This window comes from Petromyzon marinus, chromosome 17 (assembly GCF_048934315.1).
Source record: "Petromyzon marinus isolate PM22_M1 ecotype Great Lakes invasive population chromosome 17, UKy_Petmar_22M1.pri1.0, whole genome shotgun sequence".
NCBI classification, from domain to species: Eukaryota; Metazoa; Chordata; class Hyperoartia; order Petromyzontiformes; family Petromyzontidae; genus Petromyzon; species Petromyzon marinus.
In genome coordinates this window covers 9,457,810-9,570,881 of record NC_133683.1, presented here as the reverse complement: position 1 = coordinate 9,570,881, position 113,072 = coordinate 9,457,810, and the positions used below count along the sequence as shown (strand labels likewise).

Sequence of the window (113,072 nt, the reverse complement as noted above, 5' to 3'; positions counted from 1 at the left end):
TCAGTACTTCCTCAACAGATGGCACTTCAGCCAGCCACTCACAGGGGGTGACTTCTTCCAATATTTGAGGCACCGCAGCTTCAGCAGGGTCATCCTCACTTTGTGCCACGATGTTTTTCTGGCTGAGGGATTTTCCCTCCCCCAGGACCTCACAGAAATGCTCAGCAAATCTGCAAACCTGTTCCTGGGGGTCGGAGATTGGATCACCGTTTTTTCCCCTAATGATGGTAATAGGTGTGGCGCTGCAGGTTAATTTTTTGATGGAGTTAAATAGAGATTTGTGATCGAGATTTGTGATCGCGGGCCACTGAGGCAACCCGCGACCATCCATCCAATCACACACTCATCCACCCACTCACACACTCATCCACCCACTCACCTACCCACTCACCTACTCACCCACCCACTCTCCTACCCACTCACCCACCTACTCACCCACTCATACACCCACTCACCTACCCACTCACCTACCCACTCACCCACCCAATCTCCTACCTACTCACCCACTCTCCTACCCACTCACCTACCCACTCACCCACTCACCTACTCACCCACCCACTCTCCTACCTACTCACCCATTCTCCTACCCACTCATCTACCTACTCACCTACTCACCCACCCACTCTCCTACCCACTCACCTACTCACCCACTCACCCATCCACTCTCCTACCTACTCACCCACTCTCCTACCCACTCACCTACCTACTCACCTACTCACCCACCCACCCACCTACCCACTCACCTACTCACCCACCCACTCTCCTACCTACTCACCCACTCTCCTACCCACTCACCTACCTACTCACCTACTCACCCACCCACTCTCCTACCTACTCACCCACTCTCCTACCCACTCACCTACGTACTTACCTACTCACCCACCCACTCTCCTACCCACTCACCTACTCACCCACTCACTCTCCTACCTACTCACCCACTCTCCTACCCACTCACCAACCTACTCACCTACCTACTCACCTACTCACCCACCCACCTACCCACTCACCAACTCACCCACCCACTCTCCTACCTACTCACCCACTCACACACTCATCCACCCACTCACCTACCCACTCACCTACTCACCCACCCACTCTCCTACCCACTCACCCACCTACTCACCCACTCATACACCCACTCACCTACCCACTCACCTACCCACTCACCCACCCAATCTCCTACCTACTCACCCACTCTCCTACCCACTCACCTACCCACTCACCCACTCACCTACTCACCCACCCACTCTCCTACCTACTCACCCATTCTCCTACCCACTCATCTACCTACTCACCTACTCACCCACCCACTCTCCTACCCACTCACCTACTCACCCACTCACCCATCCACTCTCCTACCTACTCACCCACTCTCCTACCCACTCACCTACCTACTCACCTACTCACCCACCCACCCACCTACCCACTCACCTACTCACCCACCCACTCTCCTACCTACTCACCCACTCTCCTACCCACTCACCTACCTACTCACCTACTCACCCACCCACTCTCCTACCTACTCACCCACTCTCCTACCCACTCACCTACGTACTTACCTACTCACCCACCCACTCTCCTACCCACTCACCTACTCACCCACTCACTCTCCTACCTACTCACCCACTCTCCTACCCACTCACCAACCTACTCACCTACCTACTCACCTACTCACCCACCCACCTACCCACTCACCAACTCACCCACCCACTCTCCTACCTACTCACCCACTCACACACTCATCCACCCACTCACCTACCCACTCACCTACTCACCCACCCACTCTCCTACCCACTCACCCACCTACTCACCCACTCATACACCCACTCACCTACCCACTCACCTACCCACTCACCCACCCAATCTCCTACCTACTCACCCACTCTCCTACCCACTCACCTACCCACTCACCCACTCACCTACTCACCCACCCACTCTCCTACCTACTCACCCATTCTCCTACCCACTCATCTACCTACTCACCTACTCACCCACCCACTCTCCTACCCACTCACCTACTCACCCACTCACCCATCCACTCTCCTACCTACTCACCCACTCTCCTACCCACTCACCTACCTACTCACCTACTCACCCACCCATTCACCTACCCACTCACCTACTCACCCACCCACTCTCCTACCTACTCACCCACTCTCCTACCCACTCACCTACCTACTCACCTACTCACCCACCCACTCTCCTACCTACTCACCCACTCACCTACGTACTCACCTACTCACCCACCCACTCTCCTACCCACTCACCTACTCACCCACTCACTCTCCTACCTTCTCACCCACTCTCCTACCCACTCACCTACCTACTCACCTACCTACTCACCTACTCACCCACCCACCTACCCACTCACCAACTCACCCACCCACTCTCCTACCTACTTACCCACTCTCCTACCCACTCACCTACCTACTCACCTACTCACCCACCCACTCTCCTACCCACTCACCTACTCACCCACCCACGCTCACATTCACCCACTCAACCACCCACTTCGCTCACCACACACTGCAGGTCACGACGCTTCTCATTCTGTTTTCCCTCTGACCGCTGCACGTTCCCTCTCCCATCATCATCGTCCCTTGAACCCACGCTCTTAGAACACAGCATTACAACTTTCATCGTGCTGTTTGTTGCTGACAGCTTGGCGTTTTGGACCTTGTGACCCGTGCGACCGTTTAAAAAATTATATAATTCGTTTTTGCGAAACACTGTGGCCTTAAATACATAAATATATGCGACGTTTCGGGAAATCACCATTTCCAGTAAACGTGCCGTTGGACCAACGTCGCCCCAACGTTCCACGTTGAATTGGTTCATCATAGCACGTGGTGTGTGGTGTGCTATGAAGCAGGGCCATTGCCCGAAAAGTCGCCTATTTTTGTTTTATAACGAGGCCACACAACAGTGCTGTTGGTGAATGTGTTGAGTGGACCGGCCGCCGCCGTCGCAGCCTCCTTCCTGCTGGCGGTCACGGCCCGTGGCGTCACCGTTGCCAGGCGACCGCGTGACAACTCCCCCCGCCCGCACGCCACCGCTCCAGGGCTCAGAGGGCGGCGGTGGTGGTGGTGGTGTTAGTGGTTGTGGTAGTAGTTGTGGTGTTAGTGGTGTTAGTGGTTGTTGTGGTGGTAGTGGTTGTGGTGTTAGTGGTTGTTGTGGTGGTAGTGGTTGTGGTAGTGGTTGTTGTAGTGGTTGTTGTGGTGGTAGTGGTGGTAGTGGTTGTTGTGGTGGTAGTGGTGGTAGTGGTTGTGGTGTTAGTGGTTGTTGTGGTGGTAGTGGTTGTGGTGGTGGTAGTGGTTGTTGTGGTGTTAGTGGTTGTTGTGGTAGTAGTGGTGGTAGTGGTTGTTGTAGTGGTAGTGGTGTTAGTGGTGGTGTTAGTGGTTGTGGTGGTGGTAGTGGTTGTGGTGTTAGTGGTTGTTGTGGTGGTAGTGGTTGTGGTGTTAGTGGTGTTAGTGGTGGTGTTAGTGGTTGTGGTGGTGGTAGTGGTTGTGGTGTTAGTGGTTGTTGTAGTGGTAGTGGTTGTTGTGGTGGTAGTGGTGGTAGTGGTTGTGGTGGTAGTGGTTGTGGTGGTCGTGGTTGTAGTGGTGGTTGTGGTGGTAGTGGTGGTAGTGGTTGTGGTATTAGTGGTTGTTGTGGTGGTAGTGGTTGTGGTGTTAGTGGTTGTTGTGGTGGTAGTGGTTGTGGTGTTAGTGGTTGTTGTGGTAGTGGTTGTGGTGGTGTTAGTGGTTGTTGTGGTGGTAGTGGTTGTGGTGGTCGTGGTTGTTGTGGTGGTAGTGGTTGTGGTGGTCGTGGTTGTAGTGGTGGTCGTGGTGGTCGTGGTTGTTGTGGTGGTAGTGGTTGTGGTGTTAGTGGTTGTTGTGGTGGTAGTGGTTGTCGTATTAGTGGTTGTGGTGGTGGTGGTTGTAGTGGTGGTAGTGGTTGTGGTATTAGTGGTTGTTGTGGTGGTAGTGATTGTGGTGGTCGTGGTTGTTGTGGTGGTAGTGGTTGTGGTGGTAGTGGTTGTGGTGGTGGCCGTGGTTGTAGTGGTAGTGGTTGTAGTGGTGGTAGTGGGGTTTTTTGGTGGTAGTTGTGGTGGTGGTAGTGGTTGTAGTGGTGGTAGTGGGGTTTTTTGGTGGTAGTTGTGGTGGTGGTAGTGGTTGTAGTGGTGGTCGAGGTTGTGGTTGTTGTGGTGGTAGTAGTAGTGGTTGTGGTGGTCGTGGTTGTAGTGGTGGTAGTGGTTGTGGTGGTCGTGGTTGTGGTGGTGGCCGTGGTTGTAGTGGTAGTGGATGTTGTGGTGGTAGTGGGGGTTTTTGGTGGTAGTTGTGGTGGTGGTCGAGGTTGTGGTGGTTGTAGTGGTAGTGGCAGTGGTGGTCGTGGTTGTGGTGATAGTTGTGGTGGTGGTAGTGGTTTGTAGTGGTGGTCGAGGCTGTGGTGGTTGTGGTGGTGGTCGTGGATGTAGTGGTGGTTGTGGTGGTAGTGGTTGTAGTAGTGGTCGAGGTTGTGGTGGTTGTGGTGGTGGTTTATCCACTTCGCCTGCTGCACGTTGGACCACACGAGTTGGAATACGCTTTGGCGCACCCACACTTGACCCCACCGCTCGCGACCCACCACTCAGACGTGGCCGTCGGGAACGTTGCTGGCCCTGCCAGGTGCCGTACGGGTGACGGGGGCTCAACTCGCGCCGCGCTCTCGAGGTTGGCAGCCGCGACGGGAGATGGACTCGAACCGGTGACCGTCCGGTGCTGCTGCTGCTGCTGACCATCGTCACATCACCTAGGGCAGCGCCTCGACTCTCTGTCTCTCTGTCATCACTAGTCACTAGTGTCTACATACACTGGTCACTAGTGTCTACACACCCTACATACACTAGTCACTAGTGTCTACACACCCTACATACACTAGTCACTAGTGTCTACACACCCTACATACACTAGTCACTAGTGTCTACACAACCTACATACACTAGTCACTAGTGTCTACACACCCTACACACACGAGTCACTAGTGTCTACATACACTAGTCACGAGTAAATAAATACCCTACATACACTAGTCACTCGTGTCTACACACCCTACATACACTAGCCACCAGTGTCTACACACCCTACATACACTAGTCACTAGTGACTACATACACTGGTCACTAGTGTCTACACACCCTACATACACTAATCACTAGTGTCTACACACCCTACATACACTAGTCACTAGTGTCTACACACCCTACATACACTAGTCACTAGTGTCTACATACACTGGTCACTAGTGTCTACACACCCTACATACACTAGTCACTAGTGTCTACAGACCCTACATACACTAGTCACTAGTGTCTACACACCCTACATACACTAGTCACTAGTGACTACACACCCTACATACACTAGTCACTAGTGACTACACACCCTACATACACTAGTCACTAGTGTCTACACACCCTACATACACTAGTCACTAGTGACTACATACACTAGTCACTAGTGTCTACACACTCTACATACACTAGTCACTAGTGTCTACATACACTAGTCACTAGTGTCTACACACCCTACATACACTAGTCACTAGTGTCTATACACCCTACATACACTAGTCACTAGTGACTACATACACTAGTCACAAATGTCTACACACCCTACATACACTAGTCACTAGTGTCTACACACCCTACATACACTAGTCACTAGTGTCTACACACCCTACATACACTAGTCACTAGTGTCTACATACACTAGTCACTAGTGACTACACACCCTACATACAATAGTCACTAGTGTCTCCATAACCTACATACACTAGTCACTAGTGTCTACACACCCTACACACACTAGTCACTAGTGTCTACACAACCTACATACGCTAGTCACTAGTGTCTACACACGCTACACACACTAGTCACTAGTGTCTACTCAACCTACATACGCTAGTCACTAGTCTCTACGCACCCTACACACACTAGTGACTAGTGTCTACACAACCTACATACACTAGTCACTAGTGTCTACACACCCTACACACACGAGTCACTAGTGTCTACATACACTAGGCACGAGTAACTAAATACCCTACATACACTAGTCACTCGTGTCTACACACCCTACATACACTAGCCACTAGTGTCTACACACCCTACATACACTAGTCACTAGTGTTTACACACCCTACATACACTAGTCACTAGTGACTACATACACTAGTCACTAGTGATAACACACCCTATATATACTAGTCACTAGTGTCTACACAACCTACATACACTAGTCACTAGTGTCTACACACCCTACATACACTAGTCACTAGTGTCTACACACGCTACATACACTAGTCACTAGTGTCCACACACCCTACATACACTAGTCACTAGTGTCTACACACCCTACATACACTAGTCACTAGTGACTACATACACTAGTCACTAGTGACAACACACCCTACATACACTAGTCACTAGTGTCTACACACCCTACATACACTAGTCACTAGTGTCCACACACCCTACATACACTAGTCACTAGTGTCTACACACCCTACATACACTAGTCACTAATGTCTACACACCCTACATACACTAGTCACTAGTGACTACATACACTAGTCACTAGTGACAACACACCCTACATACACTAGTCACTAGTGTCTACACACCCTACATACACTAGTCACTAGTGTCTACACACCCTACATACACTAGTCACTAGTGTCCACACACCCTACATACACTAGTCACTAGTGTCTACACACCCTACATACACTAGTCACTAGTGACTACATACACTAGTCACTAGTGACAACACACCCTACATACACTAGTCACTAGTGTCTACACACCCTACATACACTAGTCACTAGTGTCTACACACCCTACATACACTAGTCACTAGTGTCTACACACCCTACATACACTAGTCACTAATGTCTACACACCCTACATACACTAGTCACTAATGACTACAAACACTAGTCACTAGTGACTACACACCCTACATACACTAGTCACTAGTGTCTATATACACTAGCCACTAGTGACTACACACCCTACATACACTAGTCACTAGTGACTACATACACTAGTCACTAGTGTCTACACACCCTCCATACACTAGTCACTAGTGTCTACACACCCTACATACACTAGTCACTAGTGTCTACACACCCTACATACACTAGTCACTAGTGTCTACATACACTAGTCACTAGTGTCTACGCACCCTACATACACGAGTCATTAGTGTCTACACACCCTACATACACTAGTCACTAGTGTCTACACACCCTACATACACTAGTCACTAGTGTCTACACACCCTACATACACTAGTCACTAGTGTCTACACACCCTACATACACTAGTCAATAGTGTCTACACACCCTACATACACTAGTCACTAGTGTCTACACACCCTACATACACTAGTCACTAGTGTCTACATACACTAGTCACTAGTGTCTACACAACCTACATACACTAGTCACTAGTGACTACATGCACTAGTCACTAGTGTCTACACACCCTACACACACTAGTCACTAGTGTCTACATACCTTACACACACTAGTCAATAGTGTCTACATACACTACATACACTAGTCACTAGTGTCTACACACCCTACATACACTAGTCATTAGTGACTACACACCCTACATACACTAGTCACTAGTGACTACACACCCTACATTCACTAGTCACTAGTGTCTACACACCCTACATACACTAGTCACTAGTGACTACATACACTAGTCACTAGTGTCTACACACCCTACACACACTAGTCACCAGTGACTACACACCCTACATACGCAAGTCACTAGTGTCTACACACCCTACACACACTAGTCACTAGTGTGTTCACACCCTACATGCACTAGTCACTAGTGTCTACATACACTACATACACTAGTCACTAGTGTCTACACACCCTACACACACTAGTCACTAGTGTCTCCACACACTACACACACTAGTCACTAGTGTCTGCACACCCTACACACACTAGTCACTAGTGTCTACACACCCTACATACACTAGTCACTAGTGTCTATACACCCTACATACACTAGTCACTAGTGACTACATACACTAGTCACAAATGTCTACACACCCTACATACACTAGTCACTAGTGTCTACACACCCTACATACACTAGTCACTAGTGTCTACACACCCTACATACACTAGTCACTAGTGTCTACATACACTAGTCACTAGTGACTACACACCCTACATACAATAGTCACTAGTGTCTCCATAACCTACATACACTAGTCACTAGTGTCTACACACCCTACACACACTAGTCACTAGTGTCTACACAACCTACATACGCTAGTCACTAGTGTCTACACACGCTACACACACTAGTCACTAGTGTCTACTCAACCTACATACGCTAGTCACTAGTCTCTACGCACCCTACACACACTAGTGACTAGTGTCTACACAACCTACATACACTAGTCACTAGTGTCTACACACCCTACACACACGAGTCACTAGTGTCTACATACACTAGGCACGAGTAACTAAATACCCTACATACACTAGTCACTCGTGTCTACACACCCTACATACACTAGCCACTAGTGTCTACACACCCTACATACACTAGTCACTAGTGTTTACACACCCTACATACACTAGTCACTAGTGACTACATACACTAGTCACTAGTGATAACACACCCTACATATACTAGTCACTAGTGTCTACACAACCTACATACACTAGTCACTAGTGTCTACACACCCTACATACACTAGTCACTAGTAACTACACACCCTACACACACTAGTCACTAGTGTCTACATACACTGGTCACTAGTGTCTACACACCCTACATACACTAGTCACTAGTGTCTACATACACTAGTCACTAGTGACTATACACCCTACATACACTAGTCACTATTGTCTCCATAACCTACATACACTAGTCACTAGGGTCTACACACCCTACACACGCTAGTCACTAGTGTCTACACAACCTACATACGCTAGTCACTAGTGTCTACACACCCTACACACACGAGTCACTAGTGTCTACACACCCTACATACACTAGTCACTAGTAACTACACACCCTACATACACTAGTCACTAGTGTCTATATACACTAGCCACTAGTAACTACACACCCTACATACACTAGTCACTAGTGACTACATACACTAGTCACTAGTGTCTACACACCCGACATACACTAGTCACTAGTGTCTACACACCCTACATACACTAGTCACTAGTGTCTACACACCCTACATACACTAGTCACTAGTGTCTACATACACTAGTCACTAGTGTCTACGCACCCTACATACACGAGTCATTAGTGTCTACACACCCTACATACACTAGCCACTAGTGTCTACACACCCAACGTACACTAGTCACTAGTGTTTACACACCCTACATACACTAGTCACTAGTGTCTACACACCCTACATACACTAGTCACTAGTGTCTACACACCCTACATACACTAGTCACTAGTGTCCACACACCCTACATACACTAGTCACTAGTGTCTACACACCCTACATACACTAGTCACTAGTGACTACATACACTAGTCACTAGTGACAACACACCCTACATACACTAGTCACTAGTGTCTACACACCCTACATACACTAGTCACTAGTGTCTACACACCCTACATACACTAGTCACTAGTGTCCACACACCCTACATACACTAGTCACTAGTGTCTACACACCCTACATACACTAGTCACTAGTGACTACATACACTAGTCACTAGGACAACACACCCTACATACACTAGTCACTAGTGTCTACACACCCTACATACACTAGTCACTAGTGTCTACATACACTAGTCACTAGTGACTACACACCCTACATACACTAGTCACTAGTGTCTCCATAACCTACATACACTAGTCACTAGTGTCTACACACCCTACACACACTAGTCACTAGTGTCTACACAACCTACATACGCTAGTCACTAGTGTCTACACACCCTACACACACTAGTCACTAGTGTCTACTCAACCTACATACGCTAGTCACTACTCTCTACACACCCTACACACACTAGTCACTAGTGTCTACACAACCTACATACACTAGTCACTAGTGTCTACACACCCAACGTACACTAGTCACTAGTGTTTACACACCCTACATACACTAGTCACTAGTGACTACATACACTAGTCACTAGTGACAACACACCCTACATACACTAGTCACTAGTGTCTACACACCCTACATACACTAGTCACTAGTGTCTACACACGCTACATACACTAGTCACTAGTGTCCACACACCCTACATACACTAGTCACTAGTGTCTACACACCCTACATACACTAGTCACTAGTGACTACATACACTAGTCACTAGTGACAACACACCCTACATACACTAGTCACTAGTGTCTACACACCCTACATACACTAGTCACTAGTGTCCACACACCCTACATACACTAGTCACTAGTGTCTACACACCCTACATACACTAGTCACTAATGTCTACACACCCTACATACACTAGTCACTAGTGACTACATACACTAGTCACTAGTGACAACACACCCTACATACACTAGTCACTAGTGTCTACACACCCTACATACACTAGTCACTAGTGTCTACACACCCTACATACACTAGTCACTAGTGTCCACACACCCTACATACACTAGTCACTAGTGTCTACACACCCTACATACACTAGTCACTAGTGACTACATACACTAGTCACTAGTGACAACACACCCTACATACACTAGTCACTAGTGTCTACACACCCTACATACACTAGTCACTAGTGTCTACACACCCTACATACACTAGTCACTAGTGTCTACACACCCTACATACACTAGTCACTAATGTCTACACACCCTACATACACTAGTCACTAATGACTACAAACACTAGTCACTAGTGACTACACACCCTACATACACTAGTCACTAGTGTCTATATACACTAGCCACTAGTAACTACACACCCTACATACACTAGTCACTAGTGACTACATACACTAGTCACTAGTGTCTACACACCCTCCATACACTAGTCACTAGTGTCTACACACCCTACATACACTAGTCACTAGTGTCTACACACCCTACATACACTAGTCACTAGTGTCTACATACACTAGTCACTAGTGTCTACGCACCCTACATACACGAGTCATTAGTGTCTACACACCCTACATACACTAGTCACTAGTGTCTACACACCCTACATACACTAGTCACTAGTGTCTACACACCCTACATACACTAGTCACTAGTGTCTACACACCCTACATACACTAGTCAATAGTGTCTACACACCCTACATACACTAGTCACTAGTGTCTACACACCCTACATACACTAGTCACTAGTGTCTACATACACTAGTCACTAGTGTCTACACAACCTACATACACTAGTCACTAGTGACTACATGCACCAGTCACTAGTGTCTACACACCCTACACACACTAGTCACTAGTGTCTACATACCTTACACACACTAGTCAATAGTGTCTACATACACTACATACACTAGTCACTAGTGTCTACACACCCTACATACACTAGTCATTAGTGACTACACACCCTACATACACTAGTCACTAGTGACTACACACCCTACATTCACTAGTCACTAGTGTCTACACACCCTACATACACTAGTCACTAGTGACTACATACACTAGTCACTAGTGTCTACACACCCTACACACACTAGTCACCAGTGACTACACACCCTACATACGCAAGTCACTAGTGTCTACACACCCTACACACACTAGTCACTAGTGTGTTCACACCCTACATGCACTAGTCACTAGTGTCTACATACACTACATACACTAGTCACTAGTGTCTACACACCCTACACACACTAGTCACTAGTGTCTCCACACACTACACACACTAGTCACTAGTGTCTGCACACCCTACACACACTAGTCACTAGTGTCTACACACTCTACATACACTAGTCACTAGTGTCTACACACACTACATACACTGGTCACTAGTGTCTACACACCCTACATACACTAGTCACTAGTGTCTACACACCCTACATACACTAGTCACTAGTGTCTACACACCCTACATGCACTAGTCACTAGTGTCTACACACCCTACACACACTAGTCACTAGTGTCTACACACCTTACACACACTAGTCACTAGTGTCTACACACACTACACACACTGGTCACTAGTGTCTATACGTCCTACACACACTAGTCACTAGTGTCTACACACCCTCACACACTATTCACCAGTGACTACACACCCTACATACGCAAGTCACTAGTGTCTACACACCCTACACACACTAGTCACTAGTGTCTACACACCTTACACACACTAGTCACTAGTGTCTACATACACTAGATACACTAGTCACTAGTGTCTACACACCTTACACACACTAGTCACTAGTGTCTACACACACTACACACACTAGTCACTAGTGTCTACATACACTACATACACTAGTCACTAGTGACTACACACCCTACATACACTAGTCACTAGTGACTACACACCCTACATACACTAGTCACTAGTGTCTACACACGCTACATACACTAGTCACTAGTGACTACATACACTAGTCACTAGTGTCTACACACCCTACACACACTAGTCACCAGTGACTACACACCCTACATACGCAAGTTACTAGTGTCTACACACCCTACACACACTAGTCACTAGTGTGTTCACACCCTACATGCACTAGTCACTAGTGTCTACATACACTATATACACTAGTCACTAGTGTCTACACACCCTACACACACTAGTCACTAGTGTCTCCACACACTACACACACTAGTCACTAGTGTCTGCACACCCTACACACACTAGTCACTAGTGTCTACACACTCTACATACACTAGTCACTAGTGTCTACACACACTACATACACTGGTCACTAGTGTCTACACACCCTACATACACTAGTCACTAGTGTCTACACACCCTACATACACTAGTCACTAGTGTCTACACACCCTACATACACTAGTCACTAGTGTCTACACACCCTACATGCACTAGTCACTAGTGTCTACACACCCTACACACACTAGTCACTAGTGTCTACACTCCTTACACACACTAGTGACTAGTGTCTACACACACTACACACACTGGTCACTAGTGTCTATACGTCCTACACACACTAGTCACTAGTGTCTACACACCCTACACACACTATTCACCAGTGACTACACACCCTACATACGCAAGTCACTAGTGTCTACACACCCTACACACACTAGTTACTAGTGTGTTCACACCCTACATGCACTAGTCACTAGTGTCTACATACACTACATACACTAGTCACTAGTGTCTATACACCCTACACACACTAGTCACTAGTGTCTACACACACTAGTCACTAGTGTCTGCACACCCTACACACACTAGTCACTAGTGTCTACACACTCTACATACACTAGTCACTAGTGTCTACAAACACTACATACACTAGTCACTAGTGTCTACACACCCTACATACACCAGTCACTAGTGTCTACACACCCTACATACACTAGTCACTAGTGTCTACACACCCTACATACACTAGTAACTAGTGTCTACACACCCTACATGCACTAGTCACTAGTGTCTACACACCCTACACACACTAGTCACTAGTGTCTACACACCTTACACACACTAGTCACTAGTGTCTACACACACTACACACACTGGTCACTAGTGTCTATACATCCTACACACACTAGTCACTAGTGTCTACACACCCTACACACACTAGTCACTAGTGTCTACACACACTACTTACACTAGTCACTAGTGTCTACACACCCTACACACACTAGTCACTAGTGTCTACACACCCTACATACACTAGTCACTAGTGTCTACACACCCTACATACACTAGTCACTAGTGTCTACACACCCTACATACACTAGTCACTAGTGTCTACACACCCTACACACACTAGCCACTAGTGTCTACACACTGTACATACACTAGTCACTAGTGTCTACACACACTACACACACTAATCACTAGTGTCTACACACCCTACATACACTAGTCACTAGTGACTACACACCCTACATACACTAGTCACTAGTGACTACACACCCTACATACACTAGTCACTAGTGTCTACACACGCTACATACACTAGTCACTAGTGACTACATACACTAGTCACTAGTGTGTTCACACCCTACATGCACTAGTCACTAGTGTCTACATACACTACATACACTAGTCACTAGTGTCTACACACCCTACACACACTAGTCACTAGTATCTCCACACACTACACACACTAGTCACTAGTGTCTGCACGCCCTACACATACTAGTCACTAGGGTCTACACACTCTACATACACCAGTCACTAGTGTCTACACACACTACATACACTGGTCACTAGTGTCTACACACCCTACATACACTAGTCACTAGTGTCTACACACCCTAAATACACTAGTCACTAGTGTCTACACACCCTACATACACTAGTCACTAGTGACTACATACACTAGTCACTAGTGACAACACACCCTACATACACTAGTCACTAGTGTCTACACACCCTACATACACTAGTCACTAGTGTCTACACACCCTACATACACTAGTCACTAGTGTCCACACACCCTACATACACTAGTCACTAGTGTCTACACACCCTACATACACTAGTCACTAGTGACTACATACACTAGTCACTAGGACAACACACCCTACATACACTAGTCACTAGTGTCTACACACCCTACATACACTAGTCACTAGTGTCTACATACACTAGTCACTAGTGACTACACACCCTACATACACTAGTCACTAGTGTCTCCATAACCTACATACACTAGTCACTAGTGTCTACACACCCTACACACACTAGTCACTAGTGTCTACACAACCTACATACGCTAGTCACTAGTGTCTACACACCCTACACACACTAGTCACTAGTGTCTACTCAACCTACATACGCTAGTCACTAGTCTCTGCACACCCTACACACACTAGTCACTAGTGTCTACACAACCTACATACACTAGTCACTAGTGTCTACACACCCAACGTACACTAGTCACTAGTGTTTACACACCCTACATACACTAGTCACTAGTGACTACATACACTAGTCACTAGTGACAACACACCCTACATACACTAGTCACTAGTGTCTACACACCCTACATACACTAGTCACTAGTGTCTACACACGCTACATACACTAGTCACTAGTGTCCACACACCCTACATACACTAGTCACTAGTGTCTACACACCCTACATACACTAGTCACTAGTGACTACATACACTAGTCATTAGTGACAACACACCCTACATACACTAGTCACTAGTGTCCACACACCCTACATACACTAGTCACTAGTGTCTACACACCCTACATACACTAGTCACTAATGTCTACACACCCTACATACACTAGTCACTAGTGACTACATACACTAGTCACTAGTGACAACACACCCTACATACACTAGTCACTAGTGTCTACACACCCTACATACACTAGTCACTAGTGTCTACACACCCTACATACACTAGTCACTAGTGTCCACACACCCTACATACACTAGTCACTAGTGTCTACACACCCTACATACACTAGTCACTAGTGAATACATACACTAGTCACTAGTGACAACACACCCTACATACACTAGTCACTAGTGTCTACACACCCTACATACACTAGTCACTAGTGTCTACACACCCTACATACACTAGTCACTAGTGTCTACACACCCTACATACACTAGTCACTAATGTCTACACACCCTACATACACTAGTCACTAATGACTACAAACACTAGTCACTAGTGACTACACACCCTACATACACTATTCACTAGTGTCTATATACACTAGCCACTAGTAACTACACACCCTACATACACTAGTCACTAGTGACTACATACACTAGTCACTAGTGTCTACACACCCTACATACACTAGTCACTAGTGTCTACACACCCTACATACACTAGTCACTAGTGTCTACACACCCTACATACACTAGTCACTAGTGTCTACATACACTAGTCACTAGTGTCTACGCACCCTACATACACGAGTCATTAGTGTCTACACACCCTACATACACTAGTCACTAGTGTCTACACACCCTACATACACTAGTCACTAGTATCTACTCAACCTACATACCCTAGTCACTAGTCTCTACACACCCTACACACACTAGTCACTAGTGTCTACACAACCTACATACACTAGTCACTAGTGTCTACACACCCTACACACACGAGTCACTAGTGTCTACATACACTAGGCACGAGTAACTACATACCCTACATACACTAGTCACTCGTGTCTACACACCCTACATACACTAGCCACTAGTGTCTACACACCCAACGTACACTAGTCACTAGTGTTTACACACCCTACATACACTAGTCACTAGTGACTACATACACTAGTCACTAGTGACAACACACCCTACATACACTAGTCACTAGTGTCTACACACCCTACATACACTAGTCACTAGTGTCTACACACCCTACATACACTAGTCACTAGTGTCTACACACCCTACATACACTAGTCACTAGTGTCTACACACCCTACATACACTAGTCACTAGTGACTAAAAACACTAGTCACTAGTGACTACACACCCTACATACACTAGCCACTAGTGTCTATATACACTAGCCACTAGTAACTACACACCCTACATACACTAGTCACTAGTGACTACATACACTAGTCACTAGTGTCTACACACCCTCCATACACTAGTCACTAGTGTCTACACACCCTACATACACTAGTCACTAGTGTCTACACACCCTACATACACTAGTCACTAGTGTCTACATACACTAGTCACTAGTGTCTATGCACCCTACATACACGAGTCATTAGTGTCTACACACCCTACATACACTAGTCACTAGTGTCTACACACCCTACATACACTAGTCACTAGTGTCTACACACCCTACATACACTAGTCACTAGTGTCTACACACCCTACATACACTAGTCAATAGTGTCTACACACCCTACATACACTAGTCACTAGTGTCTACACACCCTACATACACTAGTCACTAGTGTCTACATACACTAGTCACTAGTGTCTACACAACCTACATACACTAGTCACTAGTGACTACATGCACTAGTCACTAGTGTCTACACACCCTACACACACTAGTCACTAGTGTCTACATACCTTACACACACTAGTCACTAGTGTCTACATACACTACATACACTAGTCACTAGTGTCTACACACCCTACATACACTAGTCATTAGTGACTACACACCCTACATACACTAGTCACTAGTGACTACACACCCTACATTCACTAGTCACTAGTGTCTACACACCCTACATACACTAGTCACTAGTGACTACATACACTAGTCACTAGTGTCTACACACCCTACACACACTAGTCACCAGTGACTACACACCCTACATACGCAAGTCACTAGTGTCTACACACCCTACACACACTAGTCACTAGTGTGTTCACACCCTACATGCACTAGTCACTAGTGTCTACATACACTACATACACTAGTCACTAGTGTCTACACACCCTACACACACTAGTCACTAGTGTCTCCACACACTACAGACACTAGTCACTAGTGTCTGCACACCCTACACACACTAGTCACTAGTGTCTACACACTCTACATACACTAGTCACTAGTGTCTACACACACTACATACACTGGTCACTAGTGTCTACACACCCTACATACACTAGTCACTAGTGTCTACACACCCTACATACACTAGTCACTAGTGTCTACACACCCTACATGCACTAGTCACTAGTGTCTACACACCCTACACACACTAGTCACTAGTGTCTACACACCTTACACACACTAGTCACTAGTTTCTACACACACTACACACACTGGTCACTAGTGTCTATACGTCCTACACACACTAGTCACTAGTGTCTACACACCCTACACACACTATTCACCAGTGACTACACACCCTACATACGCAAGTCACTAGTGTCTACACACCCTACACACACTAGTCACTAGTGTCTACACACACTACACACACTGGTCTCTAGTGTCTATACATCCTACACACACTAGTCACTAGTGTCTACACACCCTACACACACTAGTCACTAGTGTCTACACACACTACTTACACTAGTCACTAGTGACAACACACCCTACATGCACTAGTCACTAGTGTCTACACACCCTACACACACTAGTCACTAGTGTCTACACACCTTACACACACTAGTCACTAGTGTCTACACACACTACACACACTGGTCACTAGTGTCTATACATCCTACACACACTAGTCACTAGTGTCTACACACCCTACACACACTAGTCACTAGTGTCTACACACACTACTTACACTAGTCACTAGTGTCTACACACCCTACACACACTAGTCACTAGTGTCTACACACCCTACATACACTAGTCACTAGTGTCTACACACCCTACATACACTAGTCACTAGTGTCTACACACCCTACATACACTAGTCACTAGTGTCTACACACCCTACACACACTAGTCACTAGTGTCTACACACTGTACATACACTAGTCACTAGTGTCTACACACACTACACACACTAATCACTAGTGTCTACACACCCTACATACACTAGTCACTAGTGACTACACACCCTACATACACTAGTCACTAGTGACTACACACCCTACATACACTAGTCACTAGTGTCTACACACGCTACATACACTAGTCACTAGTGACTACATACACTAGTCACTAGTGTGTTCACACCCTACATGCACTAGTCACTAGTGTCTACATACACTACATACACTAGTCACTAGTGTCTACACACCCTACACACACTAGTCACTAGTATCTCCACACACTACACACACTAGTCACTAGTGTCTGCACACCCTACACACACTAGTCACTAGTGTCTACACACTCTACATACACTAGTCACTAGTGTCTACACACACTACATACACTGGTCACTAGTGTCTACACACCCTACATACACTAGTCACTAGTGTCTACACACCCTACATACACTAGTCACTAGTGTCTACACACCCTACATACACTAGTCACTAGTGACTACATACACTAGTCACTAGTGACAACACACCCTACATACACTAGTCACTAGTGTCTACACACCCTACATACACTAGTCACTAGTGTCTACACACCCTACATACACTAGTCACTAGTGTCCACACACCCTACATACACTAGTCACTAGTGTCTACACACCCTACATACACTAGTCACTAGTGACTACATACACTAGTCACTAGGACAACACACCCTACATACACTAGTCACTAGTGTCTACACACCCTACATACACTAGTCACTAGTGTCTACATACACTAGTCACTAGTGACTACACACCCTACATACACTAGTCACTAGTGTCTCCATAACCTACATACACTAGTCACTAGTGTCTACACACCCTACAGACACTAGTCACTAGTGTCTACACAACCTACATACGCTAGTCACTAGTGTCTACACACCCTACACACACTAGTCACTAGTGTCTACTCAACCTACATACGCTAGTCACTAGTCTCTACACACCCTACACACACTAGTCACTAGTGTCTACACAACCTACATACACTAGTCACTAGTATCTACACACCCAACGTACACTAGTCACTAGTGTTTACACACCCTACATACACTAGTCACTAGTGACTACATACACTAGTCACTAGTGACAACACACCCTACATACACTAGTCAATAGTGTCTACACACCCTACATACACTAGTCACTAGTGTCTACACACGCTACATACACTAGTCACTAGTGTCCACACACCCTACATACACTAGTCACTAGTGTCTACACACCCTACATACACTAGTCACTAGTGACTACATACACTAGTCATTAGTGACAACACACCCTACATACACTAGTCACTAGTGTCTACACACCCTACATACACTAGTCACTAGTGTCCACACACCCTACATACACTAGTCACTAGTGTCTACACACCCTACATACACTAGTCACTAATGTCTACACACCCTACATACACTAGTCACTAGTGACTACATACACTAGTCACTAGTGACAACACACCCTACATACACTAGTCACTAGTGTCTACACACCCTACATACACTAGTCACTAGTGTCTACACACCCTACATACACTAGTCACTAGTGTCCACACACCCTACATACACTAGTCACTAGTGTCTACACACCCTACATACACTAGTCACTAGTGACTACATACACTAGTCACTAGTGACAACACACCCTACATACACTAGTCACTAGTGTCTACACACCCTACATACACTAGTCACTAGTGTCTACACACCCTACATACACTAGTCACTAGTGTCTACACACCCTACATACACTAGTCACTAATGTCTACACACCCTACATACACTAGTCACTAATGACTACAAACACTAGTCACTAGTGACTACACACCCTACATACACTAGTCACTAGTGTCTATATACACTAGCCACTAGTAACTACACACCCTACATACACTAGTCACTAGTGACTACATACACTAGTCACTAGTGTCTACACACCCTACATACACTAGTCACTAGTGTCTACACACCCTACATACACTAGTCACTAGTGTCTACACACCCTACATACACTAGTCACTAGTGTCTACATACACTAGTCACTAGTGTCTACGCACCCTACATACACGAGTCATTAGTGTCTACACACCCTACATACACTAGTCACTAGTGTCTACACACCCTACATACACTAGTCACTAGTATCTACTCAACCTACATACGCTAGTCACTAGTCTCTACACACCCTACACACACTAGTCACTAGTGTCTACACAACCTACATACACTAGTCACTAGTGTCTACACACCCTACACACACGAGTCACTAGTGTCTACATACACTAGGCACGAGTAACTACATACCCTACATACACTAGTCACTCGTGTCTACACACCCTACATACACTAGCCACTAGTGTCTACACACCCAACGTACACTAGTCACTAGTGTTTACACACCCTACATACACTAGTCACTAGTGACTACATACACTAGTCACTAGTGACAACACACCCTACATACACTAGTCACTAGTGTCTACACACCCTACATACACTATTCACTAGTGTCTACACACCCTACATACACTAGTCACTAGTGTCTACACACCCTACATACACTAGTCACTAGTGTCTACACACCCTACATACACTAGTCACTAGTGACTAAAAACACTAGTCACTAGTGACTACACACCCTACATACACTAGTCACTAGTGTCTATATACACTAGCCACTAGTAACTACACACCCTACATACACTAGTCACTAGTGACTACATACACTAGTCACTAGTGTCTACACACCCTCCATACACTAGTCACTAGTGTCTACACACCCTACATACACTAGTCACTAGTGTCTACACACCCTACATACACTAGTCACTAGTGTCTACATACACTAGTCACTAGTGTCTACGCACCCTACATACACGAGTCATTAGTGTCTACACACCCTACATACACTAGTCACTAGTGTCTACACACCCTACATACACTAGTCACTAGTGTCTACACACCCTACATACACTAGTCACTAGTGTCTACACACCCTACATACACTAGTCAATAGTGTCTACACACCCTACATACACTAGTCACTAGTGTCTACACACCATACATACACTAGTCACTAGTGTCTACATACACTAGTCACTAGTGTCTACACAACCTACATACACTAGTCACTAGTGACTACATGCACTAGTCACTAGTGTCTACACACCCTACACACACTAGTCACTAGTGTCTACATACCTTACACACACTAGTCACTAGTGTCTACATACACTACATACACTAGTCACTAGTGTCTACACACCCTACATACACTAGTCATTAGTGACTACACACCCTACATACACTAGTCACTAGTGACTACACAACCTACATTCACTAGTCACTAGTGTCTACACACCCTACATACACTAGTCACTAGTGACTACATACACTAGTCACTAGTGTCTACACACCCTACACACACTAGTCACCAGTGACTACACACCCTACATACGCAAGTCACTAGTGTCTACACACCCTACACACACTAGTCACTAGTGTGTTCACACCCTACATGCACTAGTCACTAGTGTCTACATACACTACATACACTAGTCACTAGTGTCTACACACCCTACACACACTAGTCACTAGTGTCTCCACACACTACACACACTAGTCACTAGTGTCTACACACTCTACATACACTAGTCACTAGTGTCTACACACACTACATACACTGGTCACTAGTGTCTACACACCCTACATACACTAGTCACTAGTGTCTACACACCCTACATACACTAGTCACTAGTGTCTACACACCCTACATGCACTAGTCACTAGTGTCTACACACCCTACACACACTAGTCACTAGTGTCTACACACCTTACACACACTAGTCACTAGTTTCTACACACACTACACACACTGGTCACTAGTGTCTATACGTCCTACACACACTAGTCACTAGTGTCTACACACCCTACACACACTATTCACCAGTGACTACACACCCTACATACGCAAGTCACTAGTGTCTACACACCCTACACACACTAGTCACTAGTGTCTACACACCTTACACACACTAGTCACTAGTGTCTACATACACTACATACACTAGTCACTAGTGTCTACACACCTTACACACACTAGTCACTAGTGTCTACACACACTACACACACTAGTCACTAGTGTCTACATACACTACATACACTAGTCACTAGTGACTACACACCCTACATACACTAGTCACTAGTGACTACACACCCTACATACACTAGTCACTAGTGTCTACACATGCTACATACACTAGTCACTAGGACTACATACACTAGTCACTAGTGTCTACACACCCTACACACACTAGTCACCAGTGACTACACACCCTACATACGCAAGTCACTAGTGTCTACACACCCTACACACACTAGTCACTAGTGTGTTCACACCCTACATGCACTAGTCACTAGTGTCTACATACACTATATACACTAGTCACTAGTGTCTACACACCCTACACACACTAGTCACTAGTGTCTCCACACACTACACACACTAGTCACTAGTGTCTGCACACCCTACACACACTAGTCACTAGTGTCTACACACTCTACATACACTAGTCACTAGTGTCTACACACACTACATACACTGGTCACTAGTGTCTACACACCCTACATACACTAGTCACTAGTGTCTACACACCCTACATACACTAGTCACTAGTGTCTACACACCCTACATACACTAGTCACTAGTGTCTACATACACTATATACACTAGTCACTAGTGTCTACACACCCTACACACACTAGTCACTAGTGTCTCCACACACTACACACACTAGTCACTAGTGTCTGCACACCCTACACACACTAGTCACTAGTGTCTACACACTCTACATACACTAGTCACTAGTGTCTACACACACTACACACACTGGTCACTAGTGTCTATACGTCCTACACACACTAGTCACTAGTGTCTACACACCCTACACACACTATTCACCAGTGACTACACACCCTACATACGTAAGTCACTAGTGTCTACACACCCTACACACACTAGTCACTAGTGTGTTCACACCCTACATGCACTAGTCACTAGTGTCTACATACACTACATACACTAGTCACTAGTGTCTACACATCCTACACACACTAGTCACTAGTGTCTACACACACTAGTCACTAGTGTCTGCACACCCTACACACACTAGTCACTAGTGTCTACACACTCTACATACACTAGTCACTAGTGTCTACAAACACTACATACACTAGTCACTAGTGTCTACACACCCTACATACACCAGTCACTAGTGTCTACACACCCTACATACACTAGTCACTAGTGTCTACACACCCTACATACACTAGTCACTAGTGTCTACACACCCTACATGCACTAGTCACTAGTGTCTACACACCCTACACACACTAGTCACTAGTGTCTACACACCTTACACACACTAGTCACTAGTGTCTACACACACTACACACACTGGTCACTAGTGTCTATACATCCTACACACACTAGTCACTAGTGTCTACACACCCTTCACACACTAGTCACTAGTGTCTACACACACTACTTACACTAGTCACTAGTGTCTACACACCCTACACACACTAGTCACTAGTGTCTACACACCCTACATACACTAGTCACTAGTGTCTATACACCCTACATACACTAGTCACTAGTGTCTACACACCCTACATACACTAGTCACTAGTGTCTACACACCCTACACACACTAGTCACTAGTGTCTACACACTGTACATACACTAGTCACTAGTGTCTACACACACTACACACACTAATCACTAGTGTCTACACACCCTACATACACTAGTCACTAGTGACTACACACCCTACATACACTAGTCACTAGTGACTACACACCCTACATACACTAGTCACTAGTGTCTACACACGCTACATACACTAGTCACTAGTGACTACATACACTAGTCAATAGTGTGTTCACACCCTACATGCACTAGTCACTAGTGTCTACATACACTACATACACTAGTCACTAGTGTCTACACACCCTACACACACTAGTCACTAGTATCTCCACACACTACACACACTAGTCACTAGTGTCTGCACACCCTACACACACTAGTCACTAGTGTCTACACACTCTACATACACTAGTCACTAGTGTCTACACACACTACATACACTGGTCACTAGTGTCTACACACCCTACATACACTAGTCACTAGTGTCTACACACCCTACATACACTAGTCACTAGTGTCTACACACCCTACATACACTAGTCACTAGTGTCTACACACCCTACATGCACTAGTCACTAGTGTCTACACACCCTACACACACTAGTCACTAGTGTCTACACACCTTACACACACTAGTCACTAGTGTCTACACACACTACACACACTGGTCACTAGTGTCTATACGTCCTAAACAAACTAGTCACTAGTGTCTACACACCCTACACACACTATTCACCAGTGACTACACACCCTACATACGCAAGTCACTAGTGTCTACACACCCTACACACACTAGTCACTAGTGTCTACACACCTTACACACACTAGTCACTAGTGTCTACATACACTACATACACTAGTCACTAGTGTCTACACACCCTACATACACTAGTCACTAGTGACTACACACCCTACATACACTAGTCACTAGTGACTACACACCCTACATACACTAGTCACTAGTGTCTACACACGCTACATACACTAGTCACTAGTGACTACATACACTAGTCACTAGTGTCTACACACCCTACACACACTAGTCACCAGTGACTACACACCCTACATACGCAAGTCACTAGTGTCTACACACCCTACACACACTAGTCACTAGTGTGTTCACACCCTACATGCACTAGTCACTAGTGTCTACATACACTACATACACTAGTCACTAGTGTCTACACACCCTACACACACTAGTCACTAGTGTCTCCACACACTACACACACTAGTCACTAGTGTCTGCACACCCTACACACACTAGTCACTAGTGTCTACACACTCTACATACACTAGTCACTAGTGTCTACACACACTACATACACTGGTCACTAGTGTCTACACACCCTACATACACTAGTCACTAGTGTCTACACACCCTACATACACTAGTCACTAGTGTCTACACACCCTACATACACTAGTGTCTACACACCCTACATGCACTAGTCACTAGTGTCTACACACCCTACACACACTAGTCACTAGTGTCTACACACCTTACACACACTAGTCACTAGTGTCTACACACACTACACACACTGGTCACTAGTGTCTATACGTCCTACACACACTAGTCACTAGTGTCTACACACCCTACACACACTATTCACCAGTGACTACACACCCTACATACGCAAGTCACTAGTGTCTACACACCCTACACACACTAGTCACTAGTGTGTTCACACCCTACATGCACTAGTCACTAGTGTCTACACACCCTACACACACTAGTCACTAGTGTCTACACACACTAGTCACTAGTGTCTGCACACCCTACACACACTAGTCACTAGTGTCTACACACTCTACATACACTAGTCACTAGTGTCTACACACACTACATACACTAGTCACTAGTGTCTACACACCCTACATACACCAGTCACTAGTGTCTACACACCCTACATACACTAGTCACTAGTGTCTACACACCCTACATACACTAGTCACTAGTGTCTACACACCCTACATGCACTAGTCACTAGTGTCTACACACCCTACACACACTAGTCACTAGTGTCTACACACCTTACACACACTAGTCACTAGTGACTACACACACTACACATACTGGTCACTAGTGTCTATACATCCTACACACACTAGTCACTAGTGTCTACACACCCTACACACACTAGTCACTAGTGTCTACACACACTACTTACACTAGTCACTAGTGTCTACACACCCTACACACACTAGTCGCTAGTGTCTACACACCCTACATACACTAGTCACTAGTGTCTACACACCCTACATACACTAGTCACTAGTGTCTACACACCCTACATACACTAGTCACTAGTGTCTACACACCCTACACACACTAGTCACTAGTGTCTACACACTGTACATACACTAGTCACTAGTGTCTACACACACTACACACACTAATCACTAGTGTCTACACACCCTACATACACTAGTCACTAGTGTCTACACACCCTACACACACTAGTCACTAGTGTCTACACACTCTACATACACTGGAGTCACGTGATGTTGATTCGCTAACAGCACTTGCCCCAAAAGTATGTTATGGCTGTAGGGGGCATCTTTATCAGAATCAGAATATTTATTTATGCTGCAGGAGGAATCCGATGAACTACAAAGCTCTTCTTCACAGATGTCCAGTAGGGGCAGGTCAGAACGTTATAACAACAAACAATACAAAAACACGATAGGAGTGCAAATTATAGGGAAGTTAAACAAATCACTTGAATAAATGCAACTCAAACTAAACAATTTTCATCTTACTACGTAAGGCCCACGGAGCTGTTAGCTTCTTTTTTTATCAAAAGCGACCTGGCTATCACAAATGACAGCTCAACGAAGTGGCTTATCACATGGAAATGTATAGCAGCCAAATCACGTGGACATTAAATTGTCTTTCTGTGTGCAGAAGCACTGCAGGGTGGACAGCAGCACGGGGAATTCCTGAGCTGAGGTCATCGCGATGTCAAGCCCAGGCGATGCCGAGGAAGACGTCACATCTGGCCTCGCCGGTCTGGGCTGGGAGGCGGCTGCGGGGACCGCAGAAGGGGACGGGGAGGCCCCCAGGGAGGCCCGCAGGCTGCAAGGCCACGCAGCTGCCCTCTGCGTGGCCTCCGGGCGCCTGGCCGCGTGGCTCAGCCGGACGCTGGGGTCCATCGAGCGCACGTGAGCATCAGCACCTCGTGCACCATGTGCACGTGCGGTCATCTCGGCATGCGAGCCTCCCGCTACTCGTGCGGTTATGGCCAAATTTGCAAACAAGACCTGGGGGATCGGCACGATGCGCAAGTGAAACAACACAAAGTGCAGCAGTTACATTTACATCAACAAACAACGGCAATGTCCTGCATGTCTGCTCATCGGTGACCTTACTTGAGACAATTCTGCACCTCATTGGTAGAGAACACAGTTGGATAGAAGACTTTTTTTAAAACATATTTTTACTGCATAATCCCTCCATATTTTAACATCTCTCACCTACAAGCGTGTCTGGCTGTCTCGTGACACATACGGAGCAGACATTAAACACTTTTTTTTTACCAGGTAAAACCCACTTAGCTCTATAACTTTTTCAGAAACGACCTGGTCACAAATGATAGCCCAACGAAGTTGCTTGTCACGTGGCAATTTAAAGTAGCCAAATACTCTGAACGCATGTTTATAAATGTGGAGGGAAAAAAAAAACTAGAGGACCCGGAGAAAAATCCACGTGACCACAGGGAGAACATTCAAACTCCAAATATACAGGCATCAGGATCGAGATCAAACCCACAACTTCCCTCAACCAGGCAATTGCGTTAACATCTCACCACCGTGATACCCCATGTAATGGCACAAATGCAAACATGTTAAACATAAGGATGTGTTGACGATCCACTTCCATACAGCTACGTTCTTACTTTAGGCAAAATGCAAAGAAAAGAACCAGGTCTTCTGTTGCAAGATTTCACATTTGAATGGTGCGTACTTTACGTCTGCTTCACAGTGGATCATGAAGATCCTCTGTCGAACTTTATTTAGGCCATTGTGTGCTGGCATCACGTTACTCAGTTGGGATTGCAACATAGCGAATACAACATGTACTCCTTTAGTTTAACACGTAGGCTTTCGCGACCAATATAGTCCATTATAGAGGTTTAAAAAAAACTTTTTAAAACACAGTATTAAGACGTACGCTTTCGCGACCAATATTGGCCATTATAGAGGTTTAATAAAACATTTTTAAAACACAGTATTAACACGTAGACTTTCGCGACCAATTTCATCCATAATAGAGGTTTAAAAAAAACATTTTCAAAACAGTATTAACACGTAGGCTTTCGCGACCAATATTGTCCATAGTAGAGGTTTAAAAAAAACATTTTTAAAACAGCATTAACACGTAGGCTTTCGCGACCAATATCATCCATAATAGAGGTTTAAAAAACACATTTTTAAAACACAGTATTAAGACGTACGCTTTCGCGACCAATATTGTCCATTATAGAGGTTTAATAAAACATTTTTAAAACACAGTATTAACACGTAAGCTTTCGCGACCAATTTCATCCATAATAGAGGTTTAAAAAAACATTTTTAAAACACAGTATTAACACGTAGGCTTTTGCGACCAATTTCGTCCATTAGAGGATTAAAAAACATTTTTAAAACACAGTATTAACATGTACGCTTTCGGAACCAATATTGTCCATTACAGAGGTTTAATAAAACATTTTTAAAACACAGTATTAACACGTAGGCTTTCGCGACCAATATCATCCATAATAGAGGTTTAAAAAAAACATTTTGAAAACACAGTAATAACACGTAGGCTTTCGCGACCAATATCATCCATAATAGAGGTTTAAAAAAAACTTTTTAAAACACAGTATTAACACGTAGGCTTTCGCGACCAATATCATCCATAATAGAGGTTTTAAAAAAACTTTTTAAAACACAGTTTTAACACGTAGGCTTTTCCGACCAATATCATCCATTATATAGGTTAAAAAAAAAAACATTTTTAAAACACAGTATTAACACGTAGGCTTTCGCGACCAATATCATCCATTATATAGGTTTAAAAAAACGTTTTTAAAACACAGTATTAACACGTAGGCTTTCGCGACCAATATCGTCCATAATAGAGGTTTAAAAAAAACGTTTTTAAAACACAGTATTAACACGTTGGCTTTCGCGACCAATTTAATCCATAATAGAGGTTTAAAAAAAAAAAATTCTAAACACAGTATTAACACGTAGGCTTTCGCGACCAATATCATCCATAATAGAGTTTAAAAAAACATTTTTAAAACACAGTATTAAGACATACGCTTTCGCGACCAATTTCGTCCATAATAGAGGTTTAAAAAAAACATTTTTAAAACACAGTATTAACACGTAGGCTTTCGCGACCAATATCATCCATAATAGAGGTTTAATTTATTTTTTAAACACAGTATTAACACGTACTCTTTCGCGACCAATATTGTCCATTACAAAGGTTTAATAAAACGTTTTTAAAACACAGTATTAACACGTAGACTTTCGCGACCAATATTGTCCATAATAGAGGTTTAAAAAAAACATTTTTAAAGCACAGTAATAACACGTAGGCTTTCGCGACCAATATCGTCCATAATAGAGGTTTAAAAAAACGTTTTTAAAACACAGTAATAACACGTAGGCTTTCACGACCATTTTCATCCATAATAGAGGTTTAAAAAAAAAACGGTTTTAAAACACAGTATTAACACGTAGGCTTTCGCGACCAATATCGTCCATTATAGAGGTTTAAAAAAAACTTTTTAAAACACAGTATTAAGACGTACGCTTTCGCGACCAATATTGTCCATTAAAGAGGTTTAATAAAACATTTTTAAAACACAGTATTAACACGTAGACTTTCGCGACCAATTTCATCCATAATAGAGGTTTTAAAAAAAACATTTTCAAAACACAGTATTAACACGTAGGCTTTTGCGACCAATATTGTCCATAATAGAGGTTTAAAAAAACATTTTTAAAACAGTATTAACACGTAGGCTTTCGCGACCAATATCATCCATAATAGAGGTTTAAAAAACATATTTTTAAAACACAGTAATAACACGTAGGCTTTCGCGACCAATATAGTCCATAATAGAGGTTTTAAAAAAATATTTTTAAAACACAGTATTAAGACGTAGGCTTTCGCGACCAATATAGTCCATTATAGAGGTTTAATAAAACGTTTTTAAAACACAGTATTAACACGTAGGCTTTCGCGACCATTTTCATCCATAATAGAGGTTTAAAAAACACATTTTTAAAACACAGTATTAACACGTAGGCTTTCGCGACCAATTTCGTCCATAATGGAGGTTTTAAAAAAACATTTTCAAAACACAGCATTAACACGTAGGCTTTCGCGACCAATATAGTATATAAAAGAGGTTTAAAAAACACATTTTTAAAACACAGTATTAACACGTAGGCTTTCGCGACCAATTTCGTCCATAATAGAGGTTTAAAAAAACCTTTTCAAAACACAGTATTAACACGTAGGCTTTCGTGACCAATATCATCCATAATAGAGGTTTTAAAAAAAGGTTTTTAAAACACAGTTTTAACACGTAGGCTTTCGTGACCATTTTCATCCATAATAGAGGTTTTTTAAAAAAACATTTTTAAAACACAGTATTAAGACATACGCTTTCGCGACCAATTTCGTCCATAATAGAGGTTTAAAAAAAACATTTTTAAAACACAGTATTAACACGTAGGCTTTCGCGACCAATATCATCCATAATAGAGGTTTAATTTATTTTTTAAACACAGTATTAACACGTACTCTTTCGCGACCAATATTGTCCATTACAAAGGTTTAATAAAACGTTTTTAAAACACAGTATTAACACGTAGACTTTCGCGACCAATATTGTCCATAATAGAGGTTTAAAAAAAACATTTTTAAAGCACAGTAATAACACGTAGGCTTTCGCGACCAATATCGTCCATAATAGAGGTTTAAAAAAACGTTTTTAAAACACAGTAATAACACGTAGGCTTTCACGACCATTTTCATCCATAATAGAGGTTTAAAAAAAACCGGTTTTAAAACACAGTATTAACACGTAGGCTTTCGCGACCAATATCGTCCATTATAGAGGTTTAAAAAAAACTTTTTAAAACACAGTATTAAGACGTACGCTTTCGCGACCAATATTGTCCATTATAGAGGTTTAATAAAACATTTTTAAAACACAGTATTAACACGTAGACTTTCGCGACCAATTTCATCCATAATAGAGGTTTTAAAAAAAACATTTTCAAAACACAGTATTAACACGTAGGCTTTTGCGACCAATATTGTCCATAATAGAGGTTTAAAAAAACATTTTTAAAACAGTATTAACACGTAGGCTTTCGCGACCAATATCATCCATAATAGAGGTTTAAAAAACATATTTTTAAAACACAGTAATAACACGTAGGCTTTCGCGACCAATATAGTCCATAATAGAGGTTTTAAAAAAATATTTTTAAAACACAGTATTAAGACGTAGGCTTTCGCGACCAATATAGTCCATTATAGAGGTTTAATAAAACGTTTTTAAAACACAGTATTAACACGTAGGCTTTCGCGACCATTTTCATCCATAATAGAGGTTTAAAAAACACATTTTTAAAACACAGTATTAACACGTAGGCTTTCGCGACCAATTTCGTCCATAATGGAGGTTTTAAAAAAACATTTTCAAAACACAGCATTAACACGTAGGCTTTCGCGACCAATATAGTATATAAAAGAGGTTTAAAAAACACATTTTTAAAACACAGTATTAACACGTAGGCTTTCGCGACCAATTTCGTCCATAATAGAGGTTTAAAAAAACCTTTTCAAAACACAGTATTAACACGTAGGCTTTCGTGACCAATATCATCCATAATAGAGGTTTTAAAAAAAGGTTTTTAAAACACAGTTTTAACACGTAGGCTTTCGTGACCATTTTCATCCATAATAGAGGTTTTTTAAAAAAACATTTTTAAAACACAGTATTAAGACATACGCTTTCGCGACCAATTTCGTCCATAATAGAGGTTTAAAAAAAACATTTTTAAAACACAGTATTAACACGTAGGCTTTCGCGACCAATATCATCCATAATAGAGGTTTAATTTATTTTTTAAACACAGTATTAACACGTACTCTTTCGCGACCAATATTGTCCATTACAAAGGTTTAATAAAACGTTTTTAAAACACAGTATTAACACGTAGACTTTCGCGACCAATATTGTCCATAATAGAGGTTTAAAAAAAACATTTTTAAAGCACAGTAATAACACGTAGGCTTTCGCGACCAATATCGTCCATAATAGAGGTTTAAAAAAACGTTTTTAAAACACAGTAATAACACGTAGGCTTTCACGACCATTTTCATCCATAATAGAGGTTTAAAAAAAACCGGTTTTAAAACACAGTATTAACACGTAGGCTTTCGCGACCAATATCGTCCATTATAGAGGTTTAAAAAAAACTTTTTAAAACACAGTATTAAGACGTACGCTTTCGCGACCAATATTGTCCATTATAGAGGTTTAATAAAACATTTTTAAAACACAGTATTAACACGTAGACTTTCGCGACCAATTTCATCCATAATAGAGGTTTTAAAAAAAACATTTTCAAAACACAGTATTAACACGTAGGCTTTTGCGACCAATATTGTCCATAATAGAGGTTTAAAAAAACATTTTTAAAACAGTATTAACACGTAGGCTTTCGCGACCAATATCATCTATAATAGAGGTTTAAAAAACACATTTTTAAAACACAGTAATAACACGTAGGCTTTCGCGACCAATATAGTCCATAATAGAGGTTTTAAAAAAATCTTTTTAAAACACAGTATTAAGACGTAGGCTTTCGCGACCAATATAGTCCATTATAGAGGTTTAATAAAACGTTTTTAAAACACAGTATTAACACGTAGGCTTTCGCGACCATTTTCATCCATAATAGAGGTTTAAAAAAAACATTTTTAAAACACAGTATTAACACGTAGGCTTTCGCGACCAATTTCGTCCATAATGGAGGTTTTAAAAAAACATTTTCAAAACACAGCATTAACACGTAGGCTTTCGCGACCAATATAGTCTATAAAAGAGGTTTAAAAAACACGTTTTTAAAACACAGTATTAACACGTACTCTTTCGCGACCAATATTGTCCATTACAAAGGTTTAATAAAACGTTTTTAAAACACAGTATTAACACGTAGACTTTCGCGACCAATATTGTCCATAATAGAGGTTTAAAAAAAACATTTTTAAAGCACAGTAATAACACGTAGGCTTTCGCGACCAATATCGTCCATAATAGAGGTTTAAAAAAACGTTTTTAAAACACAGTAATAACACGTAGGCTTTCACGACCATTTTCATCCATAATAGAGGTTTAAAAAAAAAACGGTTTTAAAACACAGTATTAACACGTAGGCTTTCGCGACCAATATCGTCCATTATAGAGGTTTAAAAAAAAACTTTTTAAAACACAGTATTAAGACGTACGCTTTCGCGACCAACATTGTCCATTATAGAGGTTTAATAAAACATTTTTAAAACACAGTATTAACACGTAGACTTTCGCGACCAATTTCATCCATAATAGAGGTTTTAAAAAAACATTTTCAAAACACAGTATTAACACGTAGCCTTTTGCGACCAATATTGTCCATAATAGAGGTTTAAAAAAAACATTTTTAAAACAGTATTAACACGTAGGCTTTCGCGACCAATATCATCCATAATAGAGGTTTAAAAAACACATTTATAAAACACAGTAATAACACGTAGGCTTTCGCGACCAATATAGTCCATAATAGAGGTTTTAAAAAAATCTTTTTAAAACACAGTATTAAGAGATAGGCTTTCGCGACCAATATAGTCCATTATAGAGGTTTAATAAAACGTTTTTAAAACACAGTATTAACACGTAGGCTTTCGCGACCATTTTCATCCATAATAGAGGTTTAAAAAAAACATTTTTAAAACACAGTATTAACACGTAGGCTTTCGCGACCAATTTCGTCCATAATGGAGGTTTTTAAAAAACATTTTCAAAACACAGTATTAACACGTAGGCTTTCGCGACCAATATAGTCTATAAAAGAGGTTTAAAAAACACATTTTTAAAACACAGTATTAACACGTAGGCTTTCGCGACCAATTTCGTCCATAATAGAGGTTTAAAAAAACCTTTTCAAAACACAGTATTAACACATAGGCTTTCGTGACCAATATCATCCATAATAGAGGTTTTAAAAAAAGGTTTTTAAAACACAGTTTTAACACGTAGGCTTTCGTGACCATTTTCATCCATAATAGAGGTTTTTAAAAAAAAGATTTAAAACACAGTATTAACACGTAGGCTTTCGCGACCAATATAGTCCATTATAGAGGTTTAAAAAAAAACTTTTTAAAACACAGTATTAAGTACGCTTTCGCGACCAATATTGTCCATTATAGAGGTTTAATAAAACATTTTAAAAACACAGTATTAACACGTAGGCTTTCGCGACCATTTTCATCCATAATAGAGGTTTAAAAAAAACATTTTCCAAACACAGTATTAAGACGTATGCTTTCGCGACCAATATTGTCCATAATAGAGGTTTAAACAAAAACTTTTTTAAAGCACAGTATTAACACGTAGGCTTTCGCGACCAATATCATCCATAATAGAGGTTTAATTTATTTTTTAAACACAGTATTAACACGTACTCTTTCGCGACCAATATTGTCCATTACAAAGGTTTAATAAAACGTTTTTAAAACACAGTATTAACACGTAGACTTTCGCGACCAATATTGTCCATAATAGAGGTTTAAAAAAAACATTTTTAAAGCACAGTAATAACACGTAGGCTTTCGCGACCAATATCGTCCATAATAGAGGTTTAAAAAAACGTTTTTAAAACACAGTAATAACCCGTAGGCTTTCACGACCATTTTCATCCATAATAGAGGTTTAAAAAAAAAACGGTTTTAAAACACAGTATTAACACGTAGGCTTTCGCGACCAATATCGTCCATTATAGAGGTTTAAAAAAAAACTTTTTAAAACACAGTATTAAGACGTACGCTTTCGCGACCAATATTGTCCATTATAGAGGTTTAATAAAACATTTTTAAAACACAGTATTAACACGTAGACTTTCGCGACCAATTTCATCCATAATAGAGGTTTTAAAAAAACATTTTCAAAACACAGTATTAACACGTAGCCTTTTGCGACCAATATTGTCCATAATAGAGGTTTAAAAAAAACATTTTTAAAACAGTATTAACACGTAGGCTTTCGCGACCAATATCATCCATAATAGAGGTTTAAAAAACACATTTTTAAAACACAGTAATAACACGTAGGCTTTCGCGACCAATATAGTCCATAATAGAGGTTTTAAAAAAATCTTTTTAAAACACAGTATTAAGACGTAGGCTTTCGCGACCAATATAGTCCATTATAGAGGTTTAATAAAACGTTTTTAAAACACAGTATTAACACGTAGGCTTTCGCGACCATTTTCATCCATAATAGAGGTTTAAAAAAAACATTTTTAAAACACAGTATTAACACGTAGGCTTTCGCGACCAATTTCGTCCATAATGGAGGTTTTAAAAAAACATTTTCAAAACACAGTATTAACACGTAGGCTTTCGCGACCAATATAGTCTATAAAAGAGGTTTAAAAAACACATTTTTAAAACACAGTATTAACACGTAGGCTTTCGCGACCAATTTCGTCCATAATAGAGGTTTTAAAAAAACCTTTTCAAAACACAGTATTAACACGTAGGCTTTCGTGACCAATATCATCCATAATAGAGGTTTTAAAAAAAGGTTTTTAAAACACAGTTTTAACACGTAGGCTTTCGTGACCATTTTCATCCATAATAGAGGTTTTTTAAAAAAAGATTTAAAACACAGTATTAACACGTAGGCTTTCGCGACCAATATAGTCCATTATAGAGGTTTAAAAAAAAACTTTTTAAAACACAGTATTAAGTACGCTTTCGCGACCAATATTGTCCATTATAGAGGTTTAATAAAACATTTTTAAAACACAGTATTAACACGTAGGCTTTCGCGACCATTTTCATCCATAATAGAGGTTAAAAAAAAACATTTTCAAAACACAGTATTAACACGTAGGCTTTTGTGACCAATATCATCCATAATTGAGTTAAAAAAAGTTTTTAAAACACAGTATTAAGATGTACGCTTTTGCGACCATTTTCTTCCATAATAGAGGTTTTAAAAAAAACGTTTTTAAAACACAGTATTAACACGTAGGCTTTCGCGACCATTTTCATCCATAATAGAGGTTTTTAAAAAAATGTTTGTAAAACACAGTATTAACACGTAGGCTTTCGCGACCAATATAGTTCATTATAGAGGTTTAAGAAAAACTTTTTAAAACACAGTATTAAGACGTACGCTTTCGCGACCAATATTGTCCATTATAGAGGTTTAATAAAAAAATTTAAAACACAGTATTAACACGTAGGCTTTCGCGACCAATTTCATCCATAATAGAGGTTTAATAAAACATTTTTAAAACACAGTATTAACACGTAGGCTTTCGCGACAAAGATAGTCCATAATAGAGGTTTAAAAAAAACTTTTTAAAACACAGTATTAACACGTAGGCTTTCGCGACCAATTTCATCCATAATAGAGGTTTAAAAAAACATTTTTAAAACACAATATTAACACGTAGGCTTTCGCGACCAATATCATCCATTATATAGTTTAAAAAAACATTTTTAAAACACAGTATTAACACGTAGGCTTTCGCGACCAATATTGTCCATTATAGAGGTTTAAAAAAAAAACATTTTTAAAACACGGTATTAACACGTAGGCTTTCACGACCAATATAGTCCATAATAGAGGTTTAAAAAAAACATTTTCAAAACACAGTATTAAGACGTAGGCTTTCGCGACCAATATTGTCCATAATAGAGGTTTAAAAAAAACTTTTTTAAAGCACAGTATTAACACGTAGGCTTTCGCGACCAATTTCGTCCATAATAGAGGTTTAAAAAAAACGTTTTTAAAACACAGTATTAACTCGTAGGCTTTCGCGACCAATATCATCCATTATATAGGTTTAAAAAAACATTTTTTTAACACAGTATTAAGACGTAGGCTTTCGCGACCATTTTCATCCATAATAGAGGTTTAAAAAAACATTTTTAAAACACAGTATTAAGACGTAGGCTTTCGCGACCAATACAGTCCATAATAGAGGTTTAAAAAAACTTTTTAAAACACAATATTAAGACGTACGCTTTCGTGACCAATATTGCCCATTATAGAGGTTTCATAAAACATTTTTAAAACACGTATTAACACGTAGGCTTTCGCGACCAATTTCATCCATAATATAAGTTTAAAAAAAACATTTTTAAAACACAGTATTAACACGTAGGCTTTCGCGACCAATATTGTCCATTATAGATGTTTTAAAAAAAAAACATTTTTAAAACACTGTATTAACACGTAGGCTTTCACGACCAATTTCATCCGTAATAGAGGTTTTAAATAAAACATTTTTAAAACACAGTAATAACACGTAGGCTTTCGCGACCAATATCATCCATAATAGAGGTTTAAAAAAAACATTTTCAAAACACAGTATTAAGACGTAGGCTTTCGCGACCAATATTGTCCATAATAGAGGTTTAAAAAAAACATTTTTAAAACACAGTATTAACACGTAGGCTTTCGTGACCAATTTCGTCCATAATGGAGGTTTTAAAAAAACATTTTCAAAACACAGTATTAACACGTAGGCTTTCGCGACCAATATAGTCTATAAAAGAGGTTTAAAAAACACATTTTTAAAACACAGTATTAACACGTAGGCTTTCGCGACCAATTTCGTCCATAATAGAGGTTTTAAAAAAACCTTTTCAAAACACAGTATTAACACGTAGGCTTTCGTGACCAATATCATCCATAATAGAGGTTTTAAAAAAAGGTTTTTAAAACACAGTTTTAACACGTAGGCTTTCGTGACCATTTTCATCCATAATAGAGGTTTTTTAAAAAAAGATTTAAAACACAGTATTAACACGTAGGCTTTCGCGACCAATATAGTCCATTATAGAGGTTTAAAAAAAAACTTTTTAAAACACAGTATTAAGTACGCTTTCGCGACCAATATTGTCCATTATAGAGGTTTAATAAAACATTTTTAAAACACAGTATTAACACATAGGCTTTCGCGACCATTTTCATCCATAATAGAGGTTAAAAAAAAACATTTTCAAAACACAGTATTAACACGTAGGCTTTTGTGACCAATATCATCCATAATTGAGTTAAAAAAAGTTTTTAAAACACAGTATTAAGATGTACGCTTTTGCGACCATTTTCTTCCATAATAGAGGTTTTAAAAAAAACGTTTTTAAAACACAGTATTAACACGTAGGCTTTCGCGACCATTTTCATCCATAATAGAGGTTTTTAAAAAAATGTTTGTAAAACACAGTATTAACACGTAGGCTTTCGCGACCAATATAGTTCATTATAGAGGTTTAAGAAAAACTTTTTAAAACACAGTATTAAGACGTACGCTTTCGCGACCAATATTGTCCATTATAGAGGTTTAATAAAAAAAATTTTAAACACAGTATTAACACGTAGGCTTTCGCGACCAATTTCATCCATAATAGAGGTTTAATAAAACATTTTTAAAACACAGTATTAACACGTAGGCTTTCGCGACAAAGATAGTCCATAATAGAGGTTTAAAAAAAACTTTTTAAAACACAGTATTAACACGTAGGCTTTCGCGACCAATTTCATCCATAATAGAGGTTTAAAAAAACATTTTTAAAACACAATATTAACACGTAGGCTTTCGCGGCCAATATCATCCATTATATAGTTTAAAAAAAACATTTTTAAAACAAAGTATTAACACGTAGGCTTTCGCGACCAATATTGTCCATTATAGAGGTTTAAAAAAAAAACATTTTTAAAACACGGTATTAACACATAGGCTTTCACGACCAATTTCATCCATAATAGAGGTTTTAAATAAAACATTTTTAAAACACAATAATAACACGTAGGCTTTCGCGACCAATATAGTCCATAATAGAGGTTTAAAAAAAACATTTTCAAAACACAGTATTAATACGTAGGCTTTCGCGACCAATATTGTCCATAATAGAGGTTTAAAAAAAACTTTTTTAAAGCACAGTATTAACACGTAGGCTTTCGCGACCAATTTCGTCCATAATAGAGGTTTAAAAAAAACGTTTTTAAAACACAGTATTAACTCGTAGGCTTTCGCGACCAATATCATCCATTATATAGGTTTAAAAAAAACATTTTTATAACACAGTATTAAGACGTAGGCTTTCGCGACCATTTTCATCCATAATAGAGGTTTAAAAAAACATTTTTAAAACACAGTATTAAGACGTAGGCTTTCGCGACCAATACAGTCCATAATAGAGGTTTAAAAAAACTTTTTAAAACACAATATTAAGACGTACGCTTTCGTGACCAATATTGCCCATTATAGAGGTTTCATAAAACATTTTTAAAACACGTATTCACACGTAGGCTTTCGCGACCAATTTCATCCATAATAGAAATTAAAAAAAAAACATTTTTAAAACACAGTATTAACACGTAGGCTTTCGCGACCAATATTGTCCATTATAGAGGTTTTAAAAAAAACATTTTTAAAACACTGTATTAACACGTAGGCTTTCACGACCAATTTCATCCGTAATAGAGGTTATAAATAAAACATTTTTAAAACACAGTAATAACACGTAGGCTTTCGCGACCAATATCATCCATAATAGAGGTTTAAAAAAAACATTTTCAAAACACAGTATTAAGACGTAGGCTTTCGCGACCAATATTGTCCATAATAGAGGTTTATAAAAAACATTTTTAAAACACAGTATTAACACGTAGGCTTTCGCGACCAATTTCGTCCATAATGGAGGTTTTAAAAAAAACATTTGCAAAACACAGTATTAACACGTAGGCTTTCGCGACCAATATAGTCTATAAAAGAGGTTTAAAAAACACATTTTTAAAACACAGTATTAACACGTAGGCTTTCGCGACCAATTTCGTCCATAATAGAGGTTTAAAAAAAACCTTTTCAAAACACAGTATTAACACGTAGGCTTTCGTGACCAATATCATCCATAATAGAGGTTTTAAAAAAAGGTTTTTAAAACACAGTTTTAACACGTAGGCTTTCGTGACCATTTTCATCCATAATAGAGGTTTTTTAAAAAAAGATTTAAAACACAGTATTAACACGTAGGCTTTCGCGACCAATATAGTCCATTATAGAGGTTTAAAAAAAAACTTTTTAAAACACAGTATTAAGTACGCTTTCGCGACCAATATTGTCCATTATAGAGGTTTAATAAAACATTTTTAAAACACAGTATTAACACGTAGGCTTTCGCGACCATTTTCATCCATAATAGAGGTTTAAAAAAAACATTTTCAAAACACAGTATTAACACGTAGGCTTTTGTGACCAATATCATCCATAATTGAGTTAAAAAAAAGTTTTTAAAACACAGTATTAAGATGTACGCTTTTGCGACCATTTTCTTCCATAATAGAGGTTTAAAAAAAAACTTTTTAAAACACAGTATTAACACGTAGGCTTTCGCGACCATTTTCATCCATAATAGAGGTTTTTAAAAAAAATTTTGTAAAACACAGTATTAACACGTAGGCTTTCGCGACCAATATAGTCCATTATAGAGGTTTAAGAAAAACTTTTTAAAACACAGTATTAAGACGTACGCTTTCGCGACCAATATTGTCCATTATAGAGGTTTAATAAAAAAAATTTAAAACACAGTATTAACACGTAGGCTTTCGCGACCAATTTCATCCATAATAGAGGTTTAATAAAACCTTTTTAAAACACAGTATTAACACGTAGGCTTTCGCGACAAAGATAGTCCATAATAGAGGTTTAAAAAAAACTTTTTAAAACACAGTATTAACACGTAGGCTTTCGCGACCAATTTCATCCATAATAGAGGTTTAAAAAAACATTTTTAAAACACAATATTAACACGTAGGCTTTCGCGACCAATATCATCCATTATATAGTTTAAAAAAAACATTTTTAAAACACAGTATTAACACGTAGGCTTTCGCGACCAATATTGTCCATTATAGAGGTTTAAAAAAAAACATTTTTAAAACACGGTATTAACACGTAGGCTTTCACGACCAATTTCATCCGTAATAGAGGTTTTAAATAAAACATTTTTAAAACACAATAATAACACGTAGGCTTTCGCGACCAATTTCGTCCATAATAGAGGTTTAAAAAAAACGTTTTTAAAACACAGTATTAACTCGTAGGCTTTCGCGACCAATATCATCCATTATATAGGTTTAAAAAAAACATTTTTATAACACAGTATTAAGACGTAGGCTTTCGCGACCATTTTCATCCATAATAGAGGTTTAAAAAAACATTTTTAAAACACAGTATTAAGACGTAGGCTTTCGCGACCAATACAGTCCATAATAGAGGTTTAAAAAAACTTTTTAACACACAATATTAAGACGTACGCTTTCGTGACCAATATTGCCCATTATAGAGGTTTCATAAAACATTTTTAAAACACGTATTAACACGTAGGCTTTCGCGACCAATTTCATCCATAATAGAAGTTTAAAAAAAACATTTTTAAAACACAGTATTAACACGTAGGCTTTCGCGACCAATATTGTCCATTATAGAGGTTTTAAAAAAAAACATTTTTAAAACACTGTATTAACACGTAGGCTTTCACGACCAATTTCATCCGTAATAGAGGTTTTAAATAAAACATTTTTAAAACACAGTAATAACACGTAGGCTTTCGCGACCAATATCATCCATAATAGAGGTTTAAAAAAAACATTTTCAAAACACAGTATTAAGACGTAGGCTTTCGCGACGAATATTGTCCATAATAGAGGTTTAAAAAAAACTTTTTTAAAACACAGTATTAACACGTAGGCTTTCGCGACCAATTTCGTCCATAATAGAGGTTTAAAAAAAAACGTTTTTAAAACACAGTATTAACACGTAGGCTTTCGCGACCAATATCATCCATTATATAGGTTTTAAAAAAACATTTTTATAACACAGTATTAAGACGTAGGCTTTCGCGACCATTTTCATCCATAATAGAGGTTTAAAAAAACATTTTTAAAACACAGTATTAAGACGTAGGCTTTCGCGACCAATATAGTCCATAATAGAGGTTTAAAAAAAACTTTTTAAAACACAGTATTAAGACGTACGCTTTCGTGACCAATATTGCCCATTATAGAGGTTTCATAAAACATTTTTAAAACACCTATTAACACATAGGCTTGCGCGACCAATTTCATCCATAATAGAAGTTTAAAAAAAACATTTTTAAAACACAGTATTAACACGTAGGCTTTCGCGACCAATATCATCCATTATATAGTTTAAAAAAAAGCATTTTTAAAACACAGTATTAACACGTAGGCTTTCGCGACCAATATTGTCCATTATAGAGGTTTAAAAAAAAAACATTTTTAAAACACAGTATTAACATGTAGGCTTTCACGACCAATTTCATCCGTAATAGAGGTTTTAAATAAAACATTTTTAAAACACAGTAATAACACGTAGGCTTTGGCGACCAATATAGTCCATAATAGAGGTTTAAAAAAAACATTTTCAAAACACAGTATTAAGACGTAGGCTTTCGCGACCAATATTGTCCATAATAGAGGTTTAAACAAAAACTTTTTTAAAGCACAGTATTAACACGTAGGCTTTCGCGACCATTTTCATCCATAATAGAGGTTTAAAAAAAACGTTTTTAAAACACAGTATTAACACGTAGGCTTTCGCGACCAATTTCGTCCATAATAGAGGTTTAAAAAAAAACTTTTTAAAACACAGTATTAACACGTAGGCTTTCGCGACCAATATCATCCATTATATAGGTTTAAAAAAAACATTTTTATAACACAGTATTAAGACGTAGGCTTTTGCGACCATTTTCATCCATAATAGAGGTTTAAAAAAACATTTTTAAAACACAGTATTAAGACGTTGGCTTTCGCGACCAATTTAATCTATTATAGAGGTTTTAAAAAAAACGTTTTTAAAACATAGTATTAACACGTAGGCTTTCGCGACCAATATCGTCCATAATAGAGGTTTAAAAATATATATTTTTAAAACACAGTATTAACACGTAGGCTTTCCCGACCAATATCATCCATTATATAGGTAAAAAAAAAACATTTTTAAACACAGTATTAAGACGTACGCTTTCGCGACCAATATTGTCCATTATAGAGGTTTAATTAAACATTTATAAAACACAGTATTAACACGTAGGCTTTTGCGACCAATTTCATCCATAATAGAGGTTTAAAAAAAAAACATTTTTAAAACACAGTAATAACACGTAGGCTTTCGCGACCAATTTCATCCATAATAGAGGTTTAAAAAAAACTTGGTTAAAACACAGTATTAACACGTAGGCTTTCGCGAACAATATCATCCATAATAGAGGTTTAAAAAAAACATTTTTAAAACAGTATTAACACGTAGGCTTTTGCGACCAATTTCGTCCATTAGAGAGGATTAAAAAACATTTTTAAAACACAGTATTAACACATAGGCTTTCGCGACCAATATCATCCATAATAGAGGTTTAAAAATATATTTTTAAAACACAGTTTTAACACGTAGCCTTTCCCGACCAATATCATCCATTATATAGGTTTAAAAAAAACATTTTTAAAACACAGTATTAACACGTAGGTTTTTGCGACCAATATCATCCATAATAGAGGTTTAATTCTTTTTTTAAACAGTATTTACCGAAAAAACGCATACTGACGTCTATCTGAATGCAGAGTCACACCATCACCCCACACAGATATCTGCTGTTAGCAAGACGCCCATTCATCAAGCTAAGAAAGTGTCAGATGGTGACATTCTGAGAAGTGAAATTCAGCATGTTAAAGAGGCGCTGAAAATGAACGGTTACAATGATGCACAAATCAACAGGGCATTGAATGCCAAAATCAAATCAAATAACACAGGCATTGAAACTGTCCAAGTAATTAAAACCATCAAAATACCATACATTGCGGGAGTAACTAAAAAACATAAATTAATATCTGGTACAAAAGATGTATTACCGAATTTATCAACAGAAGGTGTGTACCGGATTAACTGCACTTGTGGAAAATGTTACGTAGGGCAAACAGGACAAATGATCAGCACGAGACTAAAAGAACATCAGAGAAATATTTATTTCTCCAAAATACAACTGTCAGCAGTAGCAGAACATGCGTGCCAACAAGGACACTCAATTGATTTTGAAAATGTTGAAGCTGTGCAAAAATAGCTCCTTTGAGAATCTATCGAAATTGAAAGAAATAAAAATAATTTTAACCGTTCGGATAGCTACCGACTTAGTGCTGTGTGGAGGCAAATAATCAAATACTGCATTGTTTAAATGCATTCCTATACAAGGCACCATACTTCAATAGGGATTGCTGTTGGTAGGGCTATTTTAATAAACACAATGGACAGGAAGGACAAGATCAAAGGGCTCGCATAATGCGCATGCATAATGAACGTTGGCTCATTAATCCCCCCCCCACTTTGCGTAAGAGCGCAGAAGTGTGGTCACCACATCTACGCCTCTAGGGAGGAACGAAACAGGTGGACTTCTTCATAAATCTGGCTGTCACCTGATGAAGCTAGTTGTAATTACTGACGAAACGTCGTACTCAGATTGTAAATGTTGTGGCTTGGCTCTCCAACACACAACCAGTGTGCTGTACTAGTGGCGAATTGGCATGTTCTGTTTACGTGACCACCCTTACTAGTTGGCTGTGTCGGGTGGTGGCGGGTTTTAATGACACATGTTTGCATTCTGACCACAAGTATTGTGGTTAATGCAGACATGATTCCTTGTAAAAGGTTTCAGTTTGGTGTTTTAACATCTTAACACCTTGACTTAAAGCTGTTGTGACTGCAGGAATTCATACTCGTTTGGTCTTTCAGTAAAGTCAGGTAGATAGAAAAATAATTAAAAAATTAAAAAAACATTTAGATATTTACGCAATCTAAACCAAAAAATAAAAAAGAAACCTCTCATGTACTCTGTTGTTATCATTATTATGAAATGCAAAGCTGAGTGGAAACCAGGGCGGTCAGTGATCGAATTGACGGCACCTCGGCCCTGTGGTTTCCCATGACCAGGGTCGTGTCCGGGAGCCACGTGAAGGGGAGCGCCCCCTCTTCGAACCCCGGGCCCCTGGTGTCCGTGTTGGGCTGCGGTCGCTTGGGCCGCGTGCTGGCCCGGGCCCTCCTGGACGAGGGTTGTCTGGACCCCACGCAGTTGCTCGTGTCCACGCGCCGCCCACACCTGCTCCGTGAGAATCTCAGCCATGAGCAACTCCACCGCAGGCGCTCCAGGGCTCCTCAACAATACTGTTACCTTTTTATTTTACCAGGTAAAGCCCACTGAGCTATTTTGCTCTTTTTCAGAAGCGACCTGGTAATCACCAATGATACAATACTACTCACAATTAAGGTATCATGCGTCTTGCTTTCATGTCAGCCCATGGGTCTAGGATGTCCTCAGGGTCTAGGGGTGGATTGCTCAAATTTATGCTGTTCTATTGATACAATAGCCAGACGCCGTTAATCAGGCTTGGTCCATGGTAGACTGCAGAAAATTTTGTATTAATTTTTCTTAACGTTTGTAATTGTTTATCTGTTGATTCAGGGCCCCCTTGTTGCCGACTGGGCCCCTCTGCGTTGCGTAACACTGCCCCCCCATAGTTGCGCCCCTGGCCTCCCGCCATGCTTTTGGGATGCATCCGATTTTCATGTTTTTGTCGTGGCATCACAAAACGACATGGCCCTGGCGGAACCGTGGGGTGGGAAAGTAATGCCGGGGTTTAGCGACCTCGATTTAGCAACCGCAGTTCTCTTGACGTAGCAGCTGCCGTGGGGCTGTGGCGTCCACACAGGAGATCTGGGAGCACGCGGCGTGCACTGCTGCTATGACAACGCCCTCGCGGCCTCGTCCCGGCCGCCCCTGCTGCTGCTGTGCGTGCTGCCCTCGCAGCTGGACGCGGTGGCGGCCGACATGCAGGGCCTCCTGCACTCGCGCACCCTCGTGCTGTCGTTCACAAGCGCCGTCCCCCCGCCCAGGTGTGGCCTGCTGGGGGACAGCTAGCACGTGGCCAAGGGTCTCTAAACTTAAACTAAACTTTTTTTGTTACCAGGTAAGGCCCACTGAGCTATGTAGCTCTTTTTTGGAAGCGACCTGGCTATCACAAATGACGGCTCAACGAACTGGATTATCGTCATCACGTGGAAATGTATAGCAGGAGTCAAATACTCTAAACGCGTGATGTTGATTCTAAATGTGGAGGGAAAAAACGGAGGACCCGCAGAAAAATCCACGCGGACTCGGGCAGAGAGACGCACAAACTCCAAATAAACAGCAGGCGTCTGGGTCGGGATCGAACCCAGGACCTCCTGCATACCAGGCGAGGGAGTTAACATCTCACCACCGCAGTGCCTATTGTTGATGTCTCAAAAGTGGCATCGACCCACGGAGTTCCACCGCTACCCCTCCAGTCCCACCAATTGGCCCAGCTGTGACCGTAGCAGAGCTCCCATCTCCCGGTCAGTAATGTGAGGGTTCAAATCTCAGTACTAAGTCGCCTTGGCCCAGTGTTCTTAAGGGGCCAACGAAACAAGTACCACTCAGTGGGAAGTCAACAGTGGTGTCTTGCAGAGTGAATGAATGGTCTCTATCATCGGAATGTAGAATTTTCCTGGCCCCTATTAGAGATGAGCACTTCCCAGTGATTGTTTGAGTGCGGAGAAACTGAACTTAGTTTCTCCTGTCAACAATGACTTCATTACCCAGGAATTACCCTTTGAGTTAATGGCTCACCTCGGCTGCGTGCTTATAGCCGGGGTTTGTGGCTCACACGTTACACCCGCATGCAGGCCAAGTGGTTGTCTTAAGAAAAGTACAGAAAGTTATTGTAGTCAAAGTCTTACTCAGAGAGCAACTGATCATCAAGAGTCTTGAGATTCAGACCCTTTGGGATAAAGCACCAGTGTTAACATAATGGGTGTTGCCACATTTGTACCACACTGCACTGTAACATCCGGGACAAGTGAAACCTAACCCAGTCCTGCCCTCGCCCTTACAGCAGCGTGAGTTTGCACGACCCGTCTTGCCCACAGCAACCTCCGTCTTGCTGTGTGAGGGCATATGAATAGTAATAATTATTTTTACAAGCGGAACGCTCGGAGGTTGCTAAGTGGCAAACGACCCAGCTGTGCATTCTGGGTTGAAGCTCAAATTGGGTTTCTCGAATTCAACCCCCCGGAATATTAAATTATTTCTTCGTCTGTTGTTCTACCCTGGTCCCAAAACCAGCCCTTTACGGTCATAACCCTTATAATGATGATGACAAGTCAACAACTCAGCGGTGCGGAGCCAAGCTCAGGGCTGCTCGAAATCCTGACCCAACACAGAGAGGCCTTTAGATGTTTCTTGAAAATAGTCCGAGTGCATTTGATGTTACGGATGTGCAAAGGGATAGAGTTCCACGCCGAGGGAGTGACTACAGAGAACCGACATGAGGCTATAACAGTATAGTGTAGTGTATAGTAGTATATAGTAGTGTGGTGTATAACAGTGAAGAGTATAGTGTAGTGTAACTTATAGTGTAGTGTATAGTGACGTGAGGCTGTAACCTTAACCCTGAGATGAACTTGGTAGACGTGAAGTTGCCGCAGAGTTGTAAATAGCAGGTGCCCAGACCTAATGGTCACCTGCCTTTCCACAAAGAATAAACTGTCAGGGGTTACATGGGGTAAGTCCGCAGATGTCCCATCTTCACATATGTATCCAAAAAAATAACCTAGCAATCATCTAATTTCTTGTAAAAGGCACATGAACAACATCTATTTGGACAAACTGCCAATATTTGCAGTAGGGACATTTAATTAGGCCAGCAACACACTCCAACAGCTCAACTGTGTTTGAATTGTTGATGGGAATCCAAAGACATGACAAATGAAATATCTTCAAACCTTTATTTCCCTCAGACTGAAGCAGCTCCTTGGGCACGGCAGCGTGATGAAGCCGGAGTTTGTGATGGACTGCGTAGGCCAAGATGACTGCCACACACAGCTGGAAGCGGGTCCTGGACTCAGGCCATCACCCAGAGTCACAGACGGGCCGCCTGAGGCTCCCACGTGGGGTGAGCCATGGGGAAGCGCAGGGACACGAGACATCGCACTCCGCACTTCACGCCACATGAGGGTCTGTCTTGACGAGGGCTTTTTGAACAACGGCTCTGATCAATTTGGGACCTGCAAACGCACACACCACAACCACTCCCAGTGATGCACCACAAGGAAACCGAGCTGCACACCTGTGAAAATAAGCTCATTTTAACCAAGTGAAGAAAACACATTTTTGGTTAAATCAAGTGCTATGAACTTAAATTTACTGAGTAAAAGCTATAACTAATTAAAATGATGTTTGGTTTCAATTAACCCCTTCCTGTTCTGAGTCGTCTGCAAGTTGCAGGGTGTGGGTGTCCCTTTCACTACTCAATCTCGGAACGTGTAAGCGGTTGTCCTTAATTTGATTTAGAGAGGCGGAGCGCCATTGTTTTTAAAGACATTGTACTCACCACAGAGAACCATAGCGACACGGCCACTCTATGATAGCTGGCGCCAAACTGTGCCACACGCCCTCCTGCATGGCCTTGTACTACAAGTGTAATATAGCTCTCAGAGACGCCGTCTTGTCTTCTGTATATTTATTAAGAATAAAGTCCAATGACAACTCAACAAGTAACCGCGAGTGACTCTGTACACTTGGGTAGTGGCACAACTCTATTCTGAGACAACATAGCTTCCACTCTCAAGACAACTCGCAGACGATGGAGACGACCCAATCGAAGGCAACGACGACGGCAGTTCCCCACACCAAGCGGCCCCAAGCCTCCGCTCGCGCTGCTACTTATCCTCGCCCGGTCCGGCCATGCCCTTATTCCAGATTCTCCTCACCGTACCTGGCCCTGGCGATAACCGCCCTTATTACACTTTCCCGCCATTGGCGCTCTATCCTACATTATATATTATTTATTATAACGCGATTTTTCCACAACGCAGCGTTCTTCAGGAACGCATCGACCACGGCCGCCGCGTTACGGAAGAACAAGACCACATGTCAATTCCTCCCCATTGCAACGGTTTGCCTCCCAGGCCACGTCGCGAGGCCAAACCCCAGGACGCTGGAGCTCTGCGCCTGCGCCGCCCTCAACGCGTGCGCCACGCGAGGCCTCCCCGCCATGTTGGCCGCCACCCTCGTGGCTCGGGACTTCGCAGGCTCGGGCCAGGGCTTCAGGGTGCGGCCGGGACGGAACGACGGCGACGGTAGCGGCGGCTTCGCACCAAGCCCTGCGTGCGCCGCCTCCCTCATGCCCGACCGGTGGGTTCACGGCGACGTGCGAACGGGGATGCCGCCTGACCCCCACGCCCGGACCTAAACCCAGCTGCACATTTCCTCAGCCCAGGTCTTATCAACACCGCGCGGGGGTACCGTGATGTGGAGAAATTCTCCTGTTTCGGTGTTAAATAGAGGGATAAATGTGATGTCGTCACATTTAGCCACACGTCACGGTACTCGAATTGTTTACTCTCCAACACACCGATGCGCTGAACTAGTAACCAACTGGCATGTTCTGTTGATGTGACAAACCTTACTAATTGACTGTCTGGTGATGGCAGGTTTAACAACATTTATAATTAAGCGATCTAACCCAAAATAACCTCGATTATGGATAATATTGGTCGCGAAAGCCTATGTGTTAAAGTTCTACCGTAATGTAGTTCAGAATAAAAAATATGTATTCATACTGCAGGAATCCGATGAGCTATGAAGCTCTTTTTCACAGATGTCCAGTGAGAGGCACGGGGTAAGAACGTTGCAACAACAAATAATACAAGATACAATAGTAGTGCAAAGTACAGGAAAGTCAAACAAATCACCCAAACACAAATAAAACTAAACCATCCCCATCCTAACAGGCAAAGCCCACTGAAGTATTAACTCATTTTTCAGAAGCAACCTGGCCACAAATGATCGCTCAACAAAGTGGCTTATCACGTGCAAATTTATAGCAGCAAAATAATCTATTGGCAGCAGAGGAAGGATATTTTGTGAAGTGAGAAGTTTTCATCGGGGGATGTTCTGTCAATCGCAGAGCAGAAGGGCGGTGGCTTGGCTTAGACAGTTGGAGGGAGTCGGCAGTTCCTGTACTTTGAACGACTATCGTGTTTTTGTATTGTTTGTTGTTGCCACGTTCTTACCTGTGCCTACTGGACATCTGTGAAAAAGAGCTTTATAGCTCATCAGAGTCCTCCTGCAGTATAAATAAATATTCTGCTTTTGTCACAACTTATGTTCCCCAATCTCGTACATATCCAGATATTTCTGTTTCTATTGTGCCGTAGTATTTGACAAAATTGTATAAAATACCCCGTCGTAGTAAAGTGGAATTCCCACCGCAGACTCCTTTATGGCCGACAATAAATGCAACACCCTAATGCACGTGTAATGTCGACTTGACACACTTCTCTTGAGATGGCACTTTATTGAAGACACGTTCACTTGACATCAGGTGGAGACCCCACTGCAACAGCCCCGAGTCTCCCACGCATCTCCCTTATATACCAACACGAGGCCACGCCCCCCTTCTTGATAATTCTCGCCGACTCTGGACACTTGCTCCACCGGCAAACTCTACCGTCCTCTTCCGTCACCTGACCACGCTCCCATTCTCGAACATTCCTGTAGCCACCAGTCTCTTTGCACAACTGACTCCTCTGTCATTACCTCCTGTGGCCACTAGTCCCCTCACACCGCATGCAGGCTCTATTGTCATTACAGACGTTTGAATCTGTTCTGCTACGAATCACGTTGTGCTTTGTCTCCGTGTGTCTCCCTCTTTGCGTGTCTCCTTGTAGGCAGCTGCCCCACGCTGATCTGGTGGTGGCGTGGGCGACAGAGATGCCCCTGTCTCTCTGGCTGGGTGGGCACCCATTGGCGCAGGAGCTTCTGCTCTCTGCTCTGCAAGGGGACGGAGGTGGTGGTGGTCAGGTCTGATGTGCGCCGAGAGGGCAGGCGAGGGTGAGAGTGCGGAGGAGCGGAGCGCGAGGATAAAAACATGCACTCATATAACGGGTTCTGAACGGAGTAGGTGGATAAAAACGCACTCGCGTGGCCAGGCTGCGAAGCAATACAGAGTTCCTTTACAAGGCACGCAGTTATAATGAGGGGGATTACTGCAGCACGCTGCTTCGGCAGATTCAGTGAAATTTGCACTCATAATTATGGATGCTATGAAGCTGCGCACAATGAGGAACGGGATGGGGTGCAGGTTCCATAAACAATTCCCATCAGCTGCGCTCGGTCACTGAAGCACATAGGCCCCATGCTGCCAGCCCCGGTTGAATGGGTTCGGCCAATTCAGCGACTGGTGTCAAGAGCCCAAATGCGCTTATCTGAAACTCAGTGGACTCTACAAGAGCAGGCCGTAGCCCAGGCAATAACATGACAGTGCATGTTGTATGAACGAGGTCTCGTCGCAAGATCACAGCACACACCGTCACATTCTGGGGTCCAGGTTAGGGATGGTGGAATGTTTAGCACATTGGCCTTTGTGACCAATATTATCCATAAAAATAAAAGGTTTTTTTTTTGGCTATCACTTGATGAGGCTGGTTTTTATAATTGTAGTGACTGTACTTGTCACTGTATGGTGCCGGGCTTGCGAAGTCATGGCCGGTATAGTGATTACGAGCAGCCCGGGTTATGGGCTGCAGTACCAATTCTAACGGTGATTGGGTGAGCGCTGGTTAGCGTGGAGGCACCGCAAGCAGTGTGTGGTGCCGGCTCCCAGTGAGGGAGCGAGAGGGAGCGTTAGCTAGCCAGAGTTACTCTGGGGCATGACACTGGCTGACCTGTTGTCACGTGACCGGACGATACTGGAGGGGGGCCGAGGGGCGGTCACGTGGTTCCGAGGGGCTCTCGGCAACATTCGAGAAGGAGCTCGAGAAGCCTGGAAGGTGGGCGGGGCTGAGGGCGGAGCCAGCCCCGGCCCGGGAGCATTTAATGAGAGCTCTGTGAGGAGCTCGGGGTTCTTCAAGTGTCGGTGTTCGAAGATCCACGTCGGGGAGAAGAAGCCTCTAGCCACGCGGCCCGGGACCCAGCTTGTGGTCCGGACCGGAATAGCGAACCGTGTCTAGTTCTGCCGTAGCGTGGTTAGATGGGCATTCGAGACCCGAGCATAGGTTATGTTACGTACTGTTATGTGAATAAATAGTGTTGCTCCCAAGATAACGTCTGCGACTCATTTGGACATAATTACCAGTGAAACGTCATGGTACTTGGAATTGTAAATGTTGTGGGTTTACTCTCCAACACTCCGATTTAATGAGCTAGTAACTAATTAGCACGTTTTGTTTACTTGACAAACCTTACTCATTGGTGGAATCTGCGAACCTGCAGGTCCTACGTAGCCTCTCGTGCGAGGGATGAGGTGGTGAAGATTCGGTGGTCATCACCACCGATACTTTGAATGCCACCAACGCTTCCTTCCTTCTGCCGAATCCCGCAACACCCAACCAGCCGAACCACCCTTCAGTCTCAGCTCCACCATGTAGCCTTTAAATCTTATCCAGTGGAGTGCCATACTGTAGGTGCCACTCCCTGATGTCCAGAGACCTTGAGGAAGAGTTCAAGGAGGGTCAAACTACCCACGGCCTCGGACCAGCTCCGGAGGGGGGGGAATGCCGTCTGCGCGTGCAGCACAACCACTCTTCGAGTTACTCCTCCCCGCCCCCCCCCCCCCGAGGGCGCTCTGCACTGCTTCAAGTGCTGGAGCATCAGATGACGCGTGCCAGAGCAGGTGCAGTGGCAGATGCCTGCATGTCTGAGTCTGGGCACGGTTCAGCTGGCGGGTGGAAAACCGAACCCTGCCAACAGAAATACATCTCGGTAACGATAGCACGACCTGAGGTAAAGGAGCCTCAATGGAACCACACGCCGAAATAGTAGATTACATTTGCTATCACGCCATTTTTATAGCGCAAGGCTATCACAGCAGGGGGCAACGTTGCTTCGTCTCATGCCAAACGTAATTTCCAGGAAACATTTCAAATTTGGACAATTCCGGCACACTATGGGCCCCACTCGTTTCCCATGATGCCAGGGGATCTTTAACGTCTGCCACGAAGCAGACGTCGCTTGGTAGCATTCTAGAGTCCATAAACCTCCAGCAATAGCTGGGGCGGCTTGCCGGATGTGAACCGCGAACCTCTGCGGCGATGCGCAACCGCTGGGCTGCGTTGCTACCCCCAATTGAGCGGAGGCCGCCAAAAGCGCGATACGGGCGCCGCCAAAAATAAAGCAGATGTACATTTTAAGCAAAACTCTTTAAAAAAAAAGAGGCCCTTTTAATGGCAAAACAACTTTTATTGACAGTTAAAGGAAAATAACACGGCTCCGGTGTACTTGTGGAATGGCACGCGACCGCGGCGACCGTTTAAAACCCCCTCAGCCGACCAGCACTCGATGCGCCGTACGGAGCGCAGGGAAACCCCCAGGGCAGGTACAAAATGTCTCGCGTTTTAAAAGTCACGCTCACACCTCCGCGTTCTCCCTAAAAAAGTGACCCGAGGGCGGCGACGGTGGAAATGGGAAAACAATTACGAGTACAAAAATTGGCGAGAGAAAACCGGGCTCCGAGTGCACGATGAGGCGTTGGGGGTGGTGGTGGTGAGAGGCCGAGAGGGCACGGAGGAACCCCTCCGGGCTGTCGCTGTTTGAGACGGAGAGCGGTGCACGGCACTGGGGATTTTTTTACAGATGTTCCCAATTTGAGGAATTGTTGGAAATATAAAAGGGACAAAAAATGAGCGGGGAGCATTTACGCCATCACCAAACCATACTTCTGCACAGATAGGCAAGCAAGGTCATTTGTAGAATTCTTGCTGAAAAAATATTCGAGCTTTGGAATATACTGTATTGTAAAGCTGGGAGCCTCAACACATCGTCTGTGTGATCCACCAACCCTTGCCTCCACCGTTCTGGACCTCAGGCGCGTCACCACGCCCCGCACCTCTGACTAGCACGGGCTACGTACGGTGCGAAAGAAGTTCAATATACCTACGTACGGAAAATTGAGTTCATCAATCAAATTGGCGTTGTTTCAGTGCATCCCCCTCGTGTTTGTCAGAACAAGGCAAAGCAGCAGCATACCTATAAAGGCCATGACGTGCTTTTGAGGTCCAGGGAGATCGAAACTAATCCGGGGCTTCCCTTATTTCAATATACATTAATATGGCCCAATGGGGATCAGAATTAATATGATAACCAAACCCCATGCCCGTGTGTTAAGATTGTGTGGAGAAGAACCCAAAGATAAAGACAAATATCCCCTGTATAGCCTTAACTGTAGGGGCAAGTGCTGTTAGCGAGCACCTATGAAGGCCGGCATGGCACACAAGGGGGTGGGTGGCCAGCCAGCACCACGCCCAACCACCTTTGCCTCCCCAGTGGCGATGTTTACACACCGCACCAGGTACTCATTTTGAGGCTGAGTCGAGCTAGGGGAGGCCCAGGAGCGGGAATCGAACTCGGATCGCCAGGTTCGTAGCGCAGCGAGCTAACCGCTACACTACCGGTCCTCAAGAACACACGTACTACTGCCACCAACGCCTAAATGCAGTGCTTTCATTTGGGATCAGGCAACTAGCTATACATAAAAATTTTACGACTGATTTAGCAGTTGGGCTAAAATCTTCACATTTTTCATTTCCTCAGGGAGCTACTTACATTCAATCACATATATTACACGCATCTGCACCAGTTTAGCAAACCACAAGCCCGCTACGGATTTGGCACCAAGTGGCAGATAATGACGTCGAGTTGTGCCTCCCGGAAAATCAGATCACTCGCGCTTCTCATATTTCAAGGGACACACCGCTGTCTACGAGATATTCTCCATACAGAGCACCCATTGTACAAAAGAGGCGGGGGTACCGAGCTGGCCGTCACGAACACGACCTCCCAACTGAAGCTCACTCATAATCACGCAGCACGCGGCGCATTCGCGGTATGCGCGAGAATATCTTTACAAAAACAAAAGAATAAAGAGGTTGCCATCAGTTGCCGATTAAACGAGAGCCGTTGATTGCCCACAGGCTGCACCGAGTTTGTGATTCCTAGGATTCAGTAGAAAATGCCCGAGACTCAAAAAGAGCCAAATTTAGGCAAAGCAGAGTACAACGTTCCAAGTTGACCTGCATGGCTACCTTTTTATTGTAATCTTTGAGCTTTTTTTGTCAGACTATTTACAAATGGATGGGAGTTGATAATTTGGAGAAGTCAAAAAGTGCCAAAATGCTGTGGGAATAAAATCAGGGTTTGGAGAAGGAAGTTTAATTGGCCACTATGTACAGTTACAAGAATGTTAAATCCACAAGAATGTTAAATGTGTAACAGCTGTAGACGGGTATCTCGACCTGTCGCACGAGACTGTCTCAAAGTGGTTTCCCTCTGCTTAAACGGCCAAGGCAAAAGAGCAACAGCTGATTCGCCCTGCTGGACTTCAACCAATTACGAGCGACAACGTTAAGCTTGTGAACCGTGCAACCAAAGAGAAGTTTACGGCATCCTAAAGTGAACATGGATTGCGTTTTTAGGAAACATTTATCCAACTGAAGTTATCCGATTAGCCACAAGTGGGCGAGCTGGTTGTGTGTATATCTGGGTTAGTTGGGTGCCAACATTGATGCCTCTATTAAAACCACTCAGTCGGTACTGCTGAGATCTTGATTTACAGCCTTATTTAAAGAACCCGTTTTTGCAAATTCAAACGTGGATATTGACAATCGACACGCGGGAAAAACACTTTTGAAAAAGAGTCAACGTAGCTCATCGGATTCCTCCAGTAAACAAATTCAGATTGTCATGAAGTGACTCACAAAAGTGGTTCTGTGGCATCACCTTGCAGGGCCATTCTTAACAAAACGGTAAGTGTTTATTCCGTGCCTCGAATCGGTTTCTATTGCAATGGAGCACAACTGCAATACGTATGTCAATAGCGCAGGCTTCAAGCAAAACAATTGACGAGTAATAATGCTGCTTGGTATTGATGTAACCACAACAAAATAATGTACACATTTTAGAAGTAACCTGAACACCATCAAAGGGAATCATCCATAACCGACATGGGCCACGTGCATCGACCGTAAAGGAAGGCGGAGCGCATAACACAGCTTGGTTATCGTCTGTAGAGTGCGGTTCGTTAATCATGGGTGCCCATCTAAACACGAGTCTCAAGCTGTAAGAGGTACTTGGGGACAGGGACGTGCGGTTAGGGGAGGCAGGGGAGGCAGAGCCTCACCTGTCATACTCCAATGAAAATAGCTGTTACGAAAAGTAAAAAAAAAGAATCAAATAAAATAAATATTAAGATGTTTCCACTGATCTGTAATTTCTGTACGATACCAATCATTTTCATAGTCAAAATCGCCAAATTTGCAGAGCTCCGATGCAAATACAGGAAAAGACGAGAGGTGAGGCAGCGACGAGCTCAGCCTCCCCTCTGATTGTGCAACCCCTCAGTAACTGGATGGAGCGCGGGTAATAAGTGCGTGCCTGTTACCATATCAGTATGTCACCAATGTAATGTTTGTAGACCCCTTCATTTCATGTCCTCGCCTTCCATATTCCAGGTAACTAATTTCACGTATGTGTATAAAGATATTTAGGCTCGCTGGTCTCATCATGAAACTGCAATGGAAAGCACCAGGGGAGGCACGGGCGAGAGGCACGGGCGAGACACGTCCCCCTCACTGAGGGGGACGTGTCTAACACGCGCCCCTCAGTGTGTGAATCTGGCTCCGACACTAGCGAGTGCCTCTCCAGCCATTGACCTCACCGCACGTCACTGCTGGGGGGGGGGGGTGACGTCGTGAGATGCTCACGCGAATGTCACTTCGCTCTGCAGAGTAGCGCCACCGCCTTCGTGTGGACTGGGCTGACACAACGACTGTGCAACGACGCCAATGCAATTACGCAAGGAAGAGCGTTCCAGGAGCAATCGGGGAAACCACGCTCTCCCCCCCAGGTGACCGCGTTTGTAAGCACCTCAACAGCACACAAGTGGGTGCCTGCGTGTCGACGAGCCGGGTGCAGCGAGACCAATCAACCCGGCACCAGCAGCAGCACACTGCCCTGTACAACACAGCTCTCGGATTTTAGTTTTACCTTGATGGAAACATTTTTTTTAGTTTTCAGGTAAAGTCCACCCATTATTATTTTTTTTAGCTTGTCTTCCTTTAAGAACAGCAGATAATGGGAGTCAGAGGGAGACAAAAACCCCGTAGTGGTCGTCTCTACTGTCACGTTTTACATCCCTCTCCCTATTACTAATTTTTCTTGGCCCCGTGTAGGATTAGGCCCACCACAGTTTCTATCAAGTTGACATGGAGACTTGAATAAAACATATTTGTAATATAACGAGTACAGTATGATTTATAAATGAATCGATGAATACTACACGAGCCCAACCGGGACAATGTGTTTTTTATGGTTCATTACTAATCTTGAAAATTGATAACTTATCTAGCAAGCTTGCTCGCGCGTGCATGTTGTATGTGCTTAACAGGTGCTCGCTAACAACATTGCAATGACAGTCTCTACTCTGTATGGACAACGCAATGTGCGCGTTTGGAGGGGCTTGTGCGCTGTGCTATAATCCCAGCCATAGAAGCTCGATTTGTGACAGTTGTGCACAAACCATCAGTGGCCACTTGGTATCTAAATCCACCACCGTGGGTCTCCTCTACGTGGACTCGGCCTCAAACAATGAGTAGCAGATGCGCCGGCCACAAACATCAGCAATGGACAGACAACTGTGGTCCCATCACCCCCAGAGTAACAACGATGCCGTCTGACAGCACTTGCCCCATCAGGAATAGCTAAGGCTATGTTCCTTTGAAGGTTGTAGATCGGTTCTGTAAGTTTGCGGGTGTGGGTTAAATTAGTTCTGATTCCCCCCCCTCCCCGATGTTGAACACATATAACTGGCAAGCATCTAAACTCTGCACACCGTATCTTAACTAAAATGACCAGGCAGTGTTTTAAAGGACAGACGTTGTATGACCGTTTGTTGTACATACAGGGGAAGCAAAGTGTACATCACAAACGATGGCAGGAATGCAAATCATGTATAAGGTACCACCTGTATTTCCATCCCTCACAATTAAATGCTATACGGGTAACATGTTACATATATTAATAGAAGCTAGAAATGTTGCAAAATCACAAATGCTCTGCTATATTTGTTTCAACTCACTTGCTCCTGCAACACTCAAGCCATTGAAAATTTAAAATACTCAAATATTTCACCAATTTAAGACCATCAACGCTACGGCAGGAAGGGAAATTTACAAGCGGGCATAATTAACTCGCTTGCAATTACGTTACCGTATTTGTCGAATTCATATCACCACCCAAATACCGACTGCGCTGTCAATGTCGCTAAGCAGCAGAGCGCGGAAACGTCCAGGAAAGAACTCCCACAGGCGGCGGAGCCACACGCCGCCACATCAGGGAAGTCCCGGACACCACAGAACCACTTCAGTGGAAATCTACCTCGAGTGAACACAGGGGTTCTTCCAGTGTTAGTCCATTTGGTTTTTATACTTTATCCCTCAAAGCTGGGCCACATTAAGTTAACCCCTTTCTCGTTCCAAGATGACTGCAAGTTGCAGGGTGGGGGGGGGGTCCCTGGCCACCGTTGAATCTCGGAACGTGCAAGCGACTGAGCGTTAACTTTATTTAGAGGCATAGTCGCGCCATTGTTTTGAAAGATATTGCACTCGCCGCAGAGAACCGTAGCAACACGACCGCATTCTACAATAGCTGCCACCAAACTGTGCCACACGCCCTCCCGCATGGCGTTGCGGGAGCCTCGGTACCGATAAAGTTATTTTGTCGTACACGTACGTCATCAGAACGGAATCGGAAGAGATAGTGATGACGTGCATGTATGTCATTGGAACGGGAAAGGGTTAAAAACCAAATCTCTCTGAAATTATAAAACCATTTTTATTAATCATGGCTGGCTACCTAGATTCAAACCCAGAATTTCCAAAGTGGTGGCTCGGTGTTCTAACATGGCCATTATGAGTCTCGTGATCCACTTCAGCTGATCTTAAAATGCGAGTGGTTGACAATGACAACAAGAAGGCACTCTGCATCTTGAAAGCACGAGTTTAATTGTGTGGAGGCCGGGGTTTTCAGGGCCCGGCACGAGGAATCATGTGGACCCGTGACTCTGTTCCATCCCAGTCAGAGATGACACCATCGTAAAACTTTAAAGAACTAGGGGAGGTTCTTGACTCGTAAAAAACTCAGCTCACAAACTGCATCCGTCTCCACACTTTTGGGTTTGAAATTATGCGTCTCCATGGAGTGAACCAACTATGAGGGTGGTACAGTGTTAACCCACACTTTTAGTTCTGGCAAACTTTGAAAGCAAAATGAAGTGGCAATGGCCCTCTTCTCAACGTATTCCCCATGTTAAACATGCACATCTCCCATCGGTGCCTTGATGCCTTCATTTCAGAAGCATATTATTCTTCAAGAACAGGTTACACACGGCCATTCTCAATCGTGACCTGACAGAGACATTTGTCCAATCAGTTGAGTTCAGTGTTAATTTAGAGGCTAATTTATCTCGTTTTATCTGGCTGTGCTTGAGGTTTATTACGATCAAAAGGTAGCGAGTTCTAATCCAGGTCGGGGTCAAAATAAATCATCTCCCCTCAGGCACGGATACAATGAGTATTGCTCTGTGGGAAATCATCAGTGACTGTTCTTGGAACAGACTGTTCTTTGGCAGACGAATGCACGGAAGCCAGGAGTTTTAATACGGAGTAAAAACATATTTTATTTTCAAACAAACTGACTTCATCTACCCCATTTGGCATGAACATATAATATGAATGTGCACTTTACTCAAACAAGTGGTGCAGTGGTCAGGGGGCTAACAATCAGAAACTATCAATTAAAATGTCACTCGGTAAGTAACTCGGCCTTTTGTGCACCTCCCATAACCAATAAAATCAGAACCACTGTGACAAAAACGACAGTAGTTGTGTTACAGATGCTTGGCTCCCATCAGAAACCACTGTGGCAAAATGACAATAATTGTGTTACGGAAGCCTGGCTCCCATCAGAACCACTGTGACACAAACGACAGTAGTTGTGGTACAGAAGCCTGGCTCCAAGTATAGGAAATAATTTCCATGAGTGGCTAAGAACCACCAACTGACTCAAAAAAGATATGCTTTGTCTTTGTCTTTTCTCTAAGCACTGCACTGACTAGATACCCAAATTAAAACTGAAGCCAAATATATACATAAATAAAGAAACATTACAATAATGAACATGACTGAACAGTGACCGGACACAATATACAAAGCCGCGTCTGCGCACACTGCCTCCTTGGCTGCCGAGAGTAAAACCGGCATCCTCTCCCTACCCCCGTTTCCCCTGCCACACTCCCCCCACCCCTCCATCCCCCCACCCCCCCCCACCTCTCGTTTGGTCGATTTCGGGCTCTCGATCAATGAGGCCTCATGTAAAAAAACTCGTGCCTCTCAGCCCCACCTTCCAGCGTCCACGCAGCCGGCAGTGTCGCACACGAAAGCGTCGGGGAGGCCCGCGTATCAGAGACACGGTGACTCGAAGCTCCACAAGCCCTCGCCACCGCCGCCGCTGCTGCCGCTGCTGTCGATGCCGCTGCTGCTGCTGCACTGAGCCCATGGGCGGCATCACAGCACACGCCCCTTGGGCCTCCCTCATCCCTCTGTCCCTCCGTTCCCCCGCTGTCGAACCCGGTCACTTGACACAAACGCACCGCACGCAGCTCCAAATCCCGCCCTACCACTCGGCATCTCCGACCGCTTTGGAGAAAACGTAATCCTTGCCGTTGAGGTTCATGATGCCATCCTTGAGGTGGAACTTCCATCGGTTTTTGCTTCTGTGAATCTGATGGGAGGGAGGGAGACGGAGACATAAACGGAGAGAGATTGAGGGAACAGATAGAGAGACATAAACATATAAATGTCTCTTGCTAAAACTGATAACAGCACAAATAGGATGTAAAAATAACTTAATTATTTACATCCATACTCTTTGGTTCTTTTGGTATTTAAATCCCTTAATCCACTGGTGATTGAATCAGAATAAGAATATTTATTCAGACTGGAGGAATCCGATGAGCAATGAAGCTCTTTTTTTACACACGTCCAACAAGCTGAAGGCCTCCCCATGCCGCACTGGCCGCGAGTATTTTTCATAACCCCACTTCACCACGCTGGTCGGTGCAGATTGAAAGGATTGCGTGCCCAAGACTGGTTCAGATCTCACTCAGATCACCATGTTCTTAGTACAGTGCGATAACCACTATGCCACCCCAAACTATCTATAATTGGTGAACAAAATGGTAATATTTATAGAGGGATGATTCATCCTTCGCATCATGGGTGGGGAGCCCAGGATCCTAAGCCGAGGACGTTGGGGGTGCCGGCTCAGTGGCACCGACATGCTGACATGGGGGCATCAGCCCCCCACGATCCTCTCCCCCCCGGCCAAGTCGCCCGACCACGCTTCAGCAGCCCACCTTGTCGTACTGACACACCACCACGTTGTCGGTGTCGAAGAGGTCCGAGGGGTCGTCCTCGCTCACGTCGTCCTCCGAGTTCAAGGGGTCCTGATCGGTGGTGGGTGGGGAGAGGGGCGGCCACACGGAGGCTCCCGTGAGGATTTCACTCGTTTAACCCAGAGCCTCGCAGCCCCAACGCGCAAGCTGTCCCCCACGACAGAGGCACTCTCTGCTTGCGTGGGCTGCGGCAGCGCCGCCTGTAGCTGTGGTCGGTGCGCTCATGCCGACCCAGGCTCAAAGCGGGGGCTCCTACAAGCCCAACACCCCCGTAAGTCCGCAAGCGTGCCACTTACAGTTCTGCCCCACAATGGTGGCACCCCAACCAGCAGTAGCACCCCCCGCCATAGATCTACATCCATCCCTACGCCTCTCACTCCACAACTCTGCCACGCGATAGCACTGACACCCATAGTGCGCTGCCCCCATTAGTACTGCCCTTATCCCCATGACAGTACCCTGAAGTACAGCCTCTAACATTTGCACCGCCCTTGGTGTCTCCACTCATAACGTGCAACTAGTCGTCCACCACATGGTACTGGCCTCCTTAGTACCATCCCATTAGTTGAACATCCAATAGTACATCCAATTATACTACTGTCTGTCATTGTACCACCAACAATAATACCATCCTCCAAAGTACATCCCTCAGAGTGCTGATCCCCATAGTGTTAACCCCATCCTATATTCCCTCAGTACCTACTCCAAAAGTAGTCTCCCACATAGTATACCGGGCTCCTTGTCCCACCCAACATGGAAAATCTTCTCATTAAACTGATAGTACCGTCTCCGATAGTACCACCCCTCATTGGACTACATGGCCCAGTACTGCCCCTGATATAACCTTTCCAAACAGTATCCCTTCCTACAGCAATACCTCAACAGAACATCCTCTCGGTACCCACCTGAGCAGCAGTTTCACAGCATCAGCCCGCATAGCACCATCCCATCGTACACCCACCCACTGCTGCCCCTAATAGCCCCAATACCATTCTACTTCCACCCTAAAACCAAACCTCAACATCAGCCATGATCTATCCACCGCTGGATGAAGATTTTTCCCAAGCCGCCACCATCTTTCCCGATCCTTGCCCAATTGTGCCAGGCCTCTCAAGATGATGAAGAAGTATCCGCCTCAGTAGAAACATACAAAGTCACGGTAACGAGAAATTAACTATCTCACCCGATATACAGGAGGTCGTGGGTTCGATCCTGATCCTAACACTTGCTGTAAATTTGGAATTTGCATGTTTCTCCCCCCATTCCTGATTGTCGTACAAATACTTGAGGAAGGGCCTTTACTATTGATGCCTCCAGGGTCTGGAATGCTATCGCCAATAAACTGCAACTTGGATCACTACCTGTGAGATCATCACTAAAAACTACTTTAGAGGAGTTGTACAACCCTAGCTGCCACTGCTATCAACAGGCTTGATATCAAATGCATCGCAACGGATGACCTCAGCAAAGAATTATCGTGTATTTTGATTATAGTGTACTGCTTCTCCAACTGATGCTTGTGCTGTCATGGAGTGACTCATGCAGCAAACGGTGGCTGCAGAGTTTGGTAGTACATGTTATGTATATCGCTATTGTTAAATTTCGATCGCAGTTCCTATGATCACTGTAACATTGTTTTTATAGTGTTATTTTAATGATTTAGAATAAGATTTTATTTGGCCTTATTTGTATGCTGTAGTATAGATTTAAACATAACTTTTATCTAAATTGTATTGTGATTGTTTGTTGTTTATCTAGCATCCAGCTGGGATTTTTGCACACAGCATTAACAAACGGCGCTTTTTCTGGAAGATTTTAATGTTTTTTCCTGGATGTTTCTGTTTGCGTGCAGTAAATTTTAAATGTATCTTGTTAATGTAATTGTTTGTTGCGGTTGCACCCGAATAAAAGAGCCGAATGGCTCACAGGGCTACACCAAATAAATGAACTAAAATGAACTGAACTGGTCATGTGGATTTTTCTCCGGATCCTCCGGTTTTTCCCTCCACATTCAGAATCAACGTCACGGGTTTAGAGTATTTGGCTACGGCTATAAATTTCCACACGAGCGGCCAATTTGTTGAGCTATCATTTGTGACAGCCAGGTCACTTCCGAAAGAAAAGCGACGTAGCTCAGTGGGGCCTTTACCTGGTAAAAATAAAAAAAAGAGTTTAATAAATTGGTTAAGTCATCCGAGCGTCCCACGAAGGCGGCCCAGCTGGGACGCCACGTTAGCCCTCCCCGGGGGTTGCCGCACCTCCTCGACGGCGTCGTCCTCGTCCCCCAGCTCGTCGTCCTTGTCCTTGTCGTCGTCGTTGGCGTCATCCTCGTCCTCGTCCGACGACGTGTCCCCGGCGCCATCCACCTGGATGACGAGCGGTGACGGCCCCGTCGACCCCGAGCCCCCACTCGTCGTCGCAGCCTGGGGTCGGGGGGCGGAGGTCACGCAACAGGTCACGCGGGGGTCGTCGGGTGAAGGTGTCACCATGCCAAAAGCCACCGATGCCATCCCACGTCTCATTGCCAACACATTTCCGCCCCCTCCCTTCTAGACATCACAGCTGCTGCACAGTCGACGAACTACCTCCAAGCACTGCGTTGACAGTCTCCCAGCGTCTGTTCTCAGGTCTTCCCCTCGGTCGCCCGACTCGTGGAGACCACTCCAGTGCCCGTCTCGGCGATTGGCCCCGCCCCCTATCCTGCAAGCACGGCTAAGCTAGTGTGCCCGTTTACGTATCATCATATCTACAACACCTGCCACGTTCTCTTCCGCACTTATTTTGTTGCTTATCCTGCTTTTACATGGAATTCCTTCCGTCCGTCACAAAGACAAAGACCTCTGTATAACCTTGACAGACTTTTGGGGCAAGTGCTGTTAGCGAGCACCTATGAAAGCCAGCATCGCGCCATGCCACCTTTTCCTTCCCAGTAGCGACCTTTACACATTGTGTTGCCCCGTGAGCGGGAATTGAACTCTGGTCGCCAGGTTCGTAGCGCAGCGCACCAACCGTTGCACTACCGCTCCCCACCACTGTCCGTTACGGACAGTGACACTCAAACGCCACCAACTTCATCTCGAGCTGCTTCGGGTAGCGGGGTCGCAGCAGCCGTGGGGGTCGTGGCGGGGGGTAGCAGAGGTAGCGGGGTTGCTGGGACTCACCGAGGCGGTTGAGGAGGGCGGCTTTCCCAGCACCACCTGGTGCTGTGGTGCGGCGTGCTGCAGCACCACGCCCGGGGGAAGCGTCCCTGTGCCCAGCTGGGTCAGCACCTGCACGAAAAGTTTTAGTTCAGCATCCTGCACAAGCCCCAGGTCCACAATCCCGTGAGCCTCACTTAATAAACATGATGAAGAAAATGTTACCTTCCTATTTATGGAGCTGCATAAATTAGATGCCCGTACATGTATGTGTGCGTGTGTACGCATGTGTGTGTATATATACAGAAATTGCCCCCACAGTCTGTTAAGGCTATACGGCGGATCTTTGCCTTCTTTGTATATATGCAAACATGTAGTGAGGGGGACGGAAGTGATGTGGTTAGCACGCTGTGCTACGAATCCGGTTCCCTAGTTTGATTCTCGCTCACGGCAAACACCAGTGATGATAATCTGAACCGGTCCTGGGCCTCCCCTAGGGCGATTCAGCCTTAAATGAGTACCTGGTGTGGTGTGTAAACATCGCCGTTAAGACAAAGACGGTCAGGCATGGTACTGGTCACCCACCCCCTCGTGTACCGTACTGGCCTCCCTAGGTGCTCACTAACAGCACTTGCCGCAACAGTAAAGACTATACGGGGGATCTTTATTTTTGTATATATGCAAGTTTATGTGAGCGATAGTGTAATGGTTAATGCACTGTGCTGTTAACGCACTGTGCTGTTAACGCACTGTGCTGTTAACCCAGCGGCCGGAGATCGATTCCCGCTCACAGCAAATATAAGTGACCAATACCTGAAATGTTCCTGTGCGTCCCCTAAATCAACCCGGCCTTAAAACAAGCACCTGGTGCGGTGTGTAAACATCACCCCTAGGGAGACAGCCAGAGCTCTATCCGCTTCTGGCAACATCCGTCCTCTCGCAGGTTGCACCATAGGTTGCCCTCAAGAGTTCCTCGCCAACAGCACTTGCCCCAACAGCCTGTGTGGGCTACACGGTGGGTGGGAGGCCCTTGGTTGTATATGTCTGTGTGTACGCAGACCACCGGTGCCGCCGCTGCTGCCCTCACGTGTTGCGTGCCCTGGCCCTGCTGGATGACCGTGCCCTGGCTGGCCGCTCCGCCAGGCTGGCCGACGGTGCCACTCGACCCCGCCTGGCTCGTCTGCACCAGCAGCTGCTGCCCTCCGACTGATGCCAGCATGGTGGTCGGCTGCTGCAGGATGATCTGCTGGCCCTGCGGTGTCACCATCACGTGCTTGTATGCCTGGATCATTTGGCCTGCGCACAAGCATGGACCCATATCAGAATCAATCGGAATATTTATTTTTCTGGAGGAATCCAATGAGCTATAAAGTTCTTGTTTTCACAGATGTCCAGTAGGGGTGGGTAAGAATGTTACAACAAACAGTACTACAACATGATAGTAGTGCAAAGTACAGGAAAGGCAAACAAATCACCAAAAAACATACATACAAACAAAACAAAACCATCCCCACCCTACCAGGCAAAGCCCACTGAGGTATTCACTATTTTTTCAGAAGCAACCTGACCACAAATGATATCTCAACCAAGTGGCTTATCATCTGTAAATTTATAATAATCTAAATAATCTTCATGCATATTCTTAGCTCTTTCGGTAAACATGCATGAAGATTTAAAATTTTGATTTAAAGCTTTCGTGACTGCAGTAATTCATATTCTTAGCTCTTTCGGTAAAGTCACGTTGAAGGGAAACAATAAAATAAAAAAAAATATGTAAATATTTATTTTTTATTATTTTATTGCACAAACAATAAAATAATAAAACATATATAAATATATATTTTATTATTTTATTGCTTCCCTTCACCGTGACTTTACCGAAAGAGCTAAGAATATGAATTACTGCAGTCACGAAAGCTTTCAATCAAAATTTAAAATCTTCATGCATGTTTATACTCGGCATGATAATGTGCGTGTATGTGGGCAGGTGTGTACCTGCGTCTGTGCATGTGCATCTATGTGCATGCGCACACGCGCTCCTGTGTGTGTGTCCGTGTCTTACCGGGCAGTCCCCCTGTAATCTGGTAAGGCGGAACCATGCCCTGCGGCAGAGCCATGGTTGCTGCTGTCGCGGATGCCGTCTGTATCACATCAATATCAAAATCATCATCAACATCATGTGTTTGCCTGCCACTTAGTGGCAAATGACGGTTGTTATTGTTGAATATGGTCGACTCGGCATCGAATGAGTGCCTGGTGCTGTGTAAACATCGCCAGTGGGGAGACTAAGGTGGTCAAAAGTGATTTTGGCAACCCACCCCCTTGTGTGCCATATCGGCCTTCATAGGTACTGGATAACCGCACTTGCCCTGACAGCTTGTGCAGGCTATACAGGGGACCTTTGTTTCCGTATGCGTGTGGCCTCACTACTCACCATGTTCGCTGTTGAGATGTGCTGAATGGAGCGTCCATCTTGTACCACGATCTGAGCTACAGCGGCGACGAGAGGAGATAGGGAGACACGCGCGCATCTTCAGTCAGTACGGTATCTCTCCGAGGGACAGGTTTGAGACAGGCAGCTTTGACTGTCAGTAAAGCTAGCCAAAAAAAGTAAAAGTGAATTCTTGTGCAAATCAGCATTGAGGTGGAGATCATCTCCTGTTTACAACCCTGAGCCAGCGGTGGAAATTCCACATTCATCTGGCAGGAATAAGCCATACCATAAATTAACCACTAACTTCCTCACATCACGGTACTCATTTTCAGCAACAACAGAGGACTTATGGGCCGAGTTAACCCCCAACCAGAATTTGACCAGTCTCCGCTCGATAAGCGAACATTTTGCTCGCTTTGCGAACAAATGGGTCAACATTCATATTGCTCGTGATAGACACTAGGGAAAGCATAGCTACTTCACGGTGCTCCACTAGACACCAAGCACCAGTGTACATCAACTGTGGTGAGGTGGCCGTGTGCTGCGTGCAGTGTGCATCCATCCTTTGGCTTGTGTAAAGTGCGTGGCATAGCGGTGGCGCGTGTACTCTTGTGTGGTGTGTTGTGGGGAGCAGTGGCAGAGTAGTTAGCACAATGTGCTACAAAACCTGGCAACCCGAGTTCGATTCCCAGCCACGGCTATTATCTGCGACAAGTGATATTTGAAACAGTCCATGGCATCCCCTAGGTCATGAGTACTTGGTGCTGGGGACATCAAAGTGGCTGTGGGCATGGTGCTGACCAGACCACTACCTGGTGTGCCATTCCAGCCTGAATAGGCACTCACAAACAGCACTTTACCCAGTAGTCTGAATCGGGGTTCTTTCATTTTTTGTATATAGCATGTAGAAATTAGGGTGTAGTATAATGGTAATGTGCGTGTGGATAGTTTTCAGTATGTGTGCAACGTGTAGTACATTTTTAGTGTATAGTGTTCAGTATTTACGTGCAGTACATGTGTACTACACTGGTAGTGTGTATAGTATGCAGTATGTGTGTAGTATGTAGTGTGTGATACACTGTGCATGTGTATAATATGCAGTGTGAATAGCGTGTGTGTGTAGTGTGTGGTACATAGTGTGTGTGTGGAGTGTGTGTCGTGTAGTAGACTGGTGGTGGCTTGTCTAGTGAGCGTGTACATTGTGCAGTCCTAGGTGATTCCCTAGCTATGCCACACCTGACACAGGCTTTCTTCGTTTCACACACTAATACTTTACCCACTGATAACCCTAGCGGTGCCACTGACTGCGAGCATCGAGCAGTAACACTTAACCTTATAGATCTTTAGTCCAGCACTGCGTTATCGCGCCACATAATGCATACATGTGTACAGCTAATACACATTTACATGCAGTGATTGCCTATGTATGAATACTCATTTATGTATAGATTCTAAATATAAAAAAAACACTATTATTAGAGCATGTTTGTTTGCATGTTTTCCCACAAGTATGTGTGTTTAATGCAGACCTGATGCCTTGTAATAGGTATCTATTTGGTGTTTAAACACCTCCTGTTTTATTGCTATAAAGGGTGAAGCCTATTCATATTTTTTCATAACTTTGATAGTGGCAAAAAGGTCCCATAAATGAACAAAAATACTGATAACACCATAATATAAGTCAAATAGTCGTATGTAACACAAGATCAGAAATGTGTGAAGTAGAGCGGCAGGGTGGCAGTGTACGGCAGGGTGGCAGCGTAGTGGTAACTTTCGCGCCTCACAGCAAGAAGGGCCAGGGGTCGATTCACGACTTGGGCATATTTATGTGTGGTTGTTTGTATGTTCTCCGATTGTGCATGAGTTTCCTCAGGGTTATCTGGTTTGCTTTCTTTGCAAACTCTGCCCCCCACCCACCCCCACAGAATATAAACGGCCTGAGTGAAAACATCCCAATGCTGAAAAATTACCTTGAAAAGGACTCAATTAGGATAATACAGCAGCAACATCACCCCCTACTCTGAAAACTTGGCAGGGCCCTCTCGATAGATAGTCTTGAGGTTTCAGTGAAGCCTTCCTGGGTAAACGAGCGTCGCCATAATAACAACTACAAGTCGTGTGCAGTACGTGCAGCATACTGCTGCGGGGCATGTGCATTACCTCCAGCTGGGATGTTAGGGATCTGGATGACGTGGGGTTGTTTCTGCAGGGCCGTGCCCTTCCCCTGCTGCCCCTGGGCCGCCTGCAGCAGCAGCTGCTCCTCCGAGTGGAAGCCGTCCACCGTCTTCGCCTGCTGCAGTTTGCTCTCCCAGATCTGCGCACACAAAGGTCCTCTTGAGCGAATTGGAAACAAATAACAAAATGAGTAGTAGATGCCTACTACGGGGCTATCTACCCATGGATCATCATGATGATGGGGACTGTCAGGAGCCTCAGCTATGGGAGGCCAGGTTCAGATAGCAATTGGTACAGGTACTGTGAATCTAGTCATAAATCAAAACAAGGCTCATCGGATCACAACATGGAATACAAACTTCTATAAACCACTCCCTACACACAAAGATCCCCAACTAAGCCTTAGCAGACCGTAGGGGAAAGAGCTGTTAGCGAGCGCCTATGAAGATCAGCACGGCACACGAAGGGGTGCATGGCCAACACCACACCTGGCCGCCTTCGTCTCCCCAGTTCTGAGGTTTATACTCTGTACTAGGTACTCATTTACAGCTAAGTCTACCTAGGGGGCGCCAGGACCGGTTCAGATAATTGTCACTGGGGTTGGTTGTAAGCGGGAATCGAACTTGGGTCGCCAGGTTCATAGCGCAGCACGATAACCGCTGCACCACTGCTCCCCAGAAGTACAAAAACAAATACACACATAAATGCAGTGAATGCGTAGACACCTTCTTTCGTATGGCCGATGTAGATGCAGAGCAACAACTACAATTACACATTCAGGTGGTCAAGCCAGATGTTATTCTAGTACACTTATGTGTCTACACAAGTGTATTAGAATAACGTACACACATACGCATGCACATACAAAAATACAACTCCCATTTCGTTTTATAGACTGGAGGGACAAGTAATATTAACAAGCATCTTTTAGGGCCTAAAAACAAGACGAAATTATTTCGTTTTACGAGGTGAAAACTCGTTAAGAAACCAGGATAGTCTAATTTTCAAGATTGCCCTGGGTCACTAAAGTGATGAGAGGAAATGAAAAATCAGCACAATAACAAAAATAACTGGACCACATAAGGATTGCAAATACTGCAAACTAATTCTTTACAGTGCAAATGGGCTCGGTGCAGATTACCTCCAGATTGAACACAGCAAAAATTACACAACTACGTGACAGAAACAGATATAGCTTGACTATAGTACTAATATTTAAACAAAGAGAACATGTATCAAATGCAATTGCAATTGAAGTTTTAAAGAATTGACAGTTTAGCATCAAATTGTGATTAAGATAGTTTAAGTTAGGAGAGGAACCAAGGATATCTTTAAAGCGATGTTCCGTGTTCCAACGGCAGATTTTACTCCAACGGACGGTTCCTCGATTCATTTCCGGAATCATTTCTTCGGTGGACAGTGGCATCAAAGGATTAGGACTCGTGGTGTTACCATATAATCAAATGGAAAAGCAGCTGCTGAATCTAAGGAAACTTCTGATGGAGAGAGTCTGCAGCTCACTCAAGGGCAACAGCGACATCGTCACTCTTTTATGAGGACCGGTGTGTTGTTATGCTGCACTGGTATACCGGCAATACACCCAAATTATGTATTGCGGATGCAAGCTCATTGGAACCTATGTTTATAAATATTGGAACAATAACGGCTTTCCAGAAGTATTGTAGGGGTTACGTTTTGTGCAAAAAGTGTCAACTTCTCGGCGTCCTGCTAGTCTGAAGTAAAATAGAGGGGTGGACTAATTAGGGTTGGTTGTGCAGCACCTTTGTCTCCCAGTGCTGATGTTCACACATCACACTATGTACTCAGGTAAGGCCGAGTTCATCAAGGGGTGACCATGGATAGGTTGAGATATCATTTGTCAAGTATATCAATTATTGCTGGGACTCAAAGTCAGGTCACTGGGTTCGTAGTGCAGTGTGATAACTACAACAGCACCAATCCCAATACATGCATGCACACACAGACACGTGTGCACACAGACACGTGTGCACACAGACACGTGTACACACAGACACGTGTGCACACAGACACGTGTGCACACAGACACGTGTGCACACAGACACATGCTCACACAGACACATGTACACACAGATACGTGTGCACACAGACGACTACAATTAAGAGTGAATATCTCATCCATCGCAGGCATCTCCACCATCCAGAATAATGAAAATGATTATCTGCAGACCAAACGTAATTTTTTATATAAAACAAACTCCATGTGTCTGTTACAAAGTCACAGCACTTACTTGAATAATTTTCTTTGAAGGGAGTCCAGTCAGGGCTAATTTTGAATGGAAGAAACCATGGGCCTATGGTAATGACCATAACCGAGTGCAGCCGATGATCTTTGACCGTGATCAAATAACTCAGTACGCATGTTAGAATAGGATGAGCAGTATATATGGCACTTCATTTGTAATTCACACGTGAGTGCCTGGCGACTGTAATGTGTCATGTGAGTGGTGGGTGTCTGGTGAGTGTCGTACGATTAGTGGGTATGGCCAGCGAGGAAGGAAGTGGGAAGATTCACCCTATCCATAGGACAGGCTGCCCCCTAATGTTGTTATAAATGTGCTGAAGTGAAAGATAGCGAGGCTACTAAGCTTATGGGAGCCATAAGCCACAGTTTAACATCTACTTACTTATCCCCTGTCCACAGTCCCTACCAGGGGCCACTGTGCCTGTGGGTGACAAGGGCAGTGGAGCACCTGTTTGAGCTCCTGCAGCACCTGCTCCTCCACTCCCTCGTCCAGAAACACCTCCCGAACGTTGTTAATCACGTCCTCCATCACCGAGCGGTACAGCTTGGGCTGAGGACAAACACGCACACAAAAGATCAAAGACAAAGATCAAAGACAAAAAATAAAGTAGAAACATAAAAAATATCCCTTGCCGGTGTTTTCCTTTTATTAGCTATATTTAACAGGGTTTAATAAGTAAAATTTCACAAAAACACTTGTGAATAACAAAAGCTCCATGCCAAGTCACATCGGAAACCAGACTGCCTCTGTTCAAATGTTTGGAGTCGTGTGCGATGATGTGTCGTAAATCAAGTGTCTGCATCGTAAATCTATCCATAGTGGTATTACACAAACATCGTAAATATGGATTAATCGCAAACCGAAAACCGCGTGTCATTTAAATATTGTGAGGATATTTAAGCAAAATCTTGCCGATTTTTTTTTTCAAATGGAGCTAAATTATATTCAAATAATTTTCCTAAACTACTGCTTTCCCCAATAAGAGTGGCTCGGGAAAATTGCACAGCTGGTTAGAATTATAAAATAGTGAATGTCCCTTTATAAAATTTACACAATATAATGCCAATCCCATGGGTGGCTGTACTGCCATACAGGCAGTAACACCTCATGTCATGACATCACAGCATGTCACCATAGAACCACTTCGGTCAGTCACTTCAGCACATCGCTATCTACCAGACTGCCTCTTAAAGCTACATATCTAGAAACAATGTATAATGATATAATCCTTCACAAACTGGGATAGACCAAATTATGAAGGAAAAAAAATCTTAAATCACATTAAGATCCAATTTTAGTCACCGGGATGTAACCATCAAATGAAATATAAATGTGAACCTGTATTCTTGGTTCTTTCGGTAAAGTCACGTAGAAGGGAAACAATAAAAATATAAAACATTAAAATTCTCACCACATTTCGACTGCAACACAAGCAATCATCATCAGGTGTGAAAACACAGCATTTTTTTTCTTGCTGTGCTGTGGTTTTCACACCTGATGATGATTGCTTGTGTTGCAGTCGAAACGTCGTAAGAATTTTACTGTTTTATATTTTTATTATTTGATTGTTTCCCTTCTACGTGACTTTACCGAAAGAACCAAGAATATGAATCCCTGCAGTCACGAAAGCTTTAAAACAAAATTTATGTGAACCTGGTTTAATTGGATTGTGTTGAGTGACTGGGCTTAAGTTTGGCAGGCAGATATTTTTTTATAACCAGGTAAGAGTTCAGAGTCCATGGTTGATGTCGTGTGCTTATACACACATCTACAAAATTAGCTTACTGGCTCTGATTTTACCATAATGAGCCTCTAGTGTCCGCCTGCCACCTCATTGTTTCACCGACAGTAGCACCAGTCTAACAACTGCAAACGAAAGCACAGCATGTGCAGTGCAGTGCAGAGAACACTCAAGAGACTGCGTCAAAATGAATGTCTGGCACCTGTTAAAAGTGGAGCGTTCCACTGCATCAAGGGAGGGGTGGCACACAACTTTGTTCCATAAGGATGACCTTGGCATCAGCTTTGGCATAGTTTAACATGTAGGCTTAAACCATTTTTTTAATGGGGATGTTTCTTTCAGTCCTTATAAGAGGAAAATCCCAAAATAAATGCACATTACTCGCGTAAATAACAAGAACAACTTAAACACGTATTCATAGTCAAACAAGTATGCATATTACTCATCTTCCATTGGTGCTCTTCAGCCAATGAGAATAATGTTACTGTCACATTCCTGCAAAGTGCAGCCACTGGAAGAGTACGACGCTCCATCCTGGTTCGGGAGCTCGGACACAACACTGCTAGATGCACAATTAAATACAGTAATGCAATGTGCATCATAACTGGAACAAGGAAACCTACACCATTTCGATTTAAAGCTTTCGTGACTGCAAGGATTCATCTTCTTTGGTTCTTTCGGTAAAGTCACGTAGAATGAGAATAAAATAAAATAACACAATAAAATTCTCACAACGTTTCGGCCACAACACAAGTGGCCTTCATCAGGTGAAGGGACGAGACTGTCTCGAGGACAGCGCTGGAGCGAACAGCCAAGCTCAGACCGCGACCTTTAAGCCTCAACTTTAGCACCACGGATAGCTACGAGCCCCGTTCAGACGGACGAGTTCATCCATGGTCGGAACGGAGGAGGGGGAGAGAGACAGCTGCGAGGCGCTGTTATACTCCATGTTGTAAACCATACCATTAACCGTGGTGTGAGAGGTATTAAGAGTCAATGCCAGCGAAAGAGCTGCGGTCTGAAGGTCATCATAAAAAACAATTAATTAAGAACCGAAATGGTTTAAAACATCTTTCCAATGGTTACTAAGCCAGAATCCATCTTCTCGGTTGAAATTATCTCTGTGCTTGTATATGTGAATGGCCTCATGAACGAATCTCTCATGGTAGCCAGTTGGTTTGCAAAGAACCTTCGTCTTGGAGAAGTCAATGTCATGTGAGCCCACTGAATTATAAGTGATCTGCCACGGCAGAGGAGTTCGTTCTACTATGTTTCAAGTCTGGTTCCATCTGTAAAAGATGCTGTTCCAGACATACAGTACCCGGGCGTTTACAAACTAAAGTGCCTCTGTGGTAGTAGCTATATTGGAGAAACCAAACGACATATCTCGGACCGCATCCGCGAACATAAAGCAGACTTGAAACACGATAGAACGAACTCCTCTGCCGTGGCAGATCACTGTTATAATTCAGTGGGCTCACATGACATTGACTTCTCCAAGACGGAGGTTTTTTGCAAACCAACCGCTACCATGAGAGATTCGTTCATGAGGCCATTCACATATACAAGCACAGAGACAATTTCAACCGAGAAGATGGATTCTGGCTTAGTAACCATTGGAAAGATGTTTTAAACCATTTCGGTTCTTAATTAATTGTATTTTACGATGACCTTCAGACCGCAGCTCTTTCGCTGGCATTGACTCTTAATACCTCTCACACCACGGTTAATGGTATGGTTACAACATGGAGTATAACAGCGCCTCGCAGCTGTCTCTCTCCCCCTCCTCCGTTCCGACCATGGATGAACTCGTCCGTCTGAACGGGGCTCGTAGCTATCCGTGGTGCTAAAGTTGAGGCTTAAAGGTCGCGGTCTGAGCTTGGCTGTGTTCGCTCCAGCGCTGTCCTCGAGACAGTCTCGTCCCTTCACCTGATGAAGGCCAATTGTGTTGTGGCCGAAACGTCGTGAGAATTTAATTGTGTTATTTTATTTTATTATATTCTCATTCTACGTGACTTTACCGAAAGAACCAAAGAAGATGAAACCTACACCAATCCCATGGCTCCCTGTTCTCACAAACATTCTGCCACCAAACATCCGCAGAGAGATGCAAACTGCAAGGGAGTTTACATGTTTTCTTGACAACCTAGTCATCAACCAAGAACTCAATAATGTAAATCACCACCTCCGACTCAAGTCCAGATTCCCCTTTCTGGGATCCCACTGTCACCATCCTAGAATCTCATCCAGATATGGAAAACTACTGGCGAACAGAGTGGAACACATGCGCACATCCAGAATAAACCTCATTCGAGACCCAAACATCACATCTCCTGGCTTTGACATTTCTCGAAGACACCGATGTAACATCAACAGCATCAGAACATCAACAGGTCAATGGGCACATCTTCATAAATGGAAAATTAACAAGCTGCAGTGAAATTGTGGCCATGTAACCCCAACTATGGTCCATATTGTAATCCCCTGTATTGTGCTCCTTCAATGGAATAGCAAAAACCACACAAACTCTCTCCTGAAGCCCTCTGTGGCTAGCAAACCTTGATGTTGGCATTAAGCTCCTGAACATATTGCCATAAGTAAAGAGATAATAGACACTTTAATTGCCACACAGCTGTGCTCATTTTCTCAACTTACTAGGGAAGCTAAAGGGCTAAACTTTGCAGTCACGCCTAGACACATACCAGTTAATGATATCGTTGCACTCAAGGGCCTGGGTCACATCGCTGCAGACGTAGCAAGATCTGAAATCGCTGCAACCCTCAAAAACGCTAAGATGCCACCTAGCAACATCAGCAAAGATGAATGTTTGGAATTATCTCAATTAAAAAAGAGAGATGACATTGTCATCCTCTCAGCCGACAAGGGCAATGCCACTGTCATCATGGACAAAATAGAATATAACAAAATTCAGGAACTACTCAACGATGGCAGCCATACAAAAATATGAAGAGATCCCACCAACAGCCCGGTTACCAAAACAAACAAAATCATCTCTGATTCAACAGCATTAATTGATGAGACCAAACAGTTCTCGTTGAAACCTTCTGCTGCCAGACCACCAAGATTATATGGCCTTCCAAAGATACACAAAGAATATACACCCCTTCGTCCCATCGTCTCCACTATCAACTCCCCCACCTACAAACTGGTGCGTTTTCTGTCTGATATACTGCGACCTTTCACTGGAAAAACCACCTCTGCGGTACTAAATTCTACTCACCTGGTATCGACAATCAAGGGTATTTCCCTGTCCCCAGACGACCTGCTTGTCAGTTTTGATGTGGTGTCCTTATTCACTAAAGTTCCGGTACCTGACACTATCGCAATCATTGAAGACTTGGTTCATCAAGGACTGCATACGGAGGTACCCCCCCCTTGTGAGACATTGCTTAACACATACTTCACCTGGAATGGAACTTTCTACAGACTGATGACACTCCAGTTGTAGCCAACGTGCTCATGGAAAAATTTGAAACTAATGCCATCCAGACTGCCACTCTACGCCCGACCTTATGGAAGAGGTACGTAGATGACACCTTTGTTATCTGGCCACATGGCCTACCTGCTCTAGACCAATTCCTCGACCACATCAATTCCATACACCCAGCCATCAGATTTACCATGGAGGTCGAAAAAGAAGGCAAGCTACCCTTTTTGGATGTCTTAATTAAAAGGAGACCTGATGGTTCAATGAGCCACTCGGTCTACAGGAAAGCTACCCATATGGATGCTTACTTAAAACCGGATTCCCACCACCATCCATCCCAGAAGAACTCCCTCATCAAGACTCTATACCATAGAGCCCAATGCATTTCCGACCAGGATCATATTGCCAGTGAACTCAAACACGTACATCAAGCTCTAAAGGCTAATGGTTACTCCGACTACACAATCCGCAAAGCCATCACTCCAGTCATGAAGAAGGATCCCCTTGAGGAACCATTCAAAACCATCACCTTACCCTACATTGCGGGGGTCACAAAAAAAATCTCCAAAATCCTGAATAAACACAAGATCCATGTCCGATTCAACACAGTACATAAAATCCGTGATCTGGTTCCATCTGTAAAAGATGCTGTTCCAGACATACAGTACCCGGGCGTTTACAAACTAAAGTGCCTTTGTGGTAGCAGCTACATTGGAGAAACCAAACGACATATCTCGGACCGCATCCGCGAACATAAAGCAGACTTGAAACACGGTAGGACGAACTCCTCGGCCGTGGCAGATCACTGTTATAATTCAGTGGGCTCACATGACATTGACTTCTCCAAGACGGAGGTTCTTTGCAAGCCAACCGGCTACCATGAGAGATTCGTTCATGAGGCCATCCACATATACAAGCACAGAGACAATTTCAACCGAGAAGATGGATTCTGGCTTAGTAACTATTGGAAAGATGTTTTAAACCACTTCGGTTCTCAATTGATTGTATTTTACTGTGACTTTCAGACCACAGCCCTTTCGCTGACACTGCCTCTTAATACTTCTCACACCACGATCAATGGTATGGTTTATAACATGTAGTATAACAATTAATAGTATAACATTGTAATATTTAACATAACTCATAAGGCAATATATAGCATCGTAATTGCATAGTGAATATATAGTAGTGTGGTATATAGTTGGATTCATAGAATAAGACAGTGTAATATCACAAGTCAAATAGTTTATAATCTAAAGTATAGGGTAGTGTAAAGCAACGCATTGTATAATTCAAAGGTGGAATTTGTCTATGATATGATGTTATACCATGTAGTTTAGATTCGAAGATATAATATTGTATTGTATAGTAGTCCAGTTTATAGCATAGTCATGAAGCTGTTCAGGACACAACAGCGCACCTTGGTTGTACTTGCCCATATTCTTTATCCCTCTCTGCCTGTGTTCCCAGCCCCCCCTACCTCCTCCTCTCCGGAATTGATGCTGATGACATTCGGGCTCATGTTCTGACTCCGCCCACACAGCTTGATAGACGCGCTCCTTGCATTCCTCTCTGCTTGTGTTCCCAGCCCACCCCCTCCCTCCTCCTCTCCGGAGTTAATGCTGATAACATTCGGGCTCCTGTTCTGACTCCGCCTACACAGCTTGATAGACGCGTTCTTTGCATTCCTCTCTGCCTTTGTTCCCACCCCCTCCCTCCTCCTCTCCGGAGGTGATGCTGGTAACGTACAGGCTCATGTTTTAACTCCGCCCACACAGCTTAATAGACGCGGTCCATACATGACGGCGTCCATTCGAGCTCCGTCTTCTGTACAGACCTGTCTCTTCACCTGAAGAAGGCCACTTGTGTTGTGGCCGAAACATCGTGAGAATTTTATTGTCTTATTTTATTTTATTCTCATTCTACGTGACTTTACCGAAACAACCAAGAAGATGAATCCTTGCAGTCACGAAAGCTTTAAATCGAAATTTACTAGGGAAGGTTGGTCAAATCAGTTGGCTACGTACGGTGCGAAGAAAGTTCAACATACGTACATGTCTCGCATTTTCACTCTTGACACCTGAGGGTTTGGTGCTCTCTGCCACAGTGCTGCTGGTTGGATAAATACTCACGATACCCATTCTCAAAAACAAGTCATAATTTGGGTTTCAAAGAGACTTTACTTTTGGCTCCTAGACATGTATTTAACCAAGTGGGAGCTCAATATAATTCATGAGATTTTACAAAAGAGCTTGAGACCATTTGTACAAAAGGGAAGTAAAGTAGTTATTTACACAAGATGGCCTCAGTGACATGCAACAACGAAGCACCTTCACAGCTTGTTGTAGAGGTTTGCAGTTCAAATTCAGTGGCCAGCCCGATTATTATTGCGAGTATAATAACAAGCGCTATCTGCTTCACAGTGGACCTTACAGATCCTCTGACATGATCCCCAATTGTCGGCTATTTGTGTGCCGGCGACTGGATGCAAATTTACCAAATTCGAATATAACCTAAAAATTTATCAATGGGGATTGTATGGGTATGCATGTTGAACTTCTTTCTCACCGAACGTTGGTAGACTAATGCCCCAAACACTCTTGCCAATGGGACTCTCCTGGCATCTTGAGGTTGTCACTTGGTTAAACTAAATAAACTTGAAACTCATTGAGTTTAAGCCCACGTTTTTTTACAAGTGTAGTGACATCGCGGATGTCACTGTGTAATCCCGGCCCTAGAGAGGCACGGCGTGCGATGTATTGACATCGAGGACACCACTTATATGTGAGTGCAGTACCAGCCCTGGAGGGGCTCGGTGAGCGCTGACTGACAGCGCTGGATGGCACCACGCTCTGCGTGCAGTACCGGCCCCTACAGGATAGGGTGTGAGAGTGCCGTCCACGGGAATGGGGTTACTATAGGCCGTGGCACTCTGGTTGACCCCAGAGGACAGGTGACCGGTTAAGTCTACACAGGGCCCCCAAGTAGGGGCTAGGGGTGGTCACATATCAGGGTCGAGATCCTGCTCAGGGATTCTAGAAGGTGGTCGTGGCTAAGGGCGGGGCCAGCCCTGAGAAGGACCGGCTGCTGTTGTTCATCCTGAAGAATCTACGTTCTACTTTCTACGTCCTACAGAGTCACCAACACGTGGACCGGGACCCAAGCTGTGGTCCGGTCCGTTGTAGCTAGGAACAATGTAATTAGTGCAGTTAGCCTGGTGATCCATCACCATAGGTTGTTATCTTGTTAAGGGGTAGTTACCTCATGTGTTGGTATTAATAAATGTGTTGTCTCCAAGAAGTGAGTCTGCGACTCAGTTGAACTCACTACAACTGGTGTCGGAAGTAGCCAAACGTTATTTTAAGTTGGACGAAGACGTCGGACGACAAGGACGAAGACCTCATCCCTCAAACAGCCCCGGGGAGCAACATGCCGACTGGGCACGTGACAGCTCACCGCCGTCGGGGAGGGAGCGCCGGACAGCACACTCCCGCCTCGCAGAGCTCCTCCAAGCCGTGGCGTCCATCGTCGCGGAACTCCATCGCGAGAAGCAAGCGGTGGAGGGGAGAGCGATGGAGCCATACGGGAACGAGGATCCCGACACCATTTTCCACCAACTGGAAACCTCCGTGGCGCAGCCCGCGCTTACGGTCGCCATTTTGGTGGAGGAGCGGAGCGCGGAGCCCGCCAAATCTGAAGCTGCATTGACGTTGCCTGTGGACATCCCATCTCTCCAGCAACGACTGTCCTTCGTAAAATAATCTACTGCCGCCGGAGGCGACTGGGTGGCCTTCAAGCGGCGGTACCTGACGAATGCCAACTTGGCAGGGTGGACAGAGGCGGAGGCGCTGAGAGCGCTGCCCACCGTTCTTGACGACGCCCTGGCGGCATTTCTAAGGCGGCGGTACCTGACGAATGCCAACTTGGCGGGGTGGACAGAGGCGGAGGTGCTGAGAGCGCTGCCCACCGTTCTTGACGACAACGCCTTGGCGGCGTTTCTCACCATCCCGCCGTCGGAGAGGGCCACGCTGACTCAAGCCTTTGACCAAATGGCGGCCATTTACGAACCGCCATCGAACGTACGCCATAGGTTCACCGCAAGGAGGAGGGAGGCCGAGATGCCCCTCGCCTTCCGTAGCGCACTTTTGGCATGAGTGAAGGCTGCCTCTCCGAAGATCGACCACAACGGAGTCGACTCGCTGGTCCTCGAGAGATTGCTGGCTTTGGCCAAGGACCTCAACATCGTCCTACCGGCTGTCGACGACGATCTATCGTCCCATCAAGGTTGCAAGATGCATCCAGGCGTAACAGCTCTTGTAACGGCATAAGGTGTTGGCGGCGTGTACCGTGCCTCGTGAGGCGTACGATACACCTGAAGACGTAGAGCCTGTCCCAGCCTGCGCATCGACCCAGGGCGGAGGCTGACGAGGAGACGGCACGGTGCGACGGGTGGAAGAACGACGGCGGAAGACATCTCCTCGTCCTGGGAGCAGGGTCGTCGTGTGCTACAACTGCGGCCTGCCGGGACACGTCTCTTCGGGCTGCCGTGTACGACGACGCCTCCCCGGACCAACGCCGTCATCCACCTGACCGTCCTCCACTCCACTATACCCAAATGCGAGTCGCGACACATCACACACTCGGCCCCCGAATTCACCTCACCTATCTCGTTCGTTCAGGTTTCGTTCCCATCGTGCGTCGGTGCGGGAGGGTTCGGACTTTGATCGGGCCGACCGGCCGCTCCAACCGGGTCAGTGATCGGAGCTGGCCCATAGAGTGGTAGCCGCGACCGTAGGTTCGTCCGCTGTTATTGGATTGATAGAGGGGGTGTATATCAGAATGCTCATTGACACTGGTGAGTCTGCGACCATTATCTCAGAGTTGATTTATATCTTGCCCCCTAAATATCGTACCTTATGCCCTGTCGAAGCTCTGTGCTTCGCCGCAAACGGCGGCTCATTGGGCATCATGGGGACAATAACAGCGGAGGTGTGCATTGCGAATGTCAAATTGACGGGTCCAGTTCTTATATCGACGTCCTTTGCTATTCTTTTCTTGCTCCTGAAATTGTAATCGACCACGGGTGCCTTGAATTACCATCCGACCGTCGCTTGTGCACAGACAACGCTACTGTGCAAGCACTTGCACGTAAGACAGCAAAGATTCCCCCTGGCGCAAATGTTGGTCCCTTTGCGATTGCGAGAGGAATCCTCTTGGGACCCTCTAATAAAACCATTCGTGGGTTGACGTTAGTAGGGGCTCAGACGTTGGTATCCAATGATCGGGAACCCTTCATTCAGGTCGTAGGGTTAGAGATGTCGGTTTTTCAGGAAGGTACCGTGCTACCTCATGCGTTGCCAGCGCTTCATGAAGGAAGCATTGTTGGCAGTGTAGGGGCCGCGTCAAATGCGCGGCCGCATAAGAGGTCTGATGAAGGGTGGATGGATATGCTTTGTTCGGAAAATGCGGAATTGTCCAAGGTCCAGAGGGGAAAATTGAGGGCGCTTTTGCGCGAATTCTCGGGATGGTTTCAGCAAAGGCAAATTTGACATCGGCCGTACTCCGCTTTTGAGTCATCACATTGACACTAGTGACGCTGCTCCCATCCGGCAGAATCCCTCCCGGCTGAGCCCTACGGAAAAAGAATACGTACGGCTGGCGGTTGACGAGATGTTAGCCGCAGATATTATTTCACCGTCCACCAGCCCGTGGTGAGCCCCTATTATCCTTGTTAAAAAGCAGGATGGTAGCTTGCGTTTCTGTATTGACTTCCGTAAGTTTAATAAGATCTCTGTTGCGGACGTGTACCCTCTACCTCGGATGGACGACTCCCTGGATGCTCTAGCAGGAGCACTGTTCGTTTCCACTCTTGACCTCCTATCCGGGTTTTGGCAGTTGCCACTAGACGAAACCTCTAAGCCCAAAACAGCCTTTTGTACACCACAAGGCTTGTTCAAATTTAATCGGCTTCCGATGGGTCTTCATTCCGCACCAGCTACGTTCCAGCGATTGATGGAACTGGTTCTAGCGGGTCTCCAGTGGGACTCGTGCCTGATATATCTCGATGATGATATAATTTTCAGTGGTACGTTTGACGAACACCTCTAACAGTTACGTGCTGTATTTCTTAAAATGCGAGCAGCCAACCTAAATTTTAAGGCACAGAAGTGTCACCTTCTCCAAAAATCGGTTCGGTATCTTGGCCACATAGTCAGTAAATCGGGTATTGCGACTGACCCGGACAAAACCGCGTGTGTTCGTACTTGGCCGACCCCCACGTCAGTGGGGGAGGTGCACAGTTTCATAGGATTCGTGTCCTATTACCACCGTTTTGTCGCCGGGTTTGCTACCATCGCTAAACCTCTCCACGCCTTGACGGCAAAGGGTCAGAAATTCCATTGGGGGGAGGAGGAGGCCGCATTTGTTGCGCTCCGGGATGACTTGGTGAACGCCCCTCCCCTCCCCTGACTTTTCCTTGCCGTTCATCCTTGATACAGACACTAGTAACATCGGAATTAGAGCTGTTTTGTTAATGGCGTCGAGTGTTGTCGCATAGGGGAGCAGAGTGCTGTCCCCTCCAAGAAGTGCGTCTGTGACTCAGTTGAACTCACTACACAAGGATCCTGCTTGCATTGCTTAGGAAATAACTGTAGTCGATTTGCATCTTTCCTCCAGGGTGGATGGATGATGGCGGTAGGTACAACGCTCCGTAAAGTTGACGAGACCATCCTCGGCGCACACACTGCTTCCCCTGGCGAGAAAACTGACTTTCCATCACTGGTCCACTGGCATCATTAATGGAGACTAGGACTGCACCAATACTTGCTTGAGCCGAGGCACATCGAATTAGAAAAATCTAGTGACCGTAGAACACCCACACACGAATCTCACACAACAATCTCAATCCACTAACCCTGCTTCCAAAGCAGTCTTTGAACTCATCATCAACACGATCCATGGTTTGATATCCCATAGGTGTCCACTGCACATTTTGTCATTTGTTTTCACTTTCCTCTGTCTTGTGCCAATATGCTCAAGTAGTGCCACGTCTTTTTGGCACCAATCTCTTATCATGTCATCGTCAAGCCATTCTGTCTTTGAACTAAAGGGTGCATAACTTAGTTGCTTGTTTTAAACATGTACGATTCATGGCTGACACCAGAGGCTCACAATCGTCCACTCATGAAGATGATGAGCCAGAGGAGCTTTTAAACATTCACTTCACAGTCATTGACACGAACTCAACAAAACACACACAGTACTGCTTGAGTAATACAAGTTTAAATTAGACTTTCAAACTCGGTGTAAAAAAAAAACAATATTTAAAACACCTCAACGTAATCCATGTGTGGAGTCATCACAACTTTCCTCTTCACGACTTCTTATCACCGACACAATCACCATTTATGTCGGGCCAGGTGAACGAAGGCAGAGAGAAATCTTGAATAAGGCGTCTCTCTACGGAGACTATTTTTTATTTTAGTTTGCCAAGGGCCCACTGAGCTACATAGCTCTTTTTCAGAAGCGACTTGGTCATCACAAATGCTAGCCTCAACCAAGTAGCTTATCATGTGGACATTTATAGCAGCCAAATACAATAAACGCGTGAGGTTGATTCCAAATGCGGATGGGGGGAAACGGAGTACTCGGAAAAAAATCCAAGCGACCACGGGGAGAGAGACACCGCAAACTCTAAATATACAACAGACATCAGGTCGGAATCGAACCAACGACCTCCTGCATACCAGGCGAGGGAGTTAACATTTCCTAGCCACCGCGGATCTGTGCCTGTAAGGGAACCCATAACCCCTCTGATATGCTGGAAATTTGGGCTCAACTCCCCAACGGAAAATGCCTCGCCCACCAAAAAAATTACAGCACTGCCACTGACCAACAGAGAACTTAGAAGAAAAGTACAGTAGCAATGACACACTGAAGTTTCAATGAATTTTCCAATTAATAATTTCCAATGAATTGGCATGGAAGACTTTCCACTGAATTTACACTCCACTGCTTTTCCCAGTGAATCATTTCGCTGAATTTGCCAAAGTAACACAATGGATACATAGAAACATCACAAGGTGCAATTACTGTACGAAGTTATCCTCGAAGCCTCCATGCGGAACTCAAAGTGAACTCAAATTCCCGTTACCCAGCACCTCACACTACATAAGAGCCAAAGCCAGCCCTTCATTTAACCAACTACTGTACCAGCCAGCCCTTTGTTTAACCAACTACAATACCAGTCATTCCATTATTTAACGAAATAAAGTACCAGCCAGTCCTTTATTTAACCAACTACAATACCAGTAATTCCATTATTTAACCAACGACAATACCAGCCATGCATTTATTTAACCAATTACAGTAACAGCCATGTCTTCTTTATTCAACCAACTACACTACCAGCCTATCCTTTATTTAACCAACTACAGTACCAACCAGCCCTTTATTTAACCAACTACAGTACGGGCTAGTCCTTTATTCACGTGAGTGCCACTGACTCGCACAACTGCGAGGCGAATGAAACACCTGGGGTCGGTGTCGAACCCTCACTTTCACCGTTACAACTTCCGCTGCTGCGGCTCAGAGCGGCTTTGGATGCCATTGTGATCCGATTACTACACATACGGTCATGTGGACATACAATGCAGGCGTGCTGCCAATACAGTACACGTCTGCGACTGCTGCTCTCGAGTCATTGTCACTGTGTGGTGTGTGTAGTGAACTGTAGTGTCACTGTGTGGTGTGTGTAGTGAACTGTAGTGTTACTGTGTGTAGTGAACTGCAGTGTCACTGTGTGGTGTGTGCAGTGAACTGTAGTGTCACTGTGTGTAGTGAACTGTAGTGTCACTGTGTGGTGTGTGCAGTGAACTGTAGTGTCACTGTGTGTAGTGAGCTGTAGTGTCACTGTGTGGTGTGTGCAATGAACTGTAGTGTCACCGTGTGGTGTGTGCAGTGAACTGTAGTGTCACTGTGTGGTGTGTGTAGTGAACTGTAGTGTCACTGTGTGGTGTGTGTAGTGAACTGTAGTGTCACTGTGTGTAGTGAACTGTAGTGTCACTGTGTGGTGTGTGTAGCGAACTGTAGTGTCACTGTGTGGTGTGTGTAGTGAACTGTAGTGTCACTGTGTGTAGTGAACTGTAGTGTCACTGTAGTGTCACTGTGTGTAGTGAACTGTAGTGTCACTGTGTGGTGTGTGTAGTGAACTGTAGTGTCACTGTGTGGTGTGTGTAGTGAACTGTAGTGTCACTGTGTGTAGTGAACTGCAGTGTCACTGTGTGTAGTGAACTGTAGTGTCACTGTATGGTGTGTGTAGTGAACTGTAGTGTCACTGTGTGCAGTGAACTGTAGTGTCACTGTGTGGTGTGTGTAGTGAACTGTAGTGTCACTGTGTGGTGTGTGTAGTGTCACTGTGTAGTGTGTAGTGTCACTGTGTAGTGTGTAGTGAACTGTAGTGTCACTGTGTGTAGTGAACTGTAGTGTCACTGTGTGGTGTGTGTAGCGAACTCTAGTGTCACTGTGTGTAGTGAACTGTAGTGTCACTGTGTGTAGTGAACTGTAGTGTCACTGTGTGGTGTGTGTAGTGAACTGTAGTGTCACTGTGTGGTGTGTAGTGAACTGTAGTGTCACTGTGTAGTGTGTGTAGTGAACTGTAGTGTCACTGTGTAGTGTGTGTAGTGAACTGTAGTGTCACTGTGTGTAGTGAACTGTAGTGTCACTGTGTAGTGTGTGTAGTTAACTGTAGTGTCACTATGTGTAGTGAACTGTAGTGTCACTGTATGGTGTGTGTAGTGAACTGTAGTGTCACTGTGTGGTGTGTGTAGTGAACTGTAGTGTCACTGTGTGGTGTGTGTAGTGTCACTGTGTAGTGTGAAGTGAACTGTAGTGTCACTGTGTGGTGTGTGTAGCGAACTCTAGTGTCACTGTGTGTAGTGAACTGTAGTGTCACTGTGTGTAGTGAACTGTAGTGTCACTGTGTGGTGTGTGTAGTGAACTGTAGTGTCACTGTGTGGAGTGTGTAGTGAACTGTAGTGTCACTGTGTAGTGTGTGTAGTGAACTGTAGTGTCACTGTGTAGTGTGTGTAGTGAACTGTAGTGTCACTGTGTGTAGTGAACTGTAGTGCCACTGTGTAGTGTGTGTAGTGAACTGTAGTGTCACTATGTGTAGTGAACTGTAGTGTCACTGTATGGTGTGTGTAGTGAACTGTAGTGTCACTGTGTGGTGTGTGTAGTGAACTGTAGTGTCACTGTGTAGTGAACTGTAGTGTCACTGTGTGTAGTGAACTGTAGTGTCACTGTGTAGTGTGTGTAGTGAACTGTAGTGTCACTGTGTAGTGAACTGTAGTGTCACTGTATGGTGTGTGAAGTGAACTGTAGTGTCACTGTGTAGTGAACTGTAGTGTCACTGTGTAGTGTGTGTAGTGAACTGTAGTGTCACTGTGTGTAGTGAACTGTAGTGTCACTGTGTAGTGTGTGTAGTGAACTGTAGTGTCACTATGTGTAGTGAACTGTAGTGTCACTGTGTGGTGTGTAGTGAACTGTAGTGTCACTGTATGGTGTGTGTCGTGAACTGTGTCGTGTGTGTAGTCTAAGTGTGTCTAGTCTCAGTGTGTGTAGTCTGTGTAGTGTGTGTAGTCTCAGTGCGTGTAGTGTTACTTGGGGCTGTGTGTAGTGAGTGGCAAGGGCGCTGTAGTGATGGTGATTAGAAGTGATGGTGATTAGGAGAGATGGTGATTAGAAGTGATGGTGATTAGAAGAGATGGTGATTAGAAGAGATGGTGATTAGAAGAGATGGTGATTAGAAGTGATGGTGATTAGAAGTGATGGTGATTAGAAGTGATGGTGATTAGAAGAGATGGTGATTAGAAGTGATGGTGATTAGAAGTGATGGTGATTAGAAGTGATGGTGATTAGAAGTGATGGTGATTAGGAGAGATGGTGATTAGAAGTGATGGTGATTAGAAGTGATGGTGATTAGGAGAGCTGGTGATTAGAAGTGATGGTGATTAGAAGTGATGGTGATTAGAAGAGATGGTGATTAGAAGTGATGGTGATTAGAAGTGATGGTGATTAGAAGTGATGGTGATTAGAAGTGATGGTGATTATAAGTGATGGTGATTATAAGTGATGGTGATTAGGAGAGATGGTGATTAGAAGTGATGGTGATTAGGAGAGATGGTGATTAGAAGTGATGGTGATTAGAAGAGATGGTGATTAGAAGTGATGGTGATTAGAAGAGATGGTGATTAGAAGTGATGGTGATTAGAAGTGATGGTGATTAGAAGTGATGGTGATTAGAAGTGATGGTGATCAGAAGTGATGGTGATTAGAAGTGATGGTGATTAGAAGTGATGGTGATTCGAAGTGATGGTGATTAGAAGTGATGGTGATTAGAAGTGATGGTGATTAGAAGTGATGGTGATTAGAAGAGATGGTGATTAGAAGTGATGGTGATTAGAAGTGATGGTGATTAGAAGTGATGGTGATTAGAAGTGATGGTGATTAGAAGAGATGGTGATTAGAAGAGATGGTGATTAGAAGAGATGGTGATTAGAAGTGATAGTGATTAGGAGAGATGGTAATTAGGAGTGATGGTGATTAGAAGTGATGGTGATTAGAAGTGATGGTGATTAGAAGTGATGGTGATTAGAAGAGATGGTGATTAGAAGTGATGGTGATTACGAGAGATGGTAATTAGGAGTGATGGTGATTAGAAGTGATGGTGATTAGAAGAGATGGTGATTAGAAGTGATGGTGATTAGGAGAGATGGTAATTAGGAGTGATGGTGATTAGAAGTGATGGTGATTAGAAGAGATGGTGATTAGAAGTGATGGTGATTAGAAGAGATGGTGATTAGAAGTGATGGTGATTAGAAGTGATGGTGATTAGAAGTTATGGTGATTAGAAGTGATGGTGATTAGAAGTGATGGTGATTAGAAGTGATGGTGATTAGAAGAGATGGTGATTAGAAGTGATGGTGATTAGAAGTGATGGCGATTAGAAGAGATGGTGATTAGAAGTGATGGTGATTAGAAGAGATGGTGATTAGAAGTGATGGTGATTAGGAGAGATGGTGATTAGAAGTGATGGTGATTAGGAGAGATGGTGATTAGAAGTGATGGTGATTAGAAGTGATGGTGATTAGAAGAGATGGTGATTAGGAGAGATGGTGATTAGGAGAGATGGTGATTAGAAGTGATGGTGATTAGGAGAGATGGTGATTAGAAGTGATGGTGATTAGAAGTGATGGTGATTAGAAGAGATGGTGATTAGAAGAGATGGTGATTAGAAGAGATGGTGATTAGAAGTGATAGTGATTAGGAGAGATGGTAATTAGGAGTGATGGTGATTAGAAGTGATGGTGATTAGAAGTGATGGTGATTAGAAGTGATGGTGATTAGAAGAGATGGTGATTAGAAGTGATGGTGATTACGAGAGATGGTAATTAGGAGTGATGGTGATTAGAAGTGATGGTGATTAGAAGAGATGGTGATTAGAAGTGATGGTGATTAGGAGAGATGGTAATTAGGAGTGATGGTGATTAGAAGTGATGGTGATTAGAAGAGATGGTGATTAGAAGTGATGGTGATTAGAAGAGATGGTGATTAGAAGTGATGGTGATTAGAAGTGATGGTGATTAGAAGTTATGGTGATTAGAAGTGATGGTGATTAGAAGTGATGGTGATTAGAAGTGATGGTGATTAGAACAGATGGTGATTAGAAGTGATGGTGATTAGAAGAGATGGTGATTAGAAGTGATGGTGATTAGAAGTGATGGTGATTAGAAGTGATGGTGATTAGAAGTGATGGTGATTAGAAGAGATGGTGATTAGAAGTGATGGTGATTAGAAGTGATGGTGATTAGAAGAGATGGTGATTAGAAGTGATGGTGATTAGAAGAGATGGTGATTAGAAGTGATGGTGATTAGAAGAGATGGTGATTAGAAGTGATGGTGATTAGAAGTGATGGTGATTGATTAGAAGTGATGGTGATTGATTAGAAGTGATGGTGATTGATTAGAAGTGATGGTGATTAGAAGTGATGGTGATTAGAAGTGATGGTGATTAGAAGTGATGGTGATTAGAAGAGATGGTGATTAGAAGTGATGGTGATTAGAAGTGATGGTGATTAGAAGTGATGGTGATTAGAAGTGATGGTGATTAGAAGTGATGGTGATTAGAAAAGATGGTGATTAGGAGAGATGGTGATTAGGAGAGATGGTGATTAGAAGTGATGGTGATTAGAAGTGATGGTGATTAGAAGTGATGGTGATTATAAGAGATGGTGATTAGAAGTGATGGTGATTAGAAGTGATGGTGATTAGAAGAGATGGTGATTAGAAGTGATGGTGATTAGAAGAGATGGTGATTAGAAGAGATGGTGATTAGAAGAGATGGTGATTAGAAGTGATGGTGATTAGAAGAGATGGTGATTAGAAGAGATGGTGATTAGAAGTGATGGTGATTATAAGAGATGGTGATTAGAAGTGATGGTGATTAGAAGTGATGGTGATTAGAAGTGATGGTGATTAGAAGTGATGGTGATTATAAGAGATGGTGATTAGAAGTGATGGTGATTAGAAGTGATGGTGATTAGAAGAGATGGTGATTAGAAGTGATGGTGATTAGAAGTGATGGTGATTAGAAGAGATGGTGATTAGAAGAGATGGTGATTAGAAGTGATGGTGATTAGAAGAGATGGTGATTAGAAGAGATGGTGATTAGAAGAGATGGTGATTAGAAGTGATGGTGATTCGAAGAGATGGTGATTAGAAGTGATGGTGATTAGAAGTGATGGTGATTAGAAGAGATGGTGATTAGAAGAGATGGTGATTAGAAGTGATGGTGATTAGAAGAGATGGTGATTATAAGAGATGGTGATTATAAGAGATGGTGATTATAAGAGATGGTGATTAGAAGTGATGGTGATTAGAAGAGATGGTGATTAGAAGAGATGGTGATTAGAAGAGATGGTGATTAGAAGTGATGGTGATTAGAAGTGATGGTGATTACAAGAGATGGTGATTATAAGAAATGGTGATTATAAGAGATGGTGATTAGAAGAGATGGTGATTAGAAGTGATGGTGATTAGAAGTGATGGTGATTAGAAGAGATGGTGATTAGAAGAGATGGTGATTAGAAGTGATGGTGATTAGAAGAGATGGTGATTAGAAGTGATGGTGATTAGAAGTGATGGTGATTAGAAGTGATGGTGATTAGAAGAGATGGTGATTAGAAGAGATGGTGATTTGAAGAGATGGTGATTAGAAGAGATGGTGATTAGAAGAGATGGTGATTAGAAGAGATGGTGATTAGAAGTGATGGTGATTAGAAGTGATGGTGATTAGAAGTGATGGTGATTAGAAGTGATGGCGATTAGAAGAGATGGTGATTAGAAGTGATGGTGATTAGAAGAGATGGTGATTAGAAGAGATGGTGATTAGAAGTGATGGTGATTAGAAGTGATGGTGATTAGAAGAGATGGTGATTAGAAGTGATGGTGATTAGAAGTGATGGTGATTAGAAGTGATGGCGATTAGAAGAGATGGTGATTAGAAGTGATGGTGATTAGAAGAGATGGTGATTAGAAGAGATGGTGATTAGAAGTGATGGTGATTAGAAGTGATGGTGATTAGAAGAGATGGTGATTAGAAGAGATGGTGATTAGAAGTGATGGTGATTAGAAGTGATGGTGATTAGAAGTGATGGTGATTAGAAGAGATGGTGATTAGAAGAGATGGTGATTAGAAGTGATGGTGATTAGAAGAGATGGTGATTAGAAGTGATGGTGATTAGAAGAGATGGTGATTAGAAGTGATGGTGATTAGAAGAGACCGCTGCACTCACCACGGGGTTCTGGTTAATTCCGCTCGCCATTTACACGCGCACCGCCAAGCAGCCGTCGGTGTTAATATGAAAAGAGCAATAAAACTACGCACATTTAAAAAAAACACGCGCGAGTGATCACCCTAAAATAGACGTGTAGATTTATATAAACAAAGCCGAAGCGATGCGTTGCTTTTTTATTTTAAATTCCCTCATAAAATTCGCGGTTAAAATCGGCGGCCCCCACGCCTCACGCTCGCCGCGCAATTCCTGCCGGGCGGCGGGGGATATGGGGGGGGGTGGGTCGCGCTCTCGCCGCCTCCCCAGTGGCTGGCGGGGGTCGAGCTATCGCCACCGTTTGTCCCCTCGGGGGGGGGGGGGTCCCGCTATTGGTGGTGGGAGTGGGGGGGGTCTCGCTATTGACAAAGGTGGCAGGGTGGGCCGCTAACGCCGTCGCCTCGACAGCAGCGGGGAGGGGAAGGCTTTGGGTGGTTGGTGGCGGCAGGAGGAGGAGCGAGCGTCTCGCTATTGCGCACTGCGGGTAACGTCTCTCGCTCGCTCCGCTCGGAAGCACAACCCCGGAGGGGGGCTCGCAGGCCCGCGTCAAACAACGAGGCACTTCGCGGCCATGTTACACAGGGAGGGTGAGTTGAGAGGTGGTGGTGGGTGGGGGGGGGAAGGACCGCGGCCCGGCGTGGTGGTGGTGGGGGGGGCGATACGAACCAAGTGGCAAAGCATCGTGATGACGTCTCCGCGGCAATGCGTTTGCGGGAGAGCTGCTGCTGCCCCCCTCCTCCTCCCCTCCTTCAATAAGATGGCGCCAGGAGGCGGCGTCGGCTTCTGGGCGCCGTAGGTAGCGGCGCGCGACTCCCCCACCACCACCGCTTCACCCTCACCACCACCTCACCCTCACCACCCTCACCCAGCTCACCCGAAACCCCTCAACGCGGGCGACACTTGGCCACTGCCGCGCGTGACCGCATTGGCCGCACAGCAGCTGCGCGATGACATCATCGCGCACAGCAGCAAGGCGTCGCGCGTACCCCGCGACGACTCGCGAGATGGCGTCATCACCGTCAGAGGCGCGTTATGAGGTCATCGCCCCAGAGCCGCGCCGTGACGTCATCGCCAGCACTGCCGCTGCGCCTCGTGACGTCTCGCTCGAACAGAAAGCCGAGCGATGACGAGTAAAAAAAAATCACTCATCGACGCGGTGGCGGTCTACACAGCCGCCGTTGTTATTGCGTCATAGCGCAACGGCTGAAATTGCGGCGGTTGCGCTATGCACCGACCGCACTGCCACCAAATTGTTCGTGCGCGCGTGGCTTTAATTTATATTTTGACCAGGTCACGTGGTGATACACAATCGCAGTCACCAACTGCCGGTGCACCCTCTCTGGCCTCTCATTCGTGTGCTCAGTGCCCTGTGGTGACATGCAAGCGTGGGAGAGATGCGGGAGGCAGCGACACGGGGGTTGCGTCCCTTTGTACCGCAAACCAATACCCCCGCCACTCGCCACAAAGTGACGGTGACGTCACCGCGGCGCGTGTGCCAGGCCAGGTGCACTTTGAGGCTACCACGTGATGTGTCGAAGGCTCGCTGGTAGGTCTCGGGACAGACCCAGCAAGTGCCATTGGTTGGCTGGCTGAGATGACTGGTAGATGCACACCAGCTGTACCCCCTACTACACCGCAAACCACCCCCGTCCATACGGGACATTCGTGAAAAAAGAGCTTCATAGCTCATCGGATTCCTCCCACATCTAAATGGTGTCACAAGCGGCCGACCCCCGCTCCAGACGTTGTGGATGTGGTAGGGACCGAGCCCCGAACTGCCACAAACGCCTCGACCCAGCCGAGCGTGGTTCAACGGCCACTCCTGCCTCGTCAATATCGACCAATCGGTAGACGTCAATACATCAATAAACAGCTGACGCTATCTTCCGCCGGGATCACAATTAGCCGGCTGGTGGAATCCTCACGGAAAAATAGCCGAATCAGGTTACAGTTTATCATCGATTATCCGGCTGCTGCCAACATGATCTGGCGGTCCCGGGCCGATCCGGCGACACCGCTCCAAAGGCCGTAACCAGTCCGGCGATCGGCACCGCGTGCGTGACAATAAAAGTAGCTACGCTTGATTTCAGTGTCAAACATATATACAGTACATTATACACTACATACAACTTGATGAAAATACTGCACGTACATACACCCCATGCAGAGCAAATACAGCAATGTGCATGCGAACACGTGGTTGAAACTGCATGCGAACACGTGGTAGAGACTACATGCGAACACGTGGTGGAGACTGCATGCTGCACCCTACCATGTGCTGCATAGCTTATTGGGAGAACCAACTTCAACTGGCAGGCACGTGACCTACCCATAGAATGCAAGCGATTCCAAGAAAATATTGAGTTCACTTTGAATGGAGCATTCAACAGCGAGTGGCAGGTCGAGAGAAGATAGTTTTTTTCGATGGCTTACATCGGTGATCGAGGCCGGGAGATTTATAACACTTGTTTTGTGGAACCCTGCGACCGAACATAAACCCAGCTGAGGACGAAACTGGCAGGCGTGTACGAAAAATACACCGATTACGTAGCACTTCCATTTACCAATGAAGAAACAAAATCAGAGCCATGCTTAACCTGCCATCGGAATAGTAGGAACAAGGCGAAAGATTGAACGAATGTGACATCGCTGCAGCACCTCGTGAAAGAATGGGTTTGGTGATCGAGAGCAGTGCTTCTCAACCGGGGGTAAGCGGACCCCTGAGGGTACGGTGGCAATGTCCCAGGGGGTGCGTGAGATGACTTATAAATGTGTAGAGTAATAGCGCTTGCTGCTGACGGAAAGTGGTAACTGCAGTGTACGGCAGTACACACGTCAGCAGGCGACAGCATATACGGGAAGACAACTAAGAGAGTTCATGGAGGGGTCCATCTGGAAGCCCTGGAACCTGCTAGTAGGTTCCAGAATGGAGGCGTGGCCAGGGCAGAGCAAGGGCACGCTGGGAGCATAAGAGGGAGCCCTGAGCGAGAGCCTGGCAACTGTTCTAGCTAGATAGTGCCGCCGACAATAGGCGGTTGTGTGTGTAATATATATAACTAGCGGTAAGTACCCGGCGTTGCCCGGGCGAAAAAGACACACACATCGACTTACAAACACTTTCTATGTACATGAGTTTAGTGTAAGAAGCAAGGAACAGAAATATTATTTGTCCGCACACAAACATTGATTGTTTACTCTTTGGTTCTTTCGGTAAAGTCACGTAGATATAAAATAAAATCAATCACGTTTGGGGCGCAACACAAGCGTCCATCATCAGGTGGACGCTCCATCATCAGGTGGACGCTTGTATTGCGCCCAAAACGTCGTGATTTATTTTATTTTATACCTACGTGACTTTACCGAAAGAACCAAAGAGTATGGCTTCCTACAGTCACGAACGTTTCAAATCAAGATTGATTGTAATATTTGCAAGGTGATTATTTAAAGAATAGGTTTCTATGAACGTGATTTGACACAAAAAAATTATGCAGAGCAAGTTATTAATAAATTATTAGTTGTGAGCACACAAAGGAAAATATGTGAATATTTTCAAGGTGATTATAAAAATACCAGGTTTCAGTGTACAATAGTTGAGCGAAAGAAGCAAGGAATAGAAAAATTAGTTGTCTGCACACAAACATTAATGTACATCCATTGTGTCTTTCGGTAAAGTCACGTAGATAATAATGAAAAGTAAAATAATGAAAAGTGTAAAAAATATCACAATACTATACAACAACCGCCATCCGGCACTAAGTGGCGGTGACGTCACAACGACACATGTGGCAGGCTATGTGCACCTTGAGGCCATGTGAAGTGTCAAACGCCCGCTGGCAGGTGATGGGCAGACCCAGATGCCACAGGTTGACTGAGACGACTGGCTGATGCACCACATGTGCTCCCTACTGTGACAACTTGCTGTGCTTTAGCCACCCGGCGCTCCGCTCGTTGTTGTGAGCGTCGCTCCTCCACCCCTCGTTGTTGTTGGAGGACGTCTGGTTCAAACTGGCCAGTAGCAGCATCCTTCACGAGCCTCCTCCACAGAGGCCAATCTTGAGACCACTGGTACTAGTCATCGGCACGTCCACTCAGCTCCACATATTCCTGTAGCACATCACTACACCTCTTCTCTAGCCCGCGCTGCGCCCATTTAGCTCCCACGATCCGGCCGAACAAAAGCTGTTTAGGCATGCGGTGGCTGGGCATGCAGGCTACATAGGCCAGGCAACGCAGCCTTGCCTGCCGGAGGAGCTCACTGATGGGACTTTGTCCACATCTTTAAATAATTTGTGAGCTCCTCACACAATCCAGCCTGGTTAGACCCAGGATGGTTCGTAAGCAGGCCAGCCTAAATGTTTGTAACTGGTGAAGATATTCCATTAGGGGGGTCCACGTTTCGCATGCGTAGAGAAGGGAGGGAATGACTGGCTGAGAAGACCTGAAGCTTCGTGCGGAGCGACAGACCAGGTAGCTTAAATGACAATGCCGCTGGACTGATTCGGAGTGAGACCTCTGCTGTTAAACCGGAGCCGGTCGTGAGCACACTGGCCAGGTATGGCAAGCTCTCCACTCTCACCACAACCGGCCCATGACCAATTGAGAGTTGTGGGGGTGGAGTGTCCAATGGTACAAAATACCCAGGCAGGTGCTTAGTTTTGGTGGGGCTGATGGCAAGGCCCCACCTCTTAGTGGCAAGCTCCAGGTTCAGCAGCAGTGCCTCCAACTCATCCTCTGAGTGAGCAGCAATTAGCAGATCTGCATATATAACATGGTTGAGCAATAGGGAGCCATCCCTTGACCGCACCTGAGCATCGATCAGCCTCCCATTGTATCCTCCGGTACAGCTATTGAAGGCTTCACGAACTACGTGGTAAAAATAGATGTAAAATAATGTGGGAGCCAGAGGACATCCCTGTCGCACCCGAAGGTGTAGAGGGAATGGCTCTGACTCCCGGCCATGTAGTATTACCCGGGCGACAAAGAATATGAAATCCTGCAGTCACGAAAGCTGTAAGTGACGATAAGTAATGTAATAATAGGAAGGTGATATTTTCAAAAATAGGTGTATTCAAAGGTGAGTTAACACAATAATAAAGATATTTGAACGTGAATTGACACAATGAAGATTAAAGTAATCGGCAAGTTATAAACCAAAAATATTTGTTGTGAGCATACAGTATGGTGTGTAAATGGAAAAATGTTAATGTTTGTAGGTACGTGATGTAACAGAAAGAGGCAAAGATTATGAAATGTTGCAATCACGAAAGCTGTAAGTGAAGAAAAGTAATGTAATAGGAAGGTGATTTTTGCAAAATAGGTGATTTTTGCAAAAATAGGTGTATTTTAACGTTAGTTCGCACAATAATAAAGATATTTGAATTTGAGTTCACAGAATAATGAAGATGAAAGTAACGGGCAAGTTAAATATAATTTATAGAGCGATTTGTATGGTGTGTATGGCATTGTGACAAATGAAAATTTTATAGAAATGTTTGTAGCTACGTGAAGTAACAGAACGAGGCAAAGAATATGAAATCCTGCAGTCACGAAAGCAATCTAAGCACTATAATTGAATTATCTACGGACTCTGTAGTATAAACTGGACGCATCGTGTTGGGGGGGGGGGGGCGAAGAGGACATCACACTGTGAAGAAATACCCGCAGCGTTATGTGTATATTTATTGCATGTAAAACGCTTTAAAAAAGTCCCCCAGGGTCTGCCCCCCCCCCATCCCCACCGAATGCGCGTGAGTTGGTACGGTCGAGATCGCACGAAAATAATAAATAATAGTAAAATCTCCCAAAATCACTAATTTAACTAATTTTAAGGTGACGGACATGGAAAAGGAATAGCCTATGCCAAGCACAGGGCTTACGGCGTGGTACCTGGCTATTTTTTTATGTAAACCCCACCGTTTGACAGCCATATCCCTCGCAAGCGCGTGAACACATACAGACAGACAGATAAAAAATTACATTTATATATAAGACTAGCGGGAAGTACCCAGCGTTGCCCGGGCGAAAAAGACACACACACATCGGTTTAGACACACACACAGACATCGATCCACACACACCAACACATCGACTTACACACACACAGATATGGACTCACACACACAGACATCCACTTTAGATACACACACATGGAGTTACACACACAAATCAACGTACACATATACAGCGACTCACACACACACATACGTAGACTCTCATACACACATCGACCTAAGCACACATATGGACTTACACACATATCGACTAAGAGACACACACATGAACTTACACACACACATGGACCCACGCACACACATTCACTTACACACACATGAACTCACACACACAATCGACTTACACAGCAATCCCCGATAATGCCACGGCTAGAGCAATTTTCACTCTCTGGCGAACCTTAGCAAAGAGCAGTTTGAAAACAAAGGTCTTCCCAGTACCGGCAGGTGCATCAAGGAAAAAAATGACTCGATTTGTAGTGTCAATGTCTTCCAAGATTTTCGTGTAAGCTTTTATTTGTGCATCCATCAGCTTTGGTAAATTTTCCTAAATAAATGTAAGAAACTGTAAAGCATAATAGGATATTTAACGTAGGATCTCTTGAGAAAGGGCATGCAAGTTGCCCCTATAGGGCGTTGGTAGTCCCATAGACGTGAGGTATTTTCAACCAATGGGAGTGCAGTTTGTCCTGAAGGAGGATGAGGGCCTGTTTGAAGATGACATCAGAAAAATGACGTCGAGGTTTGTATTTTGTCATTGAGCTCCGTGGAGGATGTCCTCACTCATGCCCTCTTTGTATTTTTGCCAGAGTCCCATGGGGTTGGATGAGCTGCAAACTTGAAGATGTATGCAGAAGAGCAATGCCAGTTGGAAAGGGGACTGGGAGTGACCAACAGAAGCTTCTGTCATAGCTTTATGAAGATGGTGATCATGTGCAAGAATTGCACGAAGATTGCAAGCTTCTCTGTATGTTTGACAGACAACTCCTTCCACTGTTCAGAGGTCTTGGAAAGATTTGTGCCCTTTGGCAACATGGAGAAGCATTGGAAGAAAGTAGCACTGCTGCTTGTTGGGATGAACTGTGTAGACTCGTCCTAAGGCATCCGATTCACCGTCAGCAGCACGTCGCTTCAATTGTTTTTTTAGCAGTCCATGTATAGTAGGAGGGAAGTTAATGGTAGAGCAGTTTGGCAGAAAATGGGTCACTTGGGCACCAAACAAAGAACGCCATAAGGGTGGTATCTTGTGGAGCCAGGGCCTGTTGTTGGGCATTTCCTTTGGTGATGTAGATGCGTTGATCATTTTGGAGGTGAAGTGCCAAATGGACGACTGTGGGGGAACGGTCATGGATGGGGAAGCCAAGAATTCAGCAAATGGCCTCATTGTTGCTGATGTATGTTCCTTGTAAAAAAAGTTTGAGCTCATGCACACTTTGCCCCTCTGTTTTCTAAGGCAAAGACAGCCATTTCAAAGCCTTTATTGATGTATTGGCAAACATATTTTATGGGTTTTTTTAGAATAGCAGAATTTCACATTAAAGTGAGCCTGGAAGATTTTGCACAGGAGAGGGCAGTAGGGAACGATCCACCAGTTGTGAACCTTAATTAGCGAGTTAGTGGCAGGTCTGAGCGTTGTTTGAAATCCACCATGCTCAGTATTTCTGTGGCGATATAGACGATAGCCATCATGGGCTGACTGAGTGTCTTTCAAGTAGTTCCATGGATACCTCTTGGTACAAATGTGGTCTTACATACATGACGCATTTGGATAGAACTGGCCACATGGGCCATGGACCATTTGGTTGCAGAAGAAGGGCAGAGTCTTGATTCGGGTCAGGTAGCTCAGCACTGATAAATGTGTCAAATGTCATTTGCATGAATTTTCCCCTCATCCATAGCAATATGTGAGCATGAGGAAGACCACGTTTTTGCCACTCAATGGTGTGCAAGTTACATTTTGTCTTCCCAAAGACGCCGCTTTCCTTTGTAGTAATACGCCTCATGAGTTCATCAACTTTGAGTTTAAACACCCTGTCATGTCTCTCTATTGGCTTTTGGTTTTGATAAAGCTCAACCTGGATCTCCTTCCATTTTGGATTGCAAGTGAAGGTGATAAAGAGATCGGGCCTGCCATATTGCCTGATATAGGTCATGGCATCTTGAGTCCTCTCATGCATGTATCTTGGTCCACCTGTGAAGGATGAAGGAAAAATAACTAATCTCCCCACATTCTGAGCGTTTGCATCTCTGTCAGCATTGATAGCGTCCTTGAGATGAACATACTGTTCTACACGCAGGCATTTTTGATTGAGTTGAATGTAAAGAAGGCGCTCACTCTCAATTTTGGCATACTCATCAACAACATACTGGTGAAAGAGGTTGGCGCACCTCAATATGTGGTTTCCTCCTTCTCTGTCCTTCATCATGAAGGAATAGAAGTCCTTAGAGGAGAGAGTTTTTTAAGGATGACTTTGTTCTGTTGCTTTTATAATTTGAGGAATCTGGACATGGTACCCATGTTGCCCTTGCCACAGTATCATGGGGTAATGTAGGGCATCATATGCTCTGTTTGTCTTAGGAATTCGTTTGATGGTGTTGTTTTGGTATCGAAGCACAATGTCTCTCTTACCATGTTCTTCACCCACCATAAGAACAGCAACCTCACCACAAGTTGGGGCAATGAACCTCCGTGCATGCTCCCCGCTTGGGATCTTGGATGCACTGATTACAACCTGATAATCATTGGAGGTGACTTGTTGTGCTGCATGTTTGAAACTTGTAATCAATACATTGTGTTGGTGAGCATGCCTTGGAGGGGGAGGACAATTTCTAGTCTGGCACCAGGAACATTGCTGCATCACTGGTTGCCTTGCTGACCTTCATCTCCCATGAAGTATATCTGAATAAACTTTGGCTCTTTGCCAGTCAGTGGATGAATGGATCCAATTCGATGATAGACTTGTCCTTGAACTTTGAATGTGGGCATAAATCCTGGCTCCACTATCTCCTTTGTTGCACCAAAAGAAGTCATTTGAAAGCAAGAATTGTACTTCCTGATGTTGGTCAGAAAGTGTTTAGACTCAGGGGTGTGGCCAGATACCAAGGATTTCCATGGCTCAGGAGGCATCTGCACAAGGCAAAGTTTGACTTTTCCATCACTGCAGCACATTCCTTTGGATTCCCCTTTCCACTTTTTAGCACCACATTCTGCGCAAGTAATTGACATAGAGCCTAATATCACCATGGATTGATAATCGATCTCTGGTTGGTAATTTAAAGCTGCTCTGTTCCAGTCCGGGTTCTTTTTTCTTGCTCTTGATGCAGCAGCATGACAAACTTGCTTCTGGCGCGCCGTTTTCTGATGTTATGGTTCATCAGCCCGTGCTGCTGCAGTGCGTGTGCGGTCTCTGGGTTGTCGAGATGCATGCTGTTCAGGATTGACCTCAGCTTGGGTTGCTGCAGTAGCTGTGCAGTCAGTCGCTTGTTTTTGTGCATGCTCTTCTTCAGTTTCCTCAGCCTGTGCTACTGAGGTGCCTTTGTTGTTTGTTTGAGAAAGTTGCTGCTCCTGCAGTGTCTGTTTTGCGTGGCATAGTGCATTCTCTTTGTGTGTTTTTTTTTTCTTAGAGAGGCTTGATTTTCTAGAATTGAAGCTTTCGTGACTGCAAGGATCCATACTCTTTGGTTCTATTCGGTAAAGTCACGTAGGTAAAAAATAAAACAACAAAAATCACGACGTTTCGGCCACAACACAAGTGGCCTTCTTCAGGTGAAGGAACAGAACTGTCGGGACGACAGCACTTCAGTGACTGCTGCTAAGATTTGCAGCGTCTTTTAAGCTCGGTGGGACGAGCAGGGCGCCTTTATAAAGGAGTTTACATATCAAAAATAGCTGTTAAAGTGTTGAAGCAGCAGGGTGTTCAAGTCAGAAAATTAGCTGGGGGATTAGCATGTTTTTGTGTAGAGGGTGCGGAGGATGGGTCACTGTGTGTGTGCAATAGAAACGGAAAAAATTAAAGATCGGCAAGAATGTGCTGTCAGGGGAGAGTAGAAAAAAGGGTTTAATAGAAAGTTCGGAAGGAATATGCTTGGTATACCATTACTTGAAATTGCTGTTAGAAATTAGTTGACGTTTGGTATGATTTAAAACGTCTTTCCAATGCTTGCTTAATTTGAAACCATTCTCTCAGTTGAAGTTATGTCTGTGTTTGTATATCTGAATGGCTTCGTGGACAAATCTCTGGTGATAACCTGTAGGTTTACAGAGAACCTTGGTATCGGAGAAGACAATCTCATGATCACCCATAGCGTTGTAACAATGATCAGCCACAGCAGATGAATTCATCCTGCCGTGTTTCAGATCTGATTTGTGCTCGCGAATTCGGTCAGAGATATGTCGTTTCGTCTCCCCGATATAGCAATCACCGCAGGTACAACTCAATTTGTAAACTCCGGGGTACTGTAAGTCAGGGATGACATCCTTCACGGATGGGATCAGGTCACGGATTTTGTGTACTGTATTGAACCGGACAAGGATCTTGTGTTTGTTTAGAATTTTGGAGATCTTTTTAGTAACCCCTGCTATATATGGTAGTGTGATGGTTTTGAACGGAGTATCAAGTGGTTGTTTCTATATGGAGGGAGAAACAGCTTGGCGGATGGTACGGTCAGAGTATCCGTTTCTCTTGAGGGCCAGGTGTACATGTTTTAATTCACTGGTCAGGTGGTGTTGGTCCGAAATGCAATGTGCCCTGTGGTGTAACGTTTTGATGAGATAATTCTTTTGAGCTGGGTGGTGGTGGGAATCAGGCTTCAAGTAGGAATCTGTGTGGGTGGGTTTCCTGTAGACAGAATGCCCCAATGAGCCATCAGGTCTCCTCTCAAACAGAACATCCAAGAATGGTAGCTTGCCATCTTTCTCCACTCCAAAATTCTAAACAAACAAGATCCTGGTCCGGTTAAATACGGTACACAAAATCCGTGACCTGATCTCATCTGTGAAGGATGTCATCCCTGACTTACAGTACCCCGGAGTTTACAAATTGAGTTGTACCTGCGGTGATTGCTATATCGGGGAGACGAAACGACATATCTCTGACCGAATTCGCGAGCACAAATCAGATCTGAAACATGGCAGAACTAATTCATCTGCTGTGGCTGATCATTGTTACAATGCTATGGGTGATCATGAGATTGTCTTCTCCGATACCAAGGTTCTCTGTAAACCTACAGGTTATCACCAGAGATTTGTCCACGAAGCCATTCAGATATACAAACACAGACATAACTTCAACCGACAGGATGGTTTCAAATTAAGCAACCATTGTAAAGACGTTTTAAATCATACCAAACGTCAACTAATTTCTAACAGCAATTTCAAGTAATGGTATACCAAGCAAATTCCTTCTGAACTTTCTATTAAAACCTTTTTTCTACTCTTCCCTGACAGCACATTCTTGTCGATCTTTATTTGTTTCCGTTTCTATTGCACACACACAGTGACCCATCCTCCGCACCCTCTACACAAAAACATGCTGATCCCCCAGCTAATTTTCTGACTTTAACACCCTGCTGCTTCAACACAGCTATTTTTGATATGTAAACTCCTTTGTCAAGGCGCCCTGCTCCTCCCACCGAGCTTAAAAGACGCAGCGAATCTTAGCAGCGGTCATTGAAGTGCTGTCATCCCGAAAGTTCTGTTCCTTCACCTGAAGAAGGCCACTTGTGTTCTGGCCGAAACGTCGTGATTTTTGTTGTTTTATTTTTTACCTACGTGACTTTACCGAATCGAACCAAAGAGTAAGGCTTGATTTTTTTTTTTGGCATGTTTGCCGGTGAAGGAAACCTCACTCCCATCACCACTCCACAAGCTTGTTAGCATAATCGGCCTGGCCTATCTCTCTCCTCCTGTGAGCTTTATTTCCAAGTGTTCTTCAGAGGAGCATTCGTGCATCTGTAATTATGAGCAGATGCACACCAATCAACCACACTACATCACTGCTAAACCACTGTACAGTGTACACCCAAATAGCAATAATGATAACACCTGCTGATCATATACAAAGCACGTTCAATGTCTAACATCTGAAAGATGTAGCATTGAACAAAACAATCTTACCCATAAATATTTAGATTATTTTATTAATACTGTATTGTAGTCAGCCACTATGATAATATGGCACAGAAAATAAATGCAATATTTAATAATCCAATTATATAAATATAACATACATTTTGCAAATCAATTTAATTACCATAAATATATAAGGAATGTCGTTGTATATCTTAATCCAATAAAAAAATCTACCAAAGAAATAATTGTGCTCACTTCATCAGTTAAATGTAAAATTAAAAGCTGCAGGACGTTCATTGTGTAAGGGTTTATTTTCGCAACAATATAACAAAATAAAACACTAAATGTAATAAAGTATAAACATTTGATTCCTATCTTTTTACCAATATAACAATAACATCACCTTCTCAGTACTATATCTTAAAAATTATTATCAACTTATAAAACTATAAGTTAATAATAAATGAAGTAGAATCACGAGGGTTTTGCCGGCAGGTTGTTTTTCAACTTTGCCGACAACTTCAAAACGAAATAAATAATGAAAAGGAAAAAACTTATCATACCTGTAAATATGAGCAGATGCACACCAATAAAAGCCAATTCAAATCACCGCACTGCTCAACCAATGGACTGACGGCATAGAGTGCAAATATTTCAGAACCATGAGGGAAACAATTTTTGTCTTAAATTATAAAAATCGTGTTTAAATATCAAACTCTTAACTCTGAAGATATTTACTATCATAAAAATTGATCAGAAAAATAACATTGCTTAATCCCTGTCAGTTAATATAAAAATAGCAATAATGTAAATATAAAAAGGTAATAGTTATCTATGTTTTGAAGGGGGTGTAAATGTGTGTGTTGCCTGTAGTGTCCACCCGAATTCTCAATAATGATTAGACCTGCTAATCAGATGCAATACACATTCAACATATTACATCTGAAAGATGTAAAATAAAACAAACGTCTTAAACATGTAACATTCATGTTTAACCCAGATCCAAGAATTTAAATGCAATTGTTCATAATAAAAAATAATGAAAAATATCTTTTAGCCAACATTTTGTTTTATAAATTTACCACGAGCAAAAGGATTAAATAAAAAAAAAATCTAACTAATAAATAAACAAGTTTTATTACCTGTAAATGTGTAGATACACAGCAATCAAACGGAATGAGCATCACCTAACGGCTCAATTCCTGTATTGACGAGATTGAATGGAAGTGTTAATATTAGAGAAAGATGTCCGATTAACAATATTAATCAAATTAGAAAAATTGTTTATAAAATATATCAAACTCTTAACTGTGAATATATTTACTATCATGAAACATTGTTTAATCCCTAACAGTGAATATAAAAGAACAGAAAAACGATTTATTAAACTTAAACATTTGTTCTAGATTTGAAGCTTTCGTGACTGCAAGGATCCATACTCTTTGGTTCTATTCAGTAAAGTCACGTAGGTAGAAAATAAAATAACAAAAAATCACGACCTTTCGGCCACAACACAAGCAACACAAGTGGCCTTCATCAGGTGAAGGGACCGTCCTGGCATGAGGACAGCGTTGGAGTGAAAACAGCCAAGCCCAGGTCGCGTCCTTTAAGCTGTGTGGGAGGAAGCGAAACGCTTTGACAAAGGAATTAGCATAAAAATGAGCATGATGTACGTAGGAGGTGCATGGGCCATGATGGACCAGGAGCGGGTGGGGACCATGACGGACCAGCAGCGGGGGGGGGGGGGGAGTAGAGTGAGTGGAGTGAGTGAGTGGAGTGAGTGAGTGGTCCGTCATGGTCCCCACCCGCTCCTGGTCCATCATGGCCCATGCACCTCCTACGTACATCGTGCTCATTTTAATGCTAATTCCTTTGTCAAGCGTTTTGCTTCCTCCCACACAGCTTCAAGGACGCGACCTGGGCTTGGCTGTTTACACTCCAACGCTGTCCTCATGACAGCACGGTCCCTTCACCTGATGAAGGCCACTTGTGTTGTGGCCGAAACGTCGTGATCTTTTGTTATTTTATTTTTTACCTACGTGACTTTAAGCATTTGTGTTTTAAGGGAGCTGTAAATCTGTCTCACCGATACAGTGTCCAGCGGAATGTCAAAAAGGATAACACTTGCGTATCATATGCAATGCACATTAAACGTATTACATCTGAAAGATTTAACATCCAAAATATGAAACATTTAACCAAACTATGTAATAGAAATATGTAGAGTATTTAATACTAAATGCTAGTCAGCCACTGTGAAAATACTGTAGAAATAAAAGAATAAAATATTTCAGGATATTCTAATCCAATAATGGTAATATACCATCAATTAGGCAAATAACTAAAATGAGCATAAAGATATTAAGCAACTATTATTTCTTAGATGTGAATGCAATGCAAGCAATTTATACCAAAAAATATAATTATTGTGCTCGATCCATCAGCTCAATGTGAAATTAAAAGCTGCAGTACGGCAAATTTGCAATGGTTGATTTTTCCAACAATATAACTAAATGAAACACCAAATTTAATAAACTATAAAAAAGTAGTATTTATTTAGCACTATAACATTAAAATCGCCATCGCAGTACTACATATAAGTAATTAGCGTGACCTGAGCAAACCAAACAAGTGAAATCCATTTAAGAAAGAATCAAGAATAAATCTACATTATAGACTACCAGTACGCTCACCTTAATAACCAGGCAACAGTCCACATTCTAGACTGCCAGTACACTCACCTTACTTAATAAGCAGCCAACAGTCCACATTGTAGACTTCCAGTACACTCATCTAGCTTAACAATTTATACAGTCTACATTATAGAAGCAGGCTGCAGTCTACATAAGGGGCAGTCCATAAATGACGTCACGCGATTTTGGACGATTTTTTACCCCCCCCCTCCGTCACTCGGCGTCACAAAAAGTCAGACCCCTCTCTCAAATATGACGTCACAAAGCTCTGCCCCGCCCCCCTCAAAATAAAACATGCTTCAAATCGCTTTAAACTATTGTCATTGTAGTGTGTATTTAATATGGCGCTGCACTCTTGATGTAGGAGTAAACATTTATTAAAAGTTGCGCATTTTGATGTGATGTCACATTTCTCAACACCCCCCCCCCCCCATCGTCACACATCGTCACAAATGCCTGACCCCTGCCCTAGGTGCATGACGTCAGTTTAATATTTGCAGAACATTAGTAAGAATTATTTTTTTACTCGCATTTTCATTTCTAATATAAATTTTCAATCTACGTGACTTTAGCGAAAGTACCAATGAATAAGTAGAAGCCACTCGTAATAAATAGTAGGTTAACGAGGTTGTTGCCGCCATTTTTTATTTGCCGCGAGTAAAAGGGTTAAATTTAATTAAATAAGCTTAGCTTACTTGCCACTATGAACAGATGCTCAGGCCCCGTACTAAGGGGACAAGTGTTAATTTAGTATAACGAAAGCGAAATAGATATATCTTCTTGGTTCTTTCGGTAAAGTCACGTAGAATGGAAATAAAATAATGAAATAAAATAATACAATTCTCACGACGTTTCGGCCACAACACAAGTGACCTTCTTCAGGTGAAGAAACAGGTCTATCAAGAAGACATAACTTGAATGAAATGCTGTCAAGCAAGGACCGCGTCTTTTGAAACTGTGTGGGCGGAGTTGAATTAGCATGTTACCTCCGGAGGCAGAGCTGGTGTGTATAAACACTGTATAAAAAATAATTTGTAGTCCCCGGTGGCGATATTTACTACCCATCGACGACACCGCAGCGATGCTCACCTCGCCCACGCCCGCTTGGACGATCTCCACCCGGCACCCGGCTCGCGTCCTCCAGGCGGCTCCTCATCATTATCACGCACGCACATACACATATCCCCCGTATTGCCCTAACAGACTGCCGGAGCAAGTGCTGTTAGCGAGTAGCAGTTATGAAGGCCGGCAAAGCACACGACCGGGTGGGCGGCCAGCACCACGCCCGGCCACCTTTGTCTCCCCAGCGGCAATGTTTACACACCGCACGAGGTACTAATTTGAGGCTGAGTGGAGCTAGGGGAGGATCAGGACCGTTTCAGAGAATCATCATCAGTGTTGACCATGAGCAGGAATGGAACTCGGGTCGCCAGGTTCGTGGTGCAGCGCCCTTACCGGTACACTACCAACACACACACATATTGACTGACATACATACATGGACTCACACATGGACTAACAAACACACACACTTGGACTTACACACATTAAAAAATATTATTAAAACAAACTGAATTTATTGGTCATATGTTTCTATGTACGTGACTTTACCGAAAGAGGCAAAGAATAAATAAAAGCCACCCGTTTCTAAATAAATATATAAACACCCAGGTCTGTCATTCTGTGATTGTCATTGTGATTAACGAGGCACGGATTGGTTGAAGTGCATCACCTGACCGCGAGCAAGCAGCCAACCAGAGGTACGCCCCTCACAAACATGTACGCCCCCAGGTGATGTGGGCAGCTGATCTGCCACCACGCTCACGGGCCCAAAGGGGGAGGGCGGGGAGGGAGGGCCCCCCCGTGACGGGAGGGCCCCCGTGACCGGAGGTTGACATCCCAGAGCCCCCAGGGGTGGGGGCTGAGAGGGACCCCCCCACCACTTCCTAAGACACCTTAAGATAAGACCTTCCAAATAATCCTAACAGTTCTCTCAGTGATCAATAAGTCATATCTCTTAGAAGTGAATGTAAATATCATAACTAAAGTTTAAATACATTCATTTTCATTCATTCACATTGCAGTTACATCGCGGGATCGTCAAAAAAGGTATGTAGAGTGAAAGTTTTAAGTGAAAGCCGCGTAAAGCCGCTCTTATTCGACATTGAAAGTCCTCAAGTACAGCAAAGCCGTTCACATTATTTCTACAGTACTCTACAATGATACTTTTCAATAATACTTTTGACGGTAAAACACACGTGCACTACACACACACATCTGTTACATACGGACATATACACACGGTTATAATTATATTAGCACTGCAGTTTTTTGTGGTGCTTAAATCCACTGCTGAATGAAGGCCCACCGCACGTCCTGCGAGTGGATCGTAAGGATTTACTTGACCAGTCTGTTGTTGGGGGCCGCGGCAAGCTGTGGTTGTTGGGGGGCGCCGCAGGCTGTGGTTGTTGTTCGAACAACCACATACTATGTTGCTGTTCGAACAACCACATACTATGTTGCCGTTCGAACAACCACATAGTATGTTGTTGGGGGCGCCACAGGTACGATAAGGATGTTCCGCCATTTTTGTTTATAAAATTTTGCCGCGAGCGAAAGTGTAAAATAAACTCGTAATAAATAAACTTTTGTTACCTGTAACTATGTCCAGATGCACACAAATTAACCCGAATAAACATAATATCACTGCTCAACCCCCGCACAGAAGGGGAAAGTGTGAATAAGCTGGAACGAAAAAATAAAGAGATTTATTTATTTATTGAAATAACGAAGTCTAAAAAGATCAAATTGTATCGTTAATAAACAATGTGTAACAAAAAAGTTATTTTTTTTAGTCCCTCGGTAATAAGTGTTACTTTCTATATGATTATGCCTCAAAAGTACAAAAAGGCTATAATTCCCCTCAAACTCAGCTTTTGTGACAAGGACAGTGATATTTAGAAATGAAGCTATTTTCAATGAGAAAACGTGATGTGCATTTACATATTGGTTTTTTTTCGTAAAGTCACGTATGTAGAAATACAATAAAATTATATTTAAAAAAATCACGACGTTTCGATCACAACGCAAGTGATCTTCATCAGGTGTCAAGAACAAATCACGGAGGTAAATACAACAAAAAGATGAAAGACGAGAATTCAACAAACCTGAAAAAACATTATGTGAAGCACATCCTGTCAGGCAAACAACACAGACACTTCCTTTTTTTGAGCTGCCGTTTTGTATGTGTAAGATGTGCGTGTTTGAGCTGCCGCTGTCGGTCTGGCCCCTCCCCCCTCCAACCGTATTTCCTATTTAAGCTTCTGTTCATCCCTCTGCCCCCCCTCTCTCTCTATCTGCCTCCCTGCCCGTCTTTCCTCCCTCCTTACCTCTTGGTGGACTTGTATATGTATTTCTACTGACCGTGTACCTCGTATTTTTCATTCTATCTATGCTGGTATGTGCAATCCAAAGGTTGAACACGAAATTTAACACTTCTGAAATTCGTGGTCCGCCAGGAAGTGTCTAACTGTGTTGTTTGCCTGACTGGATGTGCTTCACATAATGTTTTTTCAGGTTTGTTGAATTCTCGTCTCTCATCTTTTTGTTGTATTTACCTCCGTGATTTGTTTTTGACACCTGATGAAGATCGCTTGCGTTGTGATCGAAACGTCGTGATTGTTTTTTGTTTTAATATAATTTTATTGTATTTCTGCATACGTGACTTTACCGAAAAAACCAATGAGTAATTTTATGCAGTCAAGAAAGCTTTAATACTTTATTATGTGCATTTGTGTCATTCCTTCACATAAAGTCCTGGTCACAAAAGCAAAGTTTGTGGGGAATAATAGACATTTTCTATACTTAGTAGGCTTAAGCAAATAAAGATGCTTACTTGAAACCAGATTCCCACCACCATCCCAGAAGAACTCCCTCATCAAGACTCTATACCATAGAGCCCAATGCATTTCCGACCAGGAACACATTACCAGTGAACTCAAGCACGTACACCAGGCTCTCAGGGCTAATGGTTACTCCAACTACACAATCCGCAAAGCCATCACTCCAGTCATGAAGAAGGATCCTCTTGTAGAGCCACTCAAAACCATCACCTTACCCTACATTGCAGGGGTCACTAACAAGATCTCCAAAATCCTGAATAAACACAAGATCCAGGTCCGATTCAACACAGTACATAAAATCCATGATCTGGTTCCATCTGTAAAAGATGCTGTTCCAGACATACAGTACCCGGGCGTTTACAAACTAAAGTGCCTCTGTGGTAGTAGCTACATTGGATAAACCAAACGACATATCTCGGACTGCATCCGCGAACATAAAGCAGATTTTGAAACACGGTAGGTCGAACTCCTCTGCCGTGGCAGATCACTGTTATAATTCAGTGGGCTCACATGACATTGACTTCTCCAAGACGGAGGTTCTTTGCAAGCCAACCGGCTACCATGAGAGATTCGTTCATGAGGCCATTCACATATACAAGCACAGAGACAATTTCAACCGAGAAGATGGATTCTGGCTTAGTAACCATTGGAAAGATGTTTTAAACCATTGCCGTTCTTAATTAATTGTATTTTATGATGACCTTCAGATCGCAGCTCTTTCACTGGCATTGACTCTTAATACCTCTCACACCACGGTTAATGGTATGGTTTACAACATGGAGTATAACAGCGCCTCGCAGCTGTCTCTCTCCCCCTCCTCCATTCCGACCATGGATGAACTCGTCCGTCTGAACGGGGCTCGTAGCTATCTGTGGTGCTAAAGTTGAGGGTAAGAATCCACCCAATTTTTCGCCATATAGCATTGTGATATATAACGACTTACTGTTGGTAGCTTAGCTGATTGGAGAATATATAGAGTTTATTGATAACATTGAGGTAATTTATATTTTAGTTTTTTATTGGTTTACTATATAGTGTTCATTATATAGTGTAGTGTATACCCAGTTACTGTTAATAGCTCAGATGTGTAGGCTTTGACTTTAACATAGCCATTTCTGTGACCAGTCACAAGCTAATCACTCAGTTATTTCATTGCTAAATTCTCCTGTTTGATTTGTACTAGGTGCCTCTGTAGATGTGTAGGCTTTGACTTTAACGTAACTATTTCTATGACCAGTCACAAGCTAATCCCTCAGTTATTTCAATGCTAAATTCTCCTGTTTGATTTGTACTAGGTGCCTCTGTGAATGTGTATGCTTTTACTTTAACATAGCCATTTCTGTGACCAGTCACAAGCTAATCACTCAGCTATTTCAATGCTAAATTCTATGCCAATTCCTTTGTCAAGGGGTGCCTCTATGGATGTGTATGCTTTGACTTTAACATAGCCATTTCTGTGACCAGTCACAAGCTAATCACTCAGCTATTTCAATGCTAAATTCTATGCTAATTCCTTTGTCAAGGCGCTCTGTTTCTTCTCACATAGCTTAAAGGTCGCGGTCTGAGCTTGGCTGTGTTCGCTCCAGCGCTGTCCTCCAGACAGTCTTGTCCCTTCACCTGATGAAGGCCGCTTGTGTTGTGGCCGAAACGTCGTGAGAATTTTATCGTGTTATTTTATCAATTTATTATTTTATTCTCATTCTATGTGACTTTACCGAAAGAACCAAAGAAGAAAAAAATAACACTTACTACCCAGGGAAAACAATCGTGTTACATCGTGTATATTGACGATCATTAAACATTGCTCAACCTCTATCATCTTACCTAATAATTAAGAGTAATAAAAATTAGTAAACAATATCTATGTTTTAACGGAGCTGTTAATCTGCGTGACTTACATTACCTGGTAGCTTGTCCACGCGAATGAGAATCCCTCCCCCCTCCACCGACGGCGTGTGTGTTCGTTGCTAGCGGCAACCCTCGGTCAGCGTTTCGCGCATGCGCAAATGTG

The 113,072-nt window shown here is 43.8% G+C and overlaps 2 protein-coding genes across 4 annotated transcripts; one reads left to right on the top strand and one right to left on the bottom strand.

Moving 5' to 3' along the window:
* The first annotated feature begins 4,191 nt into the window (after positions 1-4,191).
* NOXRED1 (NADP dependent oxidoreductase domain containing 1) lies at positions 4,192-52,980 on the top strand. 2 transcript variants are annotated; one of them, XM_032956215.2, is made up of 7 exons: positions 4,192-4,691; positions 27,297-27,553; positions 45,689-45,861; positions 46,465-46,648; positions 48,572-48,726; positions 49,742-49,967; positions 51,506-52,980. In XM_032956215.2, exons 2-7 carry the CDS (start codon positions 27,351-27,353, stop codon positions 51,642-51,644), a joined length of 1,080 nt encoding a protein of 359 aa, XP_032812106.2. In that variant the 5' UTR covers positions 4,192-4,691; positions 27,297-27,350; the 3' UTR covers positions 51,645-52,980. The 2 variants fall into 2 exon arrangements, with proteins under 2 accessions (XP_032812106.2, XP_075923711.1); XM_076067596.1 differs by lacking the exon at positions 4,192-4,691 and having other exon boundaries at positions 26,878-27,553.
* A 1,013-nt stretch (positions 52,981-53,993) lies between these two features.
* Positions 53,994-93,306, bottom strand: GTF2A1 (general transcription factor IIA subunit 1). 2 transcript variants are annotated; one of them, XM_032956217.2, is made up of 10 exons: positions 93,055-93,306; positions 72,759-72,860; positions 70,012-70,165; positions 67,852-67,907; positions 67,480-67,558; positions 66,505-66,713; positions 65,442-65,549; positions 64,539-64,703; positions 62,242-62,331; positions 53,994-61,607 (listed from the first exon to the last, which is right to left on the bottom strand). In XM_032956217.2, exons 1-10 carry the CDS (start codon positions 93,067-93,069, stop codon positions 61,500-61,502), a joined length of 1,086 nt encoding a protein of 361 aa, XP_032812108.1. In that variant the 5' UTR covers positions 93,070-93,306; the 3' UTR covers positions 53,994-61,499. The 2 variants fall into 2 exon arrangements, with proteins under 2 accessions (XP_032812108.1, XP_032812107.1); XM_032956216.2 differs by lacking the exon at positions 93,055-93,306 and adding an exon at positions 92,353-92,926.
* Positions 93,307-113,072: the final 19,766 nt, after the last annotated feature.

Coding starts and splice junctions, on each gene's coding strand:
- GTF2A1 (XM_032956216.2), bottom strand. CDS start 92,382: ATGGCGAGCGGAATTAACCAGAACCCCGTG. Junction 66,714..67,479: donor GATTACAGGGGGACTGCCCG/GTAAGACACGGA, acceptor GCTTGTGCGCAG/GCCAAATGATCCAGGCATAC. Junction 64,704..65,441: donor CGCCCTCCTCAACCGCCTCG/GTGAGTCCCAGC, acceptor CCCCGACCCCAG/GCTGCGACGACGAGTGGGGG.
- NOXRED1 (XM_032956215.2), top strand. CDS start 27,351: ATGTCAAGCCCAGGCGATGCCGAGGAAGACGTCACATCTGGCCTCGCC. Junction 27,554..45,688: donor CTGGGGTCCATCGAGCGCAC/GTGAGCATCAGC, acceptor TCCCATGACCAG/GGTCGTGTCCGGGAGCCACG. Junction 48,727..49,741: donor GCCTGAGGCTCCCACGTGGG/GTGAGCCATGGG, acceptor TTTGCCTCCCAG/GCCACGTCGCGAGGCCAAAC.